Source organism: Hemitrygon akajei, chromosome 3 (assembly GCF_048418815.1).
Source record: "Hemitrygon akajei chromosome 3, sHemAka1.3, whole genome shotgun sequence".
In the NCBI taxonomy this organism is placed as follows: Eukaryota; Metazoa; Chordata; class Chondrichthyes; order Myliobatiformes; family Dasyatidae; genus Hemitrygon; species Hemitrygon akajei.
In genome coordinates, this window is record NC_133126.1 from 64,055,554 (window position 1) to 64,199,732 (window position 144,179).

General features: G+C 39.9%; 1 protein-coding gene and 1 long non-coding RNA gene across 6 annotated transcripts; one reads left to right on the top strand and one right to left on the bottom strand.

Annotated features, from left to right (window-relative positions):
* The first annotated feature begins 70,300 nt into the window (after positions 1-70,300).
* egln3 (egl-9 family hypoxia-inducible factor 3) lies at positions 70,301-115,589 on the top strand. Of its 4 annotated transcripts, none has more exons than XM_073040031.1 (5): positions 70,301-71,651; positions 102,213-102,332; positions 112,660-112,796; positions 114,394-114,467; positions 114,563-115,589. In XM_073040031.1, the coding sequence occupies exons 1-5, from the start codon at positions 70,302-70,304 to the stop codon at positions 114,592-114,594; spliced, it is 1,713 nt and encodes a 570-aa protein (XP_072896132.1). In that variant the 5' UTR covers position 70,301; the 3' UTR covers positions 114,595-115,589. The 4 variants fall into 4 exon arrangements, 2 of the variants coding, with proteins under 2 accessions (XP_072896132.1, XP_072896133.1); XM_073040032.1 differs by lacking the exon at positions 70,301-71,651 and adding an exon at positions 79,449-79,996; XR_012098252.1 differs by lacking the exons at positions 114,394-114,467; positions 114,563-115,589 and having other exon boundaries at positions 70,301-71,460.
* On the bottom strand, positions 71,661-79,442 carry LOC140725064 (uncharacterized). 2 transcript variants are annotated; one of them, XR_012098254.1, is made up of 3 exons: positions 79,127-79,442; positions 72,825-73,225; positions 71,661-72,334 (listed from the first exon to the last, which is right to left on the bottom strand). It is a non-coding gene; the product is annotated as an uncharacterized lncRNA (long non-coding RNA). The 2 variants fall into 2 exon arrangements; XR_012098253.1 differs by having other exon boundaries at positions 72,821-73,225.
* Positions 115,590-144,179: the final 28,590 nt, after the last annotated feature.

Consider the following 144,179-nt stretch of genomic DNA (forward strand, 5'->3'; position numbering starts at 1 on the left):
GGGCTTGGCCCAATAGGTTGACTGTTTATTCCGTAGGTGCTGCCTGACTTGCTCAGTTCCTCCAGCATTTCAGTGTGTGTTGTTCAAGAATTCAAGTACCTGCAGCATCTCTTGTGTTCAGAACTGTAATCTGCCTGCCGAGCCCCTTCCTGTGGAGTAGTGCCATGAACAGGTACATACTGTAGCTAATTGTTTGTGTTTAGCAAAAGCTGATTTACAAGGATAGGAATTAGTTAGGAAACAATAGTCAGAAAAAAATCAATGGGAAGCCAGTAGTCTCATTTCCCTTTTTAACATTTGCATATAATACCAACACTTGAATCTACATGGTTAATTTCTATGATAGTTTTGAGTTCGTGCATCTTTAAGAAACTCACTGCAGCATGACCTACACATTTGCATTTATTTTATGTCATTTAATTTACCAGATTTTGTAGTATAATTTCTCTTCTCAGTCCATTTCATCACAGCCTGAGATCCAGGATTGAACCAGAGATACTATTCTTTTCAGGGGGTCTACTCAATTGGAGTTTCCTGATGTGATGAAGAATCTCAGCAGATCCTGGACTGCTGCAGCAGAGTTTCCTCATCAACAAGATTTCCTGCTTCCAGTGGTGTGGTGAAGGACTGGCTTTGTTGGTGAGCAATTGTTCAGTGGCTCAGCAATGAATGAGTGTCTCTACTAGTTCACTCACTTCCAACCTGAAAATAAGCAATGATTGAATCTTCTGTACTGTTACAATAAGGCCCAATGCTAGTCTGAGGAACAGCACCTCATCTTCTGTCTGTGCACGTTGAATTCTACAACTTAATGTAAATGTGTTTTTTTTTCTTTTTTTTATGTCTCTGGAAGTGGATGACATTCTCAACCTGACCAACCAAGCACAACTTCTTCTTCAATGTTCAAAGTTTAAATGTCAAAGTAAATTTATTATCAAGGTAAATATATACATATGTCACCATATACAACCCTAAGATTCAATGAAAGACCTCACCCAACAGGACAACAAACTGTGCAAATACAAAAACAAAGAAAATAAATAATAATCATCATCAGTATCATCTTACTATAAATACAAGCCTGATCCAGTGTTAGACTCATAATACCACAAATATATATTATGACCGATCAGTTATTACAGATAGGACAATCCATAATAACCATCCAGATATAATATTACATGATAAACAATCAAGAACAATCTATTTAATAGATACAGCCATTCCAAACACACATAACTTACAGAAATCAATAAGGGAAACACACCAGAAATATCCTGAATTACAAGAGGAAATTAAAAGACTTCGGAACATGAAGAGGGTATACCTTGTCCTGATAGTAATATCTACAACTGGTATCAACAACAACCTACACAATAGCATTAAACAATTAGGGCTACACAGTAATAGCTATGTAAATCTTCAGAAAGCTTCAATACCAAACAGCACTAGAATAGTTTGATAGTTCCTAGCAATTGACAAAAGAGCGTGCTTGGCTATGCCTGTATCTCAGGTTTTACCAACCTGAGCTGAGAAAAGATAAATAATAATAAATTTACACAACAGTCAGAAAACTTCTAAGGATATATTTTTATTAACAGAAACAGGATTTAGCACTCCACAGGAGTGAATGCAATTCTGATAAGAAGTACACATGACTAAACTTAAATGAAAGCTCAACCCAGAAAAATGAAGAAATTATCACTATAGAAGAAAACGTTAACCAATGGACGAATATGACCATCCATGGAAGTCATCCCCAGAATCTGAGCAGAGTACATGGTGGCGGGGAAGCTTCAAAGCACATCTTTTCTCAGATAAAGGGCCGAAACACAATTCTTCAAATGTGGTTTCACCAGTGCCTTATAAAGCCTCAGCATTACACCCTTGCTTTTGTATTCTAGTCCTCAAAATGAATGTTAAAATTGAATTTGCCTTCTTCGCTACCAATTCAACTTGTAAGTTAACCTTTAGGGAATCCTGCATGAGGACTCCCAAGTCCATTTACACCTAGGACTTTTGAATTTTCTGCCTGTTTAGAAAATAGTCTATACTTTTGTTCCTTCTACCCAAATGCATGACCATGCATTTCCTGACACTATTCAATCTGCCACTTCTTTGCTCGTTCTCCTAATCTGTTTTAGTCCTTCTGCAGCCTAACTGCTTCTTCAACACGACCTGACCCTTCACCTATCTTGTATCATCTGCAAACTTAGCTACAAATCCACTAATTCCATCATCCAAATCATTGACATCTAATGTAAACAGAAATGGTTCCAACACTGATCCCTGTGGAGCAGGCATAGTCTTGATGGTGGTGGGGTGGGGGCGGGGGGTTGGATGCAGCTTTCTTGCAACAGCATTCTGTGTAATTGTGCTCAATGGTGGGGAGGGCTTTACCCATAATGGACTGGGATGTATCCACTACTTTTTGTAGGCTTTCCTGTTCAATGGCATTGGTGTTTCAATACTAGGCCATGATGCAACCAGTCAATATACTCAACATTGCACATTTATAGAAGTTTGTCAAAGTTTGAGATGACAAGCTAAATCTTTGCAAACTTCTAAGAAAATAAAGATGCTGGCATACCTCTCAATTTCACAACTCCTACATTCTTTACTCTATGCTCCCACTCTCCACGTGCTTCCATTCACTCATTAGCCAAATAATCTTGTTTACAATTTATTCCTTTGGTCACCATTGCACCCTAGTTTTACCCTGTAATGGATACCCCTGCCCTAACCCACCGTCCCTGGAGCTTGTCTTCTCTACTTCCCACTTCTGATGGGGATTTTACCTGAAATATTAATAGTTTCTCTACCCCCAGATGCAGCCTGATCTGCTGAGAATATTAAGCATTTACAGTTTTAATTTTTTTTTTATTAACTGCTGTTTGGTGTGTGTGACTTTCGGTTGTAAGCTCAACCTAACTTAACAGTCTTACAATCCACAAATTCACATGTCAGAGCTTGTATCAACTACCAGACACTTAAATATGACGGGTGTATGACTCAATGTTAGTATGTGACCACTGATACATTACCTTAATTTCTTCTGATTCACCATTTCTGGTATCATCAGCAATTGGGACTAGCCATGAGTACACCATTTTACTACATTAGTCAGTCTTTGCCATTAATAAGAGTGGCACTTAATTTGACTGCACCCTGTAACAGGCTGAAACTATTAATGCTGTTTCTTCTGTCATCTTCCTCATAATCCAATCTCCTTATTCCTCTTTTTAACAAATTGCAGAGTATGTATGCACAGACCTTTTGCTTACGTTGACATTCCATCCTTGTGTCAGAACTGGAAATGAGATGGATGCTGGTAGAACTTAAGAACATATTGAAAATGTATACGCAATGGGCCAGGGACTTGCTTATACAGTGCAGAGTCTCTGTGTGATTTGGGTTTGAACTTTTTTTGCACAGGCATGGCGTTAGCATGAAAGCTACAGGAATCCACTAGGAGATAGTTGATTTTTATGTACAATTTCCCAACCTGCAGCATGCACTACCTATTCACCCAATTTGGGTGTCTTTCCTTGTAAAAAAAAAATCAGTTTGGATTGTTTCAGCAGAGTATTTAATTTCGATCAGGATGACTTGCTGAATATAGCTGCTAGGGGAAGATTTGTAACATGGCCTTGTCAATCAAGTAAAATTCCACAGCAGTGCTGAGTCATATTACAAAGGCAGTGGATGGTGATGTGGAATTAATTAGCGTTGAAATCATGAAAAGCAGGGGAAGGAAGAAGTAGGTCAGAGTATCCTATAGATCCCCAAAATGTGACCCCTCAGTAAGTGAGACTATAAATAGGAAAAGATCAAGGTCATATCTAAAGGGAGCTACAATTATTAAGGAATATTCCAGTGACCCCATAGTCTCAACAGTGGACATTGAGGTTCAGTCAGACAGGAAGTAGAAGGGCCAGGGATCAGTGGAGATAATGTCTGAGGCATAGGGACAGTGGTGTCTGGTCAGGCAGGGCTGGGCAGCTTATCTTCAACCTACTTCGACAGGGCCCAGGGCAGGGACAGAAACAAACTGGTCCAGGAAAAGGTGTGAGCAGCTGTAGAGGAAGTGTATACCACCAGGATGGTAGGAATGGAGCAGCAGGGAGCTTGAACAAGTGTGAGGGTGTGCTGAAGCAGAAGATCTCCTGGACCAACATCTGGCAGGCAAATCCCCAACACATCAGGTTCAAGATCCAGGCTGTGTATGACATCCTGCCTAGGCCAGCGAGCCATTTTGCTTGGAGCAAAAGCAAGGCACCATCATATCCTCTCTGTCCTGGCTGAGGACCCTGCAACACATCCTCAGCAGCTGCCCAAAAGCCCTGGGAGAAGCTAGCTACTTCTGGCACCATGACCAGGTGCTGAATGCAGAGGGAGAAAATATCTCCTCGGCAATTAACAACAGCAGGCACCTCCACCATCCCAGAAAACACATAGCCTTTGTTAAAGCTGGAGACTAACCACAGCCTCAGCCCAGATCACCAGAAGGCTTGTTCGTCACGATATCTGTCTGGCAACTGAAAGTCGATCTTGGCAAGCAATTAACATTTCCTGACTTCATTGCATCATCATCACTGAGGCTTGACATGGTCATTCACTCAGAAACCTCGAAGTGGCAGAACTGAAAGTGTCTTAGGGTGACTGGATTGAGGAGGTGTTCAAGCGTAAGAAGGCCAAATACTAGGAGCTGGTAGAGCAGTGCTAGAGACAGAGGTGGAGGGCACGTTGTGAGCTACAGAGGTGGGGTGTAAAGGTTTTGCTGGCTGCTTGCACTGCAGAACCTACTCTCCCCTTGGCATTATGAGGACTGCAAAGAGAAGAGCCATCGGGACTATCACAGAGGCTGTTGAGTGAGCCTGCAGATGACTGCTGATCAAGAAGTGTGACCCATGGACCAGTACTGCTGGAACACAAGCTGGGGCCTGACCTGTCCTGGCTGGGTCGCCTGGGTGAGGATGTCTGATGTTGAAATACCTGAAACCACTGGTGACCCCAGGTTACATCACTGATGATGTATCCCAGCTTATCCTAGGATGCATCTCAGCATAATTTACAAAGGGAAATTTTGTAAAGCAAACCGGCAGCAAAGGCATCATTGAAGAAGAGCTTGCAGGTTGAATCAGGGATTGCTTGTTAGAGCAGTACACTGCCGAGTCTACCCAGGAACAGACTATTTTGGTCTGATCTTATGTAATAAGTAGGAATTATTAAGAGCTGGTGATTAAAGATTCCCCAAGGTTATGAAATTCTCCAGTGTAATAGAATTCCAATTGCAGTTTGAGGAGGCCCATAACCAGGGTCTTCAATGTATATAAGGCAATTACACTAGTTTAAGGGAGGAGGTGTCCAAGATGAACTGGGTAAAAAAGCTAAGAGTAAAGGCAGAGTGACATATTTTTAGATAGCTGGTCTCCAAAGCTCAGCAAGAGTGTATTTTCCCCCATCGAAGAGAGGGATTTCATGAGAAAGAGGCACAATCTGTGGTTAACAAAGAAGATAAAGGTTAATGATAAATTGCAAAGTGGCAAGGGCTAATGAGAAGTAATAGGACTGAGAAGTTCTTAGAATCTAGCAGAAGACTAAGAAGCTTAAAAGAAAAGAGAAAAATAATGTTGAGAGAAAACCTGGCTGTGGTACAAAACAAGCAGTGAAGTTTTTCATGAATATACTGTATGAATAGAAGAGGACAGCTTATGTAAATGTGGGACCTCCAGAGAATGAGGTTGGTGAACTAAATATATCAAACAAAGAAATAGCAGATATGTTAATTTTTGTATCAGTCTTCACCATAGAAGATACAGTTAATATCCTAAGATATCAGGCTAATTTCAATAATATGGTAGAACTCACAAAAATCCTAATTACAAGGGGTAAGGTATTGGAGAAACTCACAGGACTAAAGGTAGACAAGTTGCTAGGACCCAGTGAACTACAGAAATTGTGGACCCTTCAACTGAAACTTTTCGTAGCTCACTAAATTCAGGGAGGATACCAGAATATTGGAAATGAGGCAATGGGATTCCCTTATTCAGACATGGGATAAAGCTGAAGAGCAATTATTTTAATCTGGCAAGATGCTAGAGTCAACAATGAAAGAGGAAAAAGTGAATCGTTTAGGAAAGCTGAATGTAATTAAATCCAGTCAACGTTTTTATGAAAAGTAAATCATACCTGATAAATTTGATTGAATTTTCGGAACAGTGTGAGTTGATAAGAGGGGAACCTATAAATATAATGCATTGAGATTTTCAAAAAGCATTTGACAAGGTGCCTCACATAAGGATGGTATATAAATTCAAAGCCGTGATATTTGAGGAAATGTGTTAGAATGAATTGAAAATTGATTGTCTCATTAAAAACAAAGCTGGAGTAAATGGATCCTCCTCAGAATGAAAGTAAATAAATAGGGGAGTGTTGAAGAGATCAGTTCCTGCTCCACGTTTGTTCATTATCTGCATTAATGACTTGTGAGAAGGTTTCCAAATTTGCTGATGAAAGTATTTGGAAGGACACATTATGATAAGGGTACTGTGATGCTGTAATGGGATATAGATAGTTTGTATGAGTGCACATGAGGCTGGCAAATAGAGCTAAACGTGAGGAGGTGTGATGTTAAAAGAGAAATCAAAAGCCAGATTATTGATCAGAGAGACTGCAAATGAGTGATCTAGATGTTTCAGTGCATGAATCACAATTTTCCCAATCTACCTGCATATTGAAATTCCCCATGACTATTGTAACATTGCCCTTTTGACATGCATTTTCTATCTCCCATTGTAATTTGTAGACCACATTCTTACTACTGTTTGGGGGTCTATATATAAAACTCCCATCAAGGTCTTTTAGCTTAGCTTTTTCCTTAGCTCTACCCAGAACAATGCAATCACATTCAAAACCCATGTCACCTCTTTCTAATGATCTGATTTCATTTTTTACCAACAGAGCCACCCCACCCACCTCTGCCTACCTTCCTGTCCTTGCGACGATGATGAGAGTGGAGCATGGGTGGGTGTTCAGCATCATCTGCCTGTGTTTGACTGGTAGCTTATGTTGGAGGAAAGTGCAGGAGTCTTGGGATCCACATTGCAAGGCTGTGGACTAGTTTTGAGGGACCCTGAAGTTCATGTTGCATATGTTCTGGATTCTGGTTCCTCTATTTCTTGCTATTTTTAAGCAATTTTGATCGGAGTAATCAATGTGGACTGGGGTGTTTTGTCAAGGAATGGCCCTGTAGCCTGCAGTGGGCAAGTGGTGCGGTGGTGAATTGAACTAAACTGAATACTGCTGGACTCCTGGTTTGATGTTTGATATTCCATGTATTGTTTGCTCGAATTTTGCTATTTGCACGCTTTGGGTGTTTGGTGTTTTCATGAATGGGTTCCATTGTGGTTCTTTGTTTCTGGGCTGCCTGTGGGAGGACAAATCTCAGAGTTGTATTCTGTATACATACGTTGATAATGAATGCACTTTGAACTTTGAAACTTTGAATTGTACCTGTAATTCATGTGATCTGTAAAATATTTATCACTAAGGAGCTGGCGTTATATTACGGTGCTAATTTTACCTCTGACTCCTGGTCTTGAAACTTTGAGCATAAAAATCTGTGCTAACACTATTTAGCACCTAGGAGTACTGCAACAGAGAGATGATAGATTTTGGATGAGACAATAAACCAAGACCACTCCTATTCTCCCAGACGGATCTACCAGATTCTATGGGTACTCTGATGAGAAGCCAGTGAGTTAACTCTTGTGGTCTGGCTAATATCCCATAATCAATTTAATTTATAAAAAATGTCCTCCTTTTTTCAAAGGATGTGGTTTCCCTTCCACCACCATTAATGCTGCCTTCACCTGCATCTCCTCCATTTCCAAAAACTTTGCCCTCACCCCATCCTCCCACTACCATAATGGGGAGAGAATTCCCTTTGTCCTTACCTACCACCCCACAAGTATCCATATACAACAGATCATTCTCTGTAAGTTCCATCATCTTCAACGGTATCCTACCATCAAACACATCTTTCCCTCCCCTCACTCTCTACTTTCCACAGGCATCATTCTGTACATGACTCCCTTGTCCATTTGTGCTTCCCCACTGATTTATCTCCTGGCGCTTACCCCTGCAAATGTGACAAGTGCTAAACCTTCCTCCCTCTCCACCATTCCAAGCCCCAAACTCTTCTTGGTGAGGTGACACTTCATCACAAGTCTGTCTGGGTTATCTATTGTACCTGGTGCTCCTGGTGTGGCCTCTTCTATGTCAGTGAGACTTGATGTGCACTGGGGAATTGTTTTGTTGTGTACCTTCACTCCATCTGTTGCAAAAGGTGGAATTTCCCAGTGGTCCCCCATTTTAATTCAACTTCCCATTCCAATATTCCATTTTATTCTACTGCCCTGATGAGGGACAGTCACCTTGGAGGAGCAACACCTCATATTCCATCTGAGTAGCCTCCGGTCTGAGAGCACAAACATCAATTTCTCTTACTTATGGCAATTTCCCACTACCATTTATGTCTTTTTTCTATTTCTCATCTGGTTCACCTCTTACCTTTTTTTTGCCCATCATCACCCTCTGGTACCCTTCCACTTTCTCAATCCTCCATTGTTCATTCTTGAGATCAGATTCCATCTCTCTCAGCCCTTCACCTCTCCCATCTATCTCCTCCCAGCTTCTTACTTTATCTCCCTCCCCTCTCCACCCACCTTCAGCCTCACTTATCACCTGCCAGCTTGTACTTTTTCTGCAGCCTCCCCATTCTTTTTTTAAAACTTTGGTTCTTTAGAGATACAGTTCAGAATGGGCCTTTCCAGCTAAACGAGCCGTGACACCCAGCAACCCAACTATTTAACCCTCGCCTAGTCACAGGACAATTTACAAGGACCAATTAACCTACTAAACGGTGTGTTTTTGGACTGTGGGAGGAAACCAGAGCACTCAAAAGAAACCAACAGAGTCACAGGGAGAACATGCAAACTCCTTATAGATGGCACTGGAATTGAACTCAGAACTCCGACGCTCCAAGCTATAATAATGTCATGCTAACCATGCTACTGTAATACCTATGTTCTTGTCTGTCTCCATTCCTGATGAAGCTTCAACTATTATTCCTCTCCATAGATGCAGCCTGATTTGCTGAGTTCCTCCAGAACTTTGTGTGTATTCCTCGAAATTCCAGCATCTGCAGAATCTCTTGTGTTTACAATATCTCAAAAATGTTGTTGACCATGAAACACCAGAAGACAGGATGTGTGTGGTAATACTGGATAAAGTATCATGTCAAACTGATCCAATTCATCCAGGCTAAGATCTGTTTACAAACTATATACCCGAGTCAGCTGAAACCCAACACATCTGTCAGTACTGTCAATCTCAGGTTGGATGTCCAAACTCTCCTTCAGGGAAATCCTGAGGATTGTCAATGATACGAAAAAAACAAGTTTTTCTTTCATAATGATAATTGTTTGTAACCTGAAATCAGTAAGTTGCTCTCATCTGCGTTTGAAAGAGGTCAAGGCCAGTATTTGCAAAAAAATTAAATTTAACAGCAAAGGAATTTGCTCAACCGACTGTTTATTTTAGCGAAATACAATTGACAATTCAGGCCTTTCCCCCTGAATGAAATGCAATAATGACTGTTTCAGATCACTTTACATAACTCTAGAAATTCTGCAGGGCACTTATCATGAATGTCAATGGTGGTGACAGATATACATCAAACTCCATTATTTCTTGAGCAATACTCCTTTTGGAACATTGCCAAAGAAATTAGTCAAAAGATATGTTTTCACAGAGCAGTGCTGACTGGCAACCTGTCATAATGGCACTGCTCAAAGCACTCAAACATTGAGAGAAAGCAAATTGCACATTTCAGCAGTTTAACGTTTGGAGCTCTCTCTCTCTCTCTCTCTCTCTCTCTCTCTTTACTGTATGTATGTGTGTGTATATATATATAGTAAAGAGAGAAAGAAATATATATTTGTTTGTTTTGTTTTATTAGAGCAGGGGTTCCCAACCTGGAGTCCACAGACCTCTTGCTTTATGGTATTGGTCTATGGCAAAAAAAGGATGAAAACACCTGGTTATTGATAACCATAGTTCACAATACAAAATCCCTAAAGTAGGCCTTAGTTATTGTCAAGATAAATTTCCCAATATTTCCCTTAAAGTCACTGACCATTCTCATTCACCAATCTCACTTCATTTGGTCACCATGAATGATTGAAGCCATAATCAAGAGCTTCTGATGTCCTAGATTCATCCTCCACAGTGTTCACGTTCTATCTCTCAAATGGTCCAGACGCTGATTTTCTGCTACTAATTAACTTTCCAGTTTTCTGATCTCCTGAAGCTACAGTGTATTAGTCCAATCTTGAACATTCATCTAATCTATCCCCAATCAAGCCATTACCCCAGCCGGAGCCAAGGATAGCACGGGTAAAGTAGGTACAGAACTGTCCACCATTGCCACCTTGCAATCTAACTGAATAGACTTTGTTTGTGGCTCTATTATGACAGAGGCCAAATCCTTTATTGCATTCAGAAGAAGAATGAAGCTTCTTTTGATGACATTTCGCTGTTTCTTAATTCCCGTTATGTATTATGTACTGCATGACATCACATCTTTATTTTTAACCTTTTTGAATCACTGATCACTTTATTATTCACTAAAATGTTTCTTTTTTCCACAATAACTTATATGGGTCCACTATCTTGTAAATCACAACACTTGGAGTGGTGCTTTAGAAGATTTGGTTCCACATTCCTGATACACTGTACATTAACTTGCTAGATGTTTCACATCTTTGTCAACTCAGACTAATAAACTAATCCTTTAACCACTTCATACTCCTTTAGACTCAAGGGTCCAGCATTAGGTTCTTCTATAATGCTCCTTTGCAATTACTTCAGTGTCTCTACCCTGTGTAAGGCAAAAGAGATTATAGATGCTGAGAAAAACAAAAGTATTGGAAGAACTCATTGGGTAAAGCAGCACCTGACAAAAGATGCCTTATTGATCTTTCAGGTCAAGATCAGGCATCGGGGCTGAGAGGCAAGACAAAATATTGCCAGTATATAACAGTAGAAAGTTAGAGTGGGACAGAGGCTGGTAGGTGATAGGTGGAACTAGATGGAAAGGGGATTTTGGGCAGATGGAACAAAGTAAGGGAGAAAGAAGGGGTGTGGGGATGGGAAAAGTGAATAGAGGAAGAAGAAAATGACATGTAGAGGTGAGTGTGTGTGGGTGAAGAACACCACTGGTGTGGGTTATGTAAAATTGGAAAATTCAGTCTTCATATCATTGGGTTGTAAACTACTTAAGTGGAATAGGAAATGTTGTATCAGTTGGCATTTGTTCACCTTGTAGCAATGAAGAAGGCTGGGGACAGAGAGATCAGTCAGGGAATAGGAAGGACAGTTAAAATGACATGCTTGAGATGGAAGCTTGAGATGGCTATTGCAGATAGTGTGGATGTTAATTATCAAACAGCTTTGCCTTTTTTCATTTATATTAAGTTAAGTGAGACTGGTCTAACTTAATCCTTGCCAATTCAGCAGGCAAATCTTGAAATGTTAACAGAACACTAATAATGGGCCATTGATGAAGAGGATTATTTTTGTGCTCAAGTCAGTGGTGCACGATGAATAAGGATATTTTGTTCTTAGACTTAGCCTCCCAACTGGATGTAGAAACGCAATGTTTTGATTTTTTTGTTAATGGCCTTGATTCTAATGCTACCTAATCATCATCACCAGTGTAAACTATGTTTATTTGATGGATTATAAACATTATTATTATTATACACTGCAGAATATATAGCTTTGGATGAGGAAAGGCAGGAGTGGGCACAAGAAAAGCATAAATATTAGCATGGACAACTTGGAAGAATTGTCCTGTTAATGTACACATCACAAAGACACAGCGTTTGTGAATTAGCTGCTATATATTATCCACAGTGCGGATTAGTATATGAGAGAAAATAGGTTAGAGGGAAATTAGTGAAGGAATGAGACTAATAGGGATGCTCTGAAAGCTAGTGTAGATTTGATCAGAAAAATTACCTCCTGCTGAAAAAGAAACATGACAACATGTCCTGAAAGCAGACTACAGGGAGTCAGGAAGAAAGCTGAGAAGCAGGACTAAAAATTAGTCATCTCGGGATTACTGCCTGTGCCACGTGACAGTGAGTATAAGAATAGAGTGAGGTGGAGGATAAATGTGTGGCTAAGGAATTGGAGCAGGGGGCAGGGATTCAGATTTCTGGATCATTGGGACCTCTTTTGTGGCATGAGTGTACAAAAAGGACGGGTTGCACTTGAATCCCAGGGGGACTAATATCCTGGCAGGGAGGTTTGCTACGGCTATTGAGGAGAGTTTAAACTAGGACTTCTGGGGTTTGGGAACCAAACTGAAGAGATGGAGGAAGAGACAGTTGGCTCACAAATAGAGAAAGCTTGCAGACAGTGCGAGAGGGAGGATAGGCAGGTGATTGAAAGGGGATGCACTCAGACCAATGGTTTGAGATGTGTCTATTTTAATGCAAGGAGTATTATGAACAAAACGGATGAGCTTAGAGCGTGGATCAGTACTTGGAGCTGTGATGTTGTGGCCATTACAGAGACCTGGATGGCTCAGGGGCAGGAATGGTTACTTCTACTACACAGAACACTCAAAGCTGCTGCGCAGGTTGACTCTGTGGTTAAGAAAGCATACAGTGTATTGGCCTTCATCAATCATGGGATTGAATTTAGGAACCAAGAGGTAATGTTGCAGCTATATGGAACCCTGGTCAGACGTGTTGAACTGTGCTCAGTTCTGGTCACCTCTCTACAGGAAGGATGTGGAAACCATAGAAAGTGTGCAGAGGAGATTTACAAGGATGTTGCCTGGATTGGGGAGCATGCCTTATGAGAATAGGTTGAGTGAACTCGGCCTTTTCTCCTTGGAGCGACGGAGGATGCGAGGTGACCTGATGGAGGTGCATAAGATGATGAGAGGCATTGATCGTGTGGATAGTCAGAGGCTTTTTCCCCAGGGCGGAAATGGCTAGCACAAGAGGGCACAGTTTTAAAGTGCTTGGAAGAAGGTACAGAGGAGATATCAGAGGTAAGTTTTTTACACAGAGAGTGGTAAGTGTGTGGAATGGGCTGCTGGCGACGGTGGTGGAGGCAGATATGATAGAGTCTTTTAAGAGACTCCTGGACAGGTATATGGAGCTCAGAAAAATAGAGGGCTATGGGTAACCCTGGGTAATTTCTCAGGTAAGGATGTGTTTGGCACAGTTTTGTGGGCCGAAGGGCCTGTATTGTGCTGTAGGTTTTCTGTGTTTCTAATTTAACATCCATTTTTCAGATTTTTAATTGAATGCCTTCATGTTTTAACAACACACTTGCAAACTAGTTACCTACATTGAGAATAATATTCAATTTATTGAGACAAGGTCACCTCTGGGTTACAGATGGGTTGAATTTTTTTTCAGATTCCCATGTCAAATTTGTTCATAAGTTGGAAAATATGTCTGTAGGTATGTAAAAAATCAAATGTTATGGGAGCCATGCTTCCACTGTACTGAGGCAGATGCAACTGGTTGTAGAGATGAGCTAAGGTCCACATCGGAAACCTCTATTTGTAGGAAGAAACGTGTGAATGAAAGTCAGACTTTTGAGTTCAAATGCGCTCATTTCTATCTATAGGATATATATAAGTCAGACATTCATAATCAGGGGATGACCTATACTTAGTGGATCAAAACTGTGGCATGCTTTCAAAATCAAAATAGCAAGTGCTTATGTTTTTAGTCATGAAATGAGCTAATTCCCATCCTTACCTCAGAGGTTTTATTTTAGAAGCATTTCTTTGGAAAAAGAAATAGAATGAACACAGTGGCTAGAAACTTGTACTGTCATGCCACTGTATGAATTCCACTGCATTTTCACAACCTACTGTCTGGCTCAACATACTTGCTGATTATTATGTTTGAAAATAAATAATCTACTCCCACACTGGAACTATAATATAACATTGGTACATGGATCGGAGGATATGGAGGGCTGTGGTTTGGGTGCAGGTCAATGGGACCACGTGGCACTAGATGGGTTGAAAGGCCAGTTATTCAGCCCATCTGGTTGGTGCCAAACTATTAATCATTGACCTGCACAGGGACCATGGCCCTCCATACCTCTCCCATCCACATACCTATCCAAATTTCTCTTAAATGTTGAAATTAACCCCATATCCACCACTTGCACTGGCAGCTCATTTCACACTCTCAGCAACCACTGAGTGAAGAAGTTAACAATTCACCTTTCACCCTTAACCTATGACTTAATTGTAGTTTCATCCAATATTAGTACAAAAAGCCAGCTTGCATTTACCCTATCTATAGCCCTCAAAACTTTATACCTCTATCAAATCTCCCCTCAATCTTCTTTGATCTAGGGAATAAAACCCTAACCTATTCAACCTCTCGCTATAACCCAGGTCCTCAAGTCCCAGGAACATCTTTGTAAATTTTCTCTGCACTCTTTCTATCTTATTTACATCTTTCCTGTAGTAGATGACCAAAACTGAACACAATTCTCCAAATTAGGCCTCACCAATGTCTTACACAATTACAACATAACATCCTATCTTGTGTACTCAATGCATTGCTTTATGATGGCCTATGTGCCAAAAGCTTTCTTGATGACCCTATCTACCTGTCACACTACTTTCAAGGAATTATGTACCTGTATTCCCAGATCCCTCTGTCCTACTAAATTCCTCAATGCCTTTACTGCTCACATGTAAGACATGGTTTGTCCCAAAGTACAACATCTCACACTTGTCTGCATTAAATTCCATCTGCCATTTTTCCTGCTGCTCTGGATTCTGTTGCAAGCTTTGACTTTCTCCTTGTTCTTTACTACATCCCCAATCTTGGTGTCATCCACACATTTGCTGATCCAGTTTACCACATTATCATCCAGATCATTGATATGGATCAATGGTTCTCAAAGGGGGCCATGCCGGATTTTGTAGGGGCCACGAGTAAAAAGCAAAAACCTAGGGTCACAGGGGTTTCTAAATGGAACATGATCAGTTGACTGTTTTAACGTACCTCAGAAAAGGTGATTTTAGTGATGTTTTTAGACAAATTTCCTGTCTTTTTAACTATCAGTGAGCTGTCACATGTATTTGGTAGTGCCATCTTAACTGGAAGAGTTAATGTTTTGGAGATTCTTTGCAGAAAATTCATATGACCAGAGAGGAGATATTTGTAGGCTTACAGCGCAGAGAACATAGAAAACTACAACACAATACAGGTCTTCCGGCCCACGATGTTGGGTGAATTTACTCTACGATCAGTCTCATCTTTCTCCTACATTCTGCAACCTGTCAATGTCCTGTTGTAACCTACAACAGCCTTCTACACTATCCACAACATAATAACATTCATTTCTTCTGCAAACTGACTAACCCAGCCTTCAACTTCCTAGACCTAGTCTTCTGTAAAAATCAAAAAGAGCAGTATTCACAGAATAGACCCCTGTGGAACCCCAACTTCACCGACCTCCAGGCAGAATATTTTCCATCTACTATCATCCTCTGACTTCTGTGTGCAAGCCAATTCTGAATCCACACAGCCAGGTTTCTCTGAATCACGTGACCATGCCTTTCTGAATTAATTTACCATGGAGAACCTTGTCAAATGCCCTACTAGAATCTATATTCACCACATCCACTGCTCTGTCTTCATCGATTTGTTTTGCCACTTTCTCAAAGAATTCATTCATAAGAACATAAGAAATAGGAGCAGGAGTAGGCCATCCGGCCCATCAAGCCTGCCCCGCCATTCAATAAGATCATGACTGATCTGTCCGTAAACTCAGCTCCATCTACCTGCCTTTTCCCCATAACCCTTAATTCCCCTACTATGTAAAAACCTATCTAACTGTTTCTTAAATATATTTAGTAAAGAAGCCTCAACTGCTTCCCTGGGCAGAGAATTCCACAGATTCACCACTCTCTGGGAAAAATAGTCTCTCCTCATCTCCGCCCTAAATCTTCTTCCCTGAATCTTGAGGCAATGTCCCCTAGTTCTAGTCTCATTTACCAATGGGAACAACTTCCTTACTTGTATCTTATCTATCCCTTCCAAAATTTTGCATGTTTCTATAAGATCCTCTCTCTTCTTCTAAACTCCAGAGACTATAGTCCTAGGTGACTCAACCTCTCCTCATAGATTAACCCCTTCATCCCTGGAATCAACCTGCTGACCCTCCTCTGCACTGCCTCCAAAGCCAGTATATCCTTCCTCAAGTATGGAGACCAGAACTGCACACAGTACTCCAGGTGCGGTCTCACCAGTACCCTGTATAGTTGCAGCATGACCCCCCTGCTCTTTAATTCAATCCCTCTAGCAATGAAGGCCAACATTCTGTTTGCCTTCTTAATAACCTGTTGTACCTGCAAGCCAACTTTTTGCGATTCATGAACAAGCACTCCCAAGTCCAACAAGCACAACAGCATGCTGCAATCTTTCACCATTCACTGGACAACAAGTTTTTTCAAAAGTGTTGCTTCCTCAGAATATTTTTTTGTTTATGATAGACTGCTTGAAGATGAACACAAATATAATTTCAGAATACTTGTATCACGTAGGAATTTGGAGAAATAACAAATGAACTTTTATTGAATATAATGTGTTTAATTGCATAATGGTGCTGATGCTTTGCAATAGTTCAACTAAGTTAAAAATGTTTTGTTAATGATTTTCATTTGTACTCAGTGTCTGAGGGTTCTTGCTTAAGTGTCCAACAATAATTCGCCAGCATTGACAGATTCCAGTTGCCCTGGTATCTTTTCTCCATGACTGCAATGTCCTGGTGAAACCTTTCACCATGCTCGTCACTAACAGCACCGAGATTTGCAGGGAAGAAGTCTAAATGGGAATGCATAAAATGAATCTTTAGTGACATGTTGCATTTCAAGGTTTTATATGCTTGAAGCATGCTTTCAACCAGCTGCGTGTAGTTTGGTGCTCTGTAGATGCCGAGAAAAATTTCAACAACTTCCTTGAATGCCTTCCATGTGATTTTCTCCGGTCCCACTGGAAATTCTTCAATTTGCCTGTCCTTGATGACCTGTTTGATTTTTGGACCAACAAAAATGCTTTCCTTAATCTTGGCATCAGTTATTCTGGGAAGCATCTGTCTCAAATATCAGAATCCTTCATAGAAATCTTTGTGCCTGGTGATAGCAAATTCCATCCTTACAATCCTGAACCCAATAATTATTACTAAAACCTGCCCTGCCATGCAGCAGCCGTGCCACCTAAGCATGCCCAAGCATGCCTGGACAAGATAGGAAACTTTCCAGCTTACATTGTAGGCAACATTTTAATTGACTTGAATTATGAATTGAAATAATAAACATAAGTTTATTAAAAAGTGGTGCATGATAGGGAAATTTCACAGCGATTTTCATGATCAGTAGCCCAAAATTCGTAAGATACACCTAAAAGTAGTCAGGAAGCAAAATCTTTGTTGTCCAGTGTTACTCCTTCCAAAGTGGATGATCTCGTGGATACCAATGTTGTATTCCATCTGCCAGACCTTGGCCCAATCACTGAACCTATCTATATCCCTCTGCAGACTCTCTACATCCTCAGTACAATTTGCTTTTCTACTCAGTTTAGTGTCATCAGCAAATTTTGCTATGCTACACTCAGTCAGTTAAGCTAACTGACCTATAGTTGCCCATCTTTTGCCTACATCCTTTTTAAAAAAGTGGTGTGACATTTGCTGTCTTCCAATCTGGCGGGACCTGCCCAGAGTCTAGAGAGTTTTGATAAATGATTACCAACGCGTCTACTATAACCTCCGCCAGGCTGGTGAGGCACAACCAGTCCTTTACAAAACCATGATGACTATCCCTAATCAAACTGTGTTTCTCCAAATGCTCATAGTTCCTGTCTCTTTGAATCCTCTCCAATAGTTTTCCCACCATCTGGTGTATAATTCCGAGTGTAATCCCTGTTATCTTTCTTGAACAAAGGAATACCATTTGCTAACCTCCAGTCCTTTGGTTTTACTCTGATGGCCAATGAGGATGCACAGATCATCACCAAAGGTGCAGCAATTTCTTTCCTCAGTTCCTGTAGTTTACTGTATTTCCTGTCTGACCCTGGAGACTTATCTATCTTAACATTTTTCCAAAGTTCCAGCACATCCTCCTTCTTAACATTGATATGTTCCAACATATCAGCCTGTTTTATGCTGTCCTCACATTCATCAAAGTACCTCTCACTGTTGAATACTGAAGCAAAATATTCATTAAGGACGTCCCTTACCTCCTCTGACTCCAGACCCATTTCCTCTTTTATCCCTAATGGATCCTAGCCTCAGTCTAGTCATCTTCTTGTTCTTTACATATGTGTAGAATGCCTTGGGATTTTCCTTAATCCTACTTACCAAGGCCTTCTCATGTCATCTTTTACCTCTCCTAAGTCCATTCTTAAGCTCCTAGCTACCCTGTAACTCTCTAGAGCCCAGTTTTATCCTTGCTTACTAAACTGTAAGTATGCTTCTTTCTTCCTCTTGACTGGATAGTCCACATCTCATCAAACATGGTTCCTTCACCCTACTGCCTTGATGGGAGAAACCTATTCAGACCCCCTTGTAATTGCTTCTTAAACAACCTCCTTATTTCCCTGAGTACATCCATTCTCAATTTACTCTCCCAAGTTTCTGCTAAATAGCATCAAAATTCCCCCTATCCCAGTTAAATACTTTCCCATACCATCTGCTCTGGTCCCTGTCCAAGGCTATGGTAAAGATCAGGGACTTGTGGTCACTGTCTCTCAAATGCCTCACTCACTAAGAGATCTCTCACCTGACCAGGGTTATTACTGAGCACCAGATCCAGTATAATCTTTCTTCTAGACAGCCTATTTGCATATTGTGTCAGGAATCCTTCGTAGACTAACCTGACAAATTTTGCCCCATTCAAACCTTTTGCCCTAAAGAGGTGCCAGCCAATACTGGGGAAGTTGAAGTCACCCATCATGTTATTTTTGCATCTTCCTGCTCTGCACCTCAATGTCTATAGTATTATTGGGTGGGGAAGGCGGTGTCTATAGAGTGCTCTCAATAGAGTCACAAGCAACAGAAAATCTGCAGATGCTGGAAATCCAAGCAACACGCACAAATACTGGAGGAACTTAGCTAGTCAGGCAGCATCTAGGAAAAGAGTACCATCAATGTTTCAGGCTGAAACCCTTCAGCAGGACTAGAGAAAAAAGCTAGGGAGTAGATTTAAAAGATGGGGGGAGAGGAGAGAGAAACACAAGGTGATAGGTGAAACCTGAGGGGGGAAGGCATAAAGTAAAGAGCTGGGAAGTTGATTGATGAAAGAGACAGAAGGCCATGGGATAAGAAATGGTGAAGGAGTGGGGGTGGGGAGCATTACTGGAAGTTTGAGAAATCAATGTTCATGCCATCAGGTTGGAGGCTACCCAAACAGAATGTAAGATGTTGTTCCTCCAACCTAAGTGTGGCCTCCTCACAACGGTGGAGGAAGCCATGGATGGACATATCAGAATGAGAATGGGAAATGGAATAAAATTGGGTGGCCGCTGAGAGATCACGTTTGTTCTGTCAGACGGAGCATAGATGCCTCCAATTTGAGCACATTTGCTCTTAACCAATCCTCCCGCCACCCTACCAGGGATAGGGTTCCTCTCGTCCTCACCTACCACCCCACCTGTCTCCATGTCCAGCACGTAATTCTCTGAAACATCTGCCAATTCCAACTGGATCCCACCAGGCATATATTTCCCTCACCGCCCCCCCCCCCACTTTCTGCTTTCTGCAGGGATCGCTCCCTATGTGGCTACCTTGTCCATTTGTCCCTCCCCATTGATCTCCCTCCTGACACTTACCCTTGCAAGCGGAACAAGTGCTACACCTCAGGACAAGGACAGGTGGGGACTACACGGTTCCGGAATATTAAGTGTGTAGTAGAGAAAGGTGAGGCGGAACAAGTGATAAGGAGGACTCATGTACAGAGGGATGGTCTGACAGAACATGGAGTTAAATATGTTGAAAGAATAAGTAAATTTAGAAAGGACAACAAAATTCAAGGGGCATATAGCCCAAAGGGAGTTCGGGGATCTGGGTTAAGCACAATAGGCAGCGATTTAAACAGAGAGAGGAGAAATGGGCTAAAAATTCTATATCTGAATGCACGAAGTGTCAGAAATAAGGCGGATGAGCTTGAAGCTCAGGTGCAAATGGGTAACTATGATGTTGTTGAGATAACGGAGACATGGCTGCAGGGAGATCAGACCTAGGAAATGAATGTACAAGGGTATACATGCTATCGTAGGGACAGAAATGTGGGCAGAGGGGATGGGGTGGCCCTGTTGGTGAGGAATGAGATTCAGTCCTTTGCAAGGGGGGACATAGGATCAGGAGAAGTAGAGTCTGTGTGGATAGAACTGAGGAACAGTAAGGGCAAAAAGACCCTAATGGGTGTTGTCTACAGGCCACCAAACAGTAGCATGGATATTGGGTGCAAGTTGAATAGGGAGTTAACATTGGCATGTGGCAAAGGTAATGCCACAGTAGTTATGGGGGATTTCAACATGCAGGTGAACTGGGAGAATCAGGTTGGTGCTGGACCCCAGAATAGGGAGTTTGTAGAGTGCCTACAGGATGCATTCTTGGAACAGCTTGTACGAGAACCGACCAGGGACAAGGCTATTCTGGATTTAGTCTTGTGTAATGAACAGGATTTGATAAGCGATCTTGAAGTAAAGGAGCCATTAGGAGGTAGTGACCATAATATAAGTTTTTTTTTTGCAATTTGAGAAGGATAAGGGCAGATCAGAGGTGTCAGTGTTGCAGTTGAACAGGGGAAACTATGGAGCCATGAGGGAGGAGCTGGCCAAAGTTAACTGGACCGATATCCTAGCAGAAAAGACAGTGGAACAGCAATGGCAGGTATTCTTGGGAATAATGCACAAGGTGCAAAATCAGTTCATCCCCCGGAGAAGGAAGGATTCAAAGGGGGAAAGGGGCCACAGTGGTTGACAAAGGAAGTCAGAGATTGCATAGCATTAAAAAAAAGGTAATATGACAGAGCTAAGGTGAGTGGGAGGACAGATGATTGGGAAATTTTTAAGGAACAACAGAACTTAACTAAAAAGGCAATACGGGGAGAAAAAATGAAGTACAAACGCAAGCTAGCCAGGAATATAAAGGAGGATAGCAAAAGCTTTTTTAGGTATGTGAAGAGAAAGAAGATAGTTAAGAACAATGTTGGGCCCTTGAAGAATGAATTGGGTGAAATTGTTATGGGAAACAGAGAAATGGCAGAAGAATTTAATAAGTACTTTAGATCTGTCTTCACTAGGGAAGACACAAGCAATCTCCCAGATGTATGGATGGGCCAAGGACATAGGGTAACAGAGGAATTGAAACAGATTGACATTAGGAAGGAAACGGTGATGAGTAGACTGATGGGACTGAAGGCTGACAAATCCCCAGGTCCAGATGGTCTGCATCCTAGGGTGCTAAAGGAGGTGGCCCCGGAAATTGCGGATGCATTGGTAATCATTTTCCAATGTTCCTTAGATTCAGGATCAGTTCCTGAGGATTGGAGAATGGCTAATGTTATCCCACTTTCTAAGAAAGGAGGGAGGGAGAAAACAGAGAACTATCGTCCTGTCAGCCTAACATCAGTAGTGGGGAAGATGCTAGAGTCCATTATTAAAGATGAAATAGTAGCATATCTAGATAGCAGTGATAGGATTGGGCCGAGCCAGCATGGATTTACCAAGGGCAAATCATGCTTGACTAATCTATTGGAGTTTTTCGAGGATGTAACCAGGAAGTTAGACAAGGAAGATCCAGTGGATGTAGTGTACCTCGATTTTCAGAAGGCATTTGATAAGGTCCCACATAGGAGATTGGTGGGTAAAATCAGAGCTCATGGCATTGGGGGGAAGATATTGACATGGATAGAAAACTGGCTGTCAGATAGAAAGCAAAGGGTAACGGTGAATGGGTGTTTCTCGGAATGGCAGGTGGTGACTAGTGGGGTGCCACAGGGCTCGGTATTGGGACCACAGCTGTTTACGATTTACATCAATGATTTAGATGAAGGCATTGAGAATAACATCAGCAAGTTTGCTGATGATACTAAGCTGGGTGGCAGTGTGACATGTGATGAGGATGTTAGGAGAATTCAGGGTGACTTGGATAGGCTGAGTGAGTGGGCAGATACTTGGCAGATGACGTTTAATGTGAATAAGTGTGAGGTTATCCACTTTGGGAGTAAGAACAGGAAGGCAGATTATTATCTGAATGGTGTAGAGTTAGGTAAGGGAGAAATACAAAGAGATCTAGGAGTCCTTGTTCATCAGTCACTGAAGGTGAATGAGCAAGTGCAGCAGGCAGTGAAGAAGGCTAATAGAATGTTGGCCTTTATTACAAAGGGAATTGAGTACAAGAGCAAGGAAATCCTTTTGCATTTGTACAGGGCCCTGGTGAGACCACACCTGGAGTATTGTGTACAGTTTTGGTCTCCAGGGTTAAGGAAGGACATCCTGGCTATAGAGGAAGTGCAGCGTAGATTCACGAGGTTAATTCCTGGGATGTCCGGACTGTCTTACGCAGAGAGGTTAGAGAGACTGGGCTTGTACACGCTGGAATTAAGGAGATTGAGAGGGGATCTGATTGCAACTTATAAGATTATTAAGGGATTGGACAAGATAGAGGCAGGAAATATGTTCCAGATGCTGGGAGAGTCCAGTACCAGAGGGCATGGTTTGAGAATAAGGGGTAGGTCATTTAGGACAGAGTTAAGGAAAAACTTCTTCTCCCAGAGAGTTGTGGGGGTCTGGAATGCACTGCCTCGGAAGGCAGTGGAGGCCAATTCTCTGGATGCTTTCAAGAAGGAGTTAGATAGGTATCTTATGGATAGGGGAATCAAGAGATATGGGGACAAGGCAGGAACCGGATATTGATAGTAGATGATCAGCCATGATCTCAGAATGGCGGTGCAGGCTCGAAGGGCCGAATGGTCTACTTCTGCACCTATTGTCTATTGTCTACCTTCTCCCTCATTATCATTCAGGGCCCTAAACACTCCTTCCAGGTGAGGCGACGCTTCACCTGTGAGTCTGTTGGGGTCATATACTGTGTCTGGTGCTCCCGGTGTGGCCTCCTGTATATCGGTGAGACCCGACACAGATTGGGAGACCAAGCACCTATGCTCCATTTGCCAGAACAAGCGTGATCTCCCAGTAGCCACCACTTTTAATTCCACTTCTCATTCCTATTTCTGATATGTTCATCCATAGCCTCCTCCACTGTCGTGATGAGGACAGACTTAGGTTGGAGGAACAACACCTTTCATTCTGTTTGGGTAGCCTCCAACCTGATGACTTGAACATCCATTTCTCAAATTTCCAGTACTGCCCCCCACCCCCTCTCTTTTACCATTTCCCATGGCCTTTTCCCTCCCTCATCTTATTTCCTCGCCTGCCCATCGTCTCCCCTAGTGCTCCACCCCCCCCACCTGTTCTTTCTTCCAAGGCCTCCTGTCTCTTTCACCAATCAACTTCCCAGCTTTTTACTTCATCTTCCCCCTCCAGGTTTCACCTACCACCTTGTGTTTCTCTCTCCCCTCCCCCCACTTTTTAAATCCACCCCCTAGCTTTTTTTCTCCAGTCCTGCCAAACGGTTTCAGCCTGAAACGTTGACTGTACTCTTTTCCTAGCTGCTGCCTGGCCTGCTGAGTTCCTCCAGCATTTTGTGCGTGTTACTCTCAATAGAGTAATTGCTCCCTTGCTGTTTCTGACTGTCCCCCCACACTGACTCAGTACATTTCTGCATAACGTCATCCCTTTCTGCAGCTGGATGCTACCTCTGATTTGCAATGCCACTCCCCCACCTCTTTTATCTCCTCCCTTCCCTTTTGAAACATCTAAACCCTATCAAGTCTCTGCAATAGCTATAACTATGAAGTTCATGTTCCAACCCATGTTTTAAGTTTATTGCCCTTGTTCCTGATATGTCTCACATTAACCCCTTCCAAATGACTTTAATTATACCCTTTCCACTGTCTATCCTTCCTCACAGTCTCTCATCTACCTTTACACCATCTGCCCCATCCTCAGTCCTGTTACTCTGGTTCCCATCTTCCTGACAACCTAGTTTGAATCCACCCAACAGCTCTCGCAAACCTGCTCACAATGAAATTGATCCCCCTCAAGTTCAAGTGTAACCTGTACATTTTGTGCAATACCTTCCCAGAAGAGATCCAATTAACAACAAATTTGAAATCTTGCCCCCTGCACCAATTCTACAGGTACACATTCATCTTATTCTTACCCTCATGAATATAAGTGATTCAGCAGATGCTGGAAATCCTGAGTAATACATGCAAAATGCTGGAAGAACTCAGTAGGTCAGGCAGCATCTATGGAAAGCAATAAAAAGTTGGTTTGAGTTGTTCTATTGATCTGATCTTGGAAGGAAAAAGCAACCTGACCATCAACAACCCGAGTTACACACCTTCTGGATAATTTCTAATAAACAGTTGATGTTTAGGGCTGAGATTCTTCATCATTACTGGAAAGGGGGAAGAAGGTGTGGGGTGGGGAACGAGTGCAAGCTAAAAGGTATTTGTTGTGTTCGCTAGCTTATAACTATAGATAAGACCTTGAGCCAGGAGATAAAACAAAGCTGGAACATAGAAAAAAAACTTCTATTTAGTGAAACCATGCAACCAAAAATCAACAGTGCAGCCAGAGCATGACTATTTTAACGATTACAAAGAACATTCGAGACATTGACGGGAACAATGACCAATAAAGAGAAAGTCAGCTTGGGATTGGTTGTCAGCTGACCAATAGGCATTGTTTGTTTTGGATCGCCATACGATTGCCACATGAAGATGATTACCTGCAGGATTTGAGCCAAGGGTTTAACTTAGATCGGAATAAATGGCTTGCACTGGTGATCAAAACTTTTTCATGGTCGCAAGTTGTCACGTTCTTGTCTTGATAGTGCTTGCGGCTGTGCCTGGTTGGTGGTTGGTTCGATTGGGTGGACCCTTCTAGGAGGAGTTGTAAGTCCAGCTCTATGTTTGATGATCTGCCTGATGAACCTGATATGCTGGTGGGAGCATATTACTGCAACCAGTTGATGTAGTGATGTCAGGCAGGTCCCTCTGTGATAACTTCATAGAGCACTTTCCCTATGTGTTTGACAACCTGACCTGGTTACCAAAGGTCTCTTAACCATTGCGATACAGTCTGGCTCACTGCAGCACTGGGCTTGAATGGCTTCACCCATTGACCAAGATCAGCGTGGTTATCATTGTGCATCTGGCCTCCTGTTATCTTGGATGTTGGACTCTGTGGCAGCATTGCATCCAACACTGGACACAGTTTTCTTCCCAAATGTGCTTCAGCTGGAGACTTCCCCTCGAGGTCTGGATGTAGGATGATTTGATATGTCAGAGAAATATGCTGAGAGCCTTGACCAATGTTTCTTCCCCTTGATATCAAGAGAGACTGTTTGAGGGTATTCATAAACCTCTCTGCTTGACTGTTGGATTGTGGATGCTATGGGGGTGAGTGGTTGTGGATAATTGCACTGGTCTGGTAGAATGCAGCAAACTGCTGTGTACTGAATTGGGTGCCGCTATCAGAAACAAGCGTTTCTGGCATCCCAAACTGCAGCAGCTGTTGAATGGTAGCCTCCGTCGTTGTTGACTTCATTGACTGGCAATTCGGAATAGTTGTCAATCAGGACAAGGTTGATTGAGCCAGCAAAATTAATATGTATTCTACTCCAAGGTCTAGTAATGTAATGCTATGGTTGAGGATTGGCTTTACTTGGATTCCTTGAGCCATAGAGTACTGAGTACGCTGCTTGTATACAGATGTGATGTCTTCATAGAACATAGAACATAGAAGAGTACAGCCCAGGAACAGGCCATTCAGCCCACAATGTTGTGCTGAACCAGCTAAAACGGAATAGAAAACCCTCAAACACTAATCCCTCCTACCTACACCATATCCATACCCCTCCATCCTCCTTATATCCATGTGCCTATCCAAATGTCTCTTAAAAGCCTCTAATATATTTGCCTCTACCACCATATCAAGCAGCATATTCCAGGCATCCACAACTCTCTGAGTAAAACACCTACCCCTCACATCTCCCTTGAACGTACCCCCTCTCACTTTCAATGCATGTCCTCTGGTATTAGACAGATACTCTCTATCCACCTTATCTATGCCTCTCATAATCTTGTATACCTCTATCAGATCTCCCTCAGCCTCTGATGCTCCAGAGAAAACAACCCGAGTTCATCCAGCCTCTTGTGACAGCACATGCCCTCTAAACCAGGCAGCATCCTGGTAAACCTCTTCTGCACCCTCTCCAAAGCCTCAACATCCTTCCTATAGGGGCGACCAGAACTGTACACAATACTCCAGATGTGGTCTAACCCGAGTTTTATAAAATTGCAACATAAACTCTGACATTTGAACTCAATGCCTCGACTAATAAAATCAAGCATTCCATAACCCAGCTTAACCACTTTATCAACCTGTGCAGCCACTTTCAAGGACCAATGAACTTGGATTCCATGATCTCTCTGCTCAGCAACTGTTAAGGACCTTGCCCTTAACAGTGTACTGTTTTTTTCTATTTGCCCTACCAAGGTGCAACACTTCACATTTATCTGGGTTAAACTACATCTGCCATTTCTCAGCCCATATCTGCAGTTGGTCTATATGGTGCTGTATTTTTTTGCCAGTTGTATCATCTGCAAACTTAGTAACCCACCCATCTACATTTTCATCCAGGTCGTTTATATAAATTACAAACAGCAGAGGTCCCAGCACAGATCCCTGTGAAACTCCACTAATTACAGAGCTCCAACTTGAATAAGTCCCTTCAACCACAGCCCTTCTCTGTGCAAGCCAGTTCTGAATCTAAACAGCCAATTTGCTGCGAATCCCATGCATCTTAATCTTCTGGATTAGCCCCCATGAGGGACTTTGTCTAAAGCCTTACTAAGATCCATGTAGACAATATCCACTGTCTACCCTCATCAATCTCTCTCATCACCTCATCAAAAAAATCAATCAAGTTGGTAAGATATGCACAAAGCCATGCTGGCTACCCCTAATTAAGCTATGAATTTCCAAATGCTTATATATCCTATCCCCAAGAACTTTCCCCAGCAATTTCCCCACAACTGATATGAGACTAAAACTTGATAAGATATTTTATTACACCCTCTCAGAAATCCCATTATGATATTAACCTCCCTGTTTGCTGGAGAAATTGTGGAAATCAAAATGCAAATCACTATCATATTTTTTGGGGCTGCCCTGTTATCAAAGACTATTGGGGGGGATACACAATGCCCTACAAGACATCTTTAAATGTGAAATACCGTTAGAGAGTAAGACCATATATTTTGGATATATACCTCAAGAATGGTTGAATAGAGATAAATATTTAATGAATATACTGTTGGTGGCTCGTAAAAAGACTCTTACTAGGAAATGGTTATTACAGTATAGCCCAACTTTAAGTGCATGGATGGAAATTACAATGGACGTTTACAAAATGGAGAAGATAACAGCATCTGTTAATCATAAGCTGGAACAATTTGATTCATACTGGGAAAAATGGTTTAGCTACATAATGCCTCATAGACCTGATTTTATTCTTACAGATCAATGAATATGTTGTGAAAAAAGATCACTCCCTACCTGACCATAGTTTTTTCCTTTTGCTTGATTTTTCTCTCCACTCTTTTCTATAAGTGTATACCTCAGATAAATACTATGTGGAGATTTGTGATATATATGATATATATATATATATACAATGTCTGAAATACATCTTATGGAAATGTTTGTTTGATGATGAACTTCAATAAAAAAAATAAATTACAACTGATGTGAGACTCATCGGTCTATAGTTCCTAGGATTTTCCTTTTTTCCCTTCTTCTCTTCTCAAATGCAGGTACAACATTAGACATTTGCCAGTCCTCTGGGATCTCGCCTGTGGCTAGAGAGGATACAGAAATATTGCCCAAGGACCCAGCAGTCTCATCTGTTGCCTTTTTCAATAACCTGAGGTAAATCCTATCAGGTCCTAGGGACTTGACCACCTTAATACTCCTTAGGAGGACTAATACTTCTTCCTTCTTGACCTCTAAATGCCCTATTTGTACACTCAGTACTGATCACCTGGTCCTCCATATCTAAATACTGAAGCAAAGTACTCATTAAGTACCTCACTCACATGCTCTGCATCCAAGTAAATGTTTTATTTATCTTTATCCTTGAGTGGTCCCGCCCTCTCCCTAGTTATCCTCTTATTCTTGATGTATGTAGAGAATGCCTTGGGATTCATTGTAATCCTACTTGTCAAGGAATTTTCATGGCCCCTTCTGGCTTTCCTAATTTGCTTTTTTAGTTCTTTTCTGGTTTCTTTATACTCCTCATGTGCTTCACTTGATTTGGACTTCTGAAGCTTTATAAATTTACCTTTTTTTCTTCTTGACTAAATTCATCACCTCTTTGGACATCCAAGGTTCTCTTATCTTTCCATCACCGTCCTTCCTTCTAACAGGAACATACTTTTCCTGTACTCTGTGCAATTAATCTCTAAACACCCTCCATATATCTGATGTGGGGTTGTCAGAGAAAATGTGTTCATAATTAATGCTTCTTAGTTCCTGGCTAAAGCCCTCATAATTTGCTCTAAAACTCTCCCACAAGGACCACACCTATCCATATCTGTAGCTAACCTGAAAGATAAGCAGTTGTAGTCACTGTTCCCTAACTGCTCTTCCACTGAAAGGTCAGTCACCTGGCCAGGCTCTTTAACCAACACAGGTCCAGTTTGGCCCCTCCTCTTGTCGGACTGTCCACATACCGATTCAAGAAACCTTCCTGGATACACTTAACAAATTCAGCCCCATCTAAACCACTTACACTAAGAAGGTCCCAGTTTATATTGGAGAAGTTGAAATCCCCATGACAAAAAGACCTATTATTTTTACACATCTCCTTAATCTGATTACATATCTGTTCCTCAAAGACCCGGTGGCTATTGGGAGGTCTGTAGTACAATCCCATCATTGTGATTGCACCCTTCCTGTTCCTGAGTTCCACCTAAATGGCCACAGTGTCTGACCCTTCCATTATGTCTCTCCTGAGTGCAGCTGGGACATTGTCCCTGATTAGTAGTACCTCCTTCACTACGTTTTCTAAAACTTTGAAAACCTGGTACATTAATCATCCATTCCTGTCCCTCTCTCAACCAGGTTTCAATATTGACTCCAACATTGTAGTTCCATGTATTGATTCATGCTCTAAGTTCATCACCCTTACCCATAATACTCCTAACACTTCAACTATCCGACCCACCAAACCTTTTATTTTGATTTTGCCTTTCAATACTTTCCCTGACATCTACTTTCCAGTCTGATCCTTACCTTTCTGACCTGGGCCCTTACCTTCCCAACCCCCTGCAAAACTAGCTTAAACTCTTCTGAGTAGCATCAGCAAATTTCCTGGCTTGGATATTGGCTCACCTCCCCCCCCACCCCCAGTTCAGGTGCAACCCCTCCCTTTAATACTGGTCACCACTTCGCCAGAAAAGGTTCCAATGATCCAAGGACTTGAAACCCTGCACCATCTCCTCAGCCACTCATTCATCCGTGCAATCACCCCACTCCAGCCTGCATTAGCCCATGGTACAGGGAGTAATCCAGTCCTTCTCTTCAGCCTCTTTCCTAACTCTATATCCTCATTGCATAGGACCTCTTGCTCTTTTCTGTCTATGTCATTGGAGCCAATATGCACCACAACCTCGGGCTGTTTCCTGACAATATCCTGCAGCTGCTCCAATAAATCATGGACCCTGGCACCTGGGAGGCAACACCATCCTGGAGTCTCTTCTGCAGCCTCAGGATCTCCTTTCTGTCCCCCTAACTATGGAAACTCATATAACTACCGCACTGCCTGATTTTACACTTCCCTGTCAAGCCTCATAGCCGTCATCTGATGGGTCACCCACACAACCAACAGTATTCAAAGGGGTATGCTTGTTGCTAAGGGAAATAGCCACAGGGAAACATTGCACTGACTTCATAATCCTGTTACCTCTCCTAGTAGTCACCCATCTACTGTCTGAAGACTGTCCTCTGGGTGTCGCCACCTCTTCAAAAATCTCATCTAGAATATCTTCAGCCTCCTGAATGATCCTGAGTACATCCAACTCCAGCTCTAACTCCTTGTCCTGGTCCTGCAGATGTATCATCAGGGAAACTGTCAGGTATCCTGAATTCCCAATCTGACAGGAGGAGTCTTCCATCCTGACTACTCTATACCAAAAAAGAAAAAGGCTTGCCTCTTCTTAACTGTGCCTGTTTACTTTGAAGGCTGTTAAGCCAAAGCCTTCACGCTCTATCAGTGGCACACTCTGACAATGGCTTCTCCACTTGAGCCTGCCCTGTTTTAATTTGCAACTGAGGTTAGGCCTCTGATGCCGATGCTTTTCATGCCTGTGGAGCTTAAAAGGACTGGCCTTGTCCAAATCTTTTATCCTTTCTCCTGACATCCGTAGGGCTTTGACTGATACACACTCTGTCTATGCCCGGCCAATACGCAAAGCTTCCCGCCAGGGCTTTCATTAGATTGACGCCCGGGTGACCAAGGTAGAATTGTATCAGTATTTCTGGTCAGAATATTTGTGGAATTACTATTCCATCTCCAACCACTAGGCAGGAGACCACAGTTGAGAGCAAAATATAATGTCTGGAGAAGGGTATGATACCTTCTTCAATTTTAACTGGTCACCTGTCAAAGAAGTATCTGTAGATACGCTGAAGAAGAGGAGATGAGCTGTTTCTGTTCTGATCTTGTCAACTGTGACTGGCAGACCTACAGCAGTATCCAGTACAACCCAGTGGACATTATGGTCAACTGAAATTGCAGCCATGTTTTCAGTTTTCAGTAACCTCCTGATTCACAGATCTGGAGAGGGCACCTGCCTAAATAGGGCATTGACTGACACTCTCAGCCTGTACATTGTTGGGAGGAATGCTGAATAATGACTGATCATGCCCAATAATGATTGTAACATTCTGACATCTAATGGTGGAGGCATCTTTAAGACAGTAGTGGTGTTTTCGGGATCTAGGCATTGATTGCGCTCTTCGATGATGCCTGAAATCTGGGCAACAACTGTGCTCTTCATTTATCTGCCTGAAATCACAGTCCAAAGTTTGTTGAAAATATGGTCCAGGCATTGGAATAGTTCTGTTTGATCCAAGCCCATCACAATGATCTCATTGAGGTAAGTGGCAAAACAGCAACACCGTCAATACCACGGATCATAGCTGTTGGAAAATTGAAGGAGCTGCCTTTACCCTGAAAGTCAGACAAAGGAAGATAAATAATAAAATATTGTTGTAAGGTAGGCTTCTGTCAAGTCCAACTTTGCAAAGTAGTGATCACTGTTCAATTTAGCAAAGAGATCTGCTGGTTGAACAAGTTAGGTCTTTATTCTTTGGAGCATAGAAGGTTGAGGGGGGACTTGATAGAGTTATTTAAAATTATGAGGGGGTTAGATGGAGTTGACTTGGATAGGCTTTTTCCATTGAGAGTAGGGGAGATTCAAACAAGAGGACATGAGTTGAGAGTTAAGGGGCAAAAGTTTAAGGGTAACACGAGAGGGAATTTCTTTACTCAGAGAGTGGTAGCTGTGTGGAACGAGCTTCCAGTAGAAGTGGTAGAGGCAGGTTCGATTTTGTCATTAAAAAAAAAATTGGATAGGTATATGGACAGGAGAGGAATGGAGGGTTATTGGCTGAGTGCAGGTCGGTGGGACTAGGTGAGAGTAAACGTTCGGCATGGTCTAGAAGGGCCGAGATGGCCTGTTTCCATGCTGTAATTGTTATATGGTACCAGCGATAGGGTACAGGTGTGTCTCTGGAACTGCATTGAGACAGTTGAGAAGTCTGCACACAACCTCACTGTACTGTTTGTTGGCTTTCTTGAGGATGACTACTGGAGCTGCCCAATGTGAGCAGTTGTCAGCCCTCATCACACCAGCTTGTTGCAGGCGATCTAGCTCTTGCTCCATGATTGGTAAAGCTGTATATGGTGCCAGTCTTTGGGGCAGAAGACTGGCTTCACGTCTGGATGGAGATAGAGTTCTGCTTGCAGTTTGGTGCACTGACATAAACTATCTTGAAACACTGCTGTATAGCGTTGTTGCAGTTGCTGTCTCACACATCGATGATGGTACGGCATTGACTGACTTGATTTGAATGAACAATGTCTTTGTACAGATCTCATCCAGAGATCAAGTTTGTCCATCCAGAAAATGCCTGGGACATTCAGACCTTGCTGGTTTGTTAGGTAACACACACTGTTGACTTAATGACTGTGCAGATTCACTATGCAGGGCAGTTTGCCAACCAGCTGGTGAAACACTGCAGGCGAAATGATGCATTGTTTTGATTGGTGGGAACCCAAGTGCCCACGTTGTGTATTTGGAAATAATGGTGATGTCTGTGTCGAGCTGTAGCTTGCGCCACTGATTGTTGATAAATACATTTACTTATCATCTCTTGGTGGTGAAATCAACTTTGAAAGTGACCATTAAACTCCTTGCAGATATAGATGGCTTTTGAAATTTCTTGCCCTTGTGTTTCACTAGCCTAGAACATAGTGAAAGATGACAAAGCCTTCTTTGTGACCATGGCATTGCATTTGCTGCAAATGTTGTTCTTATATTAGCTAGAGTAGATGTTAATAGTCTTTTCCCCAGCACTGGAGAGTACAAACCAGGGTGCATAGGTTTAAGGTTAGACGGAAAAGATTTAAAAGGGACCTGATGGACAACTTTTTTTACCCAGAGGGTGATGAGTATATGGTATGAGCTGCCAGAGGAGGTGGTTGAAGCAGGCTCAATAGTGTAATTTAAGAAGCACTTGGATAGATTCATGGAGAGTTGGTGCTTGGAAGGATATGAGCTGAAAGCAGGAAATTAGGATTAGCAGGATGGGCCCTGTGGTTGCTATGGACTAGTTAGGACAAAGGGCCAGTGCTGCATCCAGTAGGAGTTTGAGGGGGTTTAGTATGGCACCAAAGACTCTTACACGTTTCTATTAATGTACATTATGACTGCTTGCATCACAGTCTGGTATGGAGCTCTGAATGCAAGAGGCTGCAAACAGTTGTAGACTCAGTCAGCTATATCATGGGCACAACACTTCCCACTATTGACCAATACTTCATTATTTGTCTTCTGCATTGCTGTCATAAAACAACAAATTTCATGACATGCCAGTGATAATAAACTTAATTATAACTCTATGACCTTTTATCCTTCATGTCAGGGATGAGATCTTTTTGGATGTCAATGCCATTCTGTGAGCTCATCTCCAACGCTTTGCTTGGCCATGCTGAAATGTTGGGAGTGAGATTCTCAATGCAGGACCTAGCTAGGTCTATGCTGAAGGTGTATGGGTGTGCAGTCAGTGCTTGGGGAGCAGCCGTAGATGTGGCTGCACCAGTTATATACTCAAAATGTATATTCTGAAGTTTTGAAATTAAAAGTTTTTACTGGAAATGCAGCACTTCAGACAGTATCTGTGAAGACATTAACAGTGTTGAAAGGAGGAAATTTGGAGGGTTTTGATCAGTTGGAAGATGGAAAGTTATCTAATTTACATGGAACAAGGATCCTTCAAGATTTAACAGAGGCAGGATAGAGTTGGCTACAGGTGGGGTGGAGGTTAAAAGTTATGGTTCTAACCAAACTGTTATAAAGAGAAAGGTTATTTGAAACTTTAGTTGTTGAAATTGTATGTCCTCACTTTAGTGACATTTTTAAAATTTTTCTTCTTTGATAGATTTGGACAGTGGCTGCTTAAGTTTCCTGCAAATTTTGATGGTTAAGGAGACAAATAAGATTAAATTGATAGGATAAGATCACAGAAAGAATCAACAAGAAATGAAGTAAGGCTAAATATTAACTAAACATGAAAGGAACAGCCGTAAATCTAAGACGTTAACTTCGTTTCTCTTTCACTGATACTGCTTGACCTGCTGAGTATTTTCCACATTTTCTGTTTTAATAACATCTGCTGTTACTTTTTGTACTTGTAATTTCACTCCCTCACAATTTTCATGCTACTTTCTACAAGTAATTTCAAACTCTAAACATCTCTAAATGGTTATAGTTCACACAATAAAGTGCAACTGTATTGCCTTTTGAGGTACTCTTTTAGGAAACAGTTTATCTTTACAAGCATTTTTTTAATTTTCAGGGAAGGTGAGGGCTGAATTAAAGGAGGATGTAACCAACAATGGAATAAGTAGTCTTAACACCTAAGTTTTAAAAGATGGTTGAAGAAATAACCACCGAGTGGAGGGCAAAACAATGATGGTTCAAAGCAATGTGATGACAGGTCAAGTAATTGTACAAAAATTAGATCTATCAAGAATCAGAGATAAGTTGTCAATTATTCCCATAGGACATCCTATCAGACTTTTCTTTTGTCTCCTTCCAGCCTATTTTGTTTGACACTGCATACAATTCATAATTATTATAAAATTCAGCTGCATGGAAGACTGGGATTGTGGGGGAGTTGTTGGGCACAAATTGATTCCAACATTGTAAATAATGCATACACATATTGGTATTTGTGGTGTATATTATATCAGATGCCACATTGCTGATCCAATTAGCTAAAGTGTGCCAGCAAAGATTAGGCACGTTGTCATGTCAATCAACATTGAATGCTGCTTTGTTGTCAGCATAACCATTTTAGATCTCTGTGGTGCAGCTAATTGATTCTCTTTGCCTTGCTGAACATATACGCAGCAGCATGAACAACAGCCGCCATATGCTATTTAAAAGGATTATCAACTGGTTGCAGGCTAACTTCTGATTAATTTCTATTAACTATAATTCTGAAACATCTTGGAGCACTCTGGAGTTAATATTGTCCTGTGAAAGTGTGTTATCGAGTAATAAAAAATATTACTCCGGTCCCCCTATGCATGCAGGAATTCACCCGTTTTATATCTTCTGCATCATAATCTTTGTGCTCATTTTCAGTATCTGTCAAATTTTCCCCCTTCATTCTTTGAAAATTAAATGTGTTCTGTGGGTAAAGAGAAGGTCTTTAGAGCTGCAGAAGCATTGGCAAGGTGGCCACATCAAAGATTACTGTTGAAAATAAAATCTCATGGTGTAGGAGTTAACATATTGGGGAAATAGAATACTGGCTGGCCAACAGGAAACAGAGAGTAGGCACAAATATGATTGGTTGGCAAGATATATTGAGTATGGTGCTCAGTGGAGACAAGTGGTCCTCATTTATATAAATGAGTTTGATGATGTTACCAAAAGTATGGTTGCTAAATTTGCTGATGACATAAAGTTAGGCAGTAAAGTATAGAGGCTAAGATCAGGCAAATGGAATATAATGTGGAAACATGGCAAATCATACACCTTGGCAAGAAATATATATAGAAGTATATTTTGTAAATAATGAGGGATTGCAGATGCAGGAGGAGCTGGGTGTCCCAATCTATGATTTGCAAAAGAAGGGTAGGCAGGCACAATGAGTAATTAGAACAGCAAATGGATTAATATTGTTTATTCATAGAGACATTAAATATAAAAAAATGAAACGTATTCTTATGTTTCATTTATATAGGACATTAATGGAATGATATTTGGAGTACATACTATATAAAGTATTGACCTCCTTATTGTAGGAAGGTTACTAAGGCATTGGAAGCAGTTCAGAGAAGGTTTGGTGGACTAGTACCTGTAATACAATTTGAAGTCAGTGTTGACCAGCTATTATCATATTGAATGGCAAGGTAAGGCTTGAGTGGCCATTTGGCCTACTTGTGCTATTTTTTTGTGCTCTCGTGACAGGTTACGGATTAGGATGGGACATGGAAAAGAGCAAATGTCAGTGTAACCTTCAGTGTAAAGTCTTTCATTCTATTCAATACAAGAGGAATCAACTAAAGCAGCACAAAATGGAACAGGTGGTTGGTTATCCCAGAATGGCATGATTTCAAGGAAGAGGATTTTGTAGCCACAAAGAGAAACTGGGCAGGAAGCCATTTACTCTGTCAACTATGACAACTAATTTTACACATAGCATCAGAGACCAGTCAAACATTTTGGCACCATTTTTGGAAATCTCCTTTCATCATAAGCCGATGTGAGAACATGTGCATCATCAATTGGATCAAGAACATTTGATACTATATCTGATATACCACGCAACTTGCATTTAACCTACTGTTGTTGCTGTACTGAATGCAAGAAATTACTGTTCTGCATTTAATACTTCAGTAGTACGAGTAATATTGTGAACATTGTTTGAATAAGCATTCTTATTCATTTAAATAATTCATTGTGGGTTATATGTACAAATAAGTGAATTGCATGTGTCGTGACACTGCCAATTGATAAGTGCATGCCTTGCTTAAAAGTAAAAACCAACTAAGATTCACATCCCTTGGCTCTCTTGTTTACCTTTTAACTTGTTTAATGTTTTGGAGTTACAAAACATAAGAGTGGCGATGAGGTATTTTAAAAATGAACCCAAGATGACTACCTCCCTGTGGAAGCATGGCGAAACATAAGAGTTTAAAAGAAGCTCAGCTAGACGTTGTCACTAAAAAAAAATTACAGCACGTGTTCTTTCAAAGGAGAGAAATGTTTAAATTAAAAAGACAGAAAATCGAAGAATTCAAAGGTTCATAAACAGTGATTACCAAGTGATGATAATAAGAATAAAGCAGAAATGGCTGTCTACATCGGAAAGATTGACACATTTGATTTCACAACAGACAAACTGTGTATACTAACCAAATTAAGCAGAACTTTGAAGCAAATGAAAAAGCCAATGAGAAGCAAAACACTAGTTTTGCTGAGTGCTTTAGATTTAAAGGCATATAACTCTGCTTAGGGATTTTACTGTTCCAAACAAAATGAAATGAGCTTTGCTGATATTGTGAAAGTAAATGCAGGAAGATCTAGAACCAAAACCATTGTTGATTGCAGAATGCTTTAGGTTTCATAACAGGAGTTACAAGGGAGTCCATTTCAGCATACATGCCTGAATTGAAGAGATTGCCTGAGCATTGTCATTCAATGATGGACTGAATAATGCACAGAGAGAGTTTGTGGAATCTGACAAGAAAGGATTCAAAAATTGCTCCTACTGGAAGCACTACTTACATTTAAAAGAGCAGTTGAAAGTGCTATATCAATGGAAACAGCAGACAGAGATGCCTCTGATTTGTAGTCAGGAATGAAAATGAGCATGAACAAAATAGCAATGTCTAAACAGAAACCAAACTGGCTGAAAAAATTGTGTTACCATTGTGGCAAGGGCTTATACACACCAGACCAATGCAGATTTAAAAGCAAAACTTCTAGAAAAAGTGTTAGGATGAGACAAAACAATCAGCACCAAGTGGTCAGCTAAAATCAATCCCAGGCTGACTTTCACTGATTGGTCATTGTGCCAATCAAGGACTCATTTGTTCTGGGGTTAACTTTAAATAGTCATACTGGGGAGTGTGAGTTTGAGTTTTGAGACTGGTGTAATTTTACTGAATAAAGGGTTAATTCAAATTCCAGTTTGTGCTATTGTCTGGCTTTGGTTCTCATCAGTAGTTATATGTGAGTGAACACACCAAATTGGTGACAACATGCTGTATTATAGCGACATGGCAATTTCAGCAGAAGACTTGTGCACAATTCTACAACAGCAAGCTCAAATTGAGGTGGCACAGCCAAAGTTAATTGAAATGTTAACCAGCAGGTTATCAGTGTCTCAAAGATGTCAGTTTCAGACACTGAACAGAACTCATGTGAATCAATTGTTGTGTCCATTTCCAAGTTCCAGTTGATGCTGCTTTGGGGAATTGCATGTGGATCATGGTTCAAGCACTACAAAAATATATTCAGAGTCGAGCTTGCCAGTAAAGACGACTCCTGAAAAACATGCTCTGAAAATTGGGTACTGATGAACAGGAATGCTATTTCAACTTAATTTTGCTTAAGAACCCATGAGACCTATCACTTGATGAAACTGTCCAACAGCTAGCAAGGATTTTTGGAGAACAGTCATCTTTCTGCAGTGTTTGCTACCATTGCCTAGAACTTGTTAAAAAAAATGCCAATAACTTTGTCACATATGCTGGTATTATCAATTGTGAATGTGAAAAGTTCAAGCTGGGTAACATGACTGCATCACAGTTCAAAAGTCTGATTTTTTATTTGTGGACTTCAGGCACTTGGCAAATTAGATATTCACAGGTGACTTCTGGCCAGACTGTATATGACTATATAAGCTGTCATTCAGGAATGTCAGCGTCTGATTAACCTGAAACACAATTCCAACCTGGTTGAACAGACCAAGGTCAATGCAGTGTCCAATGGCCCAGACATCATTACTCAGCAGGTCTCCAAGTGGTCAACGTATTTATCAACAATCAGTTGGTCAAGCTACAACTTGTCACAGCATCAGATGTCACCATTATTTCCAAATGCACGTGGCTGGAACTTGGGTCCCCACCAGTCAAATCAACTCCTCATTTGCTTGCAATGTATTGGGTGGAACCCTCCAGCTGCACTGCATGGTGAAACTCAACGATGACCAAGCCAATGGTGTGTGTTACCTAACTGCCTGGGCCATCCTTCAAATCAGCTTCTCCCCTGCTTGCTTCTTGATTGCTTGCAGTGATAGTTTACCACAATTTACTTCAGAAAAGATGTTATTAGTAATGTTTTTAGTCAAATTATTTGCCTTTTAAACTACCAGTGAGCTGTTGCACATGTTCCATAGCACCATCTTAAACTAGAAATATCTCTGAGACATATAAAATTAGTTCAAAGCCAATGACAGAGCAAATTATCACAAACCACCAGGGATTTCTGAGGAGTAGGTCTAGTAGCTGTTTGGAGCCACTGTGGCTATGAGGGATGGCTTTTGGGTAAGATGGACAGCTAGCTCAATCCTCTACATTTAGATTCTAGGCAGAAGGGCACTGTGGGTAGCTAATCCACACAGTGGGCAGAATGTAGGCCCTAGCAATTCGCAAAGCATACTTGCATGCTGGACTGCACTGAAACTCATCAACTGACGAAGACTTGTGGACGGGAGTCACTTTCCCTTTGTCTTAACCCTTCATCAATTCATGAGAATAAAACACTTGTCAAAAGGTTTAATAACAATGTTGGAATTGGTTCTCAGTGAACAGGCTACTGCAAAATGAGAGGGAATGGTGTTAGGATGAGCAAATAGAGCAGCACAATTGAGATGATCAATGACTTTCCAGCAGTTGCAAAGTAAACATATAGCAATAATAGGAAATCAAGCATTTCAAAGTTCAAAAGAAAATAGAAAGGGTCCAAGGAGCAGCAGGAAAACTTCAATTAGGGATGTGTGCATTGAAGCAAAGATGAATGTCAAACTTAAAGTTAATAAGCTTGGAACATAAAACAATGGAGGTGAGACCTCCACTGAGAATCAATCATCAGAGTCAGCAATGAGGTCACCAAAGATAGTGAAAACATTACAAGTAACAAAATTGTAGAAAGAGTTTGTATCAGTGGAAAGTCAGGAAGAAAAAAGATCTGGAGGAGTGATTGAATATAAGAGTCGTTCAAGCTTGCAGTTCCTAATGCCAGACAAGAAGAAATTTATTTTTTTGTTACAACTCTGGATGAGGTGGAGGATGAAATGAAACTGTGGAGCAGGGCAGCATTTAAACAAAATACTGAATAGAGAGATCACAAGCATGCATGTGGAAACATATTTAATCTCAGGATTGGATAAGAGTAATCTTCAAAGAAAGCGGATTATCTTGGAATGTTTTGTAATTATAGGTGCAATTTGTTCATATTGAAGATCTATTGTCAGTAATATTTATGGATGCAAAAGCTTACTGTAAGAAGGTCATAGCCCCACAAACTCTATTCTTACATAAGAATAGATGCAAATCTGATACTCCTTAAGAAAGATGGCAGACAAACTCTCAATGATGGCACAATTTACTATGTAAATATATGCATGTTAAATACATACATATGTATTCTATAAAAATATAGATAATACATCAGAATTCTACACAGGTGGATTTTGTATGGTTACTTCCTGAGGCACAAGAATGATTGCAGGTTGGCCAAATGATTGCCATCAATAATCGTTCTCCTATTAAAAAGGTAAAGACTGTAGCACACATAATGTTGGTTATAAATAACAATTCTGTTGCTGAGATATACACTCAGTGACCACTTGATTGAGTACATCCTGTACCTAACAGAAGTTGCCACTGAACTGTATGCTTGTGATCTTTGGCTGCTGTAGCCCACCCACTTTAAGGTTCAACATGTTGTGCATTCAGCGATGCTCTTCTGCACACCACTGTTATAATGCGTAGTTATTTGAGTTGCTGTTGCCTTCCTGTCAACTTGAACCAATCTGGCCATTCTCCTCTGAACTCTCTCATTAACAAGACATTTTCTCCCACAGAACTTCTGCTCACTATATGCTTTTTTAAAAAGTTTTTTCAATTTCTCTGTAAACTCTAGAGACTGTTGTGTGCAAAATCCCAGGATATTGGCAATTTCTGATACTCAGCGTCAACTGAACCTCTTGACCATGTCTGCATGACTTTTTGTATTGAGTTGCTGTCTCATGATTGCAGATTAATTATTTGCATTAACGAGCAGGTGTAGAATGGTACCTAATAAAGTGGCCACACAGTGTAACTTCCTTAAGATTGTGCCATGAACTAACTTTTCAGAATCAAAATCAGAATCAGGTTTAATATCACTGGCATATGTCATGAAATTTATTAACTTTAAGGCAATAGTACAATGAAATGCATAATAATAATAAATATAGAGGAAAAAAACAGAAGTACAGTACAGTTAAGTGTGTGTATATATATATATATATATTTCCTGAATCACTGAGTATGTGCTTTCAGGCTTCTGTACCTCCTTCCAGATGGTAACAATGAGAAGAGGGCATGTCCTGGGTGGTGGGGGTCCTTAACAATGGATGCAGCCTTTCTGAGGCACCGCTCCTTGAAGATGTCTTGGATACTACAAAGGCTCAAGGTTTCTCAAGGTTACAACATTTATAGGAAATTCCACAGATTTCATCTTAATGTACTGAATGCCTATACAACTGTATGATTTTATTGAGGTGGGTACAATGTTTAAAAGTCATGTAGACAAGTAGACCATAATGGGCCAAATGCAGCCAAATGGATGTTAGGAATGTACTGGCATTGCCAATCTTACAGCCTAAGTTGGCTGTTGGTGCTTTGCTTTAGACAGGTCAAATCTATCTACTGGTTCATATTTATCCTAATGCTTTAAAACAAGTTTCTCAACATAAGCCACGAATTGCAGATGTATTGCATAATAGCGATGAGGTAATCTTGCTCTGTACTTTCCTGTTCTCATTGTCTTGTTTTCTTCCCTCTTGCATCATTGTCGCCCAGAAATATCATTTTTGTGGTGCTTCAATAGCTACACTCACATTAATTTTAACAAAAAATTGATGGCTTGCAACTTCTCAAGCTCTTGCTGATATCAGTTACTTTTTCATGCTTAAAAATACTTTTCTTGCTCTGCCATTGTTTCTAATAACACTCAAGTCCAAAAATTGCTCCTATACATCTAGACCATAAAGTATAGAGCAGTACAACACAGGAATAGGCTCTTGACATCAATGGCAATCATAATGCAAAATTAAACTAAACCTACCTACCTGCACATAACCCATATCTCTCCATTTGCTACATGTTCCTGTGCCCTTTTAAATGTATCTTAAACAATCACTATCATGTCTGTTTTCACCATCACTTCTGGCAGCATGCTTCCCTTTTAACCTTCTTCCTTTCAGCTTAAAGCTATACTAAAGTATTTGGCATTTCTACCCTGAGAAAAAAAATCCCGGTTATCTATCTACACCTCTCAAAATGTTATGAATTTCTATCATCTCTCCCTTAGCCTTTGATGCTCCAGAGAAAACAACCTATGTTTGTCTAACCCATAATTATAGCTGATACTATCTAATCCAGGCAGTGTTCTGATTAGATTCCCATTAGAACCTCTTCTGCACCCTCTCCAAAGCCTTCATATCCTTTCTGTAATGGGGCTTCTAGAATGGCTCACAATAATCTAAATGTAGCCTAAACACAGTTTATACAGCTGCAATGTGACTTCTTTACTCGTATAATCAGTGCCCCACCAATGAAGGTAGATGTCTTTGCTATATGCCTTTATGTTTACCATCCTATCTACTCTTGCTACCTCTTTCAGGGAGCTATGAATTTGGATCACAAGAATACTTTGTACCTCAATACTTTGTACCTGCTGATTGGAGGGTGGCTAATGTTGTCCCACTTTTCAAGAAAGGAGGGAGAGAGAAAACAGGGAATTATAGACTGGTTAGTCTGACGTCAGTGGTGGGAAAGATGCTGGAGTCAATTATAAAAGAGGAAATTATGACACATTTGGATAGCAGTAGAAGGATCAGTCCGAGTCAGCATGGATTTATGAAGGGAAAATCATGCTTGACTAATCTTCTGGAGTTTTTTGAGGATGTAACTATGAAAATGGACAAGGGACAGCCAGTGGATGTAGTGTACCTGGACTTCCAGAAAGCTTTTGATAAAGTCCCACATAGGAGATTAGTGGGCAAAATTAGGGCACATGGTATTGGGGGCAGAGTACTGACATGGATTGAAAATTGGCTGGCTGACAGGAAACAAAGAGTAGCGATTAATGGATCCCTTTCAGAATGGCAGGCTGTGACCAGTGGGGTACCGCAAGGTTTGGTGCTGGGACCGCAGCTGTTTACAATATACATTAATGATTTAGATGAAGGGATTAAAAGTAACATTAGCAAATTTGCTGATGACACAAAGCTGGGTGGCAGTGTGAAATGTCAGGAGGATGTTATGAGAATGCAGGGTGACTTGGACAGGTTGGGTGAGTGGGCAAATGTATGGCAGATGCAGTTTAATGTGGATAAATGTGAGGCTATCCACTTTGGTGGCAAGAACAGAAAGGAAGATTACTATCCAAATGGAGTCAAGTTAGGAAAAGGGGAAGTACAACGAGATCTAGGTGTTCTTGTACATCAGTCAATGAAAGCAAGCATGCAGGTACAGCAGGCAGTGAAGAAAGCTAATGGCATGCTGGCCTTTATAACAAGAGGAATTGAGTATAGGAGTAAAGAGGTCCTTCTGCAGTTGTACAGGGCCCTGGTGAGACCCCACCTGGAGTATTGTGTGCAGATTTGGTCTCCAAATTTGAGGAAGGACATTCTTGCTATTGAGGGAGTGCAGCGTAGGTTCACAAGGTTAATTCCCAGAATGGCGGGACTGTCATATGTTGAAAGATTGGAGCGACTGGGCTTGTATACACTGGATGAGAGGGGATCTGATTGAAACATATAAGATTATTAAGGGATTGGACACGCTGGAGGCAGGAAGCGTGTTCCTGCTGATGGGTGAGTCTAGAACTAGAGGCCACAGTTTAAGAATAAGGGGTAGGCCATTTAGAACAGAGATATGGAAAAACTTTTTCACCCAGAAAGTGGTGGATATGTGGAATGCTCTGCCCCAGAAGGCAGTGGAGGCCAAGTCTCTGGATGCATTCAAGAGAGAGTTAGATAGAGCTCATAGATAGCGGGGTCAAGGGATATGGGGAGAGGGCAGGAACGGGGTACTGATTGTGTATGATCAGCCATGATCATAGTGAATGGCGGTGCTGGCTAGAAGGGCCGAATGGCCTACTCCTGCACCTACTGTCTATTGTCTATTGTCAACGCGCCAAAGGGTCCTGCAATTTATTATATACTTTCCTTTGACATTTGATCTCCCAAAATGCAATACCTCACATTAACCCTATTTCAAGTCCATCTACCATTTCTCTGCCTCTTTCTGATCTAAGTTGCTGCTTTATCCTTTGTCAACCCTATTCACTATGCACAGCTCACTAATTTTTGTATTGTCTGCAAACTTACTGGTCAATCCACCTTCATTTTTGTCTGTCATTTATACTTATCACAGATAACAGAGGTCCCAACCCTTATCATTACAATCACCATTGGTCACAGACTTTGAGTTAGAATAACACCCCTTCACCATTACACTTTGACTTCAATGGCCAAACCAATTTTGAATTCAATACATCAAGTCACTATGGATCCCATATATCAATCCTGTCATAGTAGAAACTCTAATCTGTCCTAAATCCTTCTGCAGCCTCCCTCCTTCCTCAACACTACCTACCCCTCCACTTAGCTTCGTATCATCTGCAAACTTGGCCATGAAGCCATCAATTCTATCATCAAAGTCATTGACATATAACATAAAAATAAGAGGTCACAACCCCAACCCCTGCAAAACACCAATAATCACTGGCAGCAAATTAGAAAAGGCTCCCTCTATTCCCGCTCTTTGCCTCCTGCCAATTAGCCAATGGTCTATGCATGCTAATATCTTTCCTGGAAACTCATGGGATCTTATCTTGCTAAGTAGCTTCATGTGCAGCACCCTGTCAAAGGCCTTCTGAAAATCCAAGTACACAACATTCACTGATTCTCTTTTGCCTATCCTGCCTTGTTAATTCCTCAAAGAATTTCAATAGTTTTATCAGGCAATATTTTTCCTTCAGGAAACCATGCTGGTTTTGGCCTATTTTATCATGTGCCTCCAAGTACCTCAAAACCTCAACCTTAGCAATCAAGTCCCAACAACTTCCCAACCATTGAGGTCAGGCTAACTGGCCTATGATTTCCTTTTTTCTGCCTTCCTTCCTTCTTGAAGAGTGGAGTGACATTTGCAATTTTCCAGTCCTCCAGAATCATGCTAGAATCTACTGATTCTTGAAAGATCACTACTGATGCATCCACAATCTCTTCAGCTACATCTTTCAGAGTCATGGGATGCAGTGCATCTTATCCAGGTGATTTACCTACCTTCAGACCTTTCAGCTTCCCAAGCACATTCTCCTTAGTAATAGCAACTACACTCACTTCTAACACTCTTGAACTTCTGGTATACAGCTGGTGTCTTCCACCAAGAAGACTGATACAAAATACTTATTCAGTTGATCCGCCATTTCCTTGTCCCCCATTACTACATCTCCAGTGTCATTTTTCAGTGCTCCAATAACTGCTCTCACCTCTCATTTGTTCTTTATATAGCTGAAGAAAACTTTGGTATCCTGATATTATTGTACAGACAATACTATTTTTATTGTCTTCATATTTCATCTTTTTCTTCCGTATGGATTTTCAGTTTCTTTCTGTTGGTTTTTAAAAGTCTCTAACTTCCCACTAATTTTTGATCTATTACTACATACCCCCTCTTTTGCTTTTATATTTGTTTTGACTTCCATGGTTGCATCATCCTGTCTTTAGAATACTTTTTCTTTGGGATGTATCTATCCCATGCCTTCCAGATTGCTCCCAGAGACTTCAGCCATTGCTGCTCTGCCATCATCTCTGCTAGTGTTCTCTTCCAATCAACTTCAGACACTCCTTTCTCATGCCTCTGTAATTCCCTTTACTCCACTATTATATTTGACTTTAGCTTCTTCCTCTCAAATTGCAGGGTGCATTCTATTATATTTTGATCCTATCAGGGTCTTTTTACCCTTGCAGTTCCTTAACTCTACTTGCAATGATTCTACATCTTCTGATCCTGTCACCTCTTTCTACAGATTTGATTTCACTTTTTACCAACACAGCCATGCTATCCCATCTGCCTACCTGCCTGACCTTTCGATACATGTATCCTTGGATGCTATGTCCCCCAACTGTAATCTTCTTTCAGCTTCAACTCATTGATGCCTATAACATCATACCTGCCAATCTCGAACTGTGCTACAAGATCATCTGCCTTATGCTGTATACATACTTTCAAATCTGACACTTTCAGTCCTGTATTCATTACCCTTTTCAATTTTGTCCCATTACACTGTAACTCATCCAACTTCCATGCAATTTTGCCCTTTCATCTGCCTGTCTTCCTGACAGTCTCACCAGAAACTGTGTCTGCTAGTATACCAATGGCGCCATCCTCAACCCTCTCACTCAGTTTCCCATCTGCCTTCCAAATTTATTTAAACCCTCCCTAACAGATCCTGAAAACCTGCCTACCAGGCATATTGGTGCCCCTTGGGTTCAGGTGTATCCCGTCCATTTTGTACAGGTCATGCCTTCCCCAGAAGAAATCCCATTGATCTAGAAATCTGAAACCATGCCCCTGCACTAGTTCCTCAGCCATGCATTACTACCCTGGAGATCCTGATTTACACTTTTCCATCTAGCTTCCTAAATTTCTTTTCAAGACCTCCTCCCTTTTCCTATCTATGTCATTGGTGCCAATATGTACCATTACTTTTAAAAATACTGCAGTCCTTTTCTCCCTGCTTCCCTTCTGAGCCACAATGCCAGGGATCTGGTTGTTGCAGATCCCCCCCCCCCCCCCCCCTTGCCGGTAGGATGTCTCCCCTAACAGTATCCATAGTGGTATAGTTATTAATAAGGGGAATGGCCAAGGGGTATTATGTACTGGCTGCCCATTTCCTTTCCCTCCCCTTACAGTCTCCCAGGTATCTACCTCCTGCCATTGAAGGGATGACTACCTCCCTGTAGCTCCTATCCATCACCTGCTCAGTTTCCTGTAAAATCCAAAGGTCATTGAGATGCATCTCCATTTCCTTAGCATGTTCTCTGAGGAGCTGCAGCTTGGTGCATCTGGTGGAGGTTTCCCAGAATTCCCACATCTCACTCAAACAACACAATACAGCCCCCAAAGCCATTCTCACTGCACTTACTATGTACAACAGACAAAGAATGTAAAATGAAGAAGAAGAAACTTACCAGATACATACCTCACACAAGACTCTTCTTGCCAAAGCTTCCGCACTCTAATACTGGTCCATTCCAACATGGCCGGTCCACTTGTCCCTGCCTCATTTTTATTTGCCCTTGCTAATGAATTGTGATTTAATTGGGCTGCCAGGAAACTCCAAAAACCTGCAGACACTCCTTTTTAAATCTCTCTCAGGAATTGCTGGTAGGTGGGGAGCCAAAGAAACCATTACGCATAACTTTTTTTAATTGGTCAGATTAGATAGACAAGCTAGTCTTTCCCTGACATTTTTTGTATGTTAACAAGTAAAAGACTATTTTATTTGTATCTATATCAGTTAAACTCAGTAGTTTACATGAAAAAACAATGGCAGAGGACGTTAAATGAGAAATGTAGTAAACTCAAGCAAAATACAGATTATGAAGACTGAGTGACACTATGCCTAATTTTAAACTATTCTGAAACAAAAAAATGCCTAACTTACTATCTATGGTCAGATATTCTTAATATAGAGTTTTCCCCTTTGTTGTTAAGTTATGATATTAGAATTCTGAGTGACAGTTATGAGACATACAATGTTAGCTATTTATTTATTGCTAAACAAAACTACAAGAGTATTCCAGTGGCATTTGATTTCTCTATTACTTACGAGTACCTCAGTTAGTTCAAAAGAAATACTAAAATGTAACCAGTGTGATTTCCAACATGACATCTAAATTCGATGCAGGGCAATATTCCTTAAACACACACTCCTCTTAGCATACACAGGTAAACATATGCAATTTAACAGAGGCTTCAGAGAAAAGCCACAGAGCTCTCAGATTTACAGAAAGGTGATAGAGGTGCTCATCAGTGAACAATATGATAATAGGGAAGCTCTGTGTGTTGAGATAGAGGGAAAAGGGCATGAGAGGCATAAGAGGCCCACCAGATACAGAGCTTGGCAGGAGAAGGTTCATTATTTCTTCCAGGATTGAGAAATTCCATTTAATTGAGCAATGTTGTAAGAAGTTTCACAAACGAGATATGTCAAGGCAAGTTGCAATCTATTAAAAATACTGCACTCTCATACATACAAATATCCAGAGTGAAACACATACATTTATACAAAAATGCTCACACAAATTTTTACTCAACCACACCCATTGACCAACCCCACACTCTCACTCCACCACTGACATTTTAATCCCACATAGGTGAGGTCTCCAAAGGTGGAACAAAGATAGGACTCAAATGGTGTCAGCAATGGGACCCGAGGCACCCTTTGAATAATTATATGCTGTACCAATTAGCCTTGTTTGTGTGGTGAACTACATATACCTGTCTGGACACACACCCCCGCTGACTGCTCCTGTGGCTCCTCCCACGGACCCCGGTATAAAGGCGATTGGAGACACAGCCCCTTCCTCAGTCTCCAGGATGTAGTGTGGTGGTCATTTGCTGCTTGTTCTTTCTTCCAGCCAATAAAAGCCTATATCTCGCCTCATGTCTCAGAGAGTTATTGATGGTGCATCAGTTTGTTTGAGCACACACTCTGAAAACTCTTAAAGATGTTTTAACAGTACATTCTGTAGCTGTTCTGGAGTTGTCTTGTGAAGTGTACTGATGACAACATGGTGATGTTTTAAATCACAACTAATATAAAAACACAGCATATTATTTTCTTTGTTTTCGTATAGATGTTGGTAATAATCATTTTATTGAGTTTTAAGCTCCAGTTTCAGTTGCACAATGACTGATATCATTTGATGCACATCTGATGCTGTAAAAACACTGAATGTGCTAACATAGATCACAATCAGAAGTACTGATCAATTTTGTAATTGTCACAATTTCAGATTTATTCCAGGAGTAACTGATTTTTAGGTTACATTGCATTGGGGGAAAAAAGCACTCTTCAATCTAGTTCTTTAGAAACACACATTTCCAATCTTTAAACTTACTTGCTCACAATTAATCCATAAAATCAGATTCTTTATCAAGCAGTTTTACTAACAGGATGTTTGTTTGTTGTGGTATATGCCTGGGTTCACATACACCTACATTTTTAAGATACATGATACATGACCTAAGACTGGACAGGTTTGAATAGGAGCCTGGAGCAAATGTCCAAAGTGAAAGGCATGAAGGAAATCAGTTTATCTTTATTCACTTTAGTAACTTTACTAATATTTCCTGTTTAGCGGGTAAAAGCAGCATCTTATGAACTTTTGTGCACGGTCCATAGAGTAATTTTGCCTCTGTGGACTGTGAACATACGATTTTCTTCATTAATACTGTATTTGCTTTTTGATACACATTGTGTTGAATAATGGACTTTTAACAATGAGGTAGAATGGTTGGTTTCTTTGCCAAGCAAAAGGTAACAACTGTATTGAATAGAAGTTTAGAATATCAGAATTTTTTGAAATTAGATATTTATATTAATTAATATTTTGTTTGGTACAGTTCAATCTGCATTAAATATATTTTTCTCATATTATTTGAAGTCTCTCAGCCTGAAACATCGCCTGTTCATTTGCCTCCATAGATACAGTACTGTCTAACCTGCTAAGTTTCTCCAGTACTTTGTGTGCTAGCTGTTCGAGATTACTAGCATCTGCCAAATCTCTTGTTATATAACGTTATGTTCTCTTTTTAACAACGTTTTAATTAATTCTAAAACAATGGAAACAATATCATTTTAATTTTAATTAAATTATTCTAAATTAGACAATCTATGCACCCTTTTTAAGAACAATATTACAGGCTGAAGGAAATTACACAAGTAAAGCACAGACAAATTCTGGTAATCAGTTAATAATTAGTGCTAAGGGGAGTCATTGTGCTAAAAATAGATCCATACATTACACTTCCTCCCCCTTTAGATTAATGTAACATAAAACCATATACGTAACAAAATATTCAATTTCCCTTTAACAGATCATGTTCAAATAAATGTGGTTTCACAATAACAGTCTATAACTAACTTTACTGTATTAAAGGTTCAGTCTTTTGGGTGACACTCCATTTCTTTCAGGATAGCACCTCTGGACCTGTGGAGTGTCATCAGGTTTGGCCGGTGTCTTGTCAAAAGCAACTTTCTCTTTTGAAGGTGTCACATTGCTATTTGTGACATGATCATCACTGAAAGGTAAGTCCAGTAGCTGTAATGGGTCCATCTTGTTGGATGCAGTCGACTCGGGTGTGTTCTTCGGCTGAGCATCAAGTACATGGTTCACGTGACATCTCCATGTATGATCTTCAACATCCATTGTGTACATCAGTGGTCCCATTCTTGTAGCTATCCTACCAGGTGTCCACTTGTCTTCTCAGTAATCATGTGCTAGGACTTCCTGTGCAACCTCAAAAATCCTTGCTGATTTACTTGGCACCAGGCTGAACTGTTTATTCTGCACCTCCCTCTGCAGATCTGGTTTCAGAAGGTCTATGCGAGATCTCAGATTCCTGCTCATGAACAGCATTGCAGGTGTTTGATTTGTTAACACATGAACAAAGTTAATAGACTTTAATGGACTTCTTGAAAGTTTGGATAAACCTTTCAGCTAATCCATTTGTTGCTGGATGTTGAGGAGCTGACAAAATGTTTGATGCCATTTTTCTTTACGAATAGTCTGAACTCTTCTGACTCATATTGTGGTCTGTTGTCACTCACAATTTGTTCTGGTAAACCATTTCTGGAGAAGACAGTCTTCAGAGTAGAAACAGTCTTTTCTGATGTGATTGACTTCATTGGTATTATTTCAGGCCAGTTTGAATGAGCATCCACGGCCATCAGAAACATAGTCACGAGTTGCCCAGCAAAGTCAATATGCACTCTTTGCCATGGTGAAGACGGCCACTCCCATGCATGTAATGGAGTCTATGGGGGTACATTTTGAACTTTGTGGCATCTTGAACAGCCTTTGGCGAAGTCTTCAATCTGTCTATCTATTCCCAGCCACCACACGTAGCTCCGGGTGAGACCCTTTGTCTTGACTGTACCCAGGTGCCCTTCATGCAGATTTTCTAACACTCTGGTATGCAGTTTAGAGGGAACCACAACACACGATCCAATCATTAGCATTCTTTGACATACAGACAGTTGGTCTCGTCTCACTGAGAACTCTGGAAACATAGCATTACCAGGAGCTGGCCATCCTTGCATGGTACTGTCATAGACTTTCGACAATGTCAAGTCATTCCTTGTTTCTTTGTATTTCAGAATTTGCTACTAGCAGCTGGTCTACCAAATCTGTGTGGAACACTTTTGCTGGGTCACAGTATGAAAACTTTTCTTCTTCAGTTGCCTACGGTGGAAGACATGACAAGCCATCAGTGTTACTGTGTTGTTTGGTACCCTTGAACTCTATGTCATAAGAGTGAGCTCCTAGGAAAAGTGCCCAAAGTTGCAACTGGGTAGCAGTCATCATTGGGATTTCCTTCCTGGGATTGAAAATGGACACAAGGTCAATCACTAGAATAAACTTCTGTCTATAAGAGGTAGTGGTGGAACTTCTTTACTCCCCATACTAAACTAAAGGCCTTTCAGTCGATCTGTGTTTAGTTGTGTTCTGCGCTTGCCAGTGACCTTCAAGCAAATGCAGTCGGGTGTTCGGATCCATCTTTCATAGTGTGTGACAAAATGGCACCAATGCCATAAGAGGATGCATCTCACATCAGTATGATGGGCAGAAATGGTCATATTGGGTGAGCAGTTCATCTGATGTTATTACGGTAGTCTTTTCGATTCAGTGAATGCTCTTTCACATCATTCTGACCACTCCCACTTTTCTCATGTCTGCAATAGAGCGTTCAATGGATGCAATGCTGTAGCAAGATTTGGAAGAAACCTGTAGTAGTAGTTTACAAGACCCAAATATGACCTGAGTTGTGACACATTTTCCAATTTAGGTGCCTGCAACATGGCTTCAATCTTCTCTTGTGACTTGTTTAAGCCATGTTTGTCAATGACATGTCCATGTTATGAGATCTCATTCTTAAAAAACTCACAGTTCCCTCTCTTTACATGCAGACCATACTTACTCAGACTGGTAAGCACTTTACCTAGGTTCTGGAGGTGCTCCTCATCATTCTTGCCAGTTACAATGATGTCATCAAGCTAACAATGTTTTCCTGTGATATGTTGAAGCACTTGGTCCATTGTTCTTCGTCAAATTGCTGGGGCTGAAGCAACACCAAAGACGAAACGATTATACTGGAACAGTCCCTTGTGAATGTTGATCTGATGTGTGAGGAACTTGCTGCCTGACTCCTCATCTACATTTGCAGATATGCTTGTGACAAGTCAATCTTTTAAAACATCTCCCCGCCAGCCAAAGATGCAAAAATATCTTCTATTTGTAGCAGAGGATACTACATGGTACACAGCACAAGGTTGGTGCTTACTTTGAAGTCCTTGCATATGCGAACAGCTCTGGCTTTTCCTTTCTTGATCACTGGGGACAATGGGCATGGCCCAATCGCTCCACTCAACCTTAGAGAGAATGCCAGACGCCTCCAAGCTCTGAAGTTCTGCATCCACTTTAGGATGTAGTACGTAAGGCACTAGATGCGTTTTATGGAATCCTGGTGTTGCTGCATCATCCAGTTCAATTCTGGCCTTTGTGCCTTTGAGTTTACCACTACCCTTCTGAAATACCTTCTCACTAGCATTAAGCAGCTGTGACAGCTTCTGGTTAGTGCTGCTGCTTAGGCTGCAGTTGTCCATTGGTGACACATTGAAAGCTATGATTGTGCGGCAGTCTAGCTGGATTTTTCTCAATCATTCACGTCTGAAAAGTGAATTTTGTGACTTTTTGACACACAAATTTCTCATTGCTGTTTTCCCTCCGTACGTCACATTCACTTTCAGTTTGCCTTTGTGCCTGTGTAGGTCTTTAGCATTACCAAGTCCTTTTCTAATGGTAGCTTAGTAAATAGTCTGCTGTAGTCAGCCTCTGAAATTACAGACAAAGATGACTATGTATCAGGCTCCATTTTCAGTTTTATATCAGCCACATCTGTTGTGATCCATATGATTTTGTGATCTGCTTCAGTAATTCTATACAGTTCTAGGTATATCAGTTCACCTGTCTGCTGTCTGATTCAGTCACTTTATACATTTGTTTGGTCTTGTGCTTGAAACTTTTCACTCTGTGTGGTTTTTCTCTTTGGTTGCGCTTTTTATCTGACATGCACACTCTATGTGGCCTTGTCTGTGACACTTTCAGCAAACTTTTTCTTTGAATCAACAGTCATATGTATACTGGAAAGATTTACTACACTGATAATATTTTTGGCTTTTTGCACTATTCAGGAATATTTTGTGCATTTCACATTCTAAACTCTTTTTCTATAGTTCCACAGTGTCCTTTGCCATAGTCTCTAAGGTTAGGACTCTTTCTGACAGTAGCCTCTTTTGAATGCTTTGACTATGTATGCCACATACAAGCCTGCCCCTTAATACATCAGAAAGTCCATCTCTAAAGTCACAGTGTTGGGAAAGTTTGCACAATTCTGCAATGCAGAAATGCTTTCAATTTTCGGCTAGTTCGTTTGGGAAATCAAAATCTCTCAGCTACTACTTATGGTTTTGGGCTCAAGTGATTTTGCAAATTTGCAACAATTTTGTGGAACATCTTGCTTGCTGGCTTTTCAGGAGTTACGATGTTGTGTAAGAGACTGTACTTTCTAGTATCCATTAAGTTAAGAAGCTTGAAGACTTTCTTCACCTCATCCACATCATCAGCATTACAATACAGTTCAACCCTCTCGATCTACAAATCCAAGTCCTGATTAGCACTATCAAATTCATCAACTTTCCCAACTAAGGCCATCATTATGTCATTTTTACTTTAGCTTTGCTAGTTGTGTGTCTCTCGCTGTGTACTGTGCACTGCTACTCACGCGTCCTTTTCTTTCATCCATGACCACCTTCTCCATCACCCTACTAGTTCAGTTCACTCTTTCCTCTCACTATCACTCTGCCTTTCTCTGAATTCTGTCATCTTGTAACTGTTGGTGCAGTTGGTGATATCCACTGACATTCAGGTTTGTACTTGTCGCCAATTTGTTGTGTTTGTACAACAACACATCAAATAAATAAAGACATTTATAGGAAAAGAATTTAACATGTATATTCACTTTTCAGAGAGAGCAACAAATCAAAGCGCATGCACAAAGGTTATCTATCAATAATTAGTGCTAAGGGGAGTCATTGTGCTAAAAGAAGTAGATCCATACTTTACACTATGCACCCCTTGTAAGAACAATATTACTGGCTGACGTAGAATTACACAAGTAAAAACGTACAATTTCACAACATTAAAGCTGACTATTTTAGATACTGTAAAAACAAACTTGCTTGATGCGATTAAACAGAAAATGCTGGTAACACTCAGTAGGTCAAGTAGAATCTGTGAACAGAGAAATAGAGGATAGAAGGCACTTTGTTAGAACTGTGAAGGAGTGAAAAAAACTTAGTTTAAAATTGTGGAGAGTGTGGCTGAGGCCAATAGAAGAACAAGAATATTTCTCATTGTGTGAAGGTAGGTCTGCAGTGATAGCAAGCTGCTGGTGAATTCATCATACTAATGAGGAGAGGTAAATTAAGAGAGAACAGAAAACAAGAAACAGATGAAATATGTGAAAACCAGGTCAGATTTACAGGAAATATTCAGCAATGTTAGTGAAGCAAGAAAACTGAGTTTATATTGCAGATGGTTAACCTGCTCCAGATTGGCTGGTTCTGATGCAGCCAGAGAAAGCGAGTTACCTGAAATTGTTAAATTCAGTATTAAGTATGAAAAGCTGAAATTTCAGTATTCAGCATGCACTTTCCGCAGCTCAGCTCTACTCTGCACTTCACAGCTTTCACTAGTTGCTATCTTCCTTTACTTTCCTATCAACCAGACAGCTTCAACAGTTTTTCACCATGTAAACAACCCTTCCCCTTCACAATTAATGATACCCCTTCTACTTTATCCATCTCTCCCTCTTTTCAACAACTCTCTTTTCCAGTTCTGATGAAGTGCCTTTGATCCTGAAACATTTTCTCTGTTTCTATTTCCACAGATGCTGCTTGATCTTTTAGGTGTTCTCAGCAATTTCTGCTTTTCTTTCAGATTTCTAGCCAATGTAAAATGAGTTCTACTTACTTCTCTAAAACAGATGGCCTTCATTGCCAGAGATTAAATTTAAGAGCAGTGAGTTTGTGCTGCAACTGAGCAGGGTAGTGGTGAGGCCATAGTTGGAGTACTGCCTGCAGTTCTGTTCTCCTTACTTGAGGAAAGACATACTGTCTTTGGAAGCAGTGCAGTGCAGGTTGATTCCAGAGATGAAGCTGTTAGCTTATGAGAAAAGATTGAGTTGCCTGGAACTATACTCAATAGAATTCAGAAGAATGAGAGGAGATCTTACGTAAATATATAAAATTACTGTATGAAATAAATAGATAAGTTGGAGATATAAAGAGCAGTATCTAGAGAACAGGGAATGTGGAAAATGTTTTTAAATATAATTATGTAATCATCCTCATAGCACTCTGTCTCTTGTGTGGGTCCCTCTCTCAGAGAAAGTTGCAATAAGTATTGTAAGACAGAAGAAATGATGTCTAGGAATCACAAGAAGTAATTAATTTTATATTGATATTATGATTGCCAAAGTAATGCAGGAACTTTGGCATTAATGTCATTAGAAAGCAATTTTGGTTATTTACAGCAAGGGAACTACAGGGTGCTTAGCTTAACATCAGTGGTGGCGAAGTTATTGATGAGAGTTTTGAGAGACAGCATCTACCTGCTTTTGTTAAGGCAAGGTCTGATTGGGGATAATCAGCAAGGTTTTTTTGTGGGAAACGTTGCATCTCATGAATTTACCTGAGTTTTTTAAAGATGTGATGAGAGGACTGATAAAGGCAGAGTAATCTGTATGAATTTTAGCAAGCTTTGACAAGGTACTGCATGGTAGACTGGTTGGGAAGGTTAGATCACATGGGATCGACAGTGCGCTAGCCAATTAGATACAAACTGGATTGGTGGAAGGAGTCAGAAATTGATAGTGGTTCAGATTCAAGGCCTAAGACCAGTGGTATACCACAGGGATCAGGACTAGGTCCCTTACTGTTTGTCATATATATTAATAATTTGGATGAGAATGTTGGTGACATAATCGGTAAGGTTGTGGGTGACATCAATAAGATCTAGATCAATTCGGAAAGTGAACAAAGGAATGCCAGATGAAATTTAATTCAGTTAAGTGTAAAGTTATGCATTTTGGGAAGATAACCCTAGCCCCAACCTTGGCCTCTGCTAAGTTTACACTGTAAATAACAAGACCCTGGTGAGAATTGTAGAACAGAGACCTTAGGAACACAAGTCTGTAGTTCCTTGGAAGTGGTGACACAGATAAAATAATGGAGAATGCACGTGGCATGCTTGCCTTAATTAGACGGCATTGAGTACAAGAGTGGGATGTCATGTTACAGTTGTAAGGAACATTGGTGAGAATATTGTGTGCAGTACTATGGGAAGGATTGGGGGTCTTGGTAGGCTGGGACTGTTTCATCAAGAACGAAGGAGGCTGTGGGGGTGACTTTACTTAAGTTTATAAAATAATGAGGGACATAGATAGAAACATAGAAAACCTACAGCACAATACAAGTTCTTCAGCCCACAAAGCTGTGCCAAACATGTCCTTATCTTAAAACTACCTAGGCTTACCCAGAGCCCTCTATTTTTCTAAGCTCCATGTATTCATTCAGGAGTCTCTTAAAAGACCCTATCGTTTCCGCCTCCACCTCCGCCGGCGGCAGCCCATTCCATGCACTCGCCACTCTCTGCATAAAAAACGTACCTCTGGCATCTCCTCTGTACCTACTTCCAAGCACCTTAAAACTACGCCCTCTCGTGCTAGCCATTTCAGCCCTGGGGAAGAACCTCTGACTGTCCACACAATCAATGCCTCTCATTATCTTGTACACTTCTATCAGGTCACCTCTCATCCTCCATCGCTCCAAGGAGAAAAAGCTGAGTTCACTCAACCTATTCTCATAAGGCATGCTCCCCAATCCAGGCAACATCCTTGTAAATCTCCTATGCACCCTTTCTATGGTTTCCACATCCTTCCTGTAGTGAGGCAACCAGAATTGAGCACAGTACTCCAAGTAGGGTCTGACCAGGGTCCTATATAGCTGCAGCATTACCTCTCTGCTCTTAAACTCCATTTCACAATTGATGAAGGCCAATGCACTGTTTGCCTTCTTAACCACAGAGTCAACCTGCATAGTAGCTTTGAGTGTCCCATGGACTCGGACTCCAAGATCCCTCTGATCCTCCACACTGCCAAGAATCTTGCCATTAATGCTATATTCTGCCATCATATTTGACCTACCAAAATGAACCACCTGTGCCATCATATTTGACCTACCAAAATGAACCAGTAAAGTAGAACGTCACAGATTTCCCCCCCAGAGTAGGGGAATCTAAGACTAGAGGGCACAGATATAAAGTGAGAAGAGAAAGGTTTAAAGGGAACCTGAGAGGGCAAGTTTTTTTTACATAGAGGGTTGTGGATATCTGGAATGAGCTGATATACAAAGAGATAAAGGCGAATACAATTGAAATTTTTAGAAGACACTTGGATATGTTCACGTATAGGAAAAGTTTAGAAGGATGTAGCCAAAATGACTCGCGTAGCTTAGGGTAACACCTTGGACGAATTAGGCCAAAGTGCCAGTTTCTTTATGCTAAATAATGCTATGACTCTACACTGTTTAAGGGAGAAGGATTATTCAACATCTATCCCCAGTCAAATATAGATGGAGCATGCTTATATGACATGTATAATGATAGCAAACTTTCTGATATATGGTAGCTGCAACATGAGGGTGACTTCTCTCCGTAAAATTATGTTATTTTAATGAGAACAGAAATTTGAACAATAGTATTGTTTTGATAATAGTTTATATCAAAACCATAACAAATTGAAGAAAAAATATCACTAACCTATCAAATTGCAAACTTCAGTGCCTGTATGCTTCACAACTATCTAGGTGAAATCTGCTGTGCAAACACTATAGCAGTGCATCTGATGTGGCCGCAATCTAGCTGCTGAAAAAGCTGCATCACTTTGAGTCAACACAGATGTTTTCAACCCACAATAAACTCTCCTTTTGGAAGGGCTGGCTTCGAATTGGTGCCCAGAACTAACTGAAAGAACAACATGGGATGGCTAACATTTGGTGCAAGTGAGTTTGCAGCCAGAAACTATATCACTGGAATTCAGAATGAGAGGAGATCTTACAGAAACAAGATCTAAATCTGGGTATGGTAGAGAAACAAGGAATTATAAAAACACTAATCACTGAAAGATGTGTCACTCATTAGTAAGGTTATATATAAAAACACATCAATCAAACTCAGGCTTATTTATAAAAGAGTAGAATAGAAAAGTAGATTTATGCTAAGTCTTGTCTAAGCTACAATTAGAGTACCACATATAATTCTGGCTGTCACTTTATAAAATGGCTATGGAGATTTAGTGATGTGCAGTCCACATTGATGTATTTTGTATGATATTGAAACTTCCTTCATGGTGTGGGTATTCTCACTACTGGAAGAAATCACCCCAGCAGCCTCTTGCCTGTGTCTTCCAACCAAGATTTGGGAGTGTCTCCTGCTACCAGCTACCCACACTGCGCAAGATTTACTTCTCCTCCCTGCATACAGTACATCACACACAAGGACTTTAATGTGAATGGGTAACTTGCTATCACTGGGAGTGAATGCAATAAGTAGAATGGATGTGACTCGACTAGCATAAGAGATTGAAGGGAACAAGGGTTCTGCTGGCAGATTTAGATGAAATAGGACAGAAGGAAGGTAAAGTGAAATACAGATGCTGGCAAAGACTGGTTGGACTGAATGTTGCTTTTCTATGCCATATATTCTACCTTGTACGTTCTATGAATCTGACACCTGTCTCTCTCACCTGCAACCTCTGAGAGAAAATAAGCAATGTTCAATGTTTGTTATATGCAGCATTACTGTTTTCTGTGAGCAAAGAGCTTAATGAAATTAATTGTGACCAATTTGACAACTGTCTGCTTACTGTTCCTGGTGTAGATTATATAAGTAAATCATATTATCATTTGAACTTGTATCATAACTACATGATATACATTATCATTGAAGTTTTCATGAAGAACTAAGATTTCCCCGGCAGTTATATCACATTTTACTGATTAATATAGTGGTGCACTGTGCTCAAAGGAAAAGAAATTTTTCTGTTTTTTCTTCAACAGAGATAAAGAAGCCAGACATGCATGTAATTCTTCAAGCACTGTGGATTTCCTAAAGTTCGAGGCACGAATTGACTGTACTCATGTGTACTTAAGTCTTCCCTTTAGAAACCAGAGCTCTTCATGAATCACAAGAGTTATCATTCCCTATACACACAGTGTGACCGACCATATGAAACTCATCTAGTCAATGTTAAGTATTCAGGAGCTCATATGTGTTGCTTCCCACATTTGGATGAGGTGTTGCTCATCCAAGGGCAAGAACTCAGGGTATATATGTTTTCCCTTCTTTCCTTGGTTTTAGTTGTGCTCCTGACTTCAGTGAGTGCCACAAAGCCCTAGTACAATTGCCATATGACCACCAGAATCATAATAGACAATGGTGTCAGGTACTGTATTTCAAAATGCAGTTCTGCTGTTCCCACTACTCTAGTGGCATCCATCAATATGCACCAAACAGGGCTTTCTACTTTGCCTTCCTATGTTACTTCCTTTGCAGCGCCTCTTGGGACGTGCCTGTAGATTCCCTTCAGATTGTTTCCCATGGGAGCCACACATCTCGGCACATTGATTTTCCAGTGTGGAACCAATCACATTGATGTTACGTCCGAAAAATTTTCTCAGGAGGCTAAAGTAATTTGCATGCTCCCCTTGACTATTACCAACTTTTATCGATGCACCATAGAAAACATTCTATCTGGATGCATATTCATCTAGTTATGGCAACTACTCTGCATGTGACTGCAGGGAACTGCACAGAGTTGTGGACAGAACTCAGAAATCAGCTTCCTCTCTGTGGACTCTGTCTATACTTATTGCCTTCTCAGTAAAGCTGAATAATCAAATATCTCACCCACCCCAGACATTCTCCCTCTCCCATTAGGCAGAAGATACAAAGGCCTGAAAGCACTTACCACTAGATTCAAGGGCAGTTTCTATCCCACTGCTATTAGACTTGAACAAACCTTTTGTGCAATGAGATGGACTCTTGGCATCACAATCTACCTCTTTATATCTTGTACTTTATCATTTATCAGTACTGTACTTTTTCGATAGTTTTTACACTTGATTCTGCATTGTTATTGTTTTACTTTATTCTAGCTCAATGTACTGTGTAATGATTTGATCTGTATAATTAGTATGCAAGACAAGCTTTTCACTGTATCTGGGTACATGTCACAGTAACAATCCAATAGCAATGCCGAGAGTCATGCACATGACAATAGGCATTCCTAAACATTTGACAAGAGGCCATATAACATAGTCATTCTTCTCTTCAACTCCAATGGTCCTACAGAATGCCTTCAATCATGTCTCCAGAGTAATGTTCAGAGAGATCATATACAGCTGGATATGATCTATGCAATTTTCAAAGAAGGGTGGAGACCTTACTGTGCCCAAATGAACAAGAAACAGGAATAGAGGGACCCATGTGGCAATTTACTATCCTGAAAACTTTAGGGTGCCTCAGGAGATTTCTGTGATGGTTTATCATACTTATTGATGGCTAATTTCCTTGCTCACAGAACACAATAATGCTGCATATAACAAACATTGAACGTTGCTTATTTTCTCTCAGTAAGCTGCTGAAACTATGCTAGTCCAGATATTTAAAATGTGAACACCTTCTTACTGCTCGCTGTTACCCATCTTGAAGCATTGTTAGATTTTGTCTAATAAGAATGGAAGAGACACATGTCTCAAGGGATCAACATTTGAGTCCAAAATATGTGAAATTCTACATGATTAGCCCTTTTTGAATCAGTAAAATATTACCCTGCAGATAATATTATTGAGGCTAATTCCATTTTTTTCATGGAGACAAACTGAAATCTACCATAATTGAAAAAACAAAATCTTTTAGCTTATTGACATCACCTGAATTCACTTAGTGGTAGTCGAGAGAAAGAAAAAATAAATTTTGTAAAGTTTATAGAAGAAGATTAGTAAGAAACTTAAAAATTATCAATAATGCTTTGGATATTCATCCTTTTTGCAGCTAGCAGGAGCTAAAAGAAAACGTGCAGTAATCCTAATGCATGGCACATAGCTTTAATGGATTATGCAGTAATTTTGCAGTACAGAAGTTAATCACTAAAATTGATCACTGCTTTCATAGCATGCAATGGGAAATTCTACCATGGTGATACATCTACGTACTGAGATTATTTGGTATGCAGAAGTAACGTCAATTAGTGAGCAGCACTTACCAATGCTGCTGTAAACAGTCAATTGCCCAGCCATGCTCAAAAACATGAATGGCTCACAAGTGCCACAACATGTCTTAGTTAGAATGAAGAGCTACTCTCCCAGTTAGAAGACCTAGCCTGATCAGCTAATATTGAAGGAGTCTGCCACTGAATCTGGCCAAATTATCCTTAAGAATGATTACAACATATTTAATATTGCTCACAAGGCTTTCCTTTATTGTCAAGAGAGGGGTGATGAAGAAGCCCTTTGTTCCAGGTACCCACCTCCACCACACAACGTTATCTGGAGATACATGGTGGCCAGTCCCATTCATAATACACTAGTTGAAAACAATATTGCCTCTTTTCAGCTCCCACTACCTTAACTGGTGGTTTCCATTGTTTTATTATTATTTAAAATTGTTTGATATTATTTCCAGTACACAAGCATAAAGGAGAGGAGAATAATTGACAAAGGAGACCAAAATAAATAATAATACATATGATAGCTTATATACATAGATTGGTTGTATGCCCATTTGGTGATGCTAGGCACAGTAGTGTCTGTACATATGGTGACTCTGACAAGAGATAAAGCGGTAGGGTAGATTAGTGAGTGGAGGTGTTGATCAGCCTTACTGTTTGTGGAAAGTAGTTGTTTTTGAGTCTGGTGGTCCTAGTGTGGATGCTACATAGCAGCCTCACTAATGGGAATAGGACAAATAGTCCATCAGCAAGGTGGGTGGGACCCTTCAAGATGTTACTGGACTTTTTCAGGCAGCTTTCTGTATATATGCCCTCGATGGCAGTTAGGTTGGTGCCGCTGAAGCACTGAGCTGTTTTGACTACCTGTTGTAGAACTTTCCTGTCCATACCCTTCTGTTCAGTTTCTATAACATGCAGTAATGCAACATGTTTGGATGCTCTCTACTATGCATCTGTAGAAGGACATGAGTATAGATGTGCATAGTCCAACTCTTTCCAGCCTCCTCAGGAAGTACAGGCATTGGTGAGTTCCTTGATTGTGTAGTATGTGTTCTGGGACCATGAGAGGTTTTGTGAGATGTGTGCTCCGAGTAATTTGAAACTGCTTGCTGTTTCTAATGTTGTGCCACCAATGCAAAGAGGGGTGTGAGTGGTATGAGTTCTCCTAAAGTCGATAAACATTTCCTCTTTTTGACATTAAGGAAGAGACTATTTTGCTTGGCACTAGGCTTCTAGTTCTTCCACCTCCTCTCTGTAGGCCGTCTTATCATTGTTGGTGATGAGCCCCACCACTATCGTGTCATCAGTGAAAAGTAAAATTTTAAGAAATCAAACCATGGCCTTCACATGCTGAGTTATTACATTGAATCTTGCAGAAAATATGGAATTCATGACATGTTAGAGCACATGTTGTACAAAACTGACATAGATCTCTTGAACAACACCGCTACTATGCATGTTTTTAAGCAAGCAAAACTTCTAGACTAGTTCTTGTTGATTTGGTACTGATTAGTTGGAGTAAGAAGGAGGAAACAGATTTGCATCTATTAAAAAGCAAAACAGCTTCAGATGCTGGCAATGTGAATTGAAAAAAGATAACGTGGGAAATATTTAGCAACAACTTTGTAAAGACAAACAGACTTAACATTCTAGATCAACGACCAGATTAATTCTGTTTCTTTTTCTGCAGATACTGCCAGAATCGCACAGATATTAGGTAGTTTGAAAACATGGTCAATGCTGTGGGTTGGAACTGATGTGGTGGGTTGAGAAATAGTGCTTTGATTGATGAATTATTGTAATAAAACTGAAACGTTTGAAAAAATTGGCATTATGATTTTTTAAATTGCCTCAATATACTCTCCAAAATTTTAAAGAAATTCTCTGATTGAAGGAAATGAAATATGGTTAAAAGAATTTAACTAATGAATGAATGGTACCATCATTCACACAATTATGAGAGTAGTATAGTTGCAAGGAAACAGTTTTCACCAAAATATCTGAACTAAAAGCATTCCTTGTGTGATGCTAACAATTGTACACAAGGATGATTGATTAGGTATCACTCAGAAAACCAGCCGTTGCTCACCAGATTTATATATACATGTACCGTATATTAAATCTTGATTTCTTATGAGTTAATCATTTAAATATATGGATCTGGCTTTGATATGCCAATTGCTTCAGGTATAAATAATATATTGTAGACTCTAACTGAAAAACACATCACTTCTATATTGCTCGCAAGATTTACAGCTGTTGTTTACAACTTTATTCTTTTCTTTCTTTTGTATTAACACAATCTAAAGATGAATATGGATTAGAGAAAACAATTTGCAGTGTTAATGTTTATTTTGTGATTCTTTTGGTTAGGATGAAAGGTCTAAGGACAGGCAGGTGATAATGTCGATAGTTTATCAACAAACAATTTCGCCTCTGAGCTAGCAAGGAAAAGAATCAGTCAATTTGTATTAATAAGAAAATAAACAGGCTCAGGAATCATACCTCAAAGTTAAAATTAATCTTTATTTATAAAGGATATTTCATAACTTCCAGATGTTATAAAGGAATTCACAACTAATAATTCTGTGTGTAAACTTGCTGCAATAAGTGAGAACCTGCCAACACTTGTGTTACAGGTAGCATTTCTATATTGTTTTATATCTAAACAACTGTAATTATATATTTATGTTTCAAGCACTAATGCTTTCATTTACGGGATGTGATTGATGCAACTAAGGTTAGTATTTGTTGTTCACCCTTGTGAAGGGTGAATTGCCCTTGAGAGGGTGATGGTGAACTACCTTCTGGTGAAGGTGCTCTCAGAATGCAACTAAAAAGGAGTTTGAGAATTTTGATTCTTGATGATGAAGAAACAGTAATATATTTACAAGGCAGCATATGATTTGAAGAGGGTGTGTGTATTGATGTTCCCATGTGTCTGTTGCTTTGTCCTTCTCGGTAGAATAGGTCAGAGTATTGAGAGTTGCTGTTGTTGTACAGTATATTCTATAGACGGGATAGACAAAATTCCAAGTGTACCAGATGTGAATGGAGTGTCAATAAAAATACAATTGTTACCCTTCAATGAAAGTTATCACATATGTGGAATCAAACATTGAAGCTTTCTGCACTTTTAAAATTGATTCTCAATTATTTAAATGGGTTTTGGAGTAGCTGAAACAGCCATTGTTGGAAACACCAGAGGTTTTGAATTGAAGATTTTCAAAATGAATGGGCAGCACTACCTTTTGAGGTGAAGGTCACCATTGATCTGATTGTTGAAAACTCTGGATAAAAAAAAGAAGCAACTCATTGTTTTACCATGCCTATTACCTCCCTGAATATTCAATGGAGCCCAGTATAGGACACTTCAGAAATACCATTGATTTTGCTCTCCTTCCAGGAATCATTAGCTGGGATTAAAGCCAACTGGACTTTAGGGGATTTACCCCTGGGTTGTCAACTATTTCCACTAATGTCCCCCTTCCTCACCTCTATTCTGTCTTGATGTAAAAGGAAAAACTTCATCATACATGGATGGGTCTCTTTGCTGCTTCTGTCACAATGCTTTTCATGTTTTAACCATCTCTCCTTTACTTTACAAATTGGGTTGGATAAAACAACTGCATTCCAAGTATTATCTTAGGGAAAATGGTGCAAGTCAGTGCTTAGTAAAATTGTTTTGTTGATGTGTAAACTGAAACCGGCTTTCTGCCAGGAGAGTATACCCATTTGTCCTCGTCTGAATCTTCTAGAACTCTTCCTGGCGAGTGGCTATATTCAAATCTTTTCCCCACTATCCATGAAGGGAACTGATGGACGTGAATATCAAATCCTCTCTAAGTTATCAGTTGGGTGTAAGCAGATGATATTCCTTCGTCTGAAATGAGGAAACCACAAGGCTATGAAAATGATGAGGGAAGGAACAGGTAAAAGAATAATTTTTTCAAGCAACGTAAAGCAGAACAGGATGTAGGGGACTAGGGATAAACAGAAAGTGAGGAGGATTATATCAGTTGTCCTGTCATCTTCAGCTCATTCTTTCCTGGCCACAGACTCTGTGGTGGTTAGACCCATAAATGGAACACTCTGTCCTTAACAGGTGAGTGAAAGTGAGAGTGGGAGTGAGATAGCAGAGAACTTTAGGCATTTGAAGCCACTGGTCTTTTTCCAATACCAATTACCTTCCCTTTGTGGAAAAATTTCTGTAGTAAAACAGCTTTGATCACAAGTATATCTGGTGGGGAAAGGGGTAAGTGTTCTGAGCAGACTGTCAAAATCATGTGGCATGGTGCTTCATTGCCAGAGTTCATGGGAAGTCTCTGTGATCTCCACTGGCTGGCTCCAAGAGTGGATTCTTCACATAGGGTTGGAGTCTCGCTCTCACTGTACACTGCTCATAAAAAGGCAGAGGTGCAGATGACATAATCATCCACCTCTTTGTACATAGTCCAATTGCCAATTAGGTCTGCAAAAAACACATAGTGGTCTTTGTAAAGGTTTGCCCAAGCACCTGCATACAAAGAACTTTGTGATTTATGGGATTTTCCCAGTGTTGCATCAATAGCTGCTGGAAGCTCATCAACTCAGTGAAAAATGCACTTTGGCTGCCTCAAGACTTGTTGGCCATCCATTGTAAGAAGATATCCATCAACAAGTACTGCCAATTAACATATTCCAGGGTGCATAAGTACACGAGGGATGCACTGAAGCTTGGTGCAGTCATCACAGAGGTCTTGTTGGAAGTGCTACAGTCTAGGATCTTGTTACCACTGCACACTGAGCAATGGTGACAGGATCCTATTATACAGTTCATGAGTGTAATGTTTAAAAAGTAAATATAAAGGGTATTAATATATTGTATGAGAATATATTAATTTGATGACAGAATGAATAGTAAGAAATATATCCATTTGTACATTATTACAATAAAATACACAATTGATATATAAAAAAATCTTTTCCAGTTTTGGAATCCAGCCCTTAAGAAATTACTCCCGGTATTGAGTTACCTGGTCTCTTCCTTCCACTGGTGTTTTATCATGATCCTTATGATTTCCTGAGCACCTGAGACTACAAGATCTCTCTTCAAACGCCCCAAATCTTCTACAAGGATATCTATATTAATTCATGTGAAATTGGGCACCTACTCTAATGATAATGTCTCTGTACACAGTGCTTCACAAGATGACAACTTTCATTGGTAATTCATTCAACAGTCATCAATTTCCTTTAAGAGGTTCAGGCACATTGAGAATTAATGAAGGTTAATTTCCACATGAGTGGGAGTTCTTGAAACACTTGCAGTCCATGTGTAATTACACTGAAGGCATTGGGATTGGGATTATTCAAGAACGCAAGTTTACGGTGTAGCACAACAGTGCAGCTAACAGAGTGGTTGCTTTGCCTCACAGTTCCAGCTACCCAGATGCAATCATGACCTCTGGTGATGTATGTACACAGTTTGCTCATTCTCCCTGAATGTTTCCTCTGGACCCTCCAATTTCTTCCCACTTCTCAAAGCTGTGAAGATTGGGAGGTTAATTGATCATTGTATATTGCCGCTAGTGTGCTGGATTTTGAAGGGAGTTGACATGTTGTGGGAAAAATAAAAATTGGTGGTCAATGTGGACTCATACTGGAATCTGCTTCTGTGCTATTTGGCTCCATGACTCTACAACTTTCCAGTCCTTCTGCAAGGTTAACATACTCAAGAAAAATGTCTATGAGGATCAAAGTTATTAAAGTAAATTGTTTCTATTGTACAAAACACTAGTGAGATAAAGCATTCTATAGTGATATTCATTCTGCTAATTGTAAAAACAGAGAAATATCTGAAATAAAAGCAAAATTTTACTTTGCCTTTAGCTTTATTTATACAGTTAGCATCTTGTTTTAGCAATGGAAAAGCCAAGAATTAATTAACCTACTCTGTACATAGCAACAGTAAAATGCTTCATTGTTTACTCAAGTACACTATGTCCTGGATATTGTATGCATAAGGTTACATTTCAGTTCATAAGGAATGGAGGATTGCATCTGAACACTGACTTTTGCATTAGCTTCAATAAAAACAACTTGCTAATGGACGATCACACAGAATGCATTGAGAGTAGATTAAGTGTACGTCATTTAAATAAATAAAAAATTGACACAAGTAAGATTTATGAAAAATGTAGTATCACGACACCACAATGATCTAATTTTATAATTTCCACTCTTTTAAATGCCACAGAAAGCCTTGGACTATCAAGCAAATTAACAAAATAGAGAGCATTTCTGATAATCCAGCAGCTCACGACTTTAGTGATGCTGGACTGTCGAAAATTTCTGGACTAATGAATGTTATTCCATTAATTCTCCTATACTTTTTTAATGCTGTGTTTATCTTAGAGGTTTCATGGTATTGTAATAATTGTTCCAGTGAACACAGAGTTTAAAGAAAGTGCTAGAACCAGGGTCCCACTAAATTTCAAAGGAGTGTAGTAACATTATCTGTGAGCCAGCTGCCAAGCCACTGGGATTTTGAAATAGTTAGATAATGTATATCCATCAGACATTTTGCTGCAACCTTTTGCCTATGATTGAAGTCATATTTAAATACTTCACAGTGATTTCCCCCAATACACAACTGAATATATAGACCTAAATTTCATGCTAAATTTATAATTGTGCGCGTTTGGTCCAGATTGGTTAAAGAGCAGATGATGGTTAATATTACTACAATTTCTATCCATATTTCTATCAGCAACCTAGGACAAGCAATTTCACCTCTTTACAAATAGCTAACTTTCATAGACCCTCCTCCAACAGTTCAGATCTTTTCATTAATTACTTACTTAGTACCTTTGCCATTTTCTCAACCGGCATGAATTAATTTGGCCCTGATCAGCTCCTCTTACTGCTTATATGTCAATAGAAGATTTTTGTTTATACTTTTCATTTTATTGCCAATCTTTTCCCACGACTTTCATTGCCATTATTTCCCTTTACAATTCTTATAAGAACTTTCTGTAATCAGACTGACTGCATCTGGTAAGCTGATGCACATTCATATTAACCTGACGTACTGCCCTTCTGATTAAGTCTGTTTCTTTGGTTAGCTGGACAGATCTCTCTTTAATTGCCTAGCTTTCTAGTGGAAGAACATATATCCCAACTTAAAACCAGCTACTTCTGGCAAAATCTGTCCAGTTTTTGATTCCAATTTATCTGGACATATCAGTTCTTATCCTAATACAATTGATATTTCAATTGACTATTATTCCTATGAAGTGGTTCTCTACCACACTGACCCCTGGTAACAAATAGCTTCCACTTTTACAGAAATCCTTAAGTTGATTTTGTTCATAAGTCAAAATATGCACAAAAATTACCCAATATGGTAACCATATTAGAATGAATAGTAGCACAGGAGACTGGTAAGAAAGAACAATTACAAAAAAAAAAGAAACTTGTCCCAATGTTGGTTGGAATATATGAATTTATGTATGTTAGAATTTTGAGTTTAATATTATGGGAACTCATTTGTATGTAAGGGTGTCCACATATCAGGCAGTCTTAACCCAGGACACCCATTGTATAGCTGTTCAAAACACTTCGATACTATGATCACTTTTCCTCATGTTTTCACACTCACAGATGGTCTACTTGACCCTCCTTAATCCATCAAACAAATTCAGCAAAGCTTTATTTCCCATTTGGCTTTAAATCTCTCTCTCCCATGTTATATTTTTTTCAGTAAGATTTTCCTGAACACACCTCAAAAATATCTCACCTATGACCTTATATTATTGACTATGTCAGCCTATATTAGGCTTTCTATTGTTTTTGCACATCTCTATACTTTTCCTGCAGATTTGTGCCAATATATTCTTCCCACAACTTGGCAGCGTATCAAATACTCCCATTAGTGCAAAGTCATTCCTGTTTCTTAACTGAGTAGGTTTTTGCCCTTGATCACTCTAGGACACTTTCACTCTCTAACACTAATATTCTCCTTATCAATACTGCCAATACCCTTTCTTTCTACTTTATGTTTCCTGAAAACTCTTGTCTTCTGACAAATTCAGTGTCAATTGTGACCCTTTAAACTAGACCACAACATCATAATCCCACTCTTGGCTCTCCAACCTGGCTCACCTCCACACCACCAAGGAATTTCAAAAGGACATTGGTCCCAGCTCTCTTTATTAAAAGCAAGCAACGGTTTCTCCCAAACTCAAATGAATTTCGTTCCTTACCAAATTCTTATTCTTTATATTGCGTGGAAACCATATTCCATGTTTTTCTCTAAATAACACGCCGCCATCCTGATGTTGGTATTTATCACCATGTCCTCATCGTGCCAATGTCTGAATCCAGGAAATTTAGCCTAAAAACAGCGGGCGGGAATAGCTTCATCCTAAAACTACGATGATTTAAAAGTATGATTGTTCATCACCTTTGTAAGACAATCAGGAAAGAACAATAATCAGTATTAGCTTTGCCAGTGACTCCCACGACTGGTACACGGATTTAATAAAGCGCAACTATTCGTTTCCGAAAATAAATTGGTCACATGTCCAAGAGTATAAATAAGAACAGCGTGGTGCAAATCCAACGCAGTAACATACTTTCTGATAAGTATAACGAAACTTTTATTTACCAATAACTCTGACAACTTCACGGACTTGTCTATAGCGGGATGGCAGAAATCGTTTTAAAGGTTCGAACCAATGGAAAATGTTCCGAAAGCGCGTGCACGTATTATAGAGCGAAGGTTGACTCGGCTATGTAATATGCTCAACTTTAGGACGAGTCATTGGGAATAGTTGAATATGATGACACGATTCGAGGAATGTAAAGAACAGCAACAGCAGCACGGTGGACGAGTGCAGGCGCGGCTGCAACCCGAGAACAGCTCGCGGCACCTCGACCGCTCCGAGCAGGAGGCGGCTGCGTGCACGCGCACCAGGTTCGAGGAAAAGCAGCCAGCGGAGGGTCGGGACTGTTTGAAAACCGACGCAAATCTATTTGACTTTGGCGTGTCGGACTCTATGCTCCCTTGGCTAGAAAAGGGAAACGGAACTGCACAATGCAAACGAGTAAGTGACACGGAGCCAGCGAGTTTACCGGAGACTTGTTATCATGCTTCTGAAGTGAAAAACATGGAAAATCAACCCGATATCGGAGCTGACGACGCGGACACTACGTGCCAACTGAGACAGGTCGCTGCGGAACCTTACGGCGGCACGAGCGGGATTCGAGAGCTCGAGCAAGGTGACAGCGCAGGCGGGTCGGTTATGGAACCTGATCGCGCGACTGAGCTCGAGCGGCGGGTTGTGCGACCCGGCGGCGCGAGCGGGCCGGTGGCGGGACGCTCGGGGGCTCCTGACGGTTCGGGAAGCTCCAGCGCCAAACTATTCAGTGAGCTTGGCAACTGCGAGGGCGAGAGCGCGCCCCCGACAAACTGGGATTGCACGGAACCACCACGCAAACGGCTGTGTTCCCAAGCACTCAACAAACACGCGGACATGTCGTTTGACACGTACAGCACGAACTCTCCACATGCCAGCACGGTTCGCAGTACTACACTGGTGCCAACCCAAATGCCAACAATGCACGGAGATTCTTCTTTGGACCCCATGAATAAACTTCTCAGTGACAGCTCACATAGTTTAGAAAATGACAAACTGGAAAGAGATGCAGATATTGCGGATGAAGTACCAAAATGCTCTAAGGAAATCTCGAATAACCAAGTAAAATGTGAATCACAGGTGGTATCTGATACCCTGAATAAACATCGTTGCCCTAAAACAGCAACCAATAAGAGAATCAGTTTATCCAGGCTGGTGTTAGAGCATATAGCACCTTGTATGAATCAGTACGGCTTATGCTTTGTAGATGACTTCCTGGGGCACAAAATTGGTGACAAAATATTACAAGAAGTCATTGCTCTTCATCAGAGTGGCAATTTTGAGGATGGAGCGCTGGCAGGTCAGAGTACCAATTCAGATAAAGAATTAACTGCTTCAACCAATAAAACAATTCGTGGCGACAAAATAATGTGGGTGCAGGGTACTGAGCCGGGCTGTGCATCTATAGGACAACTTCTACAGAGAATGGATAAACTTATATTGCATGCAGATGGGAAATTTGGGCACTACAAAATTAGAGGAAGACATAAGGTTAGTGGCTAAAATTATGTAATCCATCATGAAAGCATTGAATACATATTTTACAAAATTAACATGTTTGATTTCAATAACAATGTCATGATAGTGAAAAATTTGTTCTTTTGTATTAAGTGCTCTTTGAGAACTTTTAAAATACACTTATACCAACAATCCAATATTATCTAATAGTAAGAATTATTGGCTAAACTAGAAAATAGTACATGATAAAAGGAAACAAATTCATATACATGATTGAAAAGTTTTCTCAACATGTAGAAGGTTCACTGAACATTGACAGATATTAATTTGCTTTTAGTTGTAAATTTATGATTTTCAGGTTAAAATTTGCTCCATATGAATTAAAAAGGGTGGCAATTTGTATTCTCATTTTATCTCTGGACTTTGATCTGCTAATCCAGGAATAAAACATGGGCATAGATGGGAAGGACCACAATATTATTAAAGAAGTAGAAATTCTAGCTCTGAAAATCATTATATTGTATGAATTCTACATTTTTGAACAGCAGCTTATCTCCAGAGTAACAAGAATCAACATTGGAGCTGTGATGCAAAAGGTGGGAGGGTTCCATCATTAACCAAGTAAAAATGATGACACAAAAGCAAAATACTGTGAATGCTGGCAATCTAAAATAAAAATGGGAAATTCTGGAAATTCTCTGCATGTCAGGCAGTATCTGTGGAGAGAGAAAAACAATCAACATTTCAATGATCCTTCGTGAGCTGAAAAGTGACAAAAGATTGTTGTGAAGACCGAAGGAGACATGGTGAAAAGTTTGAGCAGGAACTGAGAATTGGGGGATGTAAACTCCCAGCATCAAGGTGTGAGAAAGAGTATTAGATGGGATGCAGCATGAATCAGGAAGAGAACAGTGGAATCATAAACTAAATGAGAGGGAAGATTATAACACTAGCTCACAAAGAAGAGAAAATCTGCAGATACTGGATTTCTCTTGCCATTAGTTATTTAGCTTGCCAACTATATCAAGAGATTCATAGAGGTATAGTCAGTGTTTGATACTGAGTTGTGTTTCTGGTCAAAGAGGTTAGTTTTAAGGAGTATTGTAAAGTTAGCGAATAAAATGAGGAAGAAAGGAATAAGGGAGATGGAATTCCAAAACCTAGACAGCCCAAGACAAGACTCTAATGGTGGGATTACTTACTTACTGTCCATTATACTGCTGGTGTTTACAGCAACAATGAACATCCTTCATCTCCGTCTGTCCTTGGCGGTGTTCAGGGCTTCCTTCATCGTGCCAGTAGCTTTCACTACTGTCAGTCATGCAAGTCCCAGGTGGAGACTCAGGAGTACCATCGCACACAGACATTGAAGGATTTTGCATTGCTGTTCCTGTTACAGTTTTGTTTGACCAGTCAGGGTTGTTAGCCCTGAGCTGAACCCCTAAACCTGAAGGACTGATGGACCACTCTTCATCTGGCCTCTACCTTTGGACTGGGTGACTCTATCAAGAGCCAAAGCATAAAGTGCTGACTCCAGCCAACATAACTCTGTGGGTCATTGAGCCTCCAAACCATGGCAAGGTTATGATCCTCTTGGAGGTCTAATGCTGGGATGAAGCAAAGGTAAATGGAGGTTAAGATATGGAGGAACCATAAATTTCAGAGCACTGTCTGATTTAAGAGCTTACACAATTTTATTTTATTTAGAGATACAGAACAGAACAGGCCCTTCAGGCCCTTTGAGTCATGCTGCCAGCAATTCACTGATTTAATCCTAGCCTAACCATGGGACAATTTACATTGACCAATTAACCCATTAACTGGTACGTCTTTGGGCTGTGGGAGGAAACCTGGGCACCCTGGGAAACACATGCATTCATGAAGAGGACGTACAAACCCCTTATCGACAACGTTGGAAATGAACTCCGAACTCCAACACCCAAATTGTAACAGTGTTGCACTAACCACTATGCTACTGTAGCGTGGCACAGATAGGATTATTCGGCTTGCCTGGTCTGTGTTGGCTTCCAGCAGAAAAAAGCCCATCAATCATAAGCCCTCTTTTAATTTCCCTGTAGATCTGCAATTTATTCTCTTTTATGTGCCCATGAACTGTCCTTCGATTTATTTGCCTCTTGGAAACACTAAGGGGGAATTTACAGTAGCTAATTAGCTCAACAATCCAAACCTCATTTGGTTGTGGAAGAAAAAAGATTGTGGTTTAAATGCACATGTGCACAGGGGGAACAATACATAGACAATGCTCGAGGTTGGGATCAAACACGGACAACGCTCGACGTCATTCAAGCTGTTAGGCAGCAGTGTCAACAACTGGGCCATAGTATTGTCCAAATGCAAGGTTGAGAAGTGATAAGGCTACAAGGCAGAAGCGAGATTTGATCAAAAAGATTGAAGATTTAAATCTGAGCTTTTGCCACTACCGATAAGATGGTGGCATGCTTAGTCGCAGCAGCCTCTCCAAGTCCAACAAATGGTGCAAATGTTTGTCTTAAACGTTTTTCTTGTGATTGCAAAACCCTTTTGGATATAGTTAATGCAAAATGCAGTAAGCCTGGTTCAATAGCTTATTGGCAAGACCAACGGCAGAGGAGCTGTGTTGTGTGAACCAGGCACTCATGTTGCGGCGTCATCTCTTGTAGCCACCCAGAGGAGGAGGAGGCACTGGAGACGAAGTGGGAGAGCACAGAGGCGTGGTGGGTGCTCTAAAATCTATGCTGAGTTGGGGGCTGGCCCCTACAGGCCGACTCTCCTATCAGTATTGCTCTCCAGTGTTCGCTCCCTGGAAGAAATACTGGATTGCCTTTGTCTGCAGCTGACCCCAACTGGAACTTGCTGTGTGCTTGTTCTTGCAGAAACATGGCTCCAAGATAACATCCCATGCACCACCAGTCTTCAGGCCATGCTACTCAGGGAATTGAGCTTCTGTGACTGTATGTGCTGTTGTAATTATTGATATGTGCTGCATGCTGTATGACTGTGTGCTACGTTTTGGATGTTGGCCCTGGAGGAACATTGTTTTGTTTAGCTGTATACAAAATGTATTGTTGAATGACAATTAAGCTTGAACTTGAACATCCTAAATGAGAACCATTGTTAAGTCAGCAAGCAAGGAAAAGGGTAAGCAGGACTAACAATGGAACTTTGCATGAACTGAAATTTTATGTAATCCTTAAGATAATAACACATAACATAAAACAGGGCAGCACATGAACATGACACAATGTCTGTGCCAAACACAATGCCGAATAAAGGGAGTTAGGAATTAACAGAGGCAGAGGCAGAGATGGAGATGGTGAAATTAGAGAGGTGGAGATAGACATCTTAGCTGATAGAAAGAAAAGGATGTAGATCTCAGTTTAGTGTCATATATTGTGTTGTTAACAATGATCTAAATACAGCATTTTGAAAGACATAGTGTAAGAGATAGTGGTTAGTCTGTTATCATCTTTATATGATTTCCAATAGATTGGAGGGTAGAAAATTTGCACTATTTAATAAGGAAGAGATAAAACATGGAACTGATGCCAGTGCTATAAAAATGCTACAATCTCTAATGAACAATACAATAGAAGCCTTGTAGAGAATACTAACATTGAACAAAGTCAGTATGAATTCACGAAAATAATGTATTTGACCAATATGCTGGAGGTGGTTGACGGTATGTCTTAAGGGTGAACCAGTGAATATGGTGCATTTAGACATTTATATAATCGTAGAGTCATACAGCATGGAACAGGCCTTTAACCCAACTTGTCCATGCCAACCAAGGAATCCAATCCAAGCTGGTCCCATCTGCCAGTGTCTGGCCCCCAACATTCTAAACTTTTCCAATATGGATTTTCAATCCATGCACCTGCTCAACTGTCTTTTAAAAGATAGTTATTGTACCTGCCTCAACCACTTTCTCTGGCAATTGATTCCACATAGATACCACCCTTTGTGTAAAAATGTTGCTCTTCAAGTTTCTCTTAATTAGTTTTCTGCTTACCTTAAAACCAGTTTTTGATACCCCAACTCCAGAAAAACAATTCACCCTATCTATGCCATTCATGATTTTATACACATCTATAAGATTACCTCTTGATCTCCAACACTCTAAGGAGTAAAGTCCTAGCCTGTTAACACTCTCCCAATAACTCAACTCCTGGCGGTATCCATGTTAATTCCTTTATGCACTCCTTCCTGTTTATACCAGGGTGACCACACTTGAACACAATATTCCAAGTGTGGCTTCACTAGTGTACTGTACTTTTGCACTGTGACCTTACAGCTTTTATGCACAATGCTCCGACTTATGAAGCCAGCTTGTCAAGAGCCTTCATCATCACCCTGTCTACCTGGACTTTAAATGAACCATGAAATTGTGCTCCTGACTAAGGTTCCTCTGTTTTACAACCCTATGGTCCTGCCCATTACTGTAAAAGTGCTATCTGGATTTGACTTTCCAAAATACAATATCTTGCCATTATCCAAATTGAACTCCAATTGATATTCCTCACCTCAATTACTTAACTGATTCAGATTCCTCTGTAATTTCTGATTATCTTCTTCATTGTCCGCTATACCACCTATTTGAGTGTCCCCTAAAAACATACTAATCGTGCCTTGTACATTCTTATTCAACAGATGACAAACATCAATAGGCCCAGCAATGACCCCTGAGGCATACCACTAGTCATGGGCCCTCAGTCTGAGAAAAAAAATCTTCTACCATCAAGCAACTTGTGTATCCAATTAGTCAGTTCTCCCTGGATTCCATGCGATCTAACTTTCATGGGCAGCCTACCATATGGAACCTTATGAAAGGCCTTACTGAAGAGTGTAAGAACCGTGTCTGCCACCTTGCCTTCATCAGCCTTCTTGGTCACCTCATCAAGATCTCAAGTTCATAAGACATGATCTCTCATGCACAAAACCATGCCTACTACTCCTGCCTTTCTAAATGTTTTATTTATTTTAACACTCAAATTCCTCGCCACAGCTTACCTAACATAGATGTTAGACTTACTGGCTTAATCCCCAGGGTTATCTTTGCCAGCTATGTTAAATAAAAGCACAGCATTCACTACCCTACAGTTCACCTGAAGACAACAATGATACAAATAAATCAGCCGGGGCTCCCATAATTTCTTCTCTAGCATCCCACAGTGTTTATAGATAACCAGGTCATGTCCTGGGAATTTGTCTGCTTTTATACCTTCCCTACTGTAATGCAAGACCATCCCATTTAATTTTACTAGTTCTGAAGCCTTCATGTCTTTCTCCACAGTAAAAACAGAAGAGAAATATTCATTAAGAACCTTGCCCTTCGGCAACTACACATAAAGGTGTCCTCTCTAGTCTTTAAGGGGTCCTGCTCCCTCTCCAGTTACTCTTTTTTTTCTTAAAAATTCTCACTAGATTTTCCTTCATCTTCTCTACAAAGTTACTGCACACTCCCTTTTTGTCTATTGTGACTTCCGTATCGAGTACACTTCTGCATCTCCTACACTGTTCCAGGGATTCACTTGATCCCAACTGCCTGCAGCTGACCCATACCTCCTTCTTTATCTTGCCTAGGCCTCAATATCCCACATGAGCCAGGGTTCCCTACTCATACCAGCCTTGCCTTGATTTGAATTGTTTTGATTAAACATAGCAGGTTTAACAACAAGGTTAAAGTGTATGGAATTGGGAGTAATTACACTAATATTGATATAATCAGGTAAAAAGGAAAAATCATCCACTTTGTGTCTATCGTGGTCCTGTAGAGATATTAGCTATTATTGATACATATCAATGATTCGGTTGAGAAAAATTAATGTCATAATTTCATTTTGCAGTAGACATTGTTTGCATGGAAAAGGAAGTAAAGAGGATTGGAGATGGGAGGTTGGCAACATAAGATAAACTGGGGGAATGGATGAGAACACAGCAGATGTGTGAAAAATGTGAAGTCATGTATTTTGATATACAAGAAGAAAACCAGAGCACTGAAAGCCAACATACAAATGAAACAAGCAATTTGTAAGTAAAAATAATGTTTGCCTTTCATATGAGATTTGAATAATGGAGAAAACATATATGGGCATTGCATATGGAGTTTTGGTATCCTTGCCCAAATTGACATAGAGGGAGTGCAGGAATGACTAGAGTATTTCTTGAGTGGCATGTTTGAGTAGACCAGGGCTGTTTTCTGTAGTTTAGAAGACTGAGTGGAGAGCTCATTGAAACTTAAGAAGTCCTCACAGGGCCTAACAAAATGAATGTAAGCAGGATGTTATCCTAGAAACAGAGGTTGTCGTTTAAGAATAATGTGCAAGCAAATTGGGACCACAATGAAGAAAAAATACCTAACTCAGGGTAGTTAATCTTAGGAGGTCTGAGTGTTGTAGACACTCCGTTGGAGTTCATTTTCAAAACAGAATTGATAGACTTCTGGATATTAAGGGAATCATGCAATATGCAGGAAAATTGTGCTGAGGTACCAGATCAACTCCTACTCCTTATATTCATATACTGTATATCTGTCACACCATATGGTGTGAATGTAACCTGAATCCATAAGATGTATGGAGGAGTCTCATTCTGTTCCACAATGGAGTGATTTTAGATGCTTTGTACCATATTTATACCAGATAAGAACTAGAACAGCAACTATTATTCCAGACAATTTCAAAGTGCATTATCAACTCAAGAATGATGCTCAGAGGAAAACTAATCAAGACCATGGTCATTTTGGATTATTTGAATGAAGGTAGATAAGGGAGGCATAAACATTGATCAGTTAATGTTTCTGTTAAACTTACAGCTTAAATGAAGTTAAGTAATGATCTTATGTTCTTCTATTACACACATCACATAAACAAAAAATACAATTTTTGAAAAGGTTACTAATGAATATTTCTCCTGTTTTTACCATTGAAAAAGACATGAAGCCTTCCAGAACTAGAAAATGATTTTGAGAAATATTAGTGCTTAAGTACATACATTATTAATGAAGCAAAATAACCTTTAACTAATAATTAACATACAGGAATATATTTGGTCAGCGAGTCCATTGTTTTCCAGATATGCCAGATCAGAGTCTTGTTCCCTAATTGGTCAAAAGTATGGTACTTTTAGTAAGTCATTCCGTTACAACAGAAACAAATTGGAATAGACCATTTGGCCCATAAGCTTGCTTTGTATTTGGGTAATTCTGAAAAGGCTTAATTAAATTAATAATTTGATTTCAAACGATCACATTAAAACTATAATGTGTTAAACAAACAAATGTATAAAACAATGTATAAAACTATAAACCATAATAAATATACTCAGCTAGTTAAACGCTCTGAATAGAGCAACTGATGTAACATTTCAAATTATGACAGCTTATGAGAACTTGAAAAAGTTATTCAAATGGGAAGGAAAAAAAGTTTCATGATGATGTGGAAAGCAAAAGTTAAACGATGAAATACATATTGCTGTAAAGTGAAATAAAACTTAAATGTTGCATCCTTCACCTTTCCGTGCCAGTCAGAATCACCAAGAAAAATGACATTAATATGGCGTGGTCGTTGAATAATTCGCTTATTATGATTGAAGAAATGACTAATATGGGGAATTTTGCGCCACTGGGAGACTGAATGGAGGGGGTATTGTTTTTTATCCACCTATCTGATTGCTGTGCAAATCTACGCGATATTGCCTACATGCTGCGCTCGGATTCCTCAATGGCGACGAGGGCTGGGCCTACCCACAAATGTTCCCGGCACCTCCCACTCGCACACTCAGCACGTCGCATCTAGTGAGTAATGGCACGTCCCCCGTTCTCTAGTTTGAAGCAGCCCAGTGCGCAGCTGCCTTTAATTCCGGCGTTGTGGGTGGGTAGATCGGTACCGAAGTACATGTTGTGAGAAGGTTTTTGCGACCTATCTGGCTGTGAGTAGGAAGCGGTTTATGTATTAACAAACATATCAGGTGGAATCCCCGGTCAAAAGTTTCTTCAAATTGGTGACACTTCCGACAAACAGCAAAAAGTACAGTATAGCAGGATGTTTTCAGACCTTGAGAAGCTAGCGAGAGAGTGTATCGTGCCTCGTTTAAATGAACATGGTTATTATTTCATTGACAACTTTTTGGGAAGTATGATCGGCGATTGTATTTTTGAAGAAGTACGAAATCTACATTTTGTTGGAGAGTTACGGGATGGACAGTTGGCTGGTCGGAGAACTAGTTTCTCCGAAAGACACCTGCGGGGTGACCAAATTGCATGGATCAGGGGCTCCAGAGACAATTGCAATGCAATCGGCTTCCTTCTTTCATCACTTGATAAACTTATAATGCTTTGTGGAGGGAAGTTGGGACATTATAACATAAAAGACAGATCTCAGGTAAGTTATCGCCATCATTTGGTATTAGGCGCGTTACACTTGATACGAATTTGCTTTACTTAGTTTGACTAAATTAATAAGTATAGGTTATATTATTGAATTGGGTCAAATGTATCGGGTACTATCAACAGATTTTTCAGCTCCAGCTTCAGAAGTTGAAATTTTGTGCCATCTCAGACTTTTTTATTTTCTGTAGATTTCTAAAGACTTTCAATTCAGTTTCTCTAATAATTGGCAGTGTTCTTTATTAGTTTATTTTGATAATTTAACAGTTTACTTTGAAATTTCTTGATTTTGAATTTTAGTTGAGAAGAATGTACCATATTACAGCATCATTTACTAAGTTAATGCTATTTTGCAAACAACTTAGTTGACGTGTATTGCTTCTAAAGCACAAAGTGTCTTTAGCATAATATTTCCAGATCGTGGTAATTGCTAGCTATTTCGTAGCTGCTGATTGGTTCAAAGTTTGTTGTATTCTGGTTTACTGGTTTAAATGATCGGGGGGTGGGGGGGGGGGGAAGATTCTGCTATTCTGCTTTATGAATGATTCCAAATATTAGTAGCTGAAGTTTAGGGCCTTCATCTGCCCAAGGACCAAATTTAATAATCATTGCCACGAGTTACACCACTCAATTGCACTTGCTTCTTTTAAGGCATTAAAAAAAATCTACCTACCTGACCAAGCCATTCTTATGTGACATGCTGTCATACTTTGTTCATACTTTAATGTTTATACAACATTAATTGTGCCATTTAAACAATGCTTGCAGTGCTTGTTCATTGTTATTGAATAGGTTAAGATTGTAGAAGGCAGTTGAGCCAATCTTATGATCTTTAAAGAACTGGACTTAAAATGCAACATTTGTTTGGATTGTCTTTGAAAATCACCTTTGATATCTGGTGAATTTGGATTAAACTGTATGTGGTACCTTGAGAGTAGAGTTGGGTGTGGTAGGTAGTTCTTCCATGAATGGCACAAAAACATCCTTTGATGTTGGAGGTGTTGATATAATTTTGGGTGGTTTTAGTATTGCTGAGTTCAAGGTGCAAAATCACGCAGTTACCAGCTTTAGTTTATCCAGGACTAATATCTGCAGTTCATTTTCAAGAAGGAAGTATGTTATGTTACCTGAACAGGATGTTCATTTGTTAGATATCTATGTACTGATAATGTTCATAGGACCCCTTTTGAATTGTGTAAACCCAGTTTTAAATTGCACTGGTCTTGCTCCTTCCATGATGATACTTTCAAGGCTGTAAGATGGCCACTTGAGGTCCTATTCATTGTTATAGAATACTACAGTACAGACAAAGGTCCTTCAGCCCATCTAGTCACTGCCAAACTATGAATTTGCTTCGTCCCATCGATATCCCATCAACCTGCACTGAGACCGTAGCCTTCATATTCCTCCCATTCATATACCTATCCTAAATCTCTTAAATATTGAAATTGAATCAACAGCTGTCATTTCTGCTGGCAGCTCGTACCACACTCTCACCACCCTCTGAGTGAAGAAATTTCTCCTCATGTTCCTCTTAAACGTTTCACCGTTCATCCTTAACCCATGACCTCTGGTTTTAGTGTCACCCAACCTCAGTGAAAAAAGTTGCTTGCATTTACCCTATCTATATCTCATAATGTTGTATAACTCTATCATTTTCCTATGCTCTAGGGAATAAAGTCCTAACCAATTGGACCTTTCCATATAACTCGAGTCTTCAGGTCCTGACAACATCCTTATAAATTTTCTCTGTACTCTTACAATCCTGTTGACATTTTTTTATGCAGGTAGATGACCAAAATTGCATACAATAGTCTAAATTGTGGGACCAGAGGGCATCCCAGAGCAAGTATTCAGGATGTGCACAGCACAACTGGCAGGTGTGTTTTCTGATATTTTTAATCTCTCCCTCTCCCAGTGAGTGTGCTGTCTTGCTTCAAATTATCCACCATTGTCCCTGTACCAAAAAAGACCAAGGTAACATGCCTGAATGACTTGCGTCCTGTCACACACACCTCAATAATAAGCAAATGCTTTGAGAGTCTGGTCAAGGACTACATCTGCAGCATGCTACCACCCAAACTGGACCCCCTACAGTTCGCCTACCGACACAACAGATCGATAGATGACGCAATAGCCACTGCTCTACATGTTGTCCTTACACATCTGGAGAAGCAGAATGCTTATGTGAGAATGTTGTTCTTGGACTACAGTTCAGCATTCAACACCATAATTCTGTCCAGGCTCGACAGGAAGCTCAAAGATCTTGGCCTTGACCCTGCCTTGTGCAGCTGGATCCTGAACTTCTTGTCAGATTGCCAGCAGGTGGTAAGTGTGGGCTCCCTCACCTCCACACTCTGACTCTCAGCACAGGAGCACCTGAAGGCTGTGTACTAAGTCCCCTCCTTTACTCCCTGTATACCCATGACTGTGTTACTATCCACGGCTCTAATCTAATTAAATTTGCTGACGACACTACATTGATTGGCCTAATCTTAAACACTAGGCCAATAGGTGGCCTACAGGGGAGAAGTCATTTCTGACACTGTGGTGTTAAGAAAACAACCTCTCCCTCAATGTCACAAAAACAAGGGAGCTGGTTGTGGATTACAGGAGGAATGGAGATGGGCTTACCCCTAGTGACATCAATGGACTTAGGCTTGAGAGGGTAAACAGCTTTAAGTTCCTCGGCATCCACATCACCGAGGACCTCAGTTGTTCTGTACACACCAGCTGTGTAGTGAAAAAGGCACAAGAACTGAGGGTATGATTGTGTTGTATGTCGAACTGTAATCAATAAACAGCAGCTTGACATAGGTATTGTTATTGTCTAGGTGATCCAAGGCCGAGTGGAAAGCCAGTAAAATTGCATCTGCTGATCTATTGTGGTGATAGGTAAATTACAGCAGGTCCAGGTCCTTACTTAGGCAGGAATTGATTCTTGCCATGACCAACTTCTCTAAACATCATACTAGATAATGAGTGCCACTGGGTGATTGTCATTGAGGCAGCTTACCCTGCTCTTCCTGGGCACTGGTACGACTATCGTCGCTTTGAAGCAGCTGGGAACCTCCGATTTCAGCAGTGAGATATTGAAGATGTCCTTGAACTCTCCTCCCAGTTGGTTGACACAGGTTTTCAGAGCCCTACCAGGTACACCAGGGTCTGATATCTTGCGAGGATTCACCCTCTTGTAAGATGTTCTGATGTCGGATTTTAAGATAGAGATCACAGGGTTACCAGATGCTGCTGGGATTTGCACAGCTGTAGTTATAGTATCCCTTTCAAAGTTTGCATAACAGGTGTTGAAGTCATCTGGGAGTGAAGTATCACTGATATTCATGATGCTGGGTTTCACTTTGTAGAAAGTAATGGCTTTGTACAAAGCCAGAGCTGACATGCATTCTGTCTCTAACCTCAATTGGAATTTCTTTTTTACTCTTAAATTAGCCTTCCATAGGTCTTACCTGTACTTTCTATATAGTTCTGGATCACTAGTTTTAAATGCCACAGATCTACCCCTCAGCAGACTACAATTCTCCTGGTTCATCCAGAGCTTTGTCTTGCATATATTTGGTATATTCTCCAAGTCACACACTCATCCACACAGATAGGTCTTGATGAAGTCAGTGACAACTCTGCCGTATTCATTCAGATTCGAAGATGAATACCTGAATGTTGGTCCAGTTCACTGACTGAGAACAACCCTGTAAGCGATTCTCCCCCTGCCTTGACCATACCTTCTCAGTGCTCATCCGTGCTGCAGTCTTTAGTCTCTGCCTATACGTTGGGATCAGAAGTACAGCCTGGCTATTGTACTTTCTAAAGTGTGGGTATTGGATGGTATGGTAAGGGTTCTTAATAATGGTATAACAGTGGTTAAGTATGGTTCCACTGGCGATGTGTTAGTGGTAGTTGACAGACTTCTTCAAGCTGGCTTGGTTGAAATTCCATGCAATGATAGGGAAAGCATCAGGATGCTTTTTTGTGCCTGCTGATTACAGTACTCAGCTCCTACAGTGCCTGATTGGTGTTGGTCTGAGGTGGAATATACACTACCAGGATGATGTTCGAAAATTCCCTTGGCAGATAAAATGGACAATGTTTGACCACTAGATGTTCCATATCTCGTGAGCAGGACTGAGGCAGAACCATTGTGTCTGTGCACCTCGGGAATGTTTGATAATTCCCATTGGAACTGCATGCAGAATCGCCACTTATTGGTGTTGCATGAATTAAGTCAACGGAGAAAAGTACTGGTAGATGTGAAGCAGCTTCTGTAACAAGATACAGCAGGCAACATAATGAGACACGTTTGGTTGAAAGTTCTCACTGGGCTTGATATTTTATGTGCTAAACATCAAAAGGACAATTCCGTATTTACGCTGCTTTCTTTGAAACTACACACAAACTTCACACTTCCTGATTTTCACCCACGCTACAGACATATAAATTAATTTTAATCAGCTTCATCTGGCCTGTGATTCACGGTTTTTGGGAACCTATTGTTCCCAAAATTTAATCTATAATTTACATTCAGATTTGAAGATTGGTGGCTGAGAAGTCAATTGCTAAATGTAGTAAACCCAAAATATATTCTAACTGGTGTTATTTTAAGATCTTAATGAATAAATAATAAAAATATATTGTGAAGGTGAGAGCAAGAATCAAAGTGGGATAAGATTATCATGTGCAGCCATTTGCCATCACTAGCAAAGGCATTTCCCACTAATTTATTTAAACTGGTGCATAAATTTGCTTCAGGACCAGATCTTGATTATGAAGTGAATCAGAGTTATCATACTTTCTCCAAGATAGATGAGCCAAAGAATTCAAAAAGGTCACGGTAGAATTTGTTGGTGACTATCTTGGTGGAAATATGTTATTTTATTCAAAATTCAATCATGGATTCTTCACAAAACACATGACTTATTCAAAATGACAGTCAAATCTACTTTTCATTTATCTGTGTAGTTCTTTCATATAGATTGTTACTTTCATTTTTTGATTTATTTTTAATAAGTGGATTATTTTCTGCCTTGAGTGTATTGCTTTAAATTCCAATTTTTAAATATATGATAGTATTCTCCAACGAACATATGAAATTGCAAAATAATATTGAGGAAGATTTTAATTCAATTCTACCATCTAAGCTAAGCATTGAAGTCCTACAAGGAAACAGTCTTTTTCAATTTTTTGATGGTGAGACATTTGACGTGGATAACTGCAGGCATACATTTAAGGTGAGAGAGGTAAGTAACTGTAGTAACATTATAGGCTGGGCCTGTATTGGGATTTTCCATGATACAAAGGGAGATCATCTGCACAAACGTCCAGAACTGAGTTAGAACAATACAGAGCAATAAACACACTGCTGGAGGAACTCATCAGATCAGGCAGCATCTATGGAAATGAACATAGTCAACATTTCTGGCCAAGACCTTCATGAGGACTGCAAAGGAAGGGGGAAGATGCCAGAATAAGAAGGTGCGGTGAGGGGAAAGAGGAAAAACTAGGTGATAGATGAAGCCAGGTGGTTGGGGGTGGGGGAATGAATTAAGAAGCTGGGAGGTGATAAGTAGAAATGGTAAAGGTCTGGAAAAGTAGGAATCTGATAGGAGAGGGGAGCAGATCATGGGAGAAAGGGAAGGAGGAGGGGCAGCTGGGTGAGATGGTATGCTGTTGAGAAGAGGCCAGAGTAGGGAAATAAAGAAGAGCAAAGGGGCAGGAGAAAACTATCAGAATTTGGAGACCTTGGTGTTCATGCCATCAGGTTGGATACTACCTAGAGAGAATATGAGGTGTAGTTCTTACAACTTGAGAGTAGCCTCATTGTGGCAGAAGAGGAGACTATGAACTGACATGTCAGAATGGGAATAGGAATTTAAATGGTTGGCCACAGAGAAATTCTGCTTTTTGCAGATGGAGCTGAGATGCTCGACAAAGCAGTCTCCCAATCTCCCTCTGTTGTGTGGGGGAAAAATAAATAAATTTGCCACATATCTCCTTTGTACTTGCCTCTCTCACCTTAAGTGCATATATTAAGATATTTTGATCCAGGGGGAAAAGTGACTGCTGACTAGCCTATCTATGCCTCTCATAACTTTATAAAGTTCTATTGGGTTACTCAGCTACTGCTGCTCAAGAGAAAACAAGCCTAGTTTGTCCAGACTTTCCTTGCAGCACATGCCCTCTATGTAAGCGGCTTTGTAGTAAATAACTTCCGTACCCCCTCCATAATCTCTACATCTTCTATAGAAGCACAATTGAAACCATCCTGACCAACGGCGCCATAGTATGGTATGCTAGCTGCACAGCTGCTGAGTGACAAAACCTGCATCGCGTGGTGAAGGCGTCCCAGCGAATTGTCAGGATGGAGCTCCCAGGACTGGACACCATCTATTCCAGCAGACTCAGGAGGAAAGCAATCAGCATAACCAGAGACACCACACATCCCGGACACTCCCTGCTTGACCCACTGCCGTCCAGCAAAAGGTTCAGGACACTAAAAGCCAGAACAAATAGACTGAGGAACAGCTTCTACCCCAGAGCTGCGGCCTCCATCACACCACTCCCACAGAAAAATGACTGAAACTGTGAGCACACACATGCGCACACAAGGACTCAAATACTTGCATTAATGGCACTTTGTGCATTACTGTGATATTCTGGTGCTGCTGCAAATTATTTTCTGCTACTTATCTATTTAATACTGTTTTTCTGTTACTGAAACATCACACACAAAATGCTGGTGGAACACAGCAGGCCAGGCAGCATCTATAAGGAGAAGCATTGTCGACGTTTTGGGCCGAGACCCTTCATCAGGACTAATCTTACCTTTCGGTTAGTCCTGACGAAGGGTCTTGGCCCGAAACATCGACAGTGCTTCTCCTTATAGATGCTGCCTGGCCTGCTGTGTTCCACCAGCATTTTGTGTGTGTTGTTTGAATTTCCAGCATCTGCAGATTTCCTTGTGTTTGTTTGTTCCATTACTGTCTTGTTTTTATCCACCGCTTTATTTAATTGCCTGAGAGGAAGCCAAACAGAGTTTCAATGTATCTATGTATAATGACAATAAAGATCATTCATTCATTCATCTTTCCTATAACAGGGCATCCAGAAATTAATGCAATACTTGAGGTTTAGCCTAACTAGAGGTTTATAAAGATACAACACAACATCCTGACTCTTGAATTTAGTACCCTGTCTAATAAATGTCATGCACTATCTTTATCACTCTGCTGACTTGTGTGGCTACTTTCAGGGGACTGTGGACTTGGACCCCAAGATTCCTCTATATAATCAGCACCTCAACCCCATTCTTCCTTCTCCCATAACCTTTGAAACTCTTACTAATAAAGAACCTATCAATCTCCACTTTAAACATACTCAATGACTTTCCCACCACATATTCATCACTCTCTGGCTAAAGAAATTCTTCCTCCTTTCTTTTCAAAAGCAATGATTACATCAGTTGTGTTTTGAGGCTGTACTCTCTGGTCCCATATTCCCCCACTATAGGAAACACACCCTCCACATCCACTCAATCTAGGCCTTTAAATATTCAATAGGTTTCTGTAAGATCCCCCTTCATTCTTCTAAACCTCTGTGAGTACAGGCCTAGAACAATCAAATGCTCCTCATAAGTTAACCCTTTCATTCTTGAGATCATTCCCACGAACCTTCACTGGACCAGATGTTAGCCTTGCTGGTCTATATATCTCAGTTTTTTGTTTGCATCCCTCTTTAAATAAAGGCGTAACATTTGCTACAGATGATATTGCAAATATCTCAGCTAGGGCTCCAAGAAATTCTTCTTGAAGTGATATAATGTACTTGTTTGGTAGTGATCACTTCTCTTACGTGGAGGTCTGTGATTTAGCATATTCCATATGAAATGTCACTTTTTGAGGATATCCTTGGCATTCCACGAATGACTCCCCTCCTCTGCTTGGGAAATTAAACAATCTTTAGCTGGTACATCTTTCTAGCAAGTTCTGTTGTTCTCTTGCATCACTTTCTCCTATAGGTATTCACGCTCAGTGGAGCTTTGGGTCTCATCGTACTCTACATATAACTACAAAATAAGAGGCCAGTCATTTAAAATTGAGATACAGGGTAACTTCTTCTCAGAGGGCAGTGAATGTCTGGAATTCTCTGCCCTGGATGAAAGCTGGATCGTTAGAAGTATTTAAAGTGGAGTTGGATAAACACTTAATAGATCACAGAATAGGAGAGTATGAAGAGGTGATGCAGAAGACAAGTTGATGTTAACATGGATCAGTCATTATAGTATTAAATGATACGAATATAATAGGAACAGAAGTAGGGTTCCTATTCTGTTCATTAGGCACCCATCTATATTGATCCCCTCTTCCTGGACCTGGTTCCTAGCCTTCTATGCCTAAGTGATTCTGTGCTTAACTTGCACTTCTTAAATGCTATTAGTGTCTTTGCTTTTATTACTTTCTCTGCTAGCACATTCTAGCTTCTCACCATTCACTGGGTGAAAAAAGACACTCTCCAATTTCCCCCCCAAAATCTTTTATCCTATACTCTGAATCTGCATCCTCTAGTTTGATTCACCTCTAACAAGGGAATACTTTTTTTGCAGTCAAACCTTCCTAAACCCCTCATAGTTTTGTATTTATAGAATATAGACCAGCACAGCACAGGAATAAGCCATCCAGTTCACAGTGTGCTGTCAAACCAGTTAAAAAGCAAATCAAAAGCTCCCAAACACTAATCCCTCCTACCTACATCACGTCCATGTCCCACCACCTTCCTTATATCCATGTGCCTATCCAAACATCTCCTGAAAGCCTCTTATGTATTTGTCTCTACCACTGTACCAGGCAGCGCATTCCAGGCATCCGCAACTTTGAATAAAAAAAAATTACCCTTCACATCCCCCCATGAACCTACCCCTCTCACCGTCAGTGCGTACCCCCTGGTAATAGACATTTCAACCCTGCGAACCCTGTCCGCTTCATCTATGCCTCTCATAATCTTGTAAACCTGTATCAGATCTCCCCTCAGCCTCTGGTGCTCCAGAGAAAACAACCTAAGTTTATCCAGTCTGTCGTGATAATATGTGCCTTCTCAACCAGGCAGCATCCTGCTAAATCTGTTCTGCACCCTCTCCAAAGCTTCAATATCCTTACTATTGGGGTGGGAGGAATCAGAATTGTACACAATACATCTGGAGGCAGCCTAACCAGAATTTTATAAAGTTGCAATATAACTTCTTGAACTTTGAACTCAATGCCTCCATAAGCCGCCTTAGCTGCTTAATCGTCCCAAGTAACCACTTTCAATGAACTATGAACTTGGCTCCCAAGATCTCTCTGCTCAGCAAAACTGTTAAGGATCTTTGCCCTTAATAGTGTACTGTTGCCTTCCAGTTGCCCTACTGTGATACACCTCACATTTATCTGGGTTAAGCTCCATCTACCATTTTTGTCTGTCTTTTATGAGGCTGAGTTGCTACCTTGAGACTCAACTCAGCATGGACAAAAATCTTGCAAACAGCTGGCCGGATTTGAACCCAGGACCACTCACCTTGAAGTCCAGTTCAGGTGCCACAACATCTCTGGCTAGCCATGAGTGTATGTGACCACTTTTTTTTAAGTTGACTCCATGTTCCCAGTACTAGATGAGAAAACATGTATGGTAGTTGTCTGCAGATGCCTGATGCAACCAAACCAGGATGTCCTTTCTAATTGGGTATCCAATACTTCTGAGTAATTATAACATTGTTCAAGGGGCTTTTATGCAAAATGCAGAGATGTGTGTCACTTGCAGGCTGAAGGGATTAATTTAATTTGTTGTCATGCCTGGTACAGCATTATGGAACAAGGGCCTGTCCCTCTGCTATACTATCCCATATTCTATCCATTCAAGAAGACATTGGTGCTTTTATTATGATAACTCAATTAGTAGTCGTTATAGACTGCAGTGCCTTTAACTGCTCTCAGAATCCTTCTGATGCTCTTTTAAATGTACTACATGCAAATTGATAATTAGGGTCCTTTGTTATAGGATACTACACACATACTTGTTATCCAAATCTATTTTGGTTTATGTCTGTGTTGCTGTTTGGGAAGTTTTGAGCAAAGGTACATGATGCAAGCTGTTGGTATCATTAAACACTGAAAGACCTTTGTTTTCCTCTTATTACTCAAATTATAGTAGAGAAGAAGAGCAAGAGAACTTGTAGGAGTGATTTGAGACCTTCATACAACCCTGAACAGAAAGTTAATTAAAACTATACTGGGAGAAGCAAATGTGCTGACAGATCATCAACTTGTACATAGTCTCTAACTTTCCAGTTCTGATACCCTTAATTATTCTGACTGGGATATACTATATAGGCCAGTTTTTCTTTGAGAATAATAAAGATGAACTTTAGGAATCCATGTACAATCTCTTAAGACGTATGCATTTTTAAAAGGAGATACCAGCATTTGGGTTATAATGGAAGAAGGATTGACTGGTGCATGCACCTAGCAGATAGAATCATATAAGCAATCAGTTTAGAAGAAGTCATTGTAAGTGGCAGTAAGTACATTTAAAGAAGGTACGGTTCTCTCATATTATCTCAATAAAAAACTAAATGATGAGATCATTAAGATTCCTGCAGTGTGTAAGATAATGGAGATAGTGTTTTCATGTCATCGTTGTTCCTGATTTGCCCTTATTGGTATCCTTCACACTTGATTTCAATAAATACCTCTGACCTGTTCCTATCTTTTTAAAGAAACATTTTCCCAGCTGGATAATCTAAAATGGATGTGAATATTATACAGTAAGGTATTTTAGCCAGTTTGGACAATAGAGCATTAAGTTGCGAGCAGAATGTATATCAAGGATGGTGTTAAATCTACTTAACATGTCTATTTTCTCTTAAACTTCAATCTTGTTTAATAATTTAAACATGATCAAAATCACACTGTCCTTGGAATATGTGATAGGTTAGTACTTGTACTGCAATTATATGGGAGATGCATGGGGCTATTTGTGATTTGGAGGGCATGTTTATAAGATTGCTATATTGTGTATGGTCTTGCACTTTGGTAGAAGAAATGAAAGGATTGAGTATTTTCTAAATGGAGAGAAATACAAACAATGGAGGCGCAAAGGGAATCCTTGTGCAGGATTCTCTAAAGGTTAATTTGCAGGTCGAGTCTGTGGTTAGGAAGCAAATGCGACATTAATATTCATTTCAAGAGGTCTAGAATATAAAAGCAAGGATATAATCTTGAGATTCTATAAAGCACTAGTGATACCTCACGGAGTATTGTGAGCAATTTTTGGGCTCCTTATCTTAGAAATTGGAGAGGGTTCAATTGAGGGTCATGAAAATGATTCCAGGGTTGAATGGCTTGTCATATGAAGAGTGTTTGATGCCTCTGGGCCTGTATTCACTAGAATTCAGAAGAATGAGGGGTGACCTCATTGAAAGTTATCGAATGGTGAAAGGCCTTCACAGAGTCGATGTGGAGAGGATGTTTCCTGTGATGGAAGAGTTTAAGACCAGAACCTCCAGAATAGAGGGGTGTCTTTTGGAACAGAGTTGAGGAGGAATTTCTTTAGCCAGAGAGTGGTAAATCTGTTTAATTCTCTGCCACAGGCAGCTGTGGAGCTGAAGTCTTTATGTTTATTTAAGGCAGAGTTAGATAGATTCTTAGTTGGTCAGGCATGAAAAACTATGGGGAGAAGGCAGGAGATTGGGGCTGAGAGGAAAATTGGATCAGCCATGATGAAATAGTGGAGCAGACTCTATGAGCATAACAGTCTAATTCTGCTTCTGTCTTAAAGTCTTATGGTCTTAATAAAGACACTTCAGAGTAGCCATGGCCCTCTTGTCACAAGGCTCCGGAATTACACTACACTTGATGGTGATAGGAGCGCTTCAGATAAACAAAAAAAATTGCTGTGGGTATAGAAGACATTTTAGGTGGGAGTTCAAGAGAAATACAGTCCTATATCATGAAGTATCTGAAAGACTCTGGTTTATTATATAGAATTTAGGGAATGTAATTCTTTTCATTCCTCCTGTTTATCAAACGATCCACACTCCAGTCTAGTAGATGGCAGTAATGCACCTTAAAGCTGGTTGCCAACTGCCATAAAACAACAGAAGAAGGCGGCAGCGGCTCCAGAATTTATTTATAGTGCTGTACAGCACAAAAGTAGGTCTTTCAGCCCTTTGTGACCATAGCAGCCATTAAATAATATCCTCCCTGTCTTAGTTTGTGGTCTATACATTGGTTAATCAAGAATTTGACCAAATGCTACTTAAATCTATTGAAAGTACCTGCCTCCACCACCACATAAGCGATATGTTCTAAACACCTGGGTGGAAAAAGCTCTTTGTCAGATTCTATTTAAACCTTTTGTCTTTTTTATTAAATGTGTGCCCTCAAGTTTTGGGTCTTCAGCCTAACCAGTCTCGCTCCAAGGAAAAGCAACACAACTTATTCTAAATGGTATTAAGTTTGGATGGAGCCAAGGAGAATCTTTCTTCCACTCTTTTGCACCAGTAACATTTTCTTGAGACCAGGATTGCCATTCTGTAATGGTACTTGAGGGTTGGAATTGGAACATATGGATCGAAAGTGGGAATCTATCCCTCCACACACACCACACCATTCCATCATCATATTTAGCATTAGAAGGTAAGAAGATGAATTATCCTTGTCAGTTAAGCAAATAATTAAAGGACCTGTATATTCTGGTTGCAGCTGAGTTGTGATCTTCCTGGTGGATTCTGGCTGAGCTTACGAAATCTCGCAATTGTCAGCATTTTACAGTATCTTATTCTATATTATCTGCTCACTCAAAGCTATATAACTGTTTTAACTATCGACGAGCTTGTGTAGAGACAATATGTGAAATAATTGGTTATTTTGTGTTTCATAATCTTATGCCGCATGTAAACCTGTTAGTGTCACAATGAAAAGCCATGGTTTCCAACCTTTCATATCTCTTATATTGACATTTTAATTAATTTTTTTTGTACAGTCGTTCTTGAGAGGAGACTACATTTTTTTCTACAGGTTTGCATTGTGGTATGTTTGTTTGCATTCTTTTGTTTTCAAATCAAATTTACCTAATCTAACAGTATAGAACAACATCCAACTGATTGGGACATGACTTGGTAGAGGGGCAAGGCCAGTGTTCCACAATACCAGCGACAGGTGGAACCTCAGAATATAGCCACTCTAGGTGCCAATTTATCTTGAGTCCACACACTGACTGATACAGCCACACACGAAGAAGGTAATCAGGATGAGGACAACATTGAGCACGTATTTTCCTCATTCTTGGTGATCTTGTCCATTGTGAGCCATTGGAATTGTGTTTCCTTGCATTAATGCAATGGAATTGGCAAACTGAACATGTACCAACTTAGACCTAATAAGAAGTTCATCCCTTTTGGTGGAGGGGAACGGCTGCAGAATAGTACTGGTTAATCTACATTTTAAATTGAGTTTTGTTAATTAGTGTTTTTAATCTGTTCATTGATCTTTTTTAGAACATAGAAGAGTACAGCACAAGAACAGGCCATTCAGCCCCCTTTGATATTTTTATAAGTTTAGGAATGTCAGTAGTTTGACTGCCTGTAGGTTTATTCAGCTGTTGTGTAGATTAGGCTTGTACTAACCTGCCTACTTACTGAGACTTGGATAGTGCATTGATAGTGGTAGCTCCACAAAGGATAAGTAAATAATAAGCAAGATTGGGCATTTTATTTGTCAAATTATTAATTTTCAGCAGTGGTGCAAGGAGAGAATTGGATCAATCATCTACATGACATTACACTCCTTTGAGGCATTATTTAGGATGTTACAGACCCACTGTACCCGTTTTTTCATTTAAATTAGTTAGTCATCAAATAGTGCTAAAGCCCAATTTTCCTTTGTGTTTCAAAACATAGAATGTTAGGCCTCAAAAATAAATTTAAAACTATGTACGTATTACAGTATGTAGATTGGTTTGGGAAAGGAGAGGTAGGGTTTAAGGCAAACGGCTTCCTTGATTTCACTTCTAAGGTTTTAAAATTACTCTTAGCTAATCCCAAAATAAAGACTTTTATTTGCAACACTGCGCTATCACGTTCTGATGTGATTGAGGTGTTTCCTTGCACAATAACTTATTTCACTGGAGTTTGACTATCAACGTGTACACGTTCTGCACGTAGCACTGTCATTAAACCATCAAGCATTTGGCTGGGAGCCAAACTTTGCAGGAAACAGCTATCCTGCTCCCAAACATTACTGTTCATGATTACATTGTAGATAACAGGTTGCAAATTACAGTCAGATAATTGTATTCCAACAGCATACAAGGGCACAAAATTAATCCTTCTAGATACTTTCAGCCATCTAGTTGTACTTTGTTTTAGGTTTGTACCCAAGTAATTCATGTTTTATTCTCAGGCTGACTGGGCATCACCTCTCACCAGTACCATTTTAATGCTCATTAGGTCTCATTGTTGAGCTCTTGCTCTATATTTTTTTCCTAGAAATTTTTGGCTTCTCTGGCAGCATGGAGTTTGCAGTAGAAGCTGTTATAAGGTGTTAAGGATTTGTGTAGTTTTATATACTTCTAAGATTTTAAGATCATTAAGACTTTAAGAAGATTTGTTTTGTCACTAAATACTCCAGCAAATTTTTACAGATGAACCTTGAAGAACATTCTGACAGGTTGCATCACTGTCTGGTATGGAGGTACCAATGCACAGAATCATAGTCTTCAGAGGTTTGTAGAACATTTATTTTTAAACTGACCACTCTGTAGTAATGAGGAATTGCTTTGTATTCCTCTTGTTGAACTATAAGATTTCATATTTGTGACTTTCTGATCTTTTGGCATCTTTTCCAAGTCCAAAGAAGACTGTAAGATCTTTATCCTCATTTTCTTTAGTGAGAAGGGATGCAAATCATCTTCTCCAGGTGACTTGTGCACTCTTAAGTATGACCAGCCTTTCTAGGATATGCTGCCAGTGAAGTTCACCCATCTGTAACCCTTACCATCTCTGCTTTAGTTACTATTTAGTCAGCATTCTTTTTCTCATTAAGAATTTTAGCCTTTTCATCCCCAATTTATTTTAGCCTGCCTCTTTGCTATATAAGGAAGTAAAGTGGATAGCGGGTAGGAAGCTAGTGCAATATTATGCATTCTCCTCTTTTCATTGGTGGAATATGTGGATCACTGGCAAGCCAATTATATTGCCCAGTCGTAGTATGTGAATGGATACATACAGTGGCATGCAAAAGTTTGGGCACCCCTGGTCAAAATTTCTGTTACTGTGAATAGCTAAGCAAGTAAAAGATGACCTGATTTCCAAAAGGCATAAATTTAAAGATGACGCATTTCTTTAATATTTTAAGCAAGATTACTTTTTTATTTCCATCTTTTACAGTTTTGAAATGGAAAAGGGCCTGAAGCAAAAGTTTGGGCACCCTGCATGGTCAGTACTTAGTAACACCCCCTTTGGCAAGTATCACAGCTTGTAAACACTTTCTGTAGCCAGCTAAGAGTCTTCCAATTCTTGTTTGGGGGATTTTTGCCCATTCTTCCTTGCAAAAGGCTTCTAGTTCTATGAGATTTTTGGGCCGTCTTGCATGCACTGCTCTTTTGAGGTCTATCCACAGATTTTCAATGATGTTTAGATCGGGGCATGGGAAAACCTTCAGCTCGTGCCTCTTGAGGTAGTCCATTGTGAATTTTGAGGTGTGTTTAAGATCATTATCCTGTTGTAGAAGCCATCCTCTTTTCATCTTCAGCTGTTTTACAGACGGTGTGATGTTTGCTTCCAGAATTTGCTGGTATTTAATTGAATTCATTCTTCCCTCTACCAGTGAAATATTCCCCATGCTACTGGCTGCAACACAAACCCAAAGCATGATCGATCCACCCCTGTGCTTAACAGTTGGAGAGGTGTTCTTTTCATGAAATTCTGCACCCTTTTTTCTCCAAACATACCTTTGCTTATTGCGGCCAAAAAGTTATATTTTAACTTCATCAGTCCACAGGACTTATTTCCAAAATGCATAAGGCTTGTTTAGATGTTCCTTTGCAAACTTCTGATGCAGAATTTTGTGGTGAGGATGCAGGAAAGCTTTTCTTCTGAGATACTTCCATGAAGGTCATATTTGTGCAGGTGTCGCTGCACAGTAGAACAGTGCAGCACCACTCCAGAGTCTGCTAAATCTTCCTGAAGGTCTTTTGCAGTTAAACGGGGGTTTTGATTTGCCTTCCTAGCAATCCTACGAGCCGTTCTCTTGGGAAGTTTTCTTGGCCTTCCAGACCTCAACCTGAACTCCACCGTTCCTGTTAACTGCCATTTCTTAATTACATTATGAACTGAGGAAACAGCTACCTGAAAACGCTGTGTTATCTTCTTATCGCCTTCTCCTGCTTTGTGGGCATCATTTATTTTAATTTTCAGAGTGTTAGGCAGCTGCTTGGAGGAGCCCATGGCTACTGATTGTTGGGACAAGGTTTGAGGAGTCAGGGTATTTATAAAGCTTTGAAATTTGCATCACCTGGCCTTTCCTAATGATGACTGTGAACAAGCCATAGCCCTAACAAGCTAATTAAGGTCTGAGACCTTGGTAAAAGTTATCTGAGAACTCAAATCTCTTGGGGTGCCCAGAATTTTGCATGGTGCTCCTTTCCTTTTATTTCCCACTCTAAAATTGTACAAAACAAAAATAATACACTAATCTTGCTTAAAATGTTGAAAAGAATGTTTCATCTTTAACTTTATGACTTTTGGAGATCAGTTCATCTTCTACTCACTTAACTATTCAAGGTAACAGAAATTTTGACCAGGGTTGCCCAAACTTTTGTATGCCACTGTAAATCTTGGGTCTGAATGGAAAAGGAGGATAGTAAATAAGATAGCTTTCTTAAAAACCAAATGTGATAGTTAAATGATTACATTTTACTGATAGTGGCTTTTTTAATTGCAAGATTATTTGCTAAACCATATTAATGCTACAATTTGGTTGCCAAATTAAAGCAGTACACCAGGGCTGGTGAATCTTTTTGAGAGTGTGTTCAAATGGGCAATAATCTTCTTTAAAAAATTTCTCATGTGCCATTGTAATTTTCAATCAATGAGGTTTATTATCACTGACATGAAATTTTTTGTATTGTGGCAATAGTGCAGTGCAATATTAAAAAAATTGCTACGTTACAATAAGAAAAAGAAAAAAAGTAGTGCAAAAAGAGAACAAAAAGTAAGGTAGTGTTTATGGTCTGTTCAGAATTCCAAAGGCAGAGGGGATTCACTGTTTCTAAAACATCGTGTATGTGTCTTTAGGCCCCTCCACCTGCTCCCTGATGATAGTAACAAGAAGAGAGCGTATCCTGGATGGTGGTTCTTAATGATGGATGTCACCTTCTTGAGCCATTGCCTTTTGAAGATGTCCTCTATGGTGGGGAGGGTTGTGCCTAGGATGGAGCTGGCTGAGTTTAAAATCCCCTGCAGGTTTTATCATTTAATCAGCAGAGATTATCATTGGTTAATGAATTAGTAAAAATAATTATGGACTGTTTTGTTAAGGAAGAAGGATGAATCCTGTTGCTTATTTACTGTATGTCTATATTTTTTGTTTTACTAGTAATAAAATTATAAATGAGATGGATTTAAATGGAGCATTTTAGAAAAGCTATTCAAAAATTATTGATATTAATGCTTTAAGGGACAATTGAAAATAACATTTCTAATTGGTATTGCTCTTGTAACCAAATACTATCCAAATACTGATGTGTACACCAGATTTGCAGGGATTTCAAAAGATATTATCCAATATCACATGTTCTTGCAACGGTATAGGTGGTGCCAAGCTTGTTTGAGATGATTCCTGTGAAAACATCTTACTGCTCTTGGGTTGTAAAATATTTGCTGTTTCATTTGGCAGTAAAGATTATTATGCATCTTTTTGTTATTGGTGTGTGTTTTAAAGAATCAAGGGGCGCCACTATAAGCTGTTTGCCAACAAATTTTATGCAGTACCATCTTCAACATCTATGCTATAGGTTTGACGCCCCCGCCCCCATCCCCACCCCCTTTTTATTAGGCCATTAGGTCATGAAGCAAGTAACATAGTACTGTATACTTGCACCTTTTTGGTTTGGAATTTGAATCTAATGTTTCTCTGCATTGTTAATAGTGCTTCTATATTAGGGAGTACAAATACAGTGGATTCCAGATAATGGGGCCATTGGTTAATCAGGGTGCCGCTTATTTGAGAAAACTCCTAAAGAACAAAAAATATCGAGAAAGTAGCTGGGATTCCCTTCATATATTTGGGATGTTATGCTGCTTAATTGGGAAAGGAAACTGTTGCTGAACAGTTTCTGATTAGCGTCAGTGCATCCACTTGCGTGGCTGTTAGATAATACACCACGCTTGGACCGAACAGTTTTTAAATAGTGTAAGTTGCATGTTTGTGTTCAAAAAGCAGTGATTTTTGTCGCTGATAGTTGACGAGAAATGAGCAGCAAGACAATTCAGAACTGTTTTGCCCACAGCAGTTTCAAGCAGAAAATGTCACAAGTGAAAATGAAGTGATTTCGTTACTTCAACACTTTAGGAACTATGAAGAATTTGAAAGTATCAACAATCGTCTTGAATGTTAAAATGAAAATGAAAATTTGGAGGATGCAATTATTGAAAGCATTGTATGTGGGTAGTCCATTATCTGCATTAGGTGGCTGCGCTGATTTTGTTCATTTACAATCAATCAAAAGAACATGGCAGCATACATTGGATGAATTCCTCCATCGATAGCTATTAGGAGCTTATACACAGTTTAGTAGTACAGTAGTATCGATATGTTCTAGTTTGTTCTGTATTTCATTTAAGTACACAATTTGTTACTCAGTTAAATGGTAGTTTGTATTTTTTCTACCTCTTTAACATGAAACTTTGGCTATTTAACCACATAATTGGGGCAAAATGTCTTGGTCTTGATGTATCCCAATTAACCAGAGTCCACTATATTATATTGTGACAAGATCTCATCTTTTATTTGAAAACTGTGTTAGCTGATTCTGGCATACTGAAACGAGTTAAAATAATTTTGTCATAAATTTTTTGTTACGCATAAATATTGATCCGGAAGGATCATATCGAAATGGAATAATGGCTTAGTAGCTGTTAGTTGAAGCCATTTGATTACAAAGTAAATAGCAATCTTGTCAGATCATATCAAGCAGGTAGTTAGTTCTGAGTGCTTCTCTTGTAGCTTAGTGCTTCTTCTTGTATTAGAATGCTAGCCACCTCAAAGCAAGATCAGTAAAATTGAATAAAAAGGTAATGTTTTGGTCTCTGAACTGTGCTGTCTGTCTTTGCAACACCAAGCTGTAATATAAATTATTGGAATGAAATCAATAGTTTGCAACTGCTGTGGCTTTCAGTTCATGACTGTTAGCACGTCCTTCAATATACACTTAAGGCATGAAATATTTGCAGATCTATGAGGTGTGTAAGTTGACCTCATTTTATTTTGCTTACTTGGCAATAAACAGAAGCAATTCTTTATGAGAGATTTGATTCAAACACGAACACACACACACACACACACACACACACACACACACACACACACACACACACACACACACACACACACACACACACACACACACACACACACACACACACACACACACACACACACACCGCACCCCCCCCCCACCCCACCCCCCCAATCTTGGTGCAGAACCTAATTACAGGAAGTACAGAATGTTTTATGATAGCTTGAGATAATCTTACAACTCACTTGGAACAGCAAGCAAACTATCTTGTAGAATAATTAGATAGCATTTAAAAGCAATTTTATGTGACTTTCATAATCTTAGTTTGAGGTATCAAATACTATCAAAATTTCTGTAATATTTTTGCTAGTTGCTTTCTGACAAATAGTTTCTTAATGTATAAATACTATTGATTAACAACAATTGATGGATAGCCAAGCATCACCATGTTGACAGTGAAAATAAACTACAATCTTTTAATGTGTGCTGTATATAAATCAAGTTATGTCTTGTCCTACCTCTACCAGGCTTTGTGATCTGTGAGATGGGATTTGCCTCTGCTTAGTCTGGAAAAGCAGAAATATAATTTAAAATTGACTGTTTTCAGTTTACCTATGCGATAAAACATATTCTCTTAATTGTGGTTGCAATTTCCAATACTACTTCAACATTGCTTGAGATCAACTATTGACACAGTGTTTAGTCTACAAATTATTTTAAATCTTTGTGCTACAAACTACATAAAGAAGGCTAGGTAGACAATTCCAATCCCAATCTTGTTACTAGAGGGTGCATAAGAATAAATTGGATAGAATTATACCTGAAACTCAAAGAAGGATACATATTGTACTTATAAGCAGTTTAAAATAAACTTAGCTGTGCAAAATGTTGTACCCTTCTAAAACCTGTTAAATCAAAGCATCCAAGGCATTAAATATGTTTGTATTCTTGCATCAAAACAATGGTTTTAAAGCTAGTGAATAGACTACCTTCAGGGATTGCTAGAGTTAGGAATGATCTGCCTAAATATTCAGGTCTAAAGCAGATGTTCAATGACTTGCCACTTGCTCATTTAAAAAAAATCACATTCCAATTGAATGGTCTTGTTCTTCAGTATACATAGGCAAGTGGAACTTAGCAGTTGCAGGAAATGAGAATTGCATTTCAAATTATCTTTGAAACAATATTCATTTGTTGCAAATCAATTTCTACTATGCAATGAAGAAAATTTTTAACTCTGCCAATTCATCCGATGACCAGTCTGAGATGGGTTATTTAAGTGAGGCTTGATTTGCCATGTTGACATCTATGCTGGAGAGAAGTATTATCTTTTTTTGCTTCAAATCTTAGAGTAATGTAATAATGAAATTTCATTTCCAATTATAGTAAACATCTAAATTTTATTTTAAAATGAGCTATATTTCAGCATTCATTTCTGTACTCTATTACCATTACTTTGACCTGGCTGTTTTATCCTGATACACTCCTGCTAGGAACACAAGACTGCACATTTCTCCCTTCAAGAGAAATTATTCCTATTGTTCCAAACAGCATCTCCAGGAAGCAAACACAAAACGGTCAAGTTAATTTAGACCTAGAAATTTAACCATGTCACACTTGTTCTTTGTGTTACACTGCTTAAATGAAGTGTAAAATCAATTGGCATTTCCTACCATGCACACCATCAAAGCAGCTTAGAAATTGGCTGTTCCTCTGCAGATATGCACACATAAGCACAGACAACTGGCATAAAACATCGATTTTAGTTATTGTGCAATCCACATTTGATATCAATACTGCAACTTCAATTCTAATTTGCACTAAGGCCATAGGTCCCAACCAAGGAAGCATTGCTGAATGGGGAAAAATGAATTCCTGTAGCAGTCCTTAAGAGAGCAGATCTATCGGCATCATTGTGGTTGGACAGTGGGGGTGGGGAATAGTAGTTAGTTGAACTAAGCACTCTTAAAACAATAGTTTATGACCCTGTGGCATTTGGAAAGTAGAGCACCTTGAGGTAGAGGATGCAAGGACAGGTACAGGAACAGATCCACCTCTTTTTTTTGATCCTCGTATGGACATTGTGGCAGCAAAGGTGGACACTTAAAGCGAAAACTAGAAGCAATTGAAATCTACCTCTCCTCATCCTATTAAAGAAAACGTATGGTCTTATGAACAAAATACTTAAAAATTGAATCCATTAGAACAGATTTCGTCCTTTTTCTATTCACATGATGTGTAGGTCCTGGCAAGTCTAAGATTAATTGCCTGTTCTGAATTGAATGGCTTGCTAGATCATTTGAGAGAACAGGTAAAAGTCAAGTGCACATCTTGTTTCTGAAAAAGCATTGTAAGTATCTCCAAAAAGCGTCAGTAAATCCAGTGGCTGTTTATGATAATCTAGTAGTTTATAGTGCCAACTTTTTATTATAGATTTAATTGATTGAATTTCTTCCTCTAGCAATTCTAGTGGTACTTGAAGTAGTGATTCCAGATTATTATTCCAGTCCTCTGCATTGGTTCAGCCACATGATAACTATGCTACTGAATGCTTTGCATTATCATTGGACATTGTTATCTATTAACCTAAACCTAATCAATGATTTGGGTTAATGAAAATGGTTGCAATTATTATTTTTCTTTATTTTCAGGCAATGGTGGCCTGCTACCCAGGGAATGGAACAGGATATGTTCGACATGTTGATAACCCGACAGGTGATGGACGTTGTGTGACGTGTATTTATTACCTGAATAAAAACTGGGATGCAAAGGTAAATGATAGCATACTTGTGGATTTTTTTTTTGTTTGAGTTGGCTTTCCCTTTCCTGCACCCCCTCCAGACAAAAGATAATTCTGTTCCACTCAATTTTGAAAGATGGAGAAACTTCATATACAGGCAGTCCCCGAGTTACGAACATCCAACTTATGAACAGCTCGTACTAATGAACGGCCTGCCGTAAAGCCTATTATATTAATGATCACGATTGAAAGTAAAGTGGAAATAATAAAGCAGTTGGAAAGAGGTGAAACACCATCGGTCATTGGAAAAGCATTAGGCTACAGTCATTCAATGATTGGAACAATTTTAAAGGATAAAGTGAGAATAATGGAGCATGTGGAAGGCCCTGCCCCGATAAAAGCTACAATTATTACTAAGCAACGCAGTGGTTTAATTATTGAAATACATATGTTTCTTAAGTGTTTTATATGCATAGAAAGATAAAATATATACTATATACTAAGATAAATGTTTGACTAACTGATGCTAAGTAATACTGGATGTACCTGTTCCAACTTGCGTATAAATCCGACTTAAAGACGGACTCAGGAACGGAACTCGTTCATAACGCGGGGACTGCATATATATTTTTAATTTGCATGTAAAATACAATTTGAAGGGATTACCTTTTGGATCATCAACACTTGTAGCTATAGGTTAATGGGATTTGGGTTAAACCCTATTAATTTGCTCCAATATTATCAGCTTAAGTTCTGATTTCCATGTTGGTGCTGCACAGAAATATACAGCAGAATTTTCTTGCATTTACTCTTGTACATCACCGTGCAGGTGCTTTCAAAACCACGTAGATGGAAATGAAGGAAAGTAATACTCATCCACTGATTCCTGGTCAATGGAAGGAAGAATGGCACATTACAACAATCTAACAGTTTTTGTTATATCTCGTGGGTTCAGTTCAGAGATGAGTTTTGTTAAATGAAATAGTTCATTGCGGGAGACTTTCAAGTCATATATGAGGGTGATTGATAAGTTCGTGGCCTAAGGTAGAAGGAGAACATAAGAACATAAGAGATAGGAGCAGGAGTAGGCCAATCGGCCCCTCAAGCCTGCTCCGCCATTCAACAAGATCATGGCTGATCCAATCTTAACTCTAGTTTTCACCGAATCCCACAAGGCAACAGTGCCAACCAACAGGGCACCATGCCGCCCATTTTATTTTATTATTCATCCCGCCCAAACCCATGTGATCACCCGGGGAAAAAAAAACGAGTTGCCAATTGAGGAGAAAAAAATCTGGAAAATTCCTCTCCGACCCATCCAGGCTATCGAAAACTGGTCCAGGAGATCACATGGCTGATCTAAACCTAGCCTCATGTCCACTTAACTGCTCGCTCACCGTATCCCCTAATGCCATTTTTATCCAGGAAAATGTCTATCTCCGTTTTGAATTTATTGAGTGTAGTAGCTTCCACAGCTCTCTGGGGCAGTAAATTCCACAGCCCCACTATCCTCTGAGTGAAGAAATTTCTCCGCATCTCAGTCCTGGAACGGCATCCCCTTATTTTAAGATTATGCCCCCTAGTCCTAGTTTCACCCATCATTGGGAACATTCTCCCCGCATCCACCCGATCAAGCCCCTTCACAATCTTATATGTTTCAATAAGATCGCCTCTCATTCTTCGGAACTCCAATGAGTAGAGTCCCAATCTACTCAACCTCTCATCATACATCAACCCACCCATCCCTGGAATTAACCTAGTGAACCTTCTCTGCACTGCCTCGAGAGCCAGTATGTCCTTTCTTAAATATGGACACCAGAACTGCACGCAGTACTCCAGGTGTGGTCTCACCAATACCCGGTACAACTGCAGTAAGACCTCCCTGTTCTTATACTCCATCCCCCTAGCAATAAAAGCCAGCATTCCATTGGCCTTCTTGACCACCTGCTGCACTTGGATACTAACTTTTTGTGTTTTCTGCACCAGGACCCCCAGATCCCTTTGCACAAAAGCACTTTCCAGTTTCTCTCCATTTAATTAATAACTTGCTCTATTATTTTTCCTGCCAAAGTGCAAGACCTCACACTTGTCAGTATTATATTTCATCTGCCAAATGTCTGCCCAATCACTCAGCCTATCTATGTCCCCCTGCAGGGTTTCAATGTCCTCCGCACTCATTACACTCCCTCCCATCTTTGTGTCATCAGCAAACTTCGATACGTTGCACTTAGTCCCTTTCTCCAAATCATTAATATAGATTGTAAAGAATTGGGGTCCCAACACCGACCCCTGCGGAACACCACTAGTCACCAACTGCCAGTCTGAGAATAAACCATTTATCCCAACTTTCTGTTTTCTGTTAGAAAGCCAATCCTCCACCCATGCCAGAATATTATCCCCAATCCCATGATTTTTTACTTTAAGTAATAATCTTTGGTGTGGCACCTTGTCAAATGCCTTTTGGAAGTCCAAATACACCACATTCACTGGTTCCCCTTTATCTACCCTATATGTTATGTCCTCAAAGAACTCCAACAAATTTGTCAAACATGACTTCCCTTTTGTAAAGCCATGCTGACTTTGTCCTAGTAAGCTATGTTTATCCAAATGCCCTGTTACTGTTTCCTTAATTATCGATTCCAACATTTTGCCAACCACAGATGTTAGGCTAACTGGCCTATAATTCCCAGCCTTCTGTCTATTGCCCTTTTTAAATAAAGGAGTTACATTAGCATTTTTCCAATCTGCCGGGACCATTGCCGAGTCCAGCGAGTTTTAAAAAATTATCACTAATGCATCCACAATCCCGACCGCCACTTCCCTTAAGACCCTAGGATGCAAGCCATCGGTCCAGGGATTTATCCACCTTCAGTCCCATTAATTTATCAAGTACCATTTCCTTGGTGATTTGAATCGTAGTTAGCTTCTCTTCCCCCTAGAGCCCCCTGTTTATCCAGTGTTGGGATATTTTGAGTGTCCTCTACTGTAAAAACTGATACAAAATATTTGTTCAGCATTTCCGCCATCTCCATGTCCCCTACCATTAATTTCCCGGTTCAACTCTTTGAGTGATTATGCAGAAAGTTTGAAATTATTAACTTCAAACTTTCTGCATAATCACTGAGTTGACCTGCATGTGCATGTAACGAGAGCTGTATAACTCATCTCCTTCTACCTTAGGCCACAAACTTATCAATCACCCATCTGTGGACATTTTCTGGAGGTCCAAGATCCGTATGCTCCACGACTGTTAGACTAAGTGTGTAACTGTAGGAGGGGACTATGTTGAAAAAATAAATGCACTAGGTTTTCTAAAATTGATTCCTTCTACCTTGGGCCACAAACTTATCAATCACCCCTCGTATAGAGTCATAAAAAAGTACAACTCAGAAACAGGCCCTTTAGCCCATCAAGTCTATGCCAAACCATTTAAACTGCCCAATTCCCATCGACTTGCACTGGAACCATAGCCCTTCATACCCTTATCATCCATGTACCTATCTAAACTTCTCTTAAACATTGAAATCAAGCTTTCATGCACCACTTGTGCTGATAGCTCATTCTACACTCTCATGACCCTCTGAGTGAAGAGATTTCTCCACATGTTCCCCTTTAAACTTTTCACCTTTCACACTTAACCCATAACCTCTGGTTATAATCCCACCCAATCTCAGTGGAAAAAGGCTGGCATATACCCTATCTATACCCTCTTAATTTTGTATACCCTGATCAAATCTCCACTTAATCTGCTACATTCTAAGGGATAAAGTCCTAACCTATTCAACCTTTCCTTATAACTCAGATTTCCCAGCCCCAGCAACATCCTTGTAAATTTTCTCTGTACTCTATCAATCTAATTTACATCTTTCCTGTAGGTAGGTGATCCATTTAACCACATTATCATTCAGATCATTGATTTAGAAGACAATAACAGACCCAGCACTGATCCCTTCAGCACGCCAGTAGTCACAGGCCTCTAATCAGAGAGGCAACCATTTACTGTCACTCTGGCTTCTCCCACAAAGCCAATATCTAATCCGATTACTACCTCATCTTTAATGCCGAATGACTGAATGTTTTTCATCGACCTCCCATGCAGAATTGCTTTGCTAAAGTTCATGTAGACAACATCCTCTGCCTTGCCTTTCTGCCTGGTAACTTCCTTGGAAAAACTCTGAGTTTGGTTAGACACAGCCTATCATGCATGAAGCCATGCTGACTATCCCTAGTAAATCCATGTCTATCCACGTACTCATATATCTGGTCCCTTGTACCTTCCAGTAACTTTCCAACTACTGATGTCAGGCTCACTAGCCTATAAGTTCCTTTTTATTTTTAGAACTTTTTTAAACAGCGGAACAACATTAGCTGCCCTCCAATCCTCTGTACCTTACCTGTCACTAAGGATGATTTAAATATCTGCTAGGTAGGGCCTCTGTAATTTCTGGACTTGCCTGCCATAAGGTCCGTGGGAACATCTTGTCAGGCCCTGGGGATTTATCCACCCTAATTTACCTCAAGAGAGAAAATGCCTCCTCTGTAATCTGTATAGATTCATGAAGTTGATGTTACTTTGCCGCATTTCCATAGACTCTGTGTCCATCTCCTGAGTGTAAACAGATGCAAAAAAAATTCATTTAAGATCTCCCTCATCTCTTTTGGCTCTGCACATAGATTACCATACTGATATTCCAGGAGTCCAGTTTTGTCCCTTGTAATCCTTTTGCTCTTTAAGTTATTGGTAGAATCCCTTGGGATTTTCCTTTTCCTTGTCTGCTAGGGAAACCTCATGCTATCTTTTAGCCCTCCTGATTTCTTTCTTAAGTGTTCTCTTGCATTTCTTGTACTCCATAAGCACCTTATTTGTTCCTACCTAACTCCACCTACTATGCACCTCCTTTTTTTTTCTTAACCAGGGTCTCAATATCTCCTGAAAACCAGGGTTCCCTACATTTGTTTTCTTTACCTTTTATTCTGACAAGCACTTAAAAGCTTTAAAAGTTAAAGTCTGTCCCGAGCCTTATAGGCTCATCAGGCTGGTGCTTATGCCAGTTTCCGTGGCGTGAAGCGACTGAGAGTATGAGACTCCCCCCCCCCCCCCCCCCCCCACCCCAATTCAGGTGCATACTGTCTCTTCTGTACAGATCCCACTTTCCCTGGAAGAGAGCCGAATGATCCAAAAATTTGACACTCACTCCTACACCAATTCCTTAGCCACATGTTAAATTGTATAATCTTCCTATTTCTGGCCTCACTACCATATGGTACATGTAGCACTCCTGAGATCATAACCCTGGAGGTCCTGCCCTTTAATTTGGCACCTAACTCCCTGAACTCACCATGTCACTGTTCCTACCTATGTCATCGGAACCTTCATAGACCATGACCTCTTGCTGTTCACCCTCTCACCTAATAGAGGCAAATAATGATCTGGGAATCTCATTCTCATCCACAGAGCTCCTTTCTGCTTCTCTAACTAACAAATCCCCTATCACCACTGCTTGGCTTTGCTCCCCACTTACTTTCTGATCAGAGTCAAACCTGATGGCTATGACTTTCCTCTGTTAAGTCATCCCCCCCCCCCACCCACCCCAACAATATCCAAAATGGAATACTGTTGTTGTGCTGGCCATCCATCTCTTATTTGAACATGGAAAAAAGAACACAGCAGTCCCTTCGACCCTCGATATTGTATTGATCTTTAAACGTACTGCAAGATCAATGCAACCCTTCCCTCCGATGTGGCCCTCCATTTTCTCTTAAATGTCTCCAATGTATCTGCCTCTACCACCACAACTGGTATGTTTCATGCACCCAACACTTGTGTATTTTTTGTTAAAAAGCTGTCTCTGACATCCCCCTCTATATTTTCCTCCAATCACCTTAAAATTATGGTCTCTTGTATTAGCTATTGCCACCATAAAGGCATTGACTATCTGTTCCTATCAGTGCCTCTTCTCATCTTATACTGGGATCTCAGAACAAATCCCTACAGAACACCTCTAGTCATCGACCTCCAGGTAGAAAACATTACATCTAATATCACTCTGTGCCTTCTGTGCAGCCAAATTTTCCTTGCATCCCATGCCTTCTGATTTTCCACATGAGCCTACTGTAAGGAATTTTATCTTTAGCTTCGGCGGATGCCTTACTAGAATCCATATACACCAGATCTACTGCTCTACCTTCATCAGTTTGCTTATCAATTCATCAAAATTCAATCAGGCTCAAGAGGCAAGACCTGCCCCTCTCAAAACCTTGCTAACTAACCCTCATGCTTCTCCAAGTGTATGTAAATCTTGTCTCTAAGAATCCTTTCTAGTAGTTTGCCTACCAAGATGAAGGGTCTCAACCCAAGATATTCCCCTGTTTATTCCCCTTCATAGAAGCTGTCCTCCAGCATTTTGTGTGTGTTGTTCTGGATCTCTAGGATCTGTAGAATTGCTTGTGTTACTAAAGAATTATAGATTCACTGATCTATACACTCATTGGCAACTATATTAGGTACAGGAGGTGGCCACTGAGTATATATTCATGGTCTTTTGCTGCTGTAGCACATCCACTTCACGGTTCAGCATGTCATACATTCAGAGATGTAAACCTGTTGTAACACATGGCTATTTGAGTTACTGTTGCTCCCTGAAAAAACCTCTACGTTTCCACTTGCATTTTACTGAGTACAACTGCTCATAGTTTCTGCCAAATACAATCATAATTTACCATGACTAAATTAAATTCTCTCTGATACGTCTGATCCTGTCCCTCTCCAAGGTTGTTGTAGAGGTCAAGGAGTTGTCACTATGTCACCCTCCCACCTGCTCACTGACCAAGAGATCTGTCACTTGACCAGGTTCATTGCCTTGACCCAGTATGGCCTCTCATCTAGTTGGCCTGTGTACTTATCTTTTCATGAATTCTTCCTTGATGCATCTAACAAATTCCGTCCCATCTAAACTAAGAAAGTGCCAATCAATATTAAGGAAGTTGAAGTTATCTATGACAACAATTCTGTTATTTTTACATCTTTAAAAAAATATGCTCCTCATTGTCTCTTTATATTGGTGAGAGTGGAAACTATAGAATACTCTCAAAAGAATGATTGCTCCTTTTCTATTTCTGACTTCCACCCATAATAAATCTGTAGAAAATCCCTCCATGATGTCCCTCCTTTATTACCTCTTTTACCTCCCTCCTATTTAGTGGAAAATCTAAGTAGCTGAAACATCCAGCAGCCAATCCTGCCCTTGTGACAGCCAAGTCTCTGTAATGGCTGCACAGTCATATTTCCATGTACTGATCCAAGTTATAATTTCATCAGCCTTGTTCCTGATACTTCTCATATTAAAGCAGACTCATTTCTACACATACAAATAATACAATTATGCCATATCCACTGCCTATCCCTTTCAGTCTCTACACATTTGCATCTACCATTACACCAACTGCACCATCCTCTGACCAACACTGTGCTTCCTATCCCTCTCCAACTGAGTTTAAACTCTTCCCAACAACTCTAGCAATCCTACCCATAAGTATATTAGTCCCCCTTGAGTTCAGGAGATCATACCTTCCATGGAAGAGATCCTAATGATCCAGAAATCTGAGATGCTGCCCTCAGCACCAATTCTTCAGCCACATATTCACCTGCTATATCATACTACTCTTACCTTCACTGGTGTGTGGCATGGGCAGCAATCCAGAGATTACCACTCATGATGTTCTGCTTTCCCTATATTTGCTCTTTAGGACCTCTTCCTTTTTCCTACCTATATCGTCGGTACCAATATTGTATGCACCACAACTTCTAGCTGCTCACCTTCCCCCTTAAGAATGCTATGGACCCTATCCGAGATATTCCCGATTTGGCACTTAGGAGGCAGCATATTATCCATGAGCCTCTTTCACGTCCATAGAAGCTTCTGTCTGTTCCCTTAATTATTGAATCTTCTGTCACCACTGCACTTCTCTTGTATCCCCTTCCCTTCTGAGCCGCAGATCCAGACTTAGGTCAGAGACCAGGTTAGAGACCTACCAGGCTTTCTCCTGCTAGGCCACCCCACCAAACAATATCCAATGTGGTATACAGTGGTTTCTGGTTAATTGGAATGTATCGGGGCCAGTACATTTTGGCCCTCTTAAGTGGCTGCCCAAATTAGCTGAAGTTCCATAGAAATATTAAAGGTATAAAAGAGACAAACTACCATTATACACTGCTGCATTCTTGTGATTGTAAATAAAATCAACACAGGCACCTGGTCAGATAATGGACTGTCTTTCTTCATACAATGCTTTCGATGATTGCATCCTCCAAATCATTATTTTTATCGTAATATTCAAGATGATTATTGATACCTTAAATCTTTGTAGTTCTAAAGTTGCTGAAGTAGTGAAATGTTTAATTTTCACCCCAGCCGTTTCTGGCATCTCCAAGCTTGAATGCTTGAAAATGCAGTGAGCAAAACAGTTCTGAATATTCTTACAGCTTATTTCTCGTCAACTATCACTGCTTTTTGAACACAAAACACATGCAGCTGACATTATTTAAAAGTTGTTCACTTTAAGCACAGTGTAGTGTCTAACAATCGCGCAAGTGCACGACTGTCGCTAAATCAAAACTGTTCAACAACACTCTCCTGTCCCAATTAAACGGCATAGTCCCAAATAAATGAAAGAAATCCCAGCTATTTTCTCAATTAATTTTTGTTGTTTGAGTTGTCTGAAATAAGCGGCTGTCCCGATTAACTAATGGCCCAATAAACCAGAATCCACTGTATTTATTACTGAGGGAAATAGCCATGGGTTACTCAGATAGTCTGCACTATCTGCCCATTCCCTTTCCCTCTATTGACGGTCACTCTGCTACCAACCTCCTGCAACTTGGGTGTGAGTACTTCTGTGTAACTCTTCTGAATTATCCTCATTCTCCGGAATATGCTGATGGTCATCCAGCTCTAGCTCCCTGTAAAGAGCTGCACCCAGAAGCACTTCTTTCAGATATAGCAATCAGGAAGACTGGAGGTGTCCTAGATCTCCCACATCTTGTAAGAGGAGTGCACCACTTTCCTAGGATCCATTCACACTACTCTAGGTAGGCACTAACAATGAAAAGAAACAAACTTGACAAATTGCCAACCTAGCTTCTGCCTCTTGCCAAAGCCTCAGTTCTCCACTCCATCTCTGTTCCACTCACTATGGCTGCTCCCACAGTATCTGCTTCGCTAAAACCAAACTTTGTATTGGCCCTTGCCAAATGCTTAATAACTCTAGCTCTGCAGAAAGTTTCAACAGACCCAATTTGCTTTCTAAATCTGGCGCTTACTACAAACAAGGCTGCCATGATCTCAAGCTCTGCATTTGCTAAGTGAAGGTCCTGTGTTTGCATTCATTCACAGCTTTCAAAATAAAATGCGTAAAACATGCATATTACACATTGTCCTACTTGGGGTGGCATGGTAACTGTAAAGTTTTACAGTTACAGGCAACATGGGTTCAATTCCTGCCGCTGCTTGTAAGGAGTTTGTATGGTCTCCCTGTGACTATGTGGGTTCCTCAGGGTGCTCCAGTTTCCTCCCACAGTCCAAAGATGTGCCGGTTGGTAGGTTAATTAGTCATTATGGATTGTCCCATGATTAGGTTAGGGTTAAATCGGGGATTGCTGGGCAGTGTGGCTCAAAGGGCTGGCTGTATCTCAGTAAATAAATAAATTGGTATTGGTTCTTTTTGCTCCCAAATAACTTTTTTTAACTAGCTCTGCATTCATACTTTGCAACAGCATCTGCAGTTTATTTTGTCTTCTTTCTGCTGAATACTTTGTCAATTGATTTCATGTAGTGGCCTTATCAGACCATCAGATTGCATGTTTAGTGCCTGCAGCTCACAAAGAAAATGTTAAATGACTTCTGAATCTGTAAGTTGTTTGAACTTTTCAGTTTGTGGTGGTCGGGCACATTGCACATATTATGCCTGACCCAGACATCTTCCAGTCCATATTTTGATCTCCAGAGAAAATCACAATATTGAAAAATGGGAAAACTTGCAAACTGGCAATGATTCCACTATCATAGTCTATCTGTACTGGATATCTGACAGCAATTACTATGGCTGGGTAGTTTCCTGGAAGAAACTATTCAGTGTCATTTTATGCTTTGAGTGTATTTTTAATTTTAATATATGCAGTATTGAATGTTTTCTGCTCAACAGCATCTATTATAGGTTTAATTTGTTTACCTGCGACTAAATGTTCTGAAATTAACCAAGTTTATGTTGGAACAGTAATCATGATAAAAGTTCACTCTAAAATTGGATGTAATTTTTCTCCTAGATTGCATAATTCTTAGCAAGTCTGTTGCACATTTTAGGTTGACGGTGGTATTCTTCGAATAGCTCCAGAAGGAAAGTCCTATGTAGTTGATGTTGAACCGATTTTTGATAGATTGTTGTTGTTCTGGTCTGATCGAAGAAATCCACATGAAGTACAACCAACATATTCTGTCAGGTATGTCCCTGTTTTGGTCCCTCAAAGGTAACTGTAACCAGCCATACAAAGTTTCCATGTATCTAAAAATCCTTAGTAATTTGTTCAACTGTTAGCTCTTAGAGAACTTAAACATATTTTGCAGGCTTGAAGTAGAGCTAATAGTTATGACTGATTAATAATTGATAATCTAGCTTTCATGACCATCGTATTCAGTTTTTCGATTAAGTGACTATAAAATTTCTGATCTGTATGTTACATTTGTAGACTTTACAGTTCTGTGAAAGCTAATTTCTGTGTACTGCAAAATCTTGCTCAAGCTAAGAAGATCTATTTTTTCATTTGTGCTTTGGAAGAAGTTTGATACATAAATGTTCTTGTATAGTAGAGCTCTTAATAATACCCGATATTTCCCAGATTAAAGGATCACAGATGAAAGTAAGTATAAGAATGAAAGTCACATTACTCACAGATTCAGAAATGCTGATCTGCTGTGTGGACTTCTGATTAAACGTGACATGTTCACTTCAACCAGAATTCTGGTCCTGTGACAATATCTGTATGAATTTCAGATTTTTCACCCAAAAAATGTCAGATATAGTTATAGATCTTCAGCACTGAAGAATAGGTTTGATTTTACACTGCCTTTTCATATAACCCATAGACTAATATATGAAAGTGTAGTCGCTGTTATATAAGCAAACATAGCATCTACTTTGCACATTGAAAGGTTGCACTGACAAATTAATGTTGTAACTGGTTTTGGTAAGTTTGAAGTGAAATTTACATCAAGAATTTTCAACAAACTCTGTCCTTCATTTTTAACAATTATTGAAATATTTTTTGAGACAGATCATTTAAAATGATGAAGGAAATTGCATTTGATATTTATTACTATCTCACAGTTGTATATTCCCTACTTGCAGACGATTTATTTGAGATCCAGAATTCCCAATTCAACTCTGAGTATGATCAGTAATAAATTTGAAGCAAATTCTTGGCAGAGACTATAGTCAATTCCTCAATGGAAAAAAAAATTGAAAGAAAGAAAGCAGAACTCCTCTTCTTTCAAACATTTATCAGAATTCTGAAGAACATTTTCCAAGTTGCGTGGATTTCATAATCTGAAACATTAGTTTTGTTTCCCTCCACATAGATGCTGCCTGAGCTGATAATTTTTGTTTTCAGTTTTTTTGCATTTTTTTTAAAGAAACAGTCAGTTGTTTTTTGCAGGCTGATGGCGAATATTTGCTCCTAAGCAGGGAAGAAAAGTACCACAACTCAAATTCTCCATGACACTTATCTCATATTTTCCATTATGTAATTTTAAGATTTATACACCTGAAATAGTGTGAACTGCTATAAAAGTTTAGTCTCCAAGTTATGTAAAGCAGGAGCAGATGTCTTTTGGTGCCTGGTCCTTTAATAAATTAAATGCTGAGGAAGGAATAGAAAACCCAGCAGGTGATTTGTTTCTATTTAATATTCTTCATCTGGTATGGAGACAAATCACCAATGTTAAAAATAGTTTTTTTTTAACCTATGGGAGGAGCACAAATGATTTTATAAAGATAGAGAAATTAAGACAAATTTTGAAACTAAATTCACTGTATTCTAGATATGCCATAACTGTGTGGTACTTTGATGCAGAGGAGAGGGCTAAAGCAAGAACAAGGTACCAGAATCGAACAGGTATAATATAAATCTAATTATTTTTATTAAAATTGAAAATGTGTGCTTTTCTACAATCCTTTCTACATTATTAACTTTCAATTTTTGTATTTCAGCTTCTGAACAAGCTACAACCTTTTCATCGTGACAGTAACCATGTTGAAACTTGATCAGTGATCCAAGTATTTGAACGTTGTTAATGCACATGGTTTTTTCAGCAGCTCCAAAGACACTTCACAATAATACCATTTGATGCTTTGCTTTTGTATGATCTTTTGTGCATCAACTTTCACGTTAGAGATGGTACAGGCTGCTGTTTAGCCTCCTTTTCAGCAAAAATGTTTTAGCAGAATTAATCTGCAAACCAGAATTGCACAGAACAGAATTCTATATCAGCTTTCTTAAACTTACTTATAAGATCTGTTCCAATGTTTCTTACAAGAATGACATAATGTGCTTAAATATTATCATTAGGTCCCAATAGTGCACCTTATCCAAGATTGAAATGGTATTGACTAATCCATTAAAATGTTTTGTTCCCCCTATTTAAAAGCAGTTGAATTATTATTTATGGCATTTTATGACCATTTGAAAATTTGACTATTATCTACTGATTTGTTCAACATTCTCCACTATGTAAATTAAACTTCTACCTTCAGAATTGTTTGAATTTTCTCTATTTATATGGAAGCTGAATATCACTAAATTTCTAAAGTTACAAAAATAATCTTCATTGCACTTCATTGTGATTAATGCTAGTAAATCTTATTCTTTATATGCTTAAATCATAAAGAATTTATTTGCTGAGAAACATTGTAGTTAAGTAAATTGATCTTATGATAATTTTGTCTGAAGATGACTACAATATGATGTGAAATTCTTTCTGTTGCTGCCTTCAATACTGAAACATGGTTCCATGGGAATTTCTAAAGTACTTTGAATATAAGCTTCAAAATTATTGAGTTATAGCTGGATGCTACCTTGTTTGCTGGTCAACAATTTGGTAATCCAGTAGAGGCAGTAAACAAGTTGTATTAGAAGTTAAATTTGAGAAAATTGTAAGAGTTTTATCTCCAGTCTGTTTGTTGTCTTCAGATAATAAAGTGGTCCCTGCAGTCAAGACAAAGATATATTTTACACAAATATGGTTGTGTGTATTTTGTTTGTCTCACTCCATCTTCTGCTCTTGTTGCATTATTATGATTAAATGACTCAGTCATTAACCTTTATGTAATTCCAAATTTACTATAAATATTTATTGCTTTCTCAGGTTGTCACTCAGCATCCTGGGGAAGAAAGTCTTGTTTCTGTTATTCTACATTTTTAGCATTCTTAGCCAACTGAGATATTGTGTAAGTAGGATTAAAGTTATGCATTCAAAATTGTTTTTACATCATTTCCAGTACACAGTTGTAAAGGAGAACAAAATAATTGTTACTCCAGATCCAATGCAGCATAAGAAAACACAATAAGATTAAAAGAGCACAATAACAAAAAAGCAATACATATAAATACATTGATTTTTTTAAAAAAATTAAAATTTGTTCATTTATGAGATGTGGACATCGCCAGCTAAGCCAGCATTTATTGCTCATCCTTAATTGCCCTTGAGAAGGTAGTGATGAACTGGCTTCTTGAACCGCTGCAGTCCCTGAGGTGTAGGTATACCCACAATGCTGTTAAGGAGGGAGTTCCATGACTTTAACCCAGTGACAATGAAGGAATGGTGATATGTTTTCAAGTTAGGATGGTGAGTGACTTGGAGGGGGATTTCCAAGTGTTCCCAGCTATCTGCTGTTCTCATCATACAAGATGGCAGTGGTCATGAGTCTGGAAGGTGCTGCCTAGGAACTTAGGTGTGTTGTTGCAGTGCATCTTGTAGATAGTACACACTGCTGCAACTGTTCGTTGATGGTGGAGGAATTGTAGGCTTGTGGAAGGGGTACCAATCAAGTGGGCTGCCTTGTACTGGATGGTATAAAGCCTCTTGAGCATTGACGGAGCTGCACTCATCCAGGCGAGTGGTGAGTATTCAATTACACTCCTGACCTGAACCTTGTAGATGGTGGTCATGCTTTGGGGAGTCAGGAGGTGAGTTACATGTCACAGGATTCCTAGCCTTTGACCTGCTCTATGAAGTGTGTGTCTATAAAGTGATGCTAGGCACAGGAGTGTCTGTACATAAGATGACTGACAAGATATAATAATAAAGTAGTGGTGATGAGGTGGGTTGGTGGGTGGAGGTGTTTATTAGCTTTAATGCTTGGGGAAAGTAACTGTTTTTGAGTCTCGTGGTCCAGACATGGACGCTACATAGCTTCCTCCCTGATGGGAGTGGGACAAACAGTCCATGAGCAGGATGGGTGGGATCCTTTGTGATGTTACTAATCCTTTCACCTTTCTGCATATATGCCCTTGATGGTGGGTAGGCTTGTACCAGTTATGTGTTGGGCAGTTTTGACTACACATTGTAGAGCTTTCCTGTCCGCTGCAGTGGGGTTTCAGTACCATGCAGTGATGCAGCTTATTATGATGTTCCATACTGTGCCTCTGTAGAATGATATGAGTATAGATGTAGATACGCCTGCTCTCTTCTGGCTGCTCAGAAAGTAAAGGCATTGATGAGCTTTCCTGATTGTGTAGAATGTGTTCTGGGACCATGAAATGTGCAAGATGTGCACTGCTGGGAACTTGAAATTGCTTGCAGTTTCCACTGCTGTGCTGCTGATGTAAAAGAGGGGTGTGAGTTCACCTGAAGTTGATAACCATCTCCTTTGTCAAGCTACCAAGCCCGGCAGAACCATTTCTACTGACAGGAGGAGGAGCAAAGGTGGGTTACTAACATCTTAAAATCAAATGCTTTGGGTAGATGGGGCTTGTCAACCATGGTTGACAGCTCATCTAGGAGAAGGCAAAAACTGATTTCAAACCTCTGCTGCCTTGTGGCTATAACCCACTCATGGGGAATGCTTTGGGAGTAATCTCCAAGAAAAAATCCAGGGCAGGAGTCTAAGCGGTCCTATGTTGAGTTCAATGTGGTACGGCAACTCCTATGCCATCACTGATGTCAAACTGTATCGGTCTTTGCCATTCCTTCAGGTTAATCAGCTGTGGAGGGGAACTTGCTACATTGGCAACAGCTTACTCTCAATATCGCACTGCCCTGGCTTGCATACTGGCTTGTGTTTCGTGTAGACAGCTGGGATGCAGTGTCCAAGTTAACTAGATTAACCATGCTACACTATTGATCAAAGGTTGGGGGGGGGGGGGGGTGTTGTGGATAGTGTGGAGGGCTGTCAGAGGTTACAAAGGGGCATTGATAGGATGTAAAACTGGGCTGAGAAGTGGCAGATAGAGTTCAACCCAGAAAAGTGTGAGGTGCTTCATTTTGGTAGGTCAAATATGATGGCAGAATATAGTATTAATGGTAAAATTCTTGTCAGGGTGGAGAATCAGAGAGATCGAGTCTATAGGACACTCAAAGCTGCTACGCAGGTTGACTGTGGTTAAGAAGGCATACGTTGCATTTGCCTTCATCAATTGTGGGATTGAGTTTAAGAGTGGAGAGGTAATGTTGCAGCTATATAGGACCCTGGTCAGACCCCACTTGGAGTACTGTGCTCAATTCTGGTCACCTCACTACAAGAAGGACACAGAAACCATAGAAAGGGTGCAGAGGTGATTTACAAGGATGCCTTATGAGAATAGGTTGAGTGAACTCGGCCTTTTCTCCTTGGAGCGATGGAGGATGAGAGGTGACCTGATAGAGGTATACAAGATAATGAGAGACATTGATCATGTGGATAGTCAGGCTTTTCCCCAGGGCTGAAATGACTAGCACGAGAGGGCATAGTTTTAAAGTGCTTGGAAGTAGATACAGAGGAGATGTTGGGGTAAGTTTTTTTTATGCAGAGAACGGTGAGTGCATGGAATGGGCTGGCAGTGGTGGTGGTAGAGGTGGAAACGATAGGGTCTTTTAAGAGTCTCCTGGATGGCTACATGAGGCTTAGAAAAATAGAGGGGTATGTGTAAAGCCTAGGTAGTTCTAAGGTAGGGACATGTTCGGCACAGCTTTGTGGGCTGAAAGGTCTGGATTGTGCTGTAGGTTTTTCTGTGTTTCTGATAGTTCCATTTAATATATACCCTGAAATTCTTGTTCTTCACAGACATCCACAAAACAGAAGAGTGCCCTAAAGAATGAATGACAGTAAAAATGTTACAACACCAACATCCCCCTTCTCCCAGCAACAAGCAGCGGCAAAGCAACAACCCTCTCCCACCCACTTACACCATACACCAAGCAAGCAAAAGCAGAGCCCCCAAAAAAGAACATGATCTGCAGTACAAGAAGAACTAATCATTCACCCGACAATCCAACATAAGGAAGGGAGGGAGAGGTGTCCCCCTTTCACAGCAAGAGGGTTGATATAACATAACAACTCACTGATTTGTGATGATAAAGTTTAAACTATTCAGCCATACATAAAGTTTAACAATGATAGTGACTGTCCTGGTGTAAATGGCGCTGATTTATGTGGTCTATCTGAATTCTGCCTATTATTTGCTCATCAGAAATATTATGCTAACTGGTCTGTGGTTGGTCTATCTCGTTTTAACAAAAATAGCTTAACAATCTTCCATTCCCCTGCCATGATGCAAAGTCAAAGCATTACAAAATGATTGTGTATTAACATGGGAGGAACTAGTGTAGACACAATGGCCTCATTAATTTATGTTGGTTTGGCTTACTATTCTGTTAATATAAGAGAACTAATAGTAGATATAAACTTACGATCTTCTCAACATTAAAACTATCCTGTATTCCACTTGAAAAAATTACTTGTAATTTAAGAGATAAATATGAAACATTTTTGAAATTTTGGCGCCCTTATTTACAAAAGACAGGATTAAATATATAGGTGCTCCGAAGATGAAATAATTGGTTATTTGGGGAAAGAAATAAATATATATACTAAAGTTATTATGAACTCCATGGAGCATGTGGGGATCTTCCAATATCCAGGCATTCTTTCTTTTTTTTTCTTTCTTCTTTTTTTTCTATAGGGATGTTAGGGGGGAGGGGGGATGGGTAATATACATTTTTTTTCATATACTTTTATTCTGTAATTACTTGAAAACACAATAAAAAAAGTTTTTAAAAAAACATTAAAACTATTACAGACATTTTCATTCCAAACAATAATAGTGTAAGCAACAATTATGTAGTCTATTAGATGAAGTACCAGTATGATTCAAAGGCACCCCTCAGTGTCATGCTCACTGTAGTATTAAGAGAGAATCACAACAGTTCTTGCTTCTGAAACTTACGGCTGGTACATCCATCAAACTATCATTACTATTAAGCCTGGAAACCAGTTCTTATTCAGTGAGTATAGAAGTACATACCCCGAACAGCAATAGACTTCATTACAAACTGGTGAAGATGCAACATAAGACTGAAAGATAATTTTAGCTTACAATAGAGAGCCAAGTGTTCTGATAATGATTGAATAAGATGAAAGCACTTTGATGCTGCTAGATCCAGTGATGAACAGTAGTGACAATTAAGCAGCTCCGAAAATATCCCTGACCTGATCCTCAATGATGATGAGGGTAATTTTTCCGGTGCAAAAGAAATGGTTGAATATGTTCACAAATACTTCAGCCTCGAATGCTTGATAGATTACTTCGTTGAGCTGATGATATATCTCAGCTAATGTCCTGCGTAACGGAGCCTGTTTTTAACCAATTTAATTAATTCAACACAATATCAAGGCTGAAAGTTCTGAATCAGACACCAAACCCATAAAACTGAAAATATCTTCCAGAATTAGCTACACAATTAGCAATTTTCCAGTACAGTTACATACTAGGATCTATTTGACAATATAGAAAATTATCCAGATTTGTTTTGTCCACAATAGAAGTAGGACAAATGTAATCCAATAAAGTAGCATTAATTTAGTTTTCCCTTGCTTATCAGTGACAACAATACCATCACGTGATCACCAATATCAATCTGTATCTTTCTAGAATATTTTGGAAATAGATCTCCTTACATTACTGGTACAAAAGGCTGAATTACAAACTAAGGTGAGATGACTGCAATGTGGCCTTGAGTCAACATGAGATCTAAAGTTGTCATGTTTACTAATGATTGCATAAAGTCCCATTCATTATGCATCTTTGTTGAAAATAAAGCATATTGAATCTACATCCATGCATAAGATTTAGAAAATATTTGTGTCACACAAATATCAGGCAATGGTCTTTTAAAACAGTGAATCTTACCATGACCTCTTGGCATTCAATTTACATTTACATTTCTAACTGTCCTACCAATATCCTGGGGGTTATCTTGATCAAAAATTTAATAGACAGACAGATAAATGCTGTGGCTACAAGTGCAGTTAAGAAATTGATCTTCTTGATGGAATTACCTTGATTACTTGATTAGTATTGCTCCAACACAAGCAGCAGATAAAACAACTTATTTGACTGACATCCCATCCATGACCATAAACATTCACTCATTCATCAATGGCACGCCACAAGTACAACTTACACTCTCTAAGAATTGTACTGCAGTTTTCCATTAAAATTATTTTGACAACATTTTCCAAAACAACTATCAGCCAAAAATCAGAGTGGTGAGCAGGTGCATGGCAACACAACTTCAAATTTCCCTTCAATTTACAAATCATTATGTGGGCCTATTGAATATTGAACGACCTGGATAGAGTGGATGTGGAGAAGCTGTTTCCTATAATAGGGGAGTGTAGGACCAGAGGATACAGTTTCAAAATAGAAGGATGTCTCTTTAGAACCGAGATGAAGAGGGATTTCTTTAGTTTGGCCAGAGGGTGGCAAATCTGTTGAATTCATTGCCACAGACAGCTATGCTGGCTAAGGCAATGGGTATATTCAAAGTGGAGGTTGATAGATTCCTGATTAGTAAGGGCATCAAAGGCTACAGGGAGAAGGCAGGAGAATGGGGTTGAGAGGGATAATAAATAAGCTATGGTATCATGGCTTAGTTCGGCTCCCATGTCTTACGGTCTTATGGGTCAGTATCAACAGGAGTTAAAGAAATTCTCCACCATTGTCTCAAAGCATTTGAAGATTAATAATTGAAAAATGTCAAATTCCATAAGTGCATCTTAATAGGTTTTATAATATAAAACTGTAAACTTAAACTGATTGAAGAACCAGAAACAAATTTTTTCAACCAAAGTTTGAGACGTCAAGCTATCATCTGTTTTTCATAATAGGGTTCCCTGATTAAAGTGTTTTAAGTACTAAGGTTTGCAGGCACAATTTAAAACTGTGAGAAATTCACAGACACATAATGATAGATTTTAAATTATTTTTAATCATTCATTTCTAATGAGAATTATTAATGGTGTTGTGATAGATTTCAGTAATCCATCTACTGATGTTTGCAGGGAAATGAGTGAAGAATCACGGTGCAAACACAAATAGACAGAACACTGAATTATGGAGTTTGGCTGAGATATTGATCTAGAACTCAATATATAAAGGAGATAATTAAAATGCTACTTCAAGCATGGAATGGAAGCAACAACAGTATATTTTAATTACATTGAATAGTGAACATTTCAATTTACACCCTGTTGATGAGCCAAAACACTCTGGCTCTATGAATTAAACAATATTCTGTAGGTTTATATTGCAGATGAAATTTGTAAATAAAAGCTGTTGTTGTTTAGGAGCACAAGAAGTATTCTGACATCTGCTATTTCATGCTCATAATTTTATAGGAAGTCAGGCTGAAATAAAACACTCCTCATTTCTTTACTAATTTTACAGTTAAGAAACTGATTTTTATAAAGATGATCTATCAAGTTGTAGAAATACAATAGGACATATCTACTGACCCAGAGATGAATGATTTGCTGCCCTTGAAATATGCATCTAGGCAGAGCCTTAGAATCACAGTCTTAGAACACTACAGCACAGAAACAGGCCCTTCGGCTTCAGCCCACCTAGTCCATGCTGAACTATTAATTTGCCCAGTCCCATTGAACTGCACCTAGACCATCACCCTCCATACCCCTCCTATCATGTACCTCTCCAAATTTCTTTTAAATTATTTTAAAGCCAGTTATCTGAAATGTGTCCCCCTGACTGTGATAGTTTCACTGTACCAAGGCCTATTGGATGAGGTGGCAGGTTTGCTACCATATTCAATAAGCATATTTGGTCTGGCTGCAATTTTTCATGTTTTGAAGTTCATGTGCTTAAAATCTGTCGTATGGATCCTGTCCTCTGCATTACCAATTATGACCCTCCTAAACCCAATGCCTGCTTTCTCCTGGAATTCATCCTCTATTATATTGAAGTATGACAGGATTGTCATCACTGGTGATTTCAATACTCACATTAATGATTTCTCAAATGTGAACTCTACAGTAGCTGAATTCATGAACTTATTAGACAGTCTAGATCTCACCCAGCATGTCACCAAGCCCACCCATCGATTTGGAAATACACTTGATTTAGTAATGACAAAAAGGTTAAACATTATTAATATCTCTATGTCTGATACCACTATCTCTGATTATTTTTCTGTACTCTTTGATGCTGTCCTGCCTGGAATCAAGACTATGAAAGAAGTTGAAGTTAAATAAATGGCTTCTTGAGGCGGCAACACAGCTTAAATTCCCTGAACTGGCTAGTTTTACCTGACTGCTCACTAAATGAATTCTTTCAACAATAACTTGACAAATAGATCAAATACTTGGGGTTGAAAAGAAATTACTTAGTAAAACATCACCATGGTTAAACAATTCTGTCCACAAACTCAAGATCATGCAAAGTAGCTGAGAGAAAATGGAGGAAAACTGGACTAGAAGTCCACCATTTGTTTTCAAGGAAAAACTAGACTCGTTTAATGCTGCTATATGTGCTGCAAAAGCCCATTTTCCCAAGATTATTACAGAAAATAGCAGCTACTCAAGAATATTGTTCCCAACTATAAACCAACTGTCAAACCTACCCCAACCTATAATGTTCTCAGTCAAGCATCTGCCACAAAATCTGAGGAATTTGCAATATTTTTTATCAACAGAATTACTCCAGATGAGGGAGAGTATAGCTACAGATACTGGTAAGTTCTACAACCTCTTAAAAAGATGACAACTATGTCAAAATTTACAAATATTTTCTGATTCAAAACTCTACAGTTGTATCAAAGTATAAACTGTCTACTTGCTGTTTTGACCCTAAGTCTACAACACTTTTTAAGGATTCTTTTAATAGTGTTTTAAATTCTAATATGAAAATTATTAGCACATCCCTTGAAACCAGAGTTTTTCCAGATGCCTTCAAAACTACACTGTCGAACCTCTACTTAAAAAGCCAAATCTTGATAGTGAGGTACTAACTAACTCATCCCTATATCAAATTTTCCCATCCTGGGCAAGATTCTTGAGAAAGCCATTTCAACCAACTCAACCATTTTCCGAATGAGAACAATATTCTAGAAACGTTTCAGTCAGGATTTAGAGCAAAGCACAGCACAGAGATGATCCTTACCAAAATTGTCAGTGACATTAGGCTCAGTATTGATGCCAACAGGATCTCAGTTCTAATTCTTCTAGATGTAAGTGCCGCCTTTGACACAAATATCCACAACATTTTCTTAGGTGCCTTGAGAACTGGGTTGGCCTCTCCGTTCATCACCATCATTATGTGCCATGTCATATAACATGGGCGATCACAGTCTCTATAAACATGATTGTTTCTGGCAATTTTTTTTCTGCAAAAGTGGTTTGCTGTTGCCTTCTTCTGGACAATGTCTTGTAGTGTTCTTCTTTGGCCTTTCTGATAGTGCTCTTAATTGGTTTCATTCATATCCGTATCTTACAGAGAATTTTTTTCGTCTGTCTTGGAGACCAATTTTCTAGAAGATATAATTTACCTTTTGGTATTGCTCAGGGAGTCCCCAGCTTATACATACTCCCCTCAGGAGACATCATTAGAGAGCATAAGCTTGATTTCCATAGTTATGCAGATGACACACAATTGTATATCTTGGCTGAGCCTGACAATAATAACACTCTATCTTCTCTGACTTCTGTTCTGGCTGCAATAAACAAATGGATGAGCAATAATTTTCTAAAATTAAATGAGGATAAACTGAAATACTTTTGTTGGTCCCAAAGCCAAAAGAAATAAACTTGGGAATCTGGCACCCTTGTAAATCAGAACTAACTAATCTGGGTGTTATCTTTGATTTTGATTTGAATTTTAAATCCTACATAAAGAAAGTGATCAAAGCAGCATTTCTACACTTAAGAAATATTGCAAAGGTGCATCCGTTTCTGTCACATAATGATGCTGAAAAACTAATTCACTCCTTTATATTGAATGTACTAGATTACTGCAATATACTTCTTACTGGCCTTCCAAACAGATCTGTTGACAAACTTTAACTCATTCAGAATGCCACTGCTAGAGTTTTAACCAAATCCAGGATGAGGGAGTATATCATTCCCATACTAGCTACTCTCCATTGACTTGCTGTACATTTTAGAATTGATTTTGAAGTTCTCTTGTTTTTTAAGCTCTTAACAGTATGGGACTAGAGTACATCACAGAATCATTTTCGTTTTATAATCCTGCTCGAGTTCTTCCGCCAGTCTCTTAAATTTAAACAATCTCTCTTAAAAGATTATTGGCAGATTAGCTTTTTTGAACTACACTCCTAAACTGTACAATTCAATATCTAAAACAATAAGGGATGGAAACTCCATTGACACTTCTAAATGCCAGCTCAAAATCTATTTATTTAATCTCACTTTTAACTAACATCTTTTTGTCTTTTATTTCCTTGTTTATTTTTTTATTTTATTTTTATGTTTGTATTTAGTCCCATTATAAAGCACTTTGAACTATATCATCTGTATGAAAAATGCTCTATAAATAAATAATTATTATCAAATGTTGATATCAAACACAAATCTACCACTTCTGCTGGCAGCTCATTCCGTACTCTCATCATCCTCTGGGTGAAGTGTCGTCTCATGTCCCCTTTAACATTTCACTTTTAACCTTTACCCATGACCTCTAGATATAGTCTCACCTAATCTCATAGGAAAAAGCCTACTTGCATTTAACCTAGCTATACCACTCATACTCATGATTTTGTGTACTTCTATCAGAACTCTTCTCTCATTCTCTTATGCCTTAGTGAATCAAGTCCTAACTTATTCAACTTTTCCCCGTAACTCAAGTTCTCAAGCCCTGGCAGCATCCAGGACTCTTCCAATTTTACTGATATCTATCCTGTAAAGAGGTGACGAGGATTGCACACAATATTCTGAATTAGGCCTCACTAAAGTCTTATTCAAATTCAGCATACTATACCAACTCCTGTACTCAGTACTTTGGCTTTTGAAGGCCAATGTGCCAAAGGCTCTCTTTACGGCCCTATCTACTTGTGATGCAGTTTCCAAGGAATTATGATTCTGTATTCTCAGGCCCCTCTGTTCTGGTCTCCTCAGTGCTCTACTGCTCATCATGAAGGACCCTGATTTGACCTCCCAAAATGAAACGTTTCACACTTGTCTGCATTAAGTTTCACCTGCCATCACATTTTTCTAGCTGGCCCAGAACATACTGCAAGCTTTGATAGCTGTCCTTGCTGTCTACTACACTCCCAATCTTGATGTCATCAGCAAATTTGCTGATCCAATTTACTACATTATCATCCAGATCATTGATATAGATGACAAACAAAAATGGCCCCAACACAGATCCCTGTGGCATACCACTTGTCACAGGCCTCCGGTCAGAGAGGCAACCATATACTACCATTCTCTGGCTCTCTAGTGTCTGATGCAATTTACTATCTCCTCTTGAATGCCAAGCAACTGAACCTCCTTGACTAACTTCCCATGCAGGACCTTGTTAAAGGCCTTGCTAAAGCCTATGTAGGCAGCCCATCTACTGCCTTGTCTTCATCAACTTTCCTGGTAGCTTCCTCAAAATATTCTATAAGATTGATTAGACACAACCTACCACTCACAAAGCAATGTTGACTAACCCTACTCAGTCCCTGTCTATCCAAATTCTTTATATATCCGGTCCCTTAGAATACCTTCCAATAACTTACCTGTGGTGAACTAGATATACCTGTCTGACTGCTCCTGTGGCTCCTCCCAAGACCCTGCTGACTACCCCTGTGGCTCCTCCCACAGACCCCTGTATAAAGGCGACTGTGGCCTGCTGCTCTCCCTCATTTTCCCCAGGATGTAGTGTTGTTCTTCAGTCAATAAAAGCCGATATCTCACTTCCTAAGTCTCGGCGTGAGTTATTGATGGTGCATCATTACCCATTACTGATGTCTGGCTCACTGGCCCATAATTTTCCAGCTTATCTTTTAGCCTTTCTTAAACAATGAAACAACATTAGCTATCCTCCAATCCTCCAGCAACTCACCCGTTGCTAAGGATATTTTAAATATCTCAGCTAGGGCCACCCCAATTTCTGCAGTACAGCTCTGAGGGAACACCTTGTCAGGCCCTGGGGATTTATGCACCTTAATTTGCCTCAAAACAGCATACAGCTCCTCCTCTGTAATCTGCATATGGGCCATTAGCTCACTGCTGCTTTGTCTTTCTTCTGCAGACTCTGTGTCTGTCTCCCAGGAACATGCAAACTTTGTACTAAAGGGAAGCTGCTTACATATATATTTGTGTAGTTCAGTGCAGTGTAGGACTACCAATAGTGGAATCCCATGAATGTCTTTACCATTCAAAAACACCTAGGAAGGATGCACAAGGGCCTGAAGGCACACACTCAACATTTTAGAAACAGTTTCTTCCCCTCTGCCATCAGATTTCTGAAAGGACAATAAACCCATGAACACAACCTATTTTTGCTTTCTTTTGGCACTGCTTATTTCAGTTAATATACTGTGTATATAAATAAATAAATATTATGATTTAGTTTTTTATGTATTGCACTGTACTGCTGCCATAAAACAAATTTCATGACATATATCAGTGATATTAAACCTAATTCTGATTCTAGAAATATCAAAAAGTTAAGTCCTATTTACCTATAGTTTGAGATGCTGAGGCTGCCAATTTTTCTTTCTATGAATGAGTAGGTCTTTCTTTAGTCCATTTCTTACTGATATTTTATATAATTATCATACTCATTAATATTGCCCAATTATTCACCTTTATAGGTTGTTCCCGGGTTGCAAACAACTGATATATGGGTACCTTTATATACAAACTAGCCCCGCAAAGTATTATTAAATTCAAATGTCTGACGTATGTGCAATACATACATCTGTTCTTATGAACAATAGGACTAGTTTTCTCTCCTTCACCTTTAGTAATTGTTTTTTCCTTATCTGTCTTGTGTGCTTTTGATGCCCTTCATTACAATTCTGTGAAGGTATGGACACCACAGCGAGTGATTTTGTGTATTTCTGGACTTACCAACAAAAATAACCTATGAACATCTGCAACCCAAGGACTGTCCATATTTCCCAGGCAACCTACAAAGACATGTAGCTATCTTGTTAGTGATTATTGAATGATAGAATTATAGAAAATAATGCAGAAGTCAAAAGATCAAATTGTAATATGAAATTTCAAAGTATTTCAACACCCAAGCTATGTGTGAGATAAAATATGATCTTGGTTATTATCTCCAATGCTGATATATTTTTTAAACACCTGCTGTTTCATATTTAGCCTTTTTATCAGAGTGCGATTTTCATTCTAGCTGGTTAACAGATCTTATACACTGTACCACATCTATACCAATAGATCAATATTATCCAAGAGATAAAAAAACCTCAATACCATGCAATTGTAAGTGGTTGGATTTTGTAAAGTGTTGTTAATGTAAACTGAATTCAATGACAGGATGTGATCTTACTCTCGGAAGCGGAGTATGAATCCTTAGAGAAAGACATATCACTTCATCGTCTGATATAGTACAGATAGGAGAGAATTGCAAACAATAACAAGTCTTTTAACTCACTTTGGGATCCATTGAAGCATTTCTCAGAATCATCTATATTTTGCTCTTTAGAACACTTGTTGTATGGCCACCATTATCTAAAATCTCAGGATCCGTGCCAGGGTTCCTAAGGAGAATCATGAGGCAGCTTATGACTTGGAAGTTCTCACACCCCACAGTCAATAAGTCAGCTGAAGCAGTAACCAGCTGCATACCTGTGAGAGTCATCACAGCTCAGTAAACAAGTTGAACACTGAGTGAAAGGAGACTCATCTGTTTGTTCAGATTTAGTTGCTTTTTAGTTGTTCTTTGGGGACAGAGTGAACTTAGGGTTCAAGGTAGGGTTTAGGGATGGGGATATGGGGATAATTACAGGCCAGGCTTCAGTCTGAGCCTCCACTCCTCACTTGTGACATGGAAATGGTGTTCAGATACTGAAGACATTAGAAAAGCTTTCCTGAAGATAAATCCAAGGAAGACGATGGGCCCAGATGGTGTCCCGGGACGGGTTCTCCAGGCCTGTGCAAGCGAGCTAGCTGGAGTGTTTGCTGACATCTTCAGCTGCTCCCTGCTTCAGTCTAAGATCCCCTCGTGTTTTAAGAAGGCAACGATAATCCTGGTGCCGAAGAAAAGCAAGGTGGCATGTCTGAATGACTACCGACCTGTGGCTCTGACATCAATTGCTATGAAGTGCTTCGAGCAATTGGTTATGGCAAACATCAACCATAACCTACCGGTCAACCTCGACGCTTTGCAATTCGCCTACCGGAGCAACAGGTCAATGGCAGATGCCATCTCTCTGGCACTACATTCCTCCTTAGAACACCTGGAGAATAAAGACACATATGTAAGGCTCCTTTTCATTGACTACAGCTCTGCCTTTAATACCATCATTCCAAATAAACTGATTCTTAAGCTCCGGAACCTGGATCTTAGCACTCAGATCTGCAGCTGGTTCTTCAACTTCCTCACTGACAGGACCCAGGCTGTAAAGATCGGGGACAAGCTCTCCTCTACAATCACTCTGAGCACCGGTGCCCCACAAGGCTGTGTACTCAGCCCCCTGCTGTACTCACTGCACACCCATGATTGTGTAGCCAAGTTTCCATCGAACTCAATATATAAGTTTGCTGATGACACCACAATTGTAGGCCGTATCTTGGGTAATGATGAATCTGAATACAGAGAGGAAATTAAGAACCTGGTGGCATGGTGCGAAGACAATAACCTATCCCTCAACGTCAGCAAAATGAAGTAATTGGTTGTTGATTTCAGAAGGAGTAGCGTACCGCATGACCCCATCTACATCAGTGGTGCACAGGTAGAACAGGTCAAAAGCTTTAAGTTCCTCAGGATGAATATCACAAATGACCTGACTTGGTCTAACCAAGCAGAGTCCACTGCCAAGAAGGCCCACCAGCGCCTTTACTTCCTGAGAAAGCTGAAGAAATTTGGCCTGTCCCCTAAAACCCTCACAAATTTTTATAGGTACACCGTAGAAAGCATTCTTCTAGGGTGCATCACAACCTGGTATGGAAGTTGTCCTGTCCAAGACCGGAAGAAGCTGCAGAAGATCATGAACCTAGCCCAGCACATCACACAAACCAATCTTCCATCCTTGGACTCACTTTACACCACACGCTGTTGGAGCAGTGCTGCCAGGATAATCAAGGATAAGTCCCACCCAGCCAACACACTTTTTGTCCCACTTTTCTCCGGGAGAAGGTTCAGGAGCATGAAGCTACGTACGGCCAGATTTGGGAACAGCTTCTTTCCAACTGTGATAGGACTGCTGAACAGATCCTGACCCAGATCTGGGCCGTACCTTCCAAATATCTGGACCTGACTTGCACTACCGTACTTTCCCTTTTCTATTTTCTAATTATGATTTATAATTTAAATTTTTATTATATTTACTTTGATTTGTACTTCAGGGAGCGCAAAGCGCAGAAACAAATATCACTGTGATGATTGTACGCTCTAGTATCAATTGTTTGGTGACAATAAAGTATTTGTATTTGTATTGGATGTTGGATGTCAGGTAAGTCATCAGTAAGTCTAGAGCTCGAGGCTTAGTGTTCGATGATTAGTGGGTCCTGGGGTTGACGCCAATGATTGCGGCCCGAGGAGGGTTGATTGGAAGTCTGGACACCGAGGCCCGATGGCTGGAACCCTGAGCCCACGAATCTCTGTGAGCCTGTTAGGGAAGCATAAGCCCAGTGTCAGCAAGCCCAAGTCGGTGTCAGCTGGGGCTGGAGGCTGAAGACTGTCCATCTTGGGATTGCAGGACTGTGTGTGCACGCTGGGAGGGAGGAATGGGGCTTGTTACGCTCCTCCTGTTGTGTTCTGTGTTCTGCCAAGCACTGTTGGCACCGGAATGCACGGCAACACTTGAGAGCTGGCTCCTGCATACCTTTGGGTGTGTTGGTTGTTAACACAAATGACACCTTTCACTGTATGTTTTGATGTACACGTGATAAATAAATTTGAATCTTGCATCTTGAAATATATCAATCAGTACTATTTTGCATTAAATTTCATCTGTATTATTACATCTATCCATTTCACAGGCCTATCCATACCTGTTACTACATACAGCTCCGATCACCACATAACCTCTCCCCACTGTACCGCTGCCTCAGAAACCAGGCCCAGAACTACCCTGCTACTCGGAGTGCCCAGTCTTACAAACAGGTGGCCCCTCACATTTCAGGCATCTAGTCTTATCACTTCAGCTTTCCAGTATACCAGGAAATATCATGAAAGGAAGATACTCAATGCTGTATTTTATATGTATTCAACAATGTTGAATTATTTGTCAATTTATAAATTAGGGCTTAAGGTCTTAAATCAAGCCACAATTTAGTGTTACAGTGTCTCCATCAAGTGGTTCAAAAGGAAATTGGCACATAGATTAGTGTGTGTGAACAAGTAAAAAATTGAAATACATCGGTTGAAGTACATGAAGATATTCGACCATTTCTGCAACATCTGCAGTGCACAGCTTACAGATCTAAAGATAATAGCATTTTCATGAATGTGAAATAAACTGCCATTGGACTGTGAAATGAACAGGCTGAAAAAACTGAATACTGAAATAAACATCAGTGTTCTTGGTGTGCTAATAGTTATAATTTGTTAAACAAGTCAGATCTTTTTGATTTGAAAAATACTAAATTACATTGAACATTGTATACAAAATAAGATAATTAGTATAATCTTTCAGACATTTTTGAAGTCTGTACTGAGAAGTCAACAAATGGTTGTTTGAGTGATAACATTTTTGAGTACTTATATAAATCACTTTCTTCATCTCTCACAATGACATTATCAGGAAAATAACAAGTAGAGTTAAATAGCAAGATTCATAAAAAAGCAAATGAATAAAAATGACCAAAAGGAATAGCAGTTAAGAAACAGAAAGAGATTGAGCATAGAAAAATGAAGACCTGAAAGACCAAAAAGACAAAGTCTACGAAGTAAAGGAAAATATGACTACACATGTACAGGTATTGTCTGATGTATGGAGATGCTGTGCTACCTTGAACACTGTGGCCCAGCACAAGTACTTAACAATATTGACCATCCAGTGTGAAAGTGATCTTCTCATCCTATTACTTACCCCATACTACAACCAGATTACTCCTGAAGAAATGCAACAAAAACAGTAACCCAACGGTGAGCTCCTTAAAATCTAATGTTTCCACATTCAAAAATTGTGTACTCTACTGGAAACAAAAGAGTTATTCTGAATGAAGCCAGGTGCCTGGGTTTTCATGCAGCAGAAACAAGACTAAAATACTGAAGAAGATGAAAGTTTGAATAACAAAAGAAAAGCAGAAAATGCTGGTGTGGCACCATCTCTGGAGACATAAATACCAATAATTAGTCCTCGGAAAGAGTTGGACAAGTTGTTTTTTTTTCAATAAATGCAGAAAAAGGAAAGCAACAAAGAAGGAAAGAGAAAGTCTGGCAGGGTTGCTGTCAAGTCTTGTTAAAAGACAAAAGGGAAGATGGTGCGAAGCAGTAGGGTGGCAACAAGATATATTAAAGCACAGATCTGGAGTCACCAGCAGAGTTATTACCTGTGGTTACGATCTGTAATTGCTCAGCTCAATGTTAAATTCAAATACTATAAAGTGCCATATCAAAAGATGAGGCTTTATTCCTTGAACTTCCTTTGCACTTTATTACTCACGTGGGAGGATAAAGCTCAGCGTGAGAGTGAGGCAGAAAATTAAAATGAGACTGAAAGCTTCGTGTTACACAGTGGTTCATTAAAATCATCATCTGATCTGACTTCATTCTTTGCAGTGTAGAGGAAACTGCAATTTGTGTTTGCACCTGAAATGGACGTTTAGGGTTTTGGACAATTTGAAAGGAGGGAGAGTGCAGTTGTATCTATCTGTTACAGAGGTGTGAGTGCATCCTTCTAGTATTCAAATTAGTGTCTCGTATCAACTAGTGGCTTCCATTGCGGAGATGTATTGAGGATTATAGAAATAGGAAACGTGAAATATTCAGCAGGTCAGCCAGCAACTGTGCAGGGAGAAGCAGAATTAAACTTTCTGCTGGATGACCTGTCATTAGGGACTTCTGTAATATAATAAGGCTTGGTGATTCAAATCATAACCCACTCCAACGTGGAATAAGATTAACACTTAATCTCATGCAAATATGCAAAAGCTTTTAAAATATACCCACCAAGTCTCTGCACTTTACTCACAGGTTATATCAAATGATTCTCTGTGCCGCTGGGATTGTTAATAAGCTATATAGTACAATCAAGTAAACTGAATCCATTACCCTTCAGAGCTGTGGAATTCCAGCCACAGACACGGTACATTACAATTAATGCAGCTGCAGGAAAGGAGCTCCATACAGCTTTATGAAGGAAAAAGGGGGTATATTTGCTGTTAACATAACCATGATCCTACAGTATGTGGACTTCAGAGAGCAATGGATGGACAGCCCCACCTACTTCTCTTTTACTGGTGCTGATAATAAGAGTGGTGCTGATGGGAGCTGCTTTGAAATGCGGAGCTTGAAATCACAGAAGTCACTGACTGTTAAGTTTAGCGGCAGAGGGGCCTAGAAGGGTTCTCTGTGAGCATGAGATCACATGAGTTACTAGGCACTTGGCAAGGGACAATAACGAGAAGTTAGGTCTTAGCAGAGCAGCCGATATGTGGCAGCAACCATTGTTGGAGAGGGCCAGTGTTAGATCGGGAGCTTGAGGCTTTGGGTAAAGAAGCATTGGTGAGAAGAGGCAGAGGCTAGGTTGAGGTTTTTGTCATGTTTTTTTCTATCTTTGTCTATTAGTGCCTATCTAGAGTACTGAGGAAGGATTCCAAGTCAGTAATGTGCTCCTCATGTCTGTAGTCGCCCTGATTGCTGCATCTGTAAGAATTGCATCTGGGCCCAGCTTCTCACAGACTGTGCTAGGGAATTGGTGCTGGTGATGGATCATTTGAGAGAATGAGGAGGTGGTAGTTAAGAGCTACAAGGAGGTAGTCATTCCCAAGTTGCAGGAAGCAGGTAGCTAGCTGTATGACTGTCAGGAGAGGGAAAGGGAATAGGTTGACCATGCAGAACATGTCCTTAGCAGTTTCCCTCAATAACAGGAGTATCGCTTTGGATAGTGTTGGGGGATGGCCTTCCAGGAGAAAGCCACAGTGACCAGGCCTCTATCATTGAGGCTCAGAAGGGAAGGTGGACAAAGAGAAAAGCAATGGAGTAGGGGATCCAATAGTAACGGGAACAGACAGGAAACTCTGTGGATGTGACTGAGATTCTCAGATGCTATGTTGCCTCCCAGGTGCTGGGGTCAGGGATGTCTCAGATCAGGTCCACAACGTTGTAAAGGCGGAGGTTGAGCAACCAGAAGCTGTGTTACATATTGGTACCAGCAACATAGGTATGAAAAGGGATGACGTCCTGAAGAGAGACTATAGGAAGCTGAAAAGCAGAGCCTCAAAGGTAGTATTCTCTGGTTACTGCCTGTGACACACACCAGTGAGGGTAAGAATAGATAATTTTATTTATTTATTCAACAACCCGGAACAGGCCCTTATTGTCCAATCAGCTGCACCACCCGGTAACCCATATTTTCACCCTAGCCTAATCACAGAACAATTTACAATGATCGGTTAACCTACTAATCAATATGTCTTTGGATAGTGTGAGGAAACCGGAGCCCGGACGAAACCACATACTCACGGGAAGGACGCGCAAACTTCTTACAGAGGACTGCCGAATTGAACTCTGAAATCCAATAGCATCATGCTAACTGTTGCGCTAACGTGGCACCTCATTTGGCGGATGAGTGTGTAGCTGAAGAACTGATGCAGGGGCCGGAGATTCAGATTGTTTGGGATCACTTCTCGGGAAAGTATGACCTGTGCAAAAGGGATGAGTTACACCTTGCAGGCAGATTGGGGAGGGTTTAAATTAGGTTGGCAAGGGGATAAGAACCAGAGTGATAGCTCAGAGGATGGGCCAGTTCGTGTGCAGATAGGTGCAGTATGTAGAGAGACTGTGAGGAAGGATAGACAGTGGAAAGGGTAAAATTTCAGTCAGTTGCATGGGTTGAAATGTGCCTAGTTTAATACTACAAATCCCTTAAGTTTATCATTGCCTTGGACAGGGATAGGAGCAGACAGTAAGGGAAAGTACTTAATTGGGGAGGGGGAACTATGTTGCTATTAGGCAGGAACTTGGGAACGGATGCACAATGGAAATGTTCTGGATCGGTTTGTCCCATTGAGGCAGGGAAAGGTTGGCAGAGTGAAGGAACTATGTAGATCTAGTAAAGAGGAAGAAAGAAGCTTTCTTATGGTTCAAAAAGCAAAGATCAAACAGGGCTTTAAAGAATTATGAGGTAGTCAGGAAGGAGCTTAAGAATGGACTTAGAATTGCTGGGAGGGGGCATGAGAATGCCTTGGTGAATAGTATTAAGGAAATCCCCTAGACAGTCTATACATACATGAAGACGTGAGAGCATGCTTCAGGAGGTTGAACCCATGGAAAACATCAGGCCAGATGGTATACCTGGCTGAAATCTGAAGACGTGCTAATCAACTGGCTGGAATGCTTACTGACATCTTCAATGTCGTTTTGGCAGTCTTAGGTACCCACATGCCTCGATGACTATCGTCCGGTAGCACTTATGCACAAAAGTGCTTTGAGAGGCTGGTCGGAAGTAATGGGCTTAGTAGTATAAAGCGTCTCTTTGCAGTGTAATTTACCATTGATAAATTATTGCTGAATACTCTGGCAGCCAGTAACTTCAAGCATGTAAACTTTAGAGTGCAGACTGCGTCAGGCTGAAATATATGAGGAAGAAATGCAGCAAGTCCCCCTATGGCAGCATAGCTGCTCAGAAATAACACACAAAATGGAAAAATTTTCTCCATTAAGACACACATATTGTGGAGGAAGTTTTCAATAATGAGATGCACAACATTGGAAGCTCAGAATGAAAAGGAATTCATAAGCTGAGAACCCTGGCTACTCCAACGTCAAGATGGGAAGCTTTTAAGTAACCCAAGCATGTCATTTAAACTGATTTCCAGCATCTTCCTTGCTTTGTTGATTGACACTTCCCACTAACATTAATTTAAAAACACATCAATTTACTGCAGTCACGACTGAAAATGCATTTATTATCCAAGAGTAATACACTTGTTATCAAAGTGCTGCCTTCTTATTTATGTTGGCCACTAAATCAGATTTCTTCTTGTACCTTGTTTTAAATTGTCCTTGGTCCCTCATAGTGAAAATATACCAACAAAATACTCACAAATAATTCAGATCAGCATCCAAATCAATTATCCTGCTCCTTTTTTTTTTTTGCATATTCATGCACCTATAATTTTTATTTCCAGACAATGTAAAATAAAAATAAATGAATATAAGTTGCTTTTAAATTAAACCAGTAGAAATCATTCATCCAGTAAAGTGGCAAATCTATTTGAATAATCTCATAATTTTCCAAACATTAAAGCATCTATGTATTTTCATATGGAACAATCCAAAAATGTTGCAGATCAATTTGAAATTGTTTGAACACCAAATATACAATCTCAGAATTAAGCATAATATGATGTGTTGGCTTAACTCATGGTTAGCTGGAGAGCTTATGGAGAAAGTTTGTCACAATGTGTAAAGAAGCTAATATTTCATACAGATTTATTAAAAATAGAAATTTATAAATTAAGATCTAGAATATTGTGTGATTATAATATGCGGATTTGACTAATTTCATCTGATAATAGATAAAACATTTTCCCAAATAGTATTCACAAGATCATGTTTCATTACACCACAAGTCTACTGTGGAAAATATTGATTTCAATAACAGTACTACAAAATAAGAGAGACTTTTGTTAACCAGAGAGAAAATAAGCTTTATGTGAGGAAATGAAAATGCAGCTAATACAGTCTTGGTTTATAATCTGTATCCCAATCTCCTGTAATCAGGTGTGAGTTTGGGAATGGGTAGGGAAAAGGACAGTGGTTCTTTGCCAGGATTGTGGAGTCCGGGCAGGGCTCCTGTTAGACCTGTTTATAATGTATAGAGTCAGAGAGTAATACAACATGGAAATAGACCCCTTGGCCCAACTGGTCCATGCCCACAAAAACGCCCATCAAAGCTAGTCGCATTTTTCTATGTTTGGCCCATTTCCTGCTAACATTTGCTATCTCTGCACCTTAGCTGAGCTGTGATGTCTGTTAATATCATGGCTCAAACTTAGTTGTTTTTTCAACTTCATAGCGATGGCTTTGGTGAGAGTGCAGGGAGTTAGGGGCCAGCTTAGGGTTTAGGGACTGGCGTGAGGGAGAGTTAGAAATTCAGGATAGGAGCCTGTATTTGAAATCCAAGTCTGAATGCTCTGTGATTGAATGTCAATGATCCTAGGGGTTGGTTTGGGTCAATTTGACAAGTGCTGAGGAGACCAGTGATTCCTGGGAGAAATCCCATGTCAGACATTCACACGGGTGTGTTATGAGGGCTGGTGACACCCCAGGCCGTTGGAATTGAAGGACCTTGTGAGTCCAGAAGTTGAGACTCAGGGTGCTCCATAGTTGATCCTAGGAGTCAGGTCAGTCGAAGTGTGAAGGTGAAACCAGTGGTTGGCAAGTCCTGGGGTTGAGGCCTTAAATTCAAACCCATAACTGATGAGTCCTGAGGTCAGTAACCAGAGGTGGTAATGTCCAGAGGGCAAAGCAGAAAATCAAAATCCAGACCTCGGTGGGTAGGAAGTCAAAAGCCTAAAAGGTCAAAGATTGAACATAACAGGTCTGGAGTTAGAGGCCCAAATGTCAAGTCTGTGAGTCTGGACTAGGGACTGGAGGCTCGAGGCCTGATGTCTGCAACTCTGAAAGTCAGGGAGCTTAGTGCTGTGTCTTTAATGTTTCAGTAATATTTGAGTAATATTGTAAATATTTTGTTCGATTAAGCATTCTTTGCTGTTACATAATCCATTAAGGGTCATATGTAAAAGTGCATGAATGGCACGTGCCATTATGCCACATCATAAGTGTGTGCCTCGCTAAAAGTAAAAAAAAATGTTCACATTTATCTCCCGCTCCGTGTTTTTCTTTCAATTAGTATAATGTTGTGGAGTTTTTTAAAAAACATAAGTGTTGACAAAAAAGTTTTGAATAAATCCAATATGACTATCTACCTGTTGAAGCACAATGAGATGCTTGACTTAAAAAAAGTGCAGTGAGATACTTGAGTTAAAAAATGCATCACACATTTCTCTGGAAGGGGACAAGGATGGTTGAGTTTAAAAAAATTGGCATAATATGGACAAAATTCATGGGTTCATAGACAATGAGTACCAGGGTATAACAATCATAAATGATAAAAAGCAGAAATAGCTGGCTACAACAGAAATAAAGATGTGGGAGGTGAGGGAGGAGATTTCTGAGCCTCTGGCGATGATTCTTGATTCATCAATGGGAACAGGAGAGGTTCTGGAGGATTGGAAGGTTGCAGATGTTGTTCCCTTATTCAAGAAAGGGAGCAGAGATAGCCCAGGAAATTATAGACCAGTGAGTCTTACTTCAGTGGCTGATAAGTTGATGGAGAAGATCCTGAGAGGCAGCATTTATGAACATTTGGAGAAGCATAATATGATCAGGAATAGTCAGCATGGCTTTGTCAAGGGCAGGTCATACCTTACGAGCCTGATTGAATTTTTTGAGGATGTGACTAAACACATTGATGAAGGAAGAGCAGTAGATGTAGTATATATGGATTTCAGTAAGGCATTTGATAAGGTACCCCATGCAAGGCTTATTGAGAAAGTAAGGAGGCATGGGATCCAAGGGGACATTGCTTTGTGGATCCAGAACTGGCTTGCCCACAGAAGGCAAAAAGTGGTTGTAGACGGGTCATGTTCTGCATGGAGGTTGGTGACCAGTGGTGTGCCTCAGGGATCTGTTCTGGGACTCTTTACTCCTTTATAAATGACCTAGATGAGGAAGTGGAGGGATGACACAATGAAGGAAGTTTGCTGATGACACAAAGGTTGGAGGTGTTGTGGATAATGTGGAGGGCTGTCAGAGGTTATAGCGGGACATTGATAGGATGCAAAACCGGGCTGAGAAGTGGCAGATGGAGTTCAACCCAGAAAAGTGTGAAGTGGTTCATTTTGGTAGGTCAAATATGATGGCAGAATATACTATTAATGGTAAGACTCTTGGCAGTGTGGAGGATCAGAGGGATCTTGGGGTCTAAGTCCATAGGACACTCAAGGCAGCTGTGCAGGTTGACTCTGTGGTTAAGAAGGCATACGGTACATTGGTCTTCATCAATCATGGAATAGAATTTAGGAGCCGAGAGGTAATGTTGCAGCTATATAGGACCCTGGTCAGACCCCACTTGGAGAACTGTGCTCAGTTCTGGTTGCCTCACTACAGGAAGGATGTGGAAACCATAGAAAGGGTGCAGAGGAAATTTACAATGATGTTGCCTGGATTGGGGAGCATGCCTTATGAAAACAGGTCGAGTGAACTCGACCTTTTCTCTTTGGAGCGATGGAGGATGAGAGGTGACCTGATAGAGGTGTATAAGATGATGAGAGGCATTGATCGTGTGGATAGTCAGGGACTTTTTTTCCCAGGGCTGAAATGGGTGCTACAAGAGGGCACAGGTTTAAGGTGCTGGGGAGTAGGTACAGAGGAGATGTCAGGGGTAAGTTTTTTACTCAGAGAGTGGTGAGTACGTGGAATGCTGGCAATGGTGGTGGAGGCAGATACGATAGGGTCTTCTAAGAGACTTTTGGATAGGTACATGGAGTTTAGTACAATAGAGGGCTTTGGGTAACCTTTGTAATTTCTAAGGTAGGGACATGTTCAGTACAACTTTCTGGGCCAAATGGCCTGAATTGTGCTGTAGGTTTTCTATGTTTCTATGTCTTTGATTGCACAAGAGATAACTGCATATCGTATACTGAGCAAATTGAGCAGTATTTTAAAGAAAATGAACTAGCCAATGAAAAGCAAGTGCCTGTCTGGCTGAGTGCCTTGGGTGGAAAGGCATACAGATTGCACAGAACTTTGACTGCTCCAACTAAACCAGCCAAAATGAGCTTTGCTGATATCATGAAAGTAATGCAAGAACATTTAGAACTGAAACCATTGCTGATTCCAGAACATGTTGAGTTTCATAAGCAGAATCAAAAGGAAGGTGGATCCATTTCAGCTTTTGTGGCTGAACAGAAGAGATTGTTTGGGATTACGTGGCTGAATTGAAGGAAATGACCAAGCTTAGTCAGTCCAGTGATGGGCTAAGTGATGTACTAAGAGATCATTTAGTTTGTGGAATCATTCAATAACAGCTCCTGACTGAAGCACAACTCACATGTATCAATGGAAACAGCAGACAGAGACACAACTGAGTTGCAGTCAGGAATGGAAATAAGTGTGAACAAAATCTAAACAGGAGCATGTCTGGTCAAATAAATTGTGTTACCATTGTGCCAGGGTTTCACATACACCGGACCAATGCAGGTTTAAAGGTGAAACATGCAGAATTTACAACAGAGTAGGACACATACAAAGAACACACTGAGTAGACAAAATAAATGGACGACACAGGGAAGAGATAAAGATTTTTAAAAAATCAAGTTGTGGTTTCAGAAGAGCACTAGTCTGGATGCTTTTGGTGAAAAATCTGGTCATGATGAGAATGATACAAGACTGAATAGCCTTGGGATTTACAATGTGAAAACAAGCAAGAGACAAGCAATATGGCCTGTGCCAGAAGTGAATGGAATGGACTTGGACACTGGCTCCGCTGTTTCAGTCATTCCACAAAATGAATTTGAATGGCTTTTCAAGGATACTGAACAGAAGCCTGCAGATATCCAGCTAAGCATTTATACTGGGGAAAAGATAACTCCTGTGGAAATCCAACAACCAGCAAGGTACATTAGGATTACTTGTGGCAAAAAACAGGAGGGCCAGTATTTTGGGGTTTGATCGGCTGAGACAACTAGAACTTGATTGGACACCCACCCACTATCTGCATGCCACATCCCTGCAAAAGACTTAACTGAAAGTGAATTAAGAAAGGTACTGGATGTTTGCACAGCAATGTTTGGGGATGGCCTTGGAAAGCTTAAACATGTCAAGGTTAAAATAGGCAAACCCTATCAAGGCAATTTCATCCTGCTACTGGTAAAAATGAGGGAACTGGAGTTTTTGCTGCACATTCCAGCCATTTTGTGTGTCCATGTAGACCTGTGGGGTCTCTTCAGGTTCCCCTTTGGTTCATGTTTGCTGAAACAGGATGACTTTCAACTTGCATTAGGGAGAATACATTCAGAGGAGTGTCCTCTTCTGCAAAATTTTCAGGTATTTCCTTCTGAGATTGGATTTGATGATATTCAAGCTTGAATGCAAATGATGACCCAGGAACAGCATTGCAAGTGAGTTGTTGTTAGCGGTGTGTATGGCAAAAACTTGGCTTTTACATCTTCTTTCATCTTAAATACATCCTCTCTGGTATTAGACATCTCAATTCCAAGAAAAAGATACTGTACTCTACATATGCCTATCATAAGATTATAATCCTCTATAAGATCTTTTCTCAGCCTCTGCCACTCCAGAGAAAACAACCCAAGTTTGGCCACCCTCTCAGTGATCAAGCATGCCCTCTAATTTGGTAAATATCTTCTGCACCCTCTCTAAATCCTCAAATTCCTTCCTGTAATGGGGTGACCAGAAAGTATGCAATACTCCTGATAGTCTTACTAGAGTTTATAAAGCTGCGACTTAAGTTCCTGACTTTTGAACTCAATTTTTCACTAATAAAGGCAAACTTGCCATATGCCTTCTTAATCACCTTAGCCACTTTTAGGGAGCTATAAACTTGGATCCCAAGATTCCTCTACTCAACAACATGGTTAGGGGTTTTCCCCTTAACAGCGTACTGTCTCTGCATTTTACCTACCAAGGTGTAACGCTTCACATTTGGCCGAGTTAAACTCCATCTGCCATTTCTCTGTCCATATCTGCAACTGATTGATATCCTGCTGAATTCTTTGCCAGTCTTTGCTGCCCACAACACCATCAATCTTTGTATTATCTGCAAACTTACGATCTCACCCATCTCCATTTTCATCCAGGTCGTTTATATACATTTCAGAAAGCAGGGGTCCCAGTACAGACCCCTGTGTAACAGAACTAATCACAGACTTCCAGCTAGAAGATCACACTCTCTGTCTTCTGTGGGCAAGCCAGTTCAGAATCCAAATGGCCAATTCACCATAGATCCCATGCCTCTTAATTTTCTGGATGAGCTTGTCAGATGTCTTACTGAAATCCATCAAGACAACACCCACAGCTCCACCTTCATCAGTCACCTTTGTCACCTGGTCAAAAGACTTAATCTAGTAAAACATGCCCAGCACAAAGCCATGCTTAATTAGGTCATGGTTTTCCAAATGCTCATAAATCCTATTCTTAGGAGTTCTCTCCAGTAACTTCCCTACCATTGACATAAGAATCACTAGTTTATAGTCTTAGAATTATCCCTGGTTCCCTTCTTGAATAATGGAACAACATTAGCTACTCACCAGTCCTTCAGGACCTCGACTGCGACTAGACTGGACACAAAATATTGCTCAAGGCCCCAGCAATCTCTTCACTTTTCCCTCTCAATAACCTGGGGTATAACTCACAAGTCCTTGGGAATTTATCCATCTTAATGCTCTTTAAGAGCATTAGCTTAAAGAGCTTATTGCCCTAGCTTATTAATACTCTTGGCACTGATCTCCCTATCCTCCATGTCTTTCTCCTTAGTCAATACGGATTTAAAGAACTCATTAAGGACCTCACCCACATCCTTCATATCCAAGCAAATATTTCCCCCTTTATCCTTGAGTGGTCCCACCCTCTCCCTAGTTATCTGCTTGCTCCTGATATATGTATCGAATGCCTTGAGATTCTCTTTAATTCTACTTGCCAAGGAATTTTTAAGGCCCCTCCTGGTTTTCCGAATTCTCTTCTTGAGTTTTTTCTGGCTTCTTTATAATCCTCCAGGGCTCTGTCTGATTCTAGCTTTCTAAGCTTTACATACTTATCCTTTTACTTCCTGACTAAGTTCATCACCTCCCTTGATATCCAAGGTTGTCATTCTTGTCCTTCCTTCTGACTGGAACATAAATGTCCTGTATTTTGTGCAGCTGGTCGTTAAACACCCTCCCCATGTCTGATGTGGACTTGCCCAAAACCAGCTGTTCCCAATTAACTCACCCTAGTTCCTACCTAATACTCTTGTTATTTGTCATGCTCCAGTTTAAAACTCTCCCACAAAGTCCATGTTTATCCTTATTTATAACTATCTTATGACTTAAAGAGTTGTGGTCACTGTTCCTAAACTGCTCACCCACTGGAAGGTTGGTCCCCTGGTCAAGCTCATTACCCAAAACCAGATCCAGTACAGTCCCTCCTCTTGTTGGACTAACTATATATTGATTTAAGAAACGCTGCTGGATGCATATAATAAATTCTAAACCACTTGCACTAAGAAGGTTCCAGTTTATAAGGGAATTTATTAATTCATTAATAATTCAAAATCTAACAAGTCCTTAGTTTGAGAAAGAACTTGTGGGAGCTGCTAACCTTACATTCACGCATTTTCAGTCCTTTCTTCAACTGAGTACCACAAAACATTTCAGTAACAAAGCTGTTTAATGGGAGAATTTCCTTCAATCAAGTCTTCCCTCATAACCTGGTTTCCCTGTGTCTGTGGAGCGGTTGTTGACATCTCAAAGTGTACTGTTGTCCTCCAGCACGAGCCACTCAAAATGCATGCTTAACATGTGGAACTGTTGATTTTTGAACATACATCTCTAACTTGTTTCCTCTGGAGTACTTGTACATCACTCTGCCAGACATCCAGTAATAGATCCCAAAGAAAAGTACTGTGTTCCTTTGCCTCATAATTATATCTTCATTTGTAATTCCCTGTGTGAAGGCAGCTCGAACTAAAACTGATTAAATTCCCTCAGTGCATGCACCTGTTGTAATTGATAATAGTCTCCAGGCAGGGTCAATCTTTGCCAGGCAAACAGCTCCCTTCATTAAGCATCTTTGCATATTTAATTTAATTATGATACTTAAACAGGCTTGGAATCAACTGGGTAACAGACGTGTGTCTCAGATCAATTTCATAAGTGAAGCTGTAGCTAACAAGAAATGTAATGA

Bases quoted from the DNA above. Each gene is read 5' to 3' on its own strand.
- egln3 (XM_073040031.1), top strand. From the start codon at position 70,302: ATGATGACACGATTCGAGGAATGTAAAGAACAGCAACAGCAGCACGGT. The intron at 112,797-114,393 runs GTATGTCCCTGT...ACTGTATTCTAG, and splicing joins CAACCAACATATTCTGTCAG to ATATGCCATAACTGTGTGGT. The intron at 114,468-114,562 runs GTATAATATAAA...TTTGTATTTCAG, and splicing joins AAGGTACCAGAATCGAACAG to CTTCTGAACAAGCTACAACC.